The sequence below is a fragment of the Parasteatoda tepidariorum genome, chromosome 1 (genome assembly GCF_982258835.1).
Source record: "Parasteatoda tepidariorum strain Cologne lab strain chromosome 1, Ptep-v5.0, whole genome shotgun sequence".
Classification (NCBI taxonomy): Eukaryota; Metazoa; Arthropoda; class Arachnida; order Araneae; family Theridiidae; genus Parasteatoda; species Parasteatoda tepidariorum.
This window is the reverse complement of record NC_141755.1, coordinates 92,578,860-92,723,038: the sequence shown is the minus strand read 5'-3', so window position 1 is coordinate 92,723,038 and position 144,179 is coordinate 92,578,860. Positions and strand designations below refer to the sequence as shown.

General features: G+C 28.4%; 1 long non-coding RNA gene across 1 annotated transcript; it reads right to left on the bottom strand.

Moving 5' to 3' along the window:
* Positions 1–66,630: 66,630 nt before the first annotated feature.
* On the bottom strand, positions 66,631–142,940 carry LOC107453396 (uncharacterized). The gene is made up of 3 exons (XR_015435547.1): positions 142,807–142,940; positions 109,391–109,541; positions 66,631–66,714 (listed from the first exon to the last, which is right to left on the bottom strand). It is a non-coding gene; the product is annotated as an uncharacterized LOC107453396 (long non-coding RNA).
* Between the last annotated feature and the right edge of the window lie 1,239 nt (positions 142,941–144,179).

Below are 144,179 nucleotides of genomic sequence, written 5' to 3'. Positions count from 1 at the left end.
GTCTATTGCCATTCTTTAATATTTCCAATTGGTGTTAGTTTGTTTTAATTTAATGCATTTTACTCAAAATTTGATTGGGAACAGTAATCGTACTCTTGAGTTTGACATTGGATCCCATTATCAAATTATGTCTATTGCCATTCTTTAATATTTCCAATTGGTGTTAGTTTGTTTTAATTTAATGCATTCTACTCTAAATTTGATTGGGAATAGTAATCGTACTTTTGAGTTTGTCTTTGGATCCCATTATTAGATTATGTCTATTGCCATTCTTTAATATTTCCAATTGGTGTTAGTTTGTTTTAATTTAATGCATTTTACTCAAAATTTGATTGGGAACAGTAATCGTACTCTTGAGTTTGACATTGGATCCCATTATCAAATTATGTCTATTGCCATTCTTTAATATTTCCAATTGGTGTTAGTTTGTTTTAATTTAATGCATTCTACTCAAAATTTGATTGGGAATAGTAATCGTACTCTTCAGTTTGACATTGGATCCCATTATCAAATTATGTCTATTGCCATTCTTTAATATTTCCAATTGGTGTTAGTTTGTTTTAATTTAATGCATTTTACTCAAAATTTGATTGGGAACAGTAATCGTACTCTTGAGTTTGACATTGGATCCCATTATCAAATTATGTCTATTGCCATTCTTTAATATTTCCAATTGGTGTTAGTTTGTTTTAATTTAATGCATTCTACTCAAAATTTGATTGGGAATAGTAATCGTACTCTTCAGTTTGACATTGGATCCCATTATCAAATTATGTCTATTGCCATTCTTTAATATTTCCAATTGGTGTTAGTTTGTTTTAATTTAATGCATTCTTCTCAAAATTTGATTGGGAATAGTAATCGTACTCTTCAGTTTGACATTGGATCCCATTATCAAATTGTGCCTATTGCCATTCCTTAATATTTCCAATCGGTGGTAGGTTGTTTTAATTTAACACATTCTACTCAAAATTGGTTGGGAATAGTAATCGCACTTTTGAGTTTGTCTTTGGATCCCATTATCAAATTGCGTCGTCGATTGCCATTCTTTAATATTTCCAATTGGTGGTAGTTTGTTTTAATTTAATGCATTCTACTCGAAATTTGATTGGGAATAGTAATCGCACTTTTGAGTTTCTCTGGATTCAATTATCAAATTTTAATATTTCCAATTGGTGGTAGTTTGTTTTAATTCAATGCATTCTACTCAAAATTTGATTGGGAATAGTAATCATACTTTTGAGTTTCTCTGGATTCAATTATCAAATTTTAATATTTCCAATTGGTGGTAGTTTGTTTTAATTTAATGAATTATACTCAAAATTTGATTGGAAACAGTAATCGTACTCTTGAGTTTGTCATTGGATCCCGTTAACAAATTGCGTCTATTGCCATTCTTTAATATTTTCAATTGGTGTTAGTTTGTTTTAATTTAATGCATTCTACTCAAAATTTGATTGGGAACAGTAATCGTACTCTTGAGTTTGACATTGGATCCCATTATCAAATTATGTCTATTGCCATTCTTTAATATTTCCAATTGGTGTTAGTTTGCTTTAATTTAATGCATTTTACTCAAAATTTGATTGGGAACAGTAATCGTACTCTTGAGTTTGACATTGGATCCCATTATCAAATTATGTCTATTGCCATTCTTTAATATTTCCAATTGGTGTTAGTTTGTTTTAATTTAATGCATTCTACTCAAAATTTGATTGGGAATAGTAATCGTACTCTTCAGTTTGACATTGGATCCCATTATCAAATTGTGCCTATTGCCATTCCTTAATATTTCCAATCGGTGGTAGGTTGTTTTAATTTAACACATTCTACTCAAAATTGGTTGGGAATAGTAGTCGTACTTTTGAGTTTTAGTGGTTCTAAGTTTTTTTCGACCATGGAACACTAAAATGAGCACTATTTGAAGAAAAACTTTACATAACTGCATTTATTTGTAGCGTAGAGGTCATGGGTTCAAATCCCATCGTATCCTTGGATATATATTTGTGACGTCCTTCTCAATCTTGTGCTGTTTTTCGACTTGACATGGGTTTATAAGCCGAACTTATTAAGGAGCGCGCAAGATCATGTAACAATATAAAAGTATATGGATATATCAAAGGTTGCGAAAGGGGTTCGTACCCTATATACCTATAAAAAGCAACTTTTTCTATCAATTGCATCTTTGTTTCGATACTTTTCTTTTGAATTCTTTTTGTATTATTTGATATTTATTTTGCTTTATTTTGTATAGTTTACTTGCAATCTTTATATTTTAGAAAAATATTTTCGTAAAATAGTTATATTCTAAATATTTGAATGCTTTTTTAAAAATACCATGGAGTTTTTCTTAAATCTATGGAGTCGTTTATTAAAATGCCTGGCTCTGTGTTTTTTTTCCTTCTTTTTTGAGAACCTGTATTTCACTTAATCTTAAACTTTGTTACAACTTTCCGAAGAGCTTCCTATCCTAAGTAAGAGAAACCTAGGAAAGTGTTGGTATCATTTAAGTAAATATTAATTTCAAGTTGGATATTCCTATTTTTTTTAAATATGATTAGAATTTATTTTATTTCAAACAACCTTTTGTATTATAATAAAGTCTAAGAAATAATTTTGAACAGAGATATTTAAACAAAATTTTGAAACCATGCAAAACCATAATAAAAAGGAGCTATATATCAGTATCACATGCGCTCCTACATAAACATTTTATTCTTGACTAATTTAGTGAATAATCCTGAACTAACTAATATTAGTTTCTTTTTTGAATTTGCAAAAACGTTTAATTGTAAAAAATGAAATTTGTGGCTAGTTATATTTTTAAAAATCGTCTTAATATTCAATAAGTCCACATACTTCACATGGTTATAAATCTTAGTTAAAATAATTTTCTTAAGATCAAAGACTTTTTTTTACCCTATAGGACATATCATATAACTAACCGACGACGGAGTCAAGTAAATATGACTCTGGAAAAATTGTCTGTTACTCCGACTTCCTACTACCAGTTTTGATTTTAAAACTAGTACTAGGATTAGTTTTGGTTTTAAACTAGTTCACATAGTTATAAATCTTTGTCTAAATTTTCATAAGTTTAAAGATTTTTTTATCCTATAGGACAGATCATTTAACTTCTCGACGACGGAGTCAAGCAAATATGACTCTGGTAAAATTGTCTATGACTCCGACTTCCTAGTGCTAGATATGGTTTTCAATCTTTAAATTTTATTTTATTCTAATATCTGGAAGAGACATATCACTAACCTTAAAGACAAGGATCCGAAAAAATTTAAATAAGCAAACCGAAGCAAATTTTCCTGTTTCATGATTTAATAGTCTGTTTCTTAAAATGGACTAAATCATGAAAAAAGAAACTGAAGAAGAATTTATTGAACAACAGCAGTAGAAATTTTACTAAGATTTTTAGTTTTTGGTTTAGAAGGAAAAAGTTCAAAACACTTTCTCCTTTATTGCCCAAAACCAAAACAAAATGATTTCAAAAGGAAAAAAAAAACTTCTATCAAACTAAAACTAAACTCAATGGCGCGACCTCCCATAGAGTGGCAAGGGCTACTGTTCCCATCTCTGTTTTCTTGACCTTGGGCTCAGGGGTGCAAGAGCAGATGTTCCGGTTAGGTGGTCAGCCCAACGCAGAACCCCCAGTGTTTAGTTCCCAAGCATGTTTGGTACTCGTTTAATCGACTCATTGAGTTGAAGGGATGAAAGGCTGAGTAAACCTTACGCGGCCCGAGGATAAAACCAAGGACCTATGGCACGACAGCGTGAAGCTCTACCACTCAGCCACCGAGAGTCAAAAACAAAAACGAAAAAAGGTAAAACATAATTATAATTTTCAGAAGATAAAAGATTTCCTTTTACTTTTTTACTTTTGAGCATTTAATTAAAAGGAGTAGGAGTCAAGTTAATCTTTCTGACTCTGAATCCTGAAAATTGTCGACGACTCCGACTAGTTTTGTTTTGTTAAAGATTTTAGATTTAAAATTTCCTTTATTCCACGATCTGGAAATGACATGTATGAACACCGGATGCAAGAACACAAAAAAATTTAAATAAAGTATCCCGAACCAAATTTTTCCTGTTTCATGATTTAATAGCCTGCTTCTTAAAATGAACTAAAACATGAAAAAAAAGGTACAACATAATTATAATTTTCAGAAGATCAAAGACTTCCTTTTACTTTTTTACTTTTGAGCATTTATTAAAAGGAATAGGAGTCAAGTTAATCTTTCTGACTCTGAATCCTGAAAATTGTCAACGACTCCTACTAGCTTTGTTTTATCAAAGATTTTAGATTTAAAAATTTTCTTTTATTCCACGATCTGGAAATGACATGCATGAACACCGAATGCAAGAACACGAAAAAATTTAAATAAAGTATCCCGAACCAAATTTTTCCTGTTTCATGATTTAATAGCTTGTGTCTTAAAATGGACAAAGACATGAAAAAAAAGGTAAAACATAATTATAATTTTCAGAAGATCAAAGACTTCCTTTTACTTTTTTACTTTTCAGCATTTAATTAAAAGGAGTAGGAGTCAAGTTAATCTTTCTGACTCTGAATCTTGAAAATTGTCGATCACTCCGACTAGCTTTGTTTTATCAACGATTTTAGGTTTAAAATTTTCTTTTATTCCACGATCTGGAAATGACATGCATGAACACCGAATGCAAGAACACGAAAAAATTTAAATAAAGTATCCCGAACCAAATTTTTCCTGTTTCATGATTTAATAGCCTGTGTCTTAAAATGGACAAAGACATGAAAAAAAAGGTAAAACATAATTATAATTTTCAGAAGATCAAAGACTTCCTTTTACTTTTTTACTTTTCAGCATTTAATTAAAAGGAGTAGGAGTCAAGTTAATCTTTCTGACTCTGAATCCTGAAAATTGTCGATGACTCCGACTAGCTTTGTTTTATCATCGATTTTAGGTTTAAAATTTTCTTTTATTCCACGATCTGGAAATGACATGCATGAACACCGAATGCAAGAACACGAAAAAATTTAAATAAAGTATCCCGAACCAAATTTTCCTGTTTCATGATTTAATAGCCTGTTTCTTAAAACGAACTAAAACATGAAAAAAAAGCTGAAGAAGAATCTATTGAACAACAGCAGTAGAAAACTCTACTAGGAATTTTAGTTTTGGGTTTAGAAGGAAAAAGTTCAGATTACTTTCTCCTTGAACGTCCAAAACGAAATAAGTCCAAAGGAAAAAAAAAAAAAAAACTAGATAAAAATTCTAAACTCCATCTATCGCATTTCTTTTTCACTTTCCATTTGCAACTGATTTCGAATTCAGCAATGAACTCTAAAAGAAGAGACGGAGGCTTTAAAATAAAGTAAAATAAAATATATTTCTCCCTGGACCCTATAAGTGAAATTGAGTCCAGAATCGTGAATGTACACGTACATTCTTTTTCCCTTTAAAAATAAGAAAATTCAACCATTTTTTTTATTTGTGCCCTATACATTTTCTTCAGCAAAGCTTGGATAAAAAAAGGAAGAAAAAAAAATGGCGGAGAATATATTATTCACTCACGCTGCCCACAGTCCATGCTAATGGCAGGGCCTGGTATCTAGATGGGACGGTTTTAGGAAGGAAGGTTCATCCTTGATAGATTTCCTTCACACCCCCACCCACCCTCATCTGGGTCCAGTCTTGGACTAAAGATGAACGGGATGCGGTTTGATGCCCGTGGGGGGTGAGTTCGCAAATTCTGGACGTCTGCTGCCCAAGCACTGATTTTATTTATATATTTTTTTCTTACTTTATTGCCTAGTCAGGAAATTTTTCCTTACTGAAGAATACATTTTAAAATATGCCAATGCATTTGGAACGTGTTGTGCATAATTCTGCTTTTTAAGCATCTTAGAAGCGTGGGTGATATCGGAATTTCCATAATGCTCGGATATTTCTTGACTCATGCCAGTTTTAGTATCATTTTGGGTTTGTACTTTTATTAAAATCCATACGGATAAAGTGCCAAGATTGATAAAGTAAGAATTATGAATTTCTTTTAAGAAAAAAGGAAATAAAGAGATTTTTGAGTGAGTTTAGTTGCTCATTCAATGAAATTTGTGAAAATTTTTCGTGAAGAATTTGGAATATTTTCTTTTTATTCTCACTGTAAATGACAAATTTTGAAACTTAATATGGATCAAATATAAGCTTCTTAGTTTGATATAATACTTAGAAATCTCTAACTTTTATTCTAATGGTGTATGCTACAGATAAAATATAGGTCATTCAAATTTCGAAAAACATTGATTTTTAAAATAGCTAGAGGGAATTTTGAAATGCATAATTCCGTAGAAAATTATACAGATGAAGTGCATGAAACGAAAATGTGCTTATTCAAACATATATTCCAATTATATGCAAAATACAGCAATTACAAACTGGTAGATGGAATTTTTGAGTTTGACAAGCAATCTAATGTTTATAGAAAAAAAGAAGATGTAGAGGTTAATCGTTCTTGGCAACAGTTATTTGTTGTAATGAGAAAGTTTTGGAAGACAGTAGCACGATCAAGTGTTGACTGCATCGCCACCTCGGAATAAAAATCACATGGCGTTCCATTCACGGAATTTATAGTGCCAAAACTCTGGCAAAAGAACTGGGTGCATGAACATTGTTAGGTGCATGCAGTAACACTTCAGTAATATGCCTATATGGAAAATAAGATGATATTTGGAACAAGCGATTAAAAGCAAAAGTATTGTTTTCTGTATTGGCTTTGAAGACGAGTTTTGTCTCCGAGAAATGGCATAGAAACCTTTATTACCTGTTCGCGAATATTCGTACATCTTTCATTTTAAGATACAGGCAGCCTCATGCATTAAAGTATGTTTATGAGGCATCATGCATTATGGCATGTCTATGATATATCATGCATTATGGTTTTTTAGTATTCCTGATGTTTTATATCTGGAAATGATTCATTATGCTTTGCGATACGTATATATGACGCATCACACATTATTGCATGTTTATGATGCATCATGCATCAATATCTTTATAACAGCAAATATTATAATTAAGAATATTATAAAAATAATTTCAATTTAAGTTTCTCTTGTTATTTCTGTTTTATGTTTAGATATTATTTTTATACTGCAATTTTTCCTTATCGGCAAAATGTTGTACTAAAATATTTTTCATTCATTTACAGCGCTACATATTAACAACTGTTTCAGTTTTACAAATTGTCTTAAACTTACCATTAATAAGCATTTTAAAAGACTCTTTCAATAATTACGTTATTTGAAATATTTGTGATAGAAAAACGTTTGAATATTGCCATGGCAAAAATAACTTCATAATTATTAAAAACTTTTTGGTTTTCCGTCACTATATGTAATGGTTTGAATATTCGGCAAATAAAGTATCATTTTGAACGTTGCAAAACATTTAATCAGGATTACTTTTTTCTATTTGAATTATAAGTAAATTGTTTGAATATTTTTTTCATAGAACATAGTTACATTCAAATGGTTCAGTTAGGAATAATAACTTTTTAGGGGCTCAATAAATACGATTATTAATTTAAAAATTTGGTATATAAGAGTTATCTTACAATCGCAAAGCAGTTTGCAATATTATTAACGAAGTCGTAAAAGCTTTCGGGAAATAAGTACATAGTTCGAATAATTGGTGCATAAAAAATTTATTTATTAGGCTTAAAAATTTAACCACGAATGAAGTTTTATGAAAGAGTACATATCTTAAAATATATGGTACACTAGTTAGTTATTGGAAATGATACAATGGTTCACTCAGAATAAAAATATGGTCACAACTATCAAAATATTTAAAAACTTACCATGTATCTGGTTCTATGGAAATACCAAAAGCCTTGAAGTATTTTGCTAATGATTTGGATTAAAATATGGTTTTATAATTTGGATAAAATTTGGTAATTTCGGCAATTTAGAGCATGGCATAAGAGTTTTTACTAAATGTGTGGTAATAAGAACTTAAATTTTGGAAACCAGAATTTCAGATAAAATATTACCATGTGAATGTAAAAGATACTGAATTGATGATTTAAATACCGTATGTTATAGTTTATTAATCATAATTATAGTTTCTTGTACATGAATTATTATTACCGTACAATACGGTAGTTTTATTCTAATTTTTCTCTCCGTATATAAGAATCATTGCTAATGGTATTTTATTTATTTTTGATATATAAATCAATTCAGAAATTAAACAAAACTAGGAGTTCAATCAATAACTACAATTTTGAATTAGAATTGATTACGAACAGAAATTTTTTGTGATCAAACAAGTATGATTACTAGTTAAAATACTTAATATGACAAAAATTCTAAATATCATTAAATGTAAATAGTCAGTGCTATTAACCGACTGTTATACTCAAGTCTGTTTTTCAAATTATCTGAAATTAAGCATTAATTTGAATTGACTATTTATCTTTAATTTGAATTGACTATTTATCTTTTAATATTTAAAAAAACTAAAAATCCTTTGTGGCAGTTTTTAAATCAATATCCTCTCAAATTCTATGCCTAATATCCTTTTTTCGTGATTGCTATTCCCATTTACTGATTTTACTGGCAACTACACAGACAGTTGTAATAAGCAAGCTTTTAAGCTAATTATGACAAATTTGGTAAATATTCTATCTTTTTTTAAAGAAAAAAAATCGATATTTTTCATGCATGTATGATGAGAAACATTATGTTCGTAATTGGTAAAAAAAAATCTTTTGTAGTTTTATCAGGAATACCAATTACATGTGTAAAACACGTGATATGAGAACTAGGAGAAACTGAAGGTAATTTCGGTAAATAGTGAAGCAAGCTAACAATAGGTTGAGTTATAGATTTTTAAAAATATATTCACGTGCTGTTTAGAGTTGTAGCGTGCGGGGCTATTATAAGTGCTTTAATGCTGTTTCACCTACTCGTGATTCATTGTAAAAATGCATAATGTGCAGAAAATAAGAATGGGTCGTAAAGAAAAAAATGCAAAGTGAAATCAAGTGGATAGCAACTGCGTGGGAAAGTGGTATACTTTAGAAAGTAAAATTTAAAGTATCTTTTAGCGTATGTTTTTCAATTATTAAATAAGAGAATGCAGACTTAAGTTACAAAAAAATTAACTTAGTTTTGATTAAATGCCATGTATGCAAGTCACTTCAACAACTCCAAAAAAATAGGAAATGCTTTATTAAATATCTATATAGGAAATACTTTATTAAATATATATAATGCTATATTAATGCTTTATAAATTAACGTGCTCTTAAAATTATTAAAAACTACAGAACGCTATCCCCTGCTCACTGCGCTCGCCAGTCTCAAGAATGACTTTCGCAGATATTTTTGGATTGTTTCGCAATTCGAGCTCGCTTTCACTTGCATTAAGTAAGATTCTCACTTTTGACAATTTAGGAATCCTTGAGATATATTTCGTTAATTTTGTATATCATTTCGTTTCGAGGTCACGTGATTTGGGATAAAAAGCGAATTCTTAAATATATGTGGAAATTTTTTTTCCCACTCGGTACCTAGTCGAAACGCATTGTGAGAGCCTTTTAACTAGGATTAAGACTAGACGATTGAAAATAAAGTGACGAAACAAGCCGACTTGCCTGTATTGGGGTCATGGCGTTGGGCTTGTACCAGGTAGATTCAAATACCAGATACCAGGAAGGGTTCAAATCCCGCTTCCTGTGTGCGTGTAATTCTTCTCTCTGTTGTATCTGTCCTTCTTGTGCAGTTTGGGCGAGATTGACCTACCTACATAATGCCCACTATAAAGAAATTTTAAGAAAAGTTATATACATTAGGCACAATGAGGTTCATAAATTTTTTTTTTTCGAAGAAAAAATAGAATGACGAAATATGTTTTTAATCTTGACGAAATTCGTTTCTTTGAAGAAGTAACAACAGTTATTTCCTCACTTTGACGAAATTTTTGCTCGGGGCGTACGCCAGAAAATGGTCTTGTATAAAACGAAGAAAGTTTAGGCAAATTTGAGCATCCATTTTTTAACAGTGTTCTCACGCTCATTAGATACTTTTATACTTCAGCTTTCAATATGCTGGAACATTTTTAAAAGTGAATAGCATATGCATCCTGTGATATTATTAATTTATATACATTGCATTCAAATTTTGCATTTAATTTAATTTATGTACATTACAATTTGATTTATATACACTTTTATGTTAATTGAAATTACATTTGAAACAAGCAATTCATAGAATTACTCCTTATGCTTAATTATAAATTTTAGTGTTAGGAGGACTCATTTATTTAAAAATACGCTCGTAAAATGTATTAAAAACAAAATAAATTCTTAGGAAATAAAAAGAGCATAGCTGCCTTATCTTTGTTGATAAAATGCATCTATCTCCAGCGCTAATCATGATGCATCCTTAAAACTAAAATATAGCTTTAAATTATTATTGAATTTGTGTAAAATACTAGGCATATTTAAAACAAATACCTAGAACAATTTGTCTATTGGTATGAGTTTTTCACATTTATCCCTTAATTTCTGCCAACTTATAGCTCAGTTTGTTTCTTCTTTTGCCACCCCCCCACGAGGGAAAAAATATTTATTACGAAACATGTAAATATGCATGCTTAAGCGTTTTAATGCTTATGAATTCTCACTTGCTTGATATTTCAGCTTTTATTTCTTGTCAATACAAAAAAAGAAATTTTATCGGTTTTTAAACGATATACGCATTAAAGAATTATATAATAAGCTACAAATAATTAAAAAAATAATTTAAGATTTAAGTTTTTAATATACTTAGAAAGCAATATCTAATATCAAAACTTCAAAAGTCATCTATACAGTAAAATATTAATTCAAAACATTGAATAATTTTGAAGGGCTACATTAATTCCCCTAAAATTTTCGATTTATACTTAGGTTTATGTGTGATCTTTTATTAGAAATTCTGCATGCAGTTTTAGATAATTTGAAGCCTTATCCAAAGGAAACAAAAAAAAAGTTTTATTAATTTTTTAGCTTTTTAAAGTAAATTTTAAGCCAATTAATTAAATAAAAGAAGATTTTTTTAAAATCGATATATTACATTTAAGTTTTTTTATAACTATGCATTTTGTTGATACATAAATTATATTTTTCAGAAAGACATCTGAGATTTTTATAAATAAAATGTATTAAAACTAAGCCAATTTATGTTAACATTATCACAGTCTTTTTTTTTTTTTGAGTTTATCATAATGGCGTATTTGCAAATAAAGTTTGTGTATTACATTCGAAGTGTGTTTAGATTTTATAATTACATTGTTCAGTTTATAGTAGTTTATTGAAATTTAGTAAGTTTAAGGTACGTTTTTTTCTCTTTGAATATCTTAGTAAAATGCAAGTCTTGCAGTTCGTGATTTTTTAAATCAATACTAAATAAAGTAAGTATGTATTTCTGGTTATGAAAAATTATATGTAAAGCAATATATATAAAAAATATATACAAAAATTATATAAAAAATATATATAAAAAATTATATATTAATAACTATATCTAAAAAATGTTTATTTGCTGCTTTTCATGATATTTATTATTGAAATACGAAATAAAATGTATTTCCAAAAAATAGTAAAAAATCGCAGTTTTATCCTTAATTTTTATGCTTTTTTATGCTATTATTAATACTTTATTAATGCTTTTTTATTATTATGATTTTTTGTGCTTTTTTTTAATAAACATAATAAGTGACCTAAGAAGATGCTAAATTTTCTTCTAATGCTAAATTTAATGAATTTAATAATTATTTTTTTCTAATTTACTCTTCATACAAAATTATATTTAATATTTATTTACCATTAGGCTTTTATATGTCATTCTGTCGACATTCTATAGTATTAAAAAAAGTTTTCATTATTAAACTATTTTTGCTGTTTTATTTTCAATTATAGGTTGATTTTTTTAATATTTTAAATAAGTTTATTTCTTTAAATTTTTAAATAACCATTACATGTCTAAGAGGAATGTTTTTTTCTCTGAATTAAACTTAACCACTTTAACCTTTTAAGAATTTATCGAAATACTTTTTAGTTACTGGTACTTGAAAAACGCTTTATTATAATTTATTTAAAAAATACGCAGCACAATTTACTTTAACAGTAAATCTTTCGAAGAATAGCGGTTTTCACAAAAATTCCCAAATAAGAAGCGAAACGCTGCATTCAAGTTGCTTATTAAATATAAGAAAAAAACTGCTTTAATCTTTTTAATAAAAGAAAAAAACCGCGAACGAAGAAGCGAAAACAGAGAATAATATGAAGGAAAAAAAATTAAACAGTAATGAACATCCATTACCTATAATTTTCTTAATTTACACAGAAACACGGATATTACTTAAGTCGATTGAGGGAGGTTTAAATGATTTTTTCCTCAAGGTTTTTATTGTTGTCTTTTAAGAAAAGCGGCGATCTTACAAAAAATAAAGATTATAATTAAAGTTCGAGAATAGCGCAATTTATAATGATACAGAATGGTTAATGATAAGGAAAGACGTGACCGCGGCTATGTCACCTGAATAGGCGGGGGCGTATAGAAAGGTGAAACTGTATGCAAAATGTTTTTTCAATATCTAGATACATCAAAAAAATTAATTAAGGTAAGGAATATTAATTAAATCCCACACGAAGGTTAATTTATTAGAACTTCTTTATTTGTCACATACTGCTTCGCCAGAAAATTGTATAGTATATTGATTTTGAAATTTTTATAATAAATTATGAATCGAGAAGAACATATGTTATTTTAAAGCAATTTGAAGGAAGCTCAATTTTTAAGCGTTTCAAAATTGTAACAGCATAAACAATTATTTATTTAGTTATAATTACATAATTAAATAAATCATGTAGTTTTTCTGATATTATATCTATTAAATATGTGTTTTTCAAAAAAATAAAATAATTCAAGCCATCAAAAAAAATTAATTAAATTATATTGTTTCGCCAGAAAATTGTCTAGTACATAACTTATGACTCTTATAACAAATTATCAATTAAGAAGAACATTAGTTAATTGAAAACAATTGGAAGGAAACTCAATTTTTAAAAGTTTCAAAATTGTAACACAATAAATAATTATTTATTTAATCATAATTATATTATTATAGTTGCATAATTAAATATATCATGTAGTTTTTCTGATATAATATCCATTAAATATGTGTTTTTCAAAATATAAAATAATTAAATCCGTCAAAAAATATTAATTAAATCACATTGCTTCGCCAGAAATTTGTCTAGTATATAACTTAGAATTTTTATATTAAATTGTGTATCAAGAAGAACATATGTTAATTAATAACAATAGGAAGGAAACTCAATTTCTAAACGTTTCAAAATTGTAACAGTATAAACAATTATTTATTTAATTATAACTACATAACTAAATAACTAAATATTATATCTATTTCTGATATTATATCTATTAAATATGCGTTTTTAAAAAACAAAGTAATTAAATCCATCAAAAAATATTAATTATTTCAAATACTTTAATTGTTTTATATACAAATTTATATGAAGTATGCAGTTTTTCAGATACTACAGCTTTTAAATTTAGGAAGTTGAAAAATAAAATTATTAAATCCATAAGAATATTATATATATAAGAAAAAATAACTTCGTAAAATTTTTGTAAATTTTTTTCTTAAAGCAATATTTTTTCTTTACTTATATTGCAAAAAAATTAATCATTTCGTATGAACGTTAACAAGAAAGGTTAGAAAAACGTTTTTTGTTCGAAAATTCAGGGATAAGGCAAGGCTAAATTCTGCAACATTTCAGATTTTTTTTTCAAATTTTGTTTTGTTACATTGAACTTTATGATCGAGAATTATTCTAATAAAGAGAATTGTTCTAAAAAAAGTATTTTCTCCACTTATAAATTATTATTTTGCTTATTCAATTAAATTAAGTATTCTTTCTTGAAAACATGCATTTCACTGAAATACCTTTTTTCCTTTTAAAAGTAAATGCTTTTGAATTACAAACTAAGTAATTTTTCTATTAAAACTATTACGGTAAAAACGTATTTTCCTTATAGTTTGTTTTCAACAGTTTTTAGAAATGCCGAACACGATTAAGAAAGTAAAATTTTTGTATAAGCAATATTGTTTGAACATTTTGGGCAAAAAGTAATTCTTAGATTAATTTGGTAATTTTGAATTTTTCTTCATTTCCATTTTCAAAGCAAAAAGACTTAATAATTAAAAATCTAGTGAATATTATTTAGAAAAAAATAAAAACATATTTTCAGTATTTGAATTTATCAAAAGCATTAGTCAATATCAAAATTTCCTCCAATCATTTAGAACATGTTCTTCGATAGAATAATTTCAAAATACGACGTTTAAAACAAATTTAATACCTAATTAATAAAGTTTCTTTCCTTGTTATTTCCTATGAGTATTCTTTTTCATTATTTTTTATTTTTTCATTTTCCAGTACCAAACAGCTTTTTCTTTGGGTAATTATTTCTAAGTATTTTTTATTACGTTTTCCTGGTCGGCATTCGTAAGTAATTTAATTAGCTTGATTTTATTGCTTCTTCAAACTTACCACTTCCATCCGTTGAGATCCCTAGCACTAAAAAGAACATGGCCATAGATTCAATATTTAAGAGTGACCTCAGGCACAGCACTTGCCATTTTTATTTTCAAAATAATGAACAAAAATATAAAAAGATTACAATAGGTTCATAATCATAAATGTAAGACTGAATAAGTTTTAAATTTAAAATTAATAAATTAAAAATTAAAATATTAAAAGAAGGTTTAAAATTAATATACCAAATTTAATAAATACGTATTGAATTTGGTATATAAAAGTAAATCAAAGGTTAATTTCTCTAGAGAAAAAGCAGCTCTATTAAGTTTGCCCGTGAGGGAATTTTATAATTTAAGTGACCAAAATTCTGATTTAAATTTAAAAAAAAAGTTAATTAAATTCTAATTAATCAAAGAAAAAAATGTATTAATAGTAAATTTTTAACATTAGAAACATCAATGCAAGTCAAAGTTAAGAGTTAACTTTAAAAGTTAAAGAGAATTACTATAAGTTTGAATTACCCAATATGTTCAATTTAAAACAAAAACTTCTCCCTAGTACAACTAAGGACTTTCCAGGAAAAATTAAAGTGTGACTAATGTTACCCTTCATTGTCAACAAATGGTCATTTTAAATCTTTCTTTTCCTGTTTTCAACCCTTTAAAATACCTCCCTTTTAATGTATTCCCCAAAATATTCTAAAGGTATCATTTTTACAATAATGATTTATGCAGGAAAATTTCTAAAACCAAAGTGAAAAAATTGTATTGTATTTTTACAATTGAATAAATTTGAAATATTGCAAATTTAAAATCTTGGTTTTAATTTAATTATTTATGCCATTTGTGACTGTGATGATGTGTTGGTTAAATAAAAAGCCGTCATTGTGAAAGTCTCAGGTTCTATCCCTGATGGTGGCTTCAAATCTACTCAGCTTGGGAATGATGGTACCAGCTTGTGTATGGAGTAATGATGGATGGCCATTATCACGTAGTTGGTTACAAAAATGTGGAGGTTTATGGCCTTTCGTCAGGCTGTAGAAAGAAGGTTATATTTCGTGATTATGCTATGGCATTTATAATGAATATACCATATAAAGGACACTTAGAACTTTCATACTAATATCATGGTAAAATAACATGCAGCAGTCTGTGGCAATTTTTCGGAAATGTATTATTGGAGCAAATGAGAATTATATATATATATATATATATATATATATATATATATATATATATATATATATATATATATATATATATATATATATATATATATATATATATATATATATATATATATATATATATATATACAACAAAATGAATAAATACAAAAAAACACGAAGAAATTTAAGAAAAGCAATAAGTTTCATTTATTGCGCATAAGCTGCAAGTACTCATTAGATAACTCAAAATGAAGAGCTCATTAGATAACTCAAAATGAAGAACTCATTAGATAAGTTCAAAATGGAGATAAAACAAAGGAGAATTGCAGACATATGAAAAAAAGGAGGGGGGGGGGAAGAAAAATAATAATAGAAAAAAAATAATAAACAATTGGGGGGGAGGAGAATAAAAATTTTCTAAAAAAAACGGAAAATGAAAGATATAATCTTTTCATCAGCCCACACGATTATATCTGCAAAAATGTTCTATCAGAAATCACTCTTATTTGCGGCTATAATCGTGTGGGCTGATAAAAAGAATATATCTTTTATTTTCCGGTTTTTTTTTTAAAAAAATTTATCCTTTCTTTTTTCCAATTGCATGTTAATTTTTTTTTCATTATTATTTTTCTTCCCTCCCCCCTTTTTTTCATATGTCTGTAATTTTCCTTTGTTTTATCTTCATTTTGAACTTATATATATATATATATATATATATATATATATATATATATATATATATATATATATATATATATATATATATATATATATATATATATATATATATATATATATATATATATATATATATATATATATATATATATATATATATATATATATATATATATATATATATATATATATATATATATATATATATATATATATATATATAGAGAGAGAGAGAGAGAGAGAGAGATCTTCTTATACCGAATTAAGAAATTTAAAATTTTTAAATGTTTATTAATTACTATATAAGTAAAAGATATTATATTATAAATAACACTGTCAGATTAAAGTTATATGATATATTTTATTTATATATTTACATGTTTGAAATAGTTCTCAAGTGGTTAAAAGGTTTCATTACAGTTACGTTACTCAAAAGCTACACAAGTAAAAACTGGTACTGGCTTATATTTATATTTTTCAAAAATGTGCAAAACCTTTATAGAAAAGCAATTTATACCGAATCCCCCAGAACGAAACGTTCTTTTCCATCACCCCCTACTACTTTTTTAATTATACATGGTGTGTAGGTGGCTAGTTTATATTTTGTCCATTTAGTGCAAGCTCAATTTACTCGGAATGCGGTAATTGCACACTGATGCCGGCGTGACCTCTTCTTCTGGCATCGGCCCTCTCTAATTGCCTAATTGAAGGTGGCTATTACTGATACTTTCAGATGACCACAATATTGGGTGAGCCTTATCTTTAGACTATAATGTTCCATTTGCCTCTACTACATGGCTGGAGTAGAAGAGAAAAAAAATTGTTGGTTTTATTTTGTTAATTGAATAGGATCGTTATTGATGTTATAGTCATCTTAAATCATGTGTAGAGTTTAATATAAAGGTGTATATGAAGAAAAAAAAAGGAATTTGCTAGAAATTTATTGCCAGTGGAAACAGTTATAATTAATTTTGAATGAATACTTAAGGAATAATGGTTGCAATTACATGATGCATTTATACGATTTAATTCATTTAGTGAAATTTTCTTTTATGAATATTTATCATTTCGAGTTATTAATTTTAAATATTTTACAAAAATTATAGATTGTAGGCTGCATAATTTCTTCCGTTCCCTAAGAAATAGTGCAGTGAGAAATTAAGTATGGTAAAAAAAGCAAGATTGTAATAAACTTTACCGTGTTTCTGGTTCTATGGAAACACCAAAAGCTCGATAATTTTTACCGAAGTGCTTTGGTAATGATTCTGATAGAAGTAACAATTAACTATGGTGTTATAATAAGTGATAAAATTTGGTAAATGTGGTAAAATTTGGTAATTTATCAGGATTTCTAACAGCATGGCATAAAACCACTGATTCTGTTAAATTTACTTTTCTGTTTTGTATTTTGTTTCTAAATGTGTGTTAATAAGAACTATAATTTTGAAAACCAAAATTTCCGTAAAACCGTTACCATATATATGCATAGAAATATTATCAAATGAATGGTTTAACTATCGTATATATTGGTTTTATTTACCTGGATTATGTTTTTCTTTGCTAGGAATGTTATTAATGCACATAATAACATAATACTTAATTTTACTAGACATTTATTCCGTGTGGCTTAGAATTATGACAATTTGACAAAAACACTGTCTTCTGATAAATTTATCCCTAAGAATAACACTAACAGCTGATAATTTAATAAACAATTTAAGAGAATAATATGTTAGAATTGAATTAACCCTGGAAGATGTTTGATAAGAGAGCCTACAGTTTCAAATTCAAGTAAAAATCAATAGGTAACCCAAATTCACCATCAATGATTAGAACTATAAAATGCAAAAAAAATTTTTTTTTCGCTTGTTGTAGAGGATTTTGAGAGCTGATATTTGCAGTTATTTTCTGTTATAAAACACTCTTTAACTGTGCTAGTGATCGCCGTGGTCGCATGTGAATGCCTGTGTGTATTTAAAAAGGGTTGTACGAGGGTTGCTATATATATTTCTGGCCTAATAATGAAAAAACAAACATGTAGGATCGAAATTGGTTTAATTGTTTTTCAAAATATTCTCCATGATGATCAATACACTTTTGCATGCGTTTGAACCAATTTTCAAAGCACTTTTTCCAGTCCGATTGAGGTAACTCCAAAACATGCGTTTTGAATGCATCAACCACTTCTTCGGGGGTCGAAAATCGTTGTCCACGTAATTTATTTTTGATGTGTGGGAATAAGAAGAAGTAATTGGGTGCCAAATCAGGGCTGTACGGCGGATGACCCATCAGTTCGATCTTTCGCTCCGTCAGAAATGCCTTTGTTTGAGTCGATGTGTGAGAGCTCGCATTGTAATGATGAAGAATAATTCGCCTGTTCTTCTGCTTTTTTCGAATTTCTGCGATGACTTCTGGCAGACAAATGGTCGTGTACCATTCAGAATTGACCGTCCTGCGTTTCTCTAACGCCACTGTTGTCACATGACCGTTAATGCCGAAGAAACAGGCAATCATTTGTTTCGATGTGCTTCTTCCTCGAACAACTTTTGTTGGTTTTGCCTCGTCTTGGAAGACCCATACAGTTGATTGCTGTTTTGTTTCCGGCTCATATGCATAGATCCATGATTCGTCACCTGTGTAGATGTTATACACAGCCTTTGATGTACCTTGAACGTATTTTTCCAACATTTCCTTGCACCAATCGACACGAGCCTTTTTTTGAGCGTTTGTCATATTATGCGGGATCCAACGCGAACAAATTTTTTGTACGCTCAAATGTTCATGCAATATTTTATTGATGCTAGTCATACTAATCTCCAAAGACGCCTCTATCTCACGGTATGTCACATGACGATCTTGCTTTATCAGTTCACGCACGAATCGATCTTTTCTGGCACAACAGCGGATTTTGGATGACCTGCACGGGATTCGTCCTGGATCGAACATCGTCCACGATTAAATTCGTTATACCAATTTTTTACAGTGCTGTAGGATGGCGCTTTATCGCTGAATAAAGAATTAAGTTCATCGAAGCACTCTTGTCTTGACAATCCACGTCGAAAGTTATGAAAAATAATGGCACGAAAATGTTCACGATTCAATTCCATTTTTTGAAAGAGAAGAACTTTTCAATTTACTGTCAACAACACAAATGAAGCTATAATGGTAAATCGTCTGCTGAATTTATGTTTAAAAATATCAAACTTTCGATTAAAATCGTCTGCGGTCGCCTAGCAACACTTACTGTTGCCAAGGCCAGAAATATAAATAGCAACCCTCGCATAGTATAAGTATTTAGTGCTGTAGTTAATCAACTTTTACAAATATTGTTTATGTTAATATAATTATTATACCTTTCTGAAAAAACAGTCAAGTACGACAGAGCCTGCAGTTTTGTTTCTGATGCATGAAAAAGCAACATTTTTCCTAAACTCATCATCAACGATTAAAAACGATTAGAACGCAAAAATGTGAAAAACAAAATGAAGTTGTATAAATAAAAAAAATTGCTACATATTCATCCAAAAAAATTTTTCCTTCTAAAATGGAGAGTAAAAAAAGAATTTAATGCATGTAAAATGAGGGTGTTTCTAGTCTACACATTTAAAAAAAATAGAAACGAAAAAATATATATTTTTTGTATAAATTTTAAAATTTTATTTCTTTTTAAAGCAATGCATTATCAGTTATTGTATCAAGTAATTTTAAAAATTGCTCTAATACTTCAGATGGAAAGAAAGTACTAGACGGAGAAAGTTGGCGAAATCTAGCCAAAGAATAAGAAAAACAACTCATGTATTTTTTTCTAGTGGCATGTAACTTTCTCTCCCTTTATTTTGTTTCTTGTCAAGACATGCCCGAAGCTTTAGAAGCTAAGGAACACGTGGTTTACCAGCAGGTTTCCGGGATTTGTTTTTGTTAGGACAGTTCCTTTTTCTGCGATTTACTTTTTCCCGGCTCTTTTTTTTTTTTATTTCACACACTTACTTAGATCAACTATTTGGATGACTGTTGAAACAATATAAAAGAAAAAACTAGCCTTACGGTAATCGAAGAAAAATATTAGTAAAGGTTATGATGACGGAGTTAAATATTTTATTATTACCACTTCTGTAGATTTTTTTCTGTGAAGGTGTATTTATTTACTAGAATTGTGATGACAAAAGCTCTTTAGGATTTTATAGGGATTACTGAAGAAAGCTTTATCTTCTACAACAAGGGTTTTTAACTTATATGTTGCAAACGCTTGGATTATGGGTCTCTTCTTCTTCGGCAACTTTTCTCGGGAATTGATTTAGAATAATTAATTCCAATTAGCCAATGATTTATTTCTAATACAAATCGTCTAAATAAAGGAAGGATATTACATGTCCAGAAACGTGCTATAAAATTACTTTGTGAATCGATTTTTAGAAGAAAGAAACATATATACAGTTATTCGTGGTTAATATTGAAAGCTTGATCTTCTACAACAAGGGTTTTTAACTTATAAGTTGTAAGCACTTGGATTATGGGGCTTTTCTTCTTCGGCAACCTTTCTCGGGAATTGATTTAGAACAATTAATTCCAATTAGCCAATGATTTATTTCTAATACAAATCGTCTAAATAAAGGAAGGATTTTTCATGTCCAGAAACGTGCTATAAAATTACTTTGTGAATCGATTTTTAGAAGAAAGAAACATATATACAGTTATTCGTGGTTAATATTGAAAGCTTGATCTTCTACAACAAGGGTTTTTAACTTATAAGTTGTAAGCACTTGGATTATGGGGCTTTTCTTCTTCGGCAACCTTTCTCGGGAATTGATTTAGAACAATTAATTCCAATTAGCCAATGATTTATTTCTAATACAAATCGTCTAAATAAAGGAAGGATTTTTCATGTCCAGAAACGTGCTATAAAATTACTTTGTGAATCGATTTTTAGAAGAAAGAAACATATATACAGTTATTCGTGGTTAATATTGAAAGCTTGATCTTCTACAACAAGGGTTTTTAACTTATAAGTTGTAAGCACTTGGATTATGGGGCTTTTCTTCTTCGGCAACCTTTCTCGGGAATTGATTTAGAACAATTAATTCCAATTAGCCAATGATTTATTTCTAATACAAATCGTCTAAATAAAGGAAGGATTTTTCATGTCCAGAAACGTGCTATAAAATTACTTTGTGAATCGATTTTTAGAAGAAAGAAACATATATACAGTTATTCGTGGTTAATATTGAAAGCTTGATCTTCTACAACAAGGGTTTTTAACTTATAAGTTGTAAGCACTTGGATTATGGGGCTTTTCTTCTTCGGCAACCTTTCTCGGGAATTGATTTAGAACAATTAATTCCAATTAGCCAATGATTTATTTCTAATACAAATCGTCTAAATAAAGGAAGGATTTTTCATGTCCAGAAACGTGCTATAAAATTACTTTGTGAATCGATTTTTAGAAGAAAGAAACATATATACAGTTATTCGTGGTTAATATTGAAAGCTTGATCTTCTACAACAAGGGTTTTTAACTTATAAGTTGTAAGCACTTGGATTATGGGGCTTTTCTTCTTCGGCAACCTTTCTCGGGAATTGATTTAGAACAATTAATTCCAATTAGCCAATGATTTATTTCTAATACAAATCGTCTAAATAAAGGAAGGATTTTTCATGTCCAGAAACGTGCTATAAAATTACTTTGTGAATCGATTTTTAGAAGAAAGAAACATATATACAGTTATTCGTGGTTGACATTGAAAGCTTGATCTTCTACAACAAGGGTTTTTAACTTATAAGTTGCAAGCACTTGGATTATGGGGCTCTTCTTCTTCGGCAACCTTTCTCGGGAATTGATTTAGAATAATTAATTCCAATTAGCCAATGATTTATTTCTAATACAAATCGTCTAAATGAAGGAAGGATTTTTCATGTCCAGAAACGTACTATAAAATTACTTTGTGAATCGATTTTTAAAAGAAATAAATGTATATACAGTTATTCGTGGTTAATATTGAAAGCTTGATCTTCTACAACAAGGGTTTTTAACTTATAAGTTGTAAGCACTTGGATTATGGGGCTTTTCTTCTTCGGCAACCTTTCTCGGGAATTGATTTAGAACAATTAATTCCAATTAGCCAATGATTTATTTCTAATACAAATCGTCTAAATAAAGGAAGGATTTTTCATGTCCAGAAACGTGCTATAAAATTACTTTGTGAATCGATTTTTAGAAGAAAGAAACATATATACAGTTATTCGTGGTTAATATTGAAAGCTTGATCTTCTACAACAAGGGTTTTTAACTTATAAGTTGTAAGCACTTGGATTATGGGGCTTTTCTTCTTCGGCAACCTTTCTCGGGAATTGATTTAGAACAATTAATTCCAATTAGCCAATGATTTATTTCTAATACAAATCGTCTAAATAAAGGAAGGATTTTTCATGTCCAGAAACGTGCTATAAAATTACTTTGTGAATCGATTTTTAGAAGAAAGAAACATATATACAGTTATTCGTGGTTAATATTGAAAGCTTGATCTTCTACAACAAGGGTTTTTAACTTATAAGTTGTAAGCACTTGGATTATGGGGCTTTTCTTCTTCGGCAACCTTTCTCGGGAATTGATTTAGAACAATTAATTCCAATTAGCCAATGATTTATTTCTAATACAAATCGTCTAAATAAAGGAAGGATTTTTCATGTCCAGAAACGTGCTATAAAATTACTTTGTGAATCGATTTTTAGAAGAAAGAAACATATATACAGTTATTCGTGGTTAATATTGAAAGCTTGATCTTCTACAACAAGGGTTTTTAACTTATAAGTTGTAAGCACTTGGATTATGGGGCTTTTCTTCTTCGGCAACCTTTCTCGGGAATTGATTTAGAACAATTAATTCCAATTAGCCAATGATTTATTTCTAATACAAATCGTCTAAATAAAGGAAGGATTTTTCATGTCCAGAAACGTGCTATAAAATTACTTTGTGAATCGATTTTTAGAAGAAAGAAACATATATACAGTTATTCGTGGTTAATATTGAAAGCTTGATCTTCTACAACAAGGGTTTTTAACTTATAAGTTGTAAGCACTTGGATTATGGGGCTTTTCTTCTTCGGCAACCTTTCTCGGGAATTGATTTAGAACAATTAATTCCAATTAGCCAATGATTTATTTCTAATACAAATCGTCTAAATAAAGGAAGGATTTTTCATGTCCAGAAACGTGCTATAAAATTACTTTGTGAATCGATTTTTAGAAGAAAGAAACATATATACAGTTATTCGTGGTTGACATTGAAAGCTTGATCTTCTACAACAAGGGTTTTTAACTTATAAGTTGCAAGCACTTGGATTATGGGGCTCTTCTTCTTCGGCAACCTTTCTCGGGAATTGATTTAGAATAATTAATTCCAATTAGCCAATGATTTATTTCTAATACAAATCGTCTAAATGAAGGAAGGATTTTTCATGTCCAGAAACGTACTATAAAATTACTTTGTGAATCGATTTTTAAAAGAAATAAATGTATATACAGTTATTCGTGGTTAAAACTGAAAATTCTTAATTTTAAAATACATAAGTTATTGAGATTACGTTACCTTTATTTTTAAACTAGCCGCTTAAGGCGGCCAGCTGTCCGCCACGCTAAAGGTTTTCACAAATAAAGTTTTTTAAAACATAGCAGGAAATCTAAAGATTAGTGGACAATTAAAGTGTTCCTGTCCTTTTGTCTTCATATCCAGTTCTGCTGCAGATGTGTTATAGCTCTTGAGGATGTTCGAAGATGTAACTTTGCTATGTAACCTAAGACCTATGGTAACCTAACCTATAATATAACAGGAAAAAAATACTTGAGGGTGTCCCTTGGCGAAATTGGCGACTTATGTTTGGCGCCATACTTGTTTGCCCGGAACGCCGTGGGAACCCACAAACAGGACATTTATATCTATTACTAATTAAACCGTCATTCAGACACCAGTCAATCACTGTTTTTTTTCTCATTGTTATTCAAATCGTACAGAAAATTTAGATTTATCTTATTGACAGTATTCATTTTTGGTACCAGAAGCAAAAATAACCTTACCAGCCGGTATCCAAAGTAGAACTAACGGATCTCTGAAATTACATTTAAAAATTCATTTAAAAACAATGCTAAATTCTAAACTAATCAGATTCACGATTGGTTTTCAACATCGCCCAGCTTGGCGATCAATCGCGATAGCAACTTGGCGGGGGCGCCCTCAAGTATAGCCTACCCCAAAAGTTGCTTTCGAAATCATCATTGGCCAATAGCTGAAAACCTCTTCTAATCTTCTTTAACGTTTCTCTGATACTTCTTGGGCTCTAGAATTGCTTGTCGAAATTCGGTCATGTTCCATCCTTCTTTGATGTTCCACAGACGTTTCTTGGGCCCTTCTTCTTCTTCTTTGAGAATCTCTTAATATTTTTTCTTTGACAAAATACAAAGTTTTTTGGAAGGCGGTTCTGCCATGTCAGTAATCGGGTTTTTAAGAAGTCAACGAATACTTTAGAACAACAATTACTATGAAAGCAAATCATGAAACTTCAACATTAAAATCTAAGTGCTTACCTGCAAACTGAAACTTTTCTGAAAATAACTAATAACATTTAATAAAATTTGTTAAAATAAAGAATAGAAAAACCAAAGAGATCCAAGGTAAGTGTGATCGTTCCTTCAAAAATAATTAAATTCCTATTTTATATAGCTACAACGCTTAAGAAGAAAAAAACTAAAATGCTAAATACATGAAAAGAACACGAAAACGAATTAATTTTTTATGGTATCAATTTCTATTTCTATATAATTTTTATGGTATCAATTTCTATTTCTATATCGCTACAAAAAATATCGTCTTCGCTTAAGAAAAAAAAAATAGAGCGTGGAAAGAAGAAAAAAAACTTATTATAACAATTATGCACAGCGACAAATAAATCAAAGCGAAGCTATTTACGTATCGAATATGTTGCCACATTTTTAATTGGGTATAATATGAAAAAAACACAACTACTTCAATTTAGTAGGAACAACATATGACGCAATGCTAAACGAATGGAATTTAGTTGTTGTTTATTTAGTTATTGTTATTAGTAGTTGTTGTTATTTGTTTTAGTTGTTGTTGTTTATTTAGTTGCATTTAGTTTCAATAACTTTTCTTTATAATGCAATAAAATCTGGCGAGCAGCTATTTAAACGATCGAACACTTCGTTTGTTTATTTGTGGCTTGAAGTTAGGCTCGCAGAAAATGCCGTTCATGGGTTAAATTTAGTAGGAACAACACAACCTGTGACGTAGGCTATATTATACCCAATTCAAAAGTTAAACTTTTATCCACTTAAACTAATGCGAACCTTACAATTAAATTATTAATTCCTTCGTATATTATTGGTTTAAGTTGTCGAAAATTAATATATCAAATTAATATTGTAAGGTTCGCATTAGCATACGTTTATAAGAGTGGAGAAAAGTATATGCATTTTTTAATAGTTTTCTGAATATGGCTCTTTGAAGAGGAAAAAGCATAGATTTTCTTACAAAATGACTGATAACTAAAAAACTAATCCAAATTTTTGAAAAAGAAAAAAAATATTTCTTCATTATGTCAAAACACAATTATGTGCCGAGTTTCGTGCCTGGGCGAGGCTTCTGGGGCGATATATTGTGATTACAGACACACACACACACACACACAGCCGCGTTTATTATTATGTATAGATTAAGCGCGAGGAATTAATTTAAGGGACTCATTATATCTTATTTATGTAAAGCAAATAAAACTAGCACGGATTGTGCTACCTACAGAGCAGAAACATTAATCTTGCTCTGAGTTCTAAAAAAATTTACTCTGCGTCTTAGTGCAAAAGGTTTATTTTTTAGGTAAACACTGGTGTGCGTATGGCTAATGCTCAAAATATTACATAGTCAGATGTACTACATAAGATCTTTGATATTTAGGAAGTCCATTACGGTCATGGGATTGGATGACATATTACCTTCTGTTAGTCTAAAGCGGTCCAGTGTTTACTTGTGAGCTTTAAGGTATCACAGTGATTTTCTTAACTTATTCGTTGTTTTTTAGACTCCATTTATAAAATTGTTTAATTTTTTCCACTAAAATGTACATTATTGTTTAATTGTCACACTGTATAACCGATTCTAGACCACAAATCTCATTCGTGTTTTTCAATGTTAAACTCTACTCAGAAGACGAAAGAATTCGTGAATCAAAATGAAGTCACAGTCTCTGAAAGATTTTTAAATTATTCTAACTGAATCATTTACAGAAAGCTAATTGATTTACTTACAAAACGAAATGAAAACGAGACTCTCACGTAAAATCTGTCTACTATTGTGGTTATTAATGTTTGCTCACAGATCAACATTGATTGGAAGTTGAATGCGAGCCTATCTGTTGCTACATCACTGTAAGCCAGGGAGCAATAGGACTCTAATCTATGACCAGTCTACTATTGTGGATATTTACTTCTCTCAGAGGTTAACAGGGAATGGAAGCTGATTGCAAACTTTAGGCTGATACATCACTGTAAGTCATGCAAAAATGGGACTCTAATCTATGACCAGTCTACTATTGTGGATATTTACTTCTGCTGAGAGGTCAACATGGATTGGAAGCTGATTACAAACTTTAAGTTGCTGCATCACAGTAAACCATGCAGCAATGAGACTCTAATGTATGATCAGTATACTATAGTAGATATTTACTTTTGCTCAGAGGTTAACATAAATTGGAAGCTGATTACAAATTTAAGTTGCTGTTATTATATTAGGTTTATATCATATTACTATCTCACTTCGGAAACTTGCACACATGTATTGTTTTTAAGTAGCAGATATCAGTTTTATGTATATTCCTAATGAACAGGTAATATTACATATCTTTGCAACATTTTTAATTAAAATAGAGATAAATTTAAATACCATTCTGTCGAACATTTCTTTTCCAGGACGCTATTCCTCAAATCATTGTTTTCTAGTTGTAGTAAGAAGGATTTAAATTTCATTAACGAAATAACAAAAAATTAAAAAAAAATCTTTTAATATATCCCAAATAACGGTAATTTATTAATGCTTCGACATAAAAGTAGTATATGGGGGGGGCTAGAGGACACTTTTGCCCTTTCCATATACTACTATTGATTTCCTATTTTTTATATTAAAAAAATTTAAAATAGACCTATATTTTACATTTTTTATGAAATATTAAAGAAAATCAGCATATTTAAAAATTCTTATTTTTATATTAATAATTTTTATTTTATTAAAACCTTATTGAAAATATCGTTTTTTATTTTACATGCTATCTCTCTTACAATCTTACGACTGGGAAAAATAAATCCCTGACTGTAATCTTATCCATTTATTTAAGAACATTTTACTACCTATAAATGGAAAGTATTGAAAAAGAGAGAAATAAAAAGTTGTTAGAGCAATTAAAAAATGATCTAAGATTAGTTAAACTACAATCAGAAATTAGGAAAAATAATGAAATAAAATTAGAAGAAGATATAGGAATACAAAAATCATTAGCCGATTTTCACGAACCTGTACTTCATCAAATGGAAAAACTAGAAACTTCTAGACAACAAAACTTGATAGGTATAAAAGATGCTGTTGATAATTTATCTTTCACTATGAATGAGACCTATAGATCTTTACCTCAGATAGAGAATCAGTCAGAGGAAGATTATACTGAAGATGTAGGAAGTATGTTTTTAAAAATAGATATAGACAAAAATTTAGATAAAGAATTATTAGAAGAATTAGAATTTGAATTACCTTCAATAATGTGGAATAAAACTGATGAAGATATTGAAGAAGTTATTAAAAGGGCAAAAGCAAAAAGAGATCAATTTAAAAGAGAAAAAGGAAATGAAACCAAAAATAGAAATTTAACAAACAACAAAGATGAGTATCAGAAAAGGATTGATAATGTTGATTATAAAATGAATATGATGAAAAGATATTTAGAAGCTTTATCAGCTATTAAACAAGGTAGACATTACACAGGAAAAGGTTTAGAAGATAAACTGAATATCTTAGTTGATCTGACAGATAAAATTTGTAAAGGTTCTAAAAGTAAAAAATTGTATAATAAAACTGTAGATTTGTTGGATTTACTTTTAAGAGAGGGAACTATGACAAACGATCAGGTAAAGGAATACTATGGAAAATTTCTTAGTATATAAATGAGTAATTATATTGTAAAAAAAGTATACTTGAGTGACAGTCAGATTTCTAAATTGAAATCAGCTTATAAAAATGGTGAAGAACTTAGTTTACAAATAGATAAAAGTAAAACACCCAATTTTGATTTACATTTAACAGCTACACAAATTAACCAAATTGATAAAGGTAAAAGAATTAAAATATCAAAGACTCAACTGAAAAAGAATGGAGGGTTTTTACCATTTTTAGTACCTTTACTTTCTACTTTAGCATTAGGAGCAGCTAGTGGAGCAGCTGGTTGGGGTACTAAAAAAGTATTGGACAAAATTTCTGGATCAGGTAAAAAAAAAAAAACTTGTGGAAAGGGAGTCTATCAGCCATGGGAATATCCAACAAAATGATTGAAAACAATATGAAAAATGAAAAAGGATTTAGAGGTATATTTACTATAGATATGTTACCTAAAAAGATAAGAAAATTTGAAAACGGAATTATAAATTTAGATGTATCTACAGGTCCTGGAACTCATTGGGTTTGTTATTATAATGATCCAAAATATAATTTTGTTGAATATTTTGATCCTTTTGGAGAATATAAATATAACAATAGAATAATAAAAAATGATTTTCTTCCTCAAAACATACTAAGTTATTTAAATACTTCTGGAAAAGAAATTAGATATAACGATAGTTTTTTACAAAGTCCGAGTTCTGTAAGATGTGGTTTCTATTGTATGAAATATATAACTGAAAGAAATAAAAATAAATCTCCTATTGAAGTTTTATATTCATTTACTCAAGAACCTAGTAAATTAAATGAAAAAATTGTTCTTTATAAATGAAGTATATTATATTAGATTCGAAAAACGTAGATAAATCTGAAGATTTCACCATTGAGTATTCGAGACCTTTTCATTTTACAGAGATAGCTCTTCAGTCTTTTTCAATGTATATTTCATGGAATAATATTACGGAGAAAAACAATAAATTTTCATATTTTGACGGAGCCAAATGGGAAGATTTTATTATTCCAAATGGTCATTATAGTATAAGAGGTTTGAATCGTTATATGGTAAAATATTTTGGAAATGATTCACCTATATTATTTGGAATAATAGAAGAAAGACAAAGGTTTAGTATTAAACTCGAGAAGAATTATAAAATTGATTTATCTAAAAGTGAATTGTACAAAATTTTAGGATTCGAACCCAAAATATATGAAGAGGAAGAGCAAGAAGGTAAATTTATTGCGGATATAGCTAATGGTAATGATAATATTTATATTCACTGTGATATAGTGGATGGTGCTTATATAAATCAGTTTCAATCTCAAGTTATTTATTCTTTTACATCATCAAATCCTCCTGGAAGTTTATATACTAAAGAATTTGATAAACTAATATTTTTTCCGGTTAAATCTGATTCTATTAATCGAATTAGAATGAGAATTACAAATCATAGAGGTGAACTAATTGATTTAAATAAACAAGAAGTACAGTACAAATTTATTGCTAAATAAATGAATAAACAAAGATTGTACAGAAAGAGTAAAAAAATACAAGGAAGAGGCTTCTTTTCAGACTTTATAAGTCCTATTGTAGAAGATAAATCTAAGGAATTTGTGAGAGAAAAATTGAATGAAATATTTTCTAAAAATAAAAAACATGGTACTGGATTGAAATTTTTTATTCCTAAATAAATGGATAAAATTTACGATTTGAAAGACACTAGTTATTATTATAATAACGACGTTGAAAGTTTTGAATATAGAGAATTAAAAAGTGAAAATAGAAATAATATTCATGAAAATGCTACATATAATTTCTTTATCAATGATACAAATGCTAATATTTTATATTCTGCGGGATATCTACAACAAGAATTAAAAATTGTAAAAGGAGATGGAGGTGTAATAAGTAATGAAAATGTTACTCTAGTGAATGGAGGAGGTCTCATAAATTCAAACAGGTTGATTATAGGAAATACTGAAGTTGAATCCACTATAAATTATAAAGCCATTATGAATCAAGTATTAGGAATGATACACTTCACCCCTGATTATTCAACATCGGAAGCTACTAACATGTTCTTTTATGTAGATACAACTGATTCTGTAGATAGAAACAATTTCAAATATAATGGAACTCTGATAGATACTACCAAAATAACTGATTTTTTTAAAAACCTTAAACTAAATGAAAGTTTTAACGAAGGATTTTCAAAAAGATGTAAATTTACTAAAAATAGTCAAACAGTAAAAATATGGATTCCTTTAAAGTATATATTTGATTTCTTTAACGAATATAAAAAAGTAATGACAGGTTTCCAAGTTAAAATAGAAATTCAGAGAAATGATAGTAAAAATATGTTGTATACAGATATTCAAAATCCAGATTTTAAGGTTCTTGTTGAAGATTTATCACTTTGGTTACCTTATGTTAGATTTAAAAATTCCGCATCTGTAAAATTCAATGAATTAAAATTATCAAATACTCCTATAGAAATAAATTGGGATCATTATAACATTATCAAATCAAATGTATTTTATAAAAATTCCAGTGGGTCTTATTCTATTCCTGCTACATCTGATGAAGTTTTGAGTTTATATGTCATTCCTCAATATGAAGATAGAAATGAAAACATGAATCAAAATAATATGATGTTTGATCACTTGGATATGATAGAATGTTGGTTAATGATTAATAACATTAAAGTTCCCACTGTAAGTTATATGATGGACTTTAATAAAAATGATTATAATCGATTATATTATGCTCTTTTAGAATCAGGAATGAATAATATAAATTCTGAAACTGGTTGTATGATAAACTATTCAAATTTCAGTAAGTATCCTATAATTTGTTTCAACTTGGCAAACCATGAAAATTATACGAACTTGAGTAATTTAATGATTGAATTCAATTGGAGGTTGAGAAATAATACTACTAAAAATTATGTTTTTTACTTTATTTTGAAAGAAAGAAACAAATGCTCCTTGAATATGTCAACTCAGGATATAAAAATGATTAAAACTCTGAAAACATAAAGGATTTTTTCTATTTTAATAAATGGCTGCTTATTATCCACTTTACGACAATGAAATAAAAGAAGGACCTTTAGGACCACCAGGTGTAGGATTTAAATTAACGAATGATGGTAATTATGATATGGAAAGTAAACTTTTAAAAAATGTTTTACATCCTCAGGAAGATAATGACTCTTCAACTAAAAAATATGTAGATGATTTAAAAAATAAGTGTTTGATTCGTAATAACGGTTATTTTAATGCTAAAAATAAATGTATTAGAAATATAGCTACTCCTCTAGAGGACAATGATGCTTCAACTAAAAAATATGTCGATGACAAAAGTTTAATACATGATGAAAATAATTTTGATGCTAAAAATAAAATCATATCAAATGTAAAAGAACCTGAAAAAGAAGGCGATGTGGTTACCAAAAAACATCTTGATTATTATTGTATACTGTGGGATAAAATTAATAGAAGTTATTATGCTCACAACGAAAGAATATCGAGTGTAAAATGGCCCATAAATGATACTGACGTTGCTAATAAATATTACGTTGATAATAAAACTTTTTGCGCTACCACAGATAGACTTGTTCAGTTTACAGGTGTGGGTTACAAGACTTTTGAATTCAACGAAACTACTTCAAAACTTTTAGATTCAAACTTGAAATTATCACAAAACATGTATATGAAAATTACCATCTTTTTAGCCTGTGACAAAATGAATGAAAAGCCAAAAATACGTTTAGAAAAAGTGAAAGAAGTACTTCTTGATAAAGAGATAAATGTTAATGAAGATTCAATAACTATGTTTGCGTATGGAAAGTTAAATGAAGTTTTAACATTATCAGTGCTAACAGGAGGAGGTTGTAAATTAAAGCCTTATTTACATATTGAAAAGATAAATTTTTCTTCTTAATAAATGGCCAATGAAATTAATTGGAACGACTTTTCTAGAAAGAAACTTTCAGAAGATGTAATTATAAGTTTAGCAGATTATTTAAGATGGGAATATGTGTTTCAATTTTCTGAATTATCTGAAGTTTTAATCGAACGATATGTACAGCCAAATGATTGGTATATTATTTCTCAATATCAAAAACTCAATGAACCTTTTATTGAAAAACATGCCTCTGATGTAGATTGGGAAAAAATATGTAGATACCAAACCTTATCTATCCGTTTTATTGAGAGACATTTAGATAAAGTGACTTGGTATGAAATATCAAGATTCCAAAAATTGGATTTAAGATTTATAGAAAATTATTCTGACCGTTTAAATATGAATGTTGTATCTAGATATCAAAAATTATCAATGAACCTTATAAGAAAATTTCAAGATTATGTAAATTGGGATTATATTATACAATATCAAGATATTGATAAAGACTTTGTAATAGAATTTGTTTCTAAAATAGATTTCTGTCTTTTAATAAAAAATAAAAGTAATATATTACCAGAAGAATTTTATAATTCAAACAAAGAAAAGATAGTTTGTATACTTCTTGCTGAAATTTGTCATAATACACGAGTACCGCTATATGAACCATTAAAAGAATAAATTATTTTAAAAAAAATATTTTTATTTTAATAATAGTTTTTACTCGTAGTAGATTATTTTTTACTCGTAGTAGATTATTTTTTAATTAATAAATGTATTCTAAAATTGTAATTAAAGACTATAATGAACCAGATGAATTTAAAGATCCAAATCAACATCCTCTATTGCCTATACATCCCTTTAGATTAATCATAAATGGTTCTTCCAACAGTGGAAAATCAAACTTATTAATCAATTTAATTTATGACTATTTACACTTTGATAGACTTTACATGTGTACAAAAGACATATTTGAATCTAAGTATAAAAAATTACAAGAAAAATACATTCAATTTACAGATGTAGAATTAGAAGATATTAAAAAATGTAAAGGTTTAAAGAATAAAAAAGAAGTTTTGAAAGAATATAAAAAATTTAAAAAAGATCAAGTTTTGTTTTCTTCCAAACTAGAGGATTTTATTACCGTAGATGACTTGGATCCTTCCTATATGAATTTAGTTGTATTTGATGATTGTATATGTGAAAAAGATCAACAATCTATAGAAGAATTTTTTATACGAGGAAGAAAGAAAAATACATCCCTTATCTATATAAGTCAGTACTATTATAAAATACCTATAACCATCAGAAGTAACAGCAATTATTTTATATTTTTCGATATGAAACAAAAAGAAATTAAACAAATAATACGAGAAATAGATGGTCAATTAACAAAAGAAGAATTTAATAAAATGTATAAGAACTGTATCAAAAAACCATATGATTTTTTAGTTTTAGATTTAGTCAATCCTAATATGAGGTACCGAAATAAAGAATTTGTGTAATGGAAGAATATTTGGAGAAAAGAATTTTTATTCACAGAAAAAGTTATAACTCAATTGAATGGCTACAAATACATATAATTTTTTATTACCTATAAATGACGTGTAAAAGTAATATATTCAAAGTTGGAAAATTAAGTAAAGACGGAAAGTTCAAGTTTTGTTGTAAAGAATGTGGTCAAAAAGGATCTGGCTTTATCAATTCAGCAATTAATAATTTACCCTTTGAAATGCATTTACCAGGACATCAATTTACAGGACCTGGAACACAATTATTACATGGAAAGAAAAGATTAAACGATGATTTAACATATAAAGAATGGAGTAAGCCCATTAACAGAGTAGATGAAATAGCATATAAACATGATGTTTGTTACCTTAAAAATAAAGATACTAAAACTAGAAATGATGTATGTGATAAAAATATGATAGAAGAGTTAAATACAATTCCAAATCCTACAATCAGGGAAAGAATAGAAAGAGGAATTGTTAAACCTATTATCAAAGCCAAAAGAACATTCGGTATGGGTATGATTTATTGTTTAAAATGTAAAAATTTTACTAATACTAAAGATGTTTATGAAGAAACTTCTAAAAATGGAAGATTGACGAGGAAAGGTATATGTGAAGTTTGTGGATCTAAAAAAAGTACTTTTTTAAAGAAAACGGGGTCATAAAAACAGTTTATTATGATCCCGAAAAAGGTTATTGTGGTATCAATGAATTAAAAAGAAAAACAGGTTTATCTCAAAAACAAATTACAGATTTTTTACATGAACAAGATGTTTATACTAGACATAAACCAATTATTCGTAAATTTAAAAGAAGACGAATATATGTATCTCATATTGATGATCAATGGCAAGCGGATTTATTATTTATAAAACCATTTAGTAAATATAATAGTGGAGTTAATTATATTTTAACAGTTATTGATATGTTTAGTAAATATGCTTGGGTTATTCCAATAAAAAGAAAAACAGGCGAAGAAGTATCAAATGCTTTCAAGTTAATATTTAAAGAACGAATTCCAGAGAAACTACAAACGGATAAAGGTACGGAATTTATTAATAAAGATACTCAAAAATTATTCAAAGATAATAATATTCAATGGTTTACTACTGAAAATGTTGAAATAAAATGTTCTATTGTTGAAAGATTTAATCGAACAATTAATGGAAAAATAAGAAAATATATGGCTACAAATAATACAAATAAATACTTAGAAGTACTAGATAAATTAGTTTATAATTATAATAATTCTTATCATCGATCTATTAAAATGACACCCTCACAAGCCAGTCGGACAGAAAATGAAAGTATCGTATACAATAATTTATTTTCTAAAAAAGAAATAAAGAAACCAAAGTTTAAAATAGGCGATAAAGTTAGAATTTCAAAATATAAAGAAACATTTACCAGAGGTTATCATCCTACATTTACAGAAGAAATTTTTATAATATCTGAAATATTGAAAACAGATCCTATAACTTATAGAGTGAAAGATTTAAATGGTGAAGAAATTAAAGGAACTTATTATGAAAAAGAATTAGTAAAATATAATAAGAAAAATGAAACATATAAGATTGAGAAAATAATAAAAAGAAAAGATAATAAGTTATTCGTAAAATGGCTAGGTTACCCTGAAGAATTTAATAGTTGGATAGATGAAAAAAATATTATACTAATTTAGGAATCATTTTTAAAAGCCAAAAGGTACAGTATCATAATTATCTAAAAGTCTACGTTTATCGTATCCAAAGGTATAACGTTTATTTGTTTTAATACTTGAAATATTTCTATCTTTTTCGATTTTAAACTGATTGATTTCTACATCCAAATAATCTGTTTCACCTGTTATTATTTTAGCCCTATTATCAAAGTCTAATATGGTTTCACTCTGATAAGACATTTTAAATCCTTTTACTTTTCCATATACAGATTTATCATTTAATTTATACCCATAATCTTTAGAGGCTCCAGCTATCCAAGATGTAATATATTTATCATTTCCCAATTCATCAGTCCATTCTCCTAACATGCATCCAGTTTCAATTTTATTGGTTCCGTCGTCTATATATACTACACTATCTGTATCATAATAAAGTACTTTATCTCCTAATTTATCTAACATTTCATATAATCTAATTCTGGCAGAACTAGTTGTAAAAGCAGCTATATATATATTAGTATTGAAGTTATTTTTTTCAAATATATCTTTCATTTTATAACTCATTTCCACACAATCGTCATTCAAAAAATTCATATTCAAATCTTTAATAGTATCATTTAGAATAATTCTATAAAAATCTTTAATTTCCATCACATATTCAGTTTGTTTCATGTTATTTCTTTGACCAAACTTACCCCATAAAGAATTTAAACATATTTTAGCTATGAATCTCAAACCTGGATTTTCTTCAATTTTATCTAATTCTATATCTAATTTTTCTTTAACTATTTGTCTGTATTCTTCTTCATTTTTGAAATTGTTTTTCCATTTATCGCATGTTTCTAGTTTAATCTTTAAAAACGTTTTAACATATTCTTTAAACAATTCATTTGTTTTATTTTCAAAATGCCAAACCTCATATATATTCAATATTTTATATCCTTTTTTAACAGCTAATCTGATCTCATCGGTAGTCCACGTTCCTATTAGACATCTTTCGTTATCAGTGTGTTTACACTCAGAATTTCTTATCTCATAACACTGCTTACATTTTTTCTTTTCTAAAGTGGTTTTGAAATGATTACATTTTATTGTTTCAGAACAAGTTCTACATAATGAAAATATTAATTTTTCTTCTTTATAAGGTAATACTGGATGATATAATTTTCTAGGTGGAAGTACTTTACATTTTATTAATCCATACCAATTTTCATCGTATTTTTTAGGATTAAATATTTTGATTGGATGACCTTCTGGATAGTTATCAAAATAATTTACAGTAGGATATAAAGAACATACGTCAATATATCTACCTTTTTCATTACTTTTCATTTCATATTTTAATTTGGTAGGTTCACATCTTCCACCATAAAAAGCATCTCTAGGATTTAAAGGTTCTATAAAATCTCTCTTCCATTCTTTTTTCATGTATTGTTTCATATCCTTATTATTATCAAAATCACACTCCCAGATATTTATCAATTCATAACCCGCTTCAATTATATTTTTATTGATCTTCTTAGTTCGTTTATATAAATCTTCCATGAGCAATTGATTAACAGTGTTTACTTGTGTTCTAGTGAAACATTTGTTACATCCATGCCAGAAACATCCATTAAATTGAAATACTGTATTTTTATAAAATCCATCTACCTTATAACATTTTTCACCTAATTGTAATTTTTTCTCTCCTCCATTCAAAGCATGGCGTATATTAATATTTTCCTTTTTTGATATGTAATCTAACCAAGCTATTGATTTTTTACTGTACTGATCTTTTTGAATGACAATTTCATCAATAGCTATTGTGTTTTCTTTCAAGAATTTATCTCTGTAAATGGCCATACATAGACCAGCTAAAGTTACATATTTAAACGGATCTATATTCACAGTTACTAAGAATAATCTTCTTAATTCTAAACAACCTTTTCTTAAAATATCTACATCAGATCTACAGTATTTTATAAATTCCTTTTGGAAATCAAAAGTTTCATGTTTAATGGAATCATACCATTTATCAAATTTTTTCCTGTCTTCATCAACCATATAATTATATCCATAGTAATATTTATCTGGATATTTACCAATATAATTTTGATTCTTTTGTTTGTTGAATAAATGAGGAAAATAACCCTTGGCCAGTTCATTTAAACCAAATGTTTTAGGAAATTTCTTGAGTGCACACATTGTAAAATTAATAGAATCAATAAATCTTATATAGTAATCATAAGCATTCATATATGTTAGTTTATTTCCTTGGTAAATTGTAAATACTTTAATATGCTTTTTGAAACAATATTTAGCTAAAAATTGAAAATCAAATCCTTTTCCATAATGAGCTATAACTGTATATCCTTCGTGTTCCTCGCAAAATAACCATTCACAAAAATCGTTTTCATTTTTAAATTCTGTTTCGTTTCCATGAAAATCATGACATATAACTAGATTCACTTCATGAATTCCTGTATCTTGCTTGGTTTCAACATCAAAAAATAAGTATTTTCCTGTTTTACATTTCTTACACCAATCTATTTTATTACATTTATTTTTTACACAATTATCTTCACATACACCTCCTTTACTGTTTTCATATTTCATGAAACACTCATGACCTTTCATAACCCATTTCCAACAATTATTACAACGATATTCACCACATATATGTTCTTCTGTTTTCCTTTCATTTCTATTAATATTTCTTTTACATTTTAGACATTTCCATAGTAATTTGCAAACAGTAAAACCTTCTGAATTTTTCTTGTTATGATTATCAAAACAATTTTCTCCTAAGAATTTCCGATTACATTCTTTACAAAATATTTCCTCTCCTTCACAATTAGATTCTTCAACAAAACACCTATCACATTTTAAAGGGCATTTATGTTGATTTGAACGTTTATAACCCACTTTACAATAATTACAATAATTATTCTTACCTAAAAATCCTGTCATTGATGTAATGACATCGAAATGATTTCTATTCTTATATATAAAAATACATGTTGATTTATAATCACCATTATATATAATTTCATTACCATTTTCTCTACAAACTATATTGATCTGAATGTCTAAACATTTTTCAAATATTTTAACTTCTTCTAAACTACACACTTCTAAAGGAATTTTACATACATCATGTAATTTTATAGCTAATGTTTTTTGTAAAACACGACCTTTTTTAATATAAATTATTTCATTACTTGATAATTTTTCAGTACATAATTTATCACTTAACAGTTCAGGATTTTGGATAGCTAAAGCTGTTACAATTGATCTAGCCAAACATATATTATCATCATTTTTTATTTGACAAATACTTTTCTTTTTTGCTGGATCTGTTTCATAATACATTTTTAAAGCCTTGTGTCTACCACCTTGAGGTAATTCGATGACATTAAAATCAAATATACACTCTGTTATATCGAGTTCTTTATATTCAATTTGGTTGGATAATTTATCAATGTATTCATTAAAAGCAGTTTTAGTTGACATCATTTTATCATGAAAAGGTACATTTAATTTAGGATTATGTATAATTACATCTACTTTTCCTGTAATATTTCCAATAGCCCTTTTAAATATATTTCTTAAAATATTATAATATTGTTCAGGTAAAATTTTAGATCCTGCCACTCTATATTGTTTTCTATAAACTTTATATTTTTCAATATATTGACCTCTGAATTCAATAATTTTATAATCTGGTTTAAAGAAATTTTTAAGATTTACCTCTACTTTTACCTTATCTTTTATTTTTTGAGGCCTATACAAAGCATTTAAATTAGTTTCAGTTATTATATTTTTTTCTTCTTTAGGTATAAATTTACCATCTTTATATTTTAAATTATAAGAATCAAAAACTTTTTTTAATTCATTTCTATACTTAGGATATTTATTAAATAGTTTAGTTTTGTTTTCCATATAATAAGAAACATCCAATCCTAAATAATCTGATAAAATAGATTTATAATTTCCTGTACTTTTGATATAAGAAACTACTGATTCAATAATATTTGATTTCAATTTCTTATCAGTCAGGACAGGAATTTTAAATTTAGTTATCAATTCTCTTAGTTTTTTAATACTGAAAGTTGAGAGTACATTACTCAAGTGTTTGAACTCCTTTGTCATGTTACTCATTTATAAGGAAGAAAATTTATAAATACTTTTATAAAAAGGAGTTCATACGTTTTATATGAAAATTACTTCTAAAATGTCTTTGTTTATGTGAATAAGTATAATTTTTACCACAATCGCATTCATAATATATATATTTTCTTTTAAGATCACAATCTATACATCTTTTAAATAAATATTTTTTATATTTGTAAAATTCGTCAGCTGATTTCAAAGTCTTACAATCGCAACAAAATTTATCTTCCATTTATTAAATGGAGTTTTTATAAATACTTTTCTGTCTCTTTAAGAAACGAATTCCAAATTTCATCATAAATGATTTGTTTTTTAGGACTACCTAACTTAATATTATTAGGAATATTATAATAATCACATATCTTTTTCATAAAATATTTATAATTTAAACTCTTTTTAAAATACATATAATCTAAAAATTTTAAAAACATTTCATCTGTTTCAACAGTAAAAACCAAGTTCAATTTTCTTTTTAACTTTTTAAAAAAACAAATTCTCGAATTGTATCTCTGTTTCAAAAAAATATCAAAATCTTTTGTGTCATAAAAAAATTCATCTTCTTCTGAATCGTAACTTATTTTTTTATTCTTAATTTGTTCAAATATCTCTGTATAAACTGATTCCATTTATTTACATAAGATATTTACTGGTAAAATTTTATATTAATAATTAAAAAATAACATATGAAATTAGAGATTATAAATAGATATAGATAATAAGATTAATTTAATGTCAGTCTTTCTTTTATACTACTAGATGACACCACTGTTTCAAAGGAAATCAAAAAGTTTTACATTTTCTCTTGTTAAAATAATAAAAGCTCTTCTTCAGTCTGGGGCCCCGTAGCTCTGTGGTTAAGTCTAAGCTTAGCATCACGTAGATAGTTGGTTCGATCCCCAGAAGCTTTCGTGAGTAGCAGGAATGTTATTTGCGTTAAGCGTCAATAGGGGGATCATTATAAAAGCCATATTATAAAACATCCCACAGAGCGTCATCGAGGTGGGCGGAGACTTGTGGCTCCATGTCCTGGATGTTTTTATGTATTAATGTTGTTTGTATTGTTTATGTATTAATGTTGTTTGTATTGTTTATGTGTTAATATTGTTTATGTATTAATAATATGTATTAATAATATTAGTTATGATTATAATAATATAATTATGTATTAATAATATTAGTTATGATTATAATAATATAATTATGTATTAATAATGTATATGTAATGTTATAACAGTGTCGGCCACGTAGGCTGGGTTGGTGTACTGGGACTCTGGTTCCTGAATTCGTAAACAGCTGTAGGAATCGGAGTCTCAGTACATCAATCCGGTAGGCCATTTTGCCATTTTTTTCTAAATTAATTAATGATGTTTTAATTAAATAGTAAAAATTATTCTTATCGTGATGTTTTAATTAATAGTAAAAATTATTAGACCTAGTAGACTTTTTTGATCAAGTTCCTTATCCTTGTTCTAGAAAACGTCAGTTAAAACTTTATGGTATAACTTTATGACCCCATTATTTTTTAGATATAGATAATAAAATTATATTACAAAAAATGTTCTTAAATAAATGGAAGAATTTAATGACCTCAAACGATTTCCTGAAACATATAAATTAAATGAACTCGAGATAGGTAAATATAATTTAATATCATTGAGAAAAATAAATACAAAATACGGTGACTCTATTATAGCTAGATTAGAAGTAGACAATGATGAGAAAGATTTTTATCTCTCGAAATGTCATGGTGAATTATCTGATAAAGCTATAAGAAAAATTAATAGTGGAAAATATATTTTTGATTTTAAAGGTAAAAATAAATATTACGATTATGAATTACATGTAAAATAAAAAACGATATTTTCAATAAGGTTTTAATAAAATAAAAATTATTAATATAAAAATAAGAATTTTTAAATATGCTGATATTTCATAAAAAATGTAAAATATAGGTCTATTTTAAATTTTTTTAATATAAAAAATAGGAAATCAATAGTAGTATATGGAAAGGGCAAAAGTGTCCTCTAGCCCCCCCCATATACTACTCATAAATTATTTGCAAAACATCAATCATGCAAGTTTTTCAATGAAAAAATCAATCCAATGCACATTTCTTTATTGAAAGATTTTTAAATGTCAAAATGCGATCAACAATAAGGAAAAGTTTTTAAAAACCTCAACCTGCACTTTTTACCTTAATTTAACCAATTCTCAATCTATCACTTCGCTTTGTGTAACTTTGTGGAACATAAATCTTCAACAAATGGACGAATCCATCAATTTTATTCAAATAAAATTAAATATTTCAGATATAACTCGATAGTCTTTGATAGATTCTACCATGAATTGGAATAAATCACGCAAATAGATGGTTTCGCCACTGGAGCAATTCATCCTCATGGTTTAAGCCACGTCTTCAAAACACGTGTCACGTGTAATTAATGGCAACTATGGCAATCGTACCATCGGGCATAGAGTTGTGGCGCAATGGCGTTCTAAATAGATGCAGTTTTGATTGAACATAGCTTTCTGACGAATTGTGATATATGTTCTTGTCCTATGTTCAAGAGGAAAGTTAAATGGTGGAAATATTTCACACTTTTTTTCCTTTCCATTGCTGTGGGTTGGTTGAAATTGATTGCAATGCCTTGAAGTGGGGCTTTGATGCGTATCAGCGGCGCATTTCTTTTACTCCGGGGGATTTAAGTTATGAGGATTTTTCCTCCCAGATAAAAATAGAATGTTTTTATACTTTGTCTCTAATAAGATAAAGCAAGAAAGGTTCATTGCAAGATTTAGTAGAGAATTTCTTTTTATTTTTTATTTTGCGTTCATAAAGAAAGATAACAACGATTTATGTTATATTTTTAATTTATATTGTTTCAATAAAATTGTTTTATATTAGGTGCTTAGTTTTAAAATAGGCTTAGTATGAAAGGTGCTTTTGTTAATGCATCTGTATAGTTTTCCTTTAAAAAAATAAATTAATTTCTCGTCAATAACTCGTTATTCGAGCCGCGATGTCTCAGGGGATGGTGTGTTCTCCTTCCAATCAGGTGAACCTGGTTCGAATCCCAGCGATGGTTGGTTGGTACGAATTCCGCATCTGGCTTGCACCGACCACAGTGCAGACGGGAAATATCCTCAGTGGTAGACGGATCATGGGTCAGGGTCCCTTTGTAGTCAGGCTAACTGTGGGATTTTTTTCGTTGTCTTCCTCTCCATGTAGCGCAAATGCGGGTTAGTTAATAAAGTCTTCCACGAAGGCAAATTCCTCCCAATACTTGATCCAAGAGTTCCTTTGTCTTCTGGATCTGGTTCAAAATTATAAGGCTACGGAGTTGAGCATTAGTAGCCGTAAGCCCAAAAATTGGGTCTGCTGCTCAATGACGATTATAATGAATCGAATGAGTCTTTGATTGCAATTCGTCAATTGATTGCTAATTCGATACTGCTTTAATCTGTTATTTTCTTACACAATTCACATAATTTGGCTTTAGGACAAGAATAAGTTAAACTCCTTTTAGTTAAAATTTTTAAACCGAGTTTTCTTTCCTCCAATTTTTTTTACAATTAATTCAAAATTTCTTTTTCTTGTTTGTTAATAATGACAGTTGATTGTTTGTTCGGAAACGTTTTCGACAGCTTATTTCCTTTTAGAAGAATCTGTTCAGTTATCACGATTTCCAAAACTCTCAATTTCGGAATAAAAATAAACAACAACTTTGGAATAGTTGTTAGTTCAATTGTTTTTAGATTTTTTACTCACTTTGTTCAAGCTGACAGATCGGTCTCAGTGCTTCACAATTTCCGTTGAATATGAAATATGGTAAATTTATCTTATTCTGTTTAAATGGCATTAAAACTCAACCTGAAACCTCACTCAATCTCAGTGGTAATTTTTATGTTTATTAAACTTGCTCTCATTCTCGGAAAGTATTAGATTTAACTTCGTGTTGGGACCTGCTGGACCTATGCGTCCAGATTGTTGTATAAATGCAAAACTCTAAAGACAGTGTCTTTTGTGTCTAATGATGCATTCCACTGAGGGAAGAAATGTTTAGATTCACTTTCAGATTCTCATTTGCCCTAGTCCGCTTGACCTACAGATAAATCTGATCGAGTTCTGTGCCGTTTATATCAGAAGTTTAATAATCCTCTGGTTAGCTAAGAATATCTTGATATATCCCAAACCGGAGTGGTGTTAGATAATTATATAGTATAACATTTTTGTGCCCATTATTTTTAGTTGGAAATAAAAAAATCCATTTCTAGCATAAGATGAGTCCCCCCCAAAAAAGTCATTTTTAATATTTGAAAAGAAAAAACTGATGAATATAATGAGAAAAAAAAAACCCTTTAAGTGCCTAATACTGTAATTTGATCCGGAATTTCTTACAGTGTAGATTGAGTTCAGAAAAAACTGTAGCAAAATTAATTCAGAAATTGTCAAGTAGACAACTTTTTATTTTATTTTATAACCGTCGTTGAACAGCCGACCCAATTTCATGGGTTTACGACTACTAATGTTCAACTCCGTAGCCTTGTAATTTTGAACCAATCCAAAAGACAAGGAAATTCCTGGATCAGTACCCCCAGAGGTATTGATTTGTTATGGGAGGACTTTGAGACTCGGCAGATTTAACGTGCATCAGTCACCATTTACTACACGGGGAGTCTTCGGCCGGCGAGGATCGAACCCACGACCTCTTGGATATGGGCCCAGCGCCCTACCGACCAGGCTATCCCGGCCCCTAAGTAGACAACTTAGAAAATCTTGATGAACCATTATTAGGACCAGTCAGCCAGCTGACCGAACGGTTAACATGCCTGATTTCCTCGAAGCCACTGACTGCTGGTTCGAATCCCACTCAGGACATGGATGTTTCTCTGTGTGTTGCAGTCTGTTATGTTTGAATGTGGTCCACCCTTTAAACGGACATCTGTGACAGTGTGGCGTAGGTAATGTTGCTCGCCTCCGTGACTTCGTGTTTTGTTTGTCCAGAAAAAATATAAATATATATTTTCTATATAAATTTATATATAGAAAATGCATAAATATATGTAATATAAAATAAATCTATGACCACTAGTATATTTGGTGCCCTATAACTAAATCTGATGCACTCCACAGATGGTTATAGCAAAACTAATTTTGTTATTAACAATTGGATGACCATCTTTGCCCACAGGCTAAGGTATTTTTGGAAAACTCTGTCATTATTAGAAATATTAACTCTATCCAGAAAATATATAATCTAAGTCTAACATAAAATGAATTCCCAAATTTTTTTTATCTAAATGGTCAATAAAATCAATTGAGAACTGATAAATATAATGCTCTGACAAAAACAATCCCTAAGATAAAATCCAATAGAAAACCAAGACAAACCCCCTGATTTTAGAAGCAATGTTTCAACTCCTTTACTGATAAGGTATAACAAACTTTGTTAGACCATTTTTGTGAGAAAATATTGTCCGAGCCGCTCTTTGATGTTTTCATTTTCTGACTCCTAACAGTACTCTCGTATTTTCTAGTTAGGAAATTGCTGGATAAAAGAAGTTTACCTTCTTTTTTTATATATTCTTTTTCTATATTTTTTATTCTTTTCATCTTGTATGGAGGACGAAAAAGTTATAAGAATAAATTGCTTGCTCTACTAGCTAAATAAATGCAATTTTTTTCTTTCGCTATCGCTGAGGTTATTGAGAAATTTTGATAAACTGTTCCTTGCAATTTTATATTTTTTTGCCTTATATGTCAAACAATTGTGTTTTTGGAGAGAGTCACATTTTGTGGCCAATTATATTGGCTGATAGAGCCAATAATAAGCTTCCCATACTTGATTTTGGAAAGATGTGAACTTCATTTTTTATCGGAAATAAGTCTGTATATTACTTTTGGAAAAACTTATTTTGGAAGTTTCTTAGGCATGTGACACTTTTGTTTGTATTGAATTTCGTTATAGGGAAGCAATAAATTTATTCTTTAGACTGTTTATAGCCAAAATTTCAATAAATATAGAGCTTATTGTATTTTTGTAAATGTTGTCAGCAAAACTGTTAAACATGATAATATTAGCTTTTTTTTTCTCTGGAAATGAAAAACATAATTGAAATGTAATGAGTTTATTAATTTACAACATTTTTTTAATGTAATTTTGCTGAAACTTTAAATTTAGATAGTAAATTTTGCACAGTTACTTGCTTTAAGGTTGTTTTTTGAAGGCTCCATCGTGATATAAAATTATGCTTTTTTGCGAATAAGGTGATATTTTTATTGCTGATGTGAGCTCGCAACAGTTATTCTTGACAGTTGGGTCAAGTTTAGCTACCTAAAGCCAGCGCTGCCGATGTTTATTTTGAAAATGGCGCAAGACATCAATATGGAAAAAAACCACAGTTTTGGGGAAATGAAAAGCGTTTGTGGTCTAATTTGCTAATATTTAGGAACTTAATCCAATGCTGCCTTATCTGGGCTTATTAAAATTTGACTGAGAATAAGCAGTGATTTTTATACGTTTCATCTAGGTGAAAAAAAGTTGCCAAATTGGTAGCTTTGAAAAAAAGTTTAATAACTTTTAAAATATTTAAGTCATTTTTCCGTTTTAATGGCAAAATGATGAGTTTAAAATAATCACATTGCCTTAAGGGTAAGGCATCTAAACTGTGGATTTTTTTTTATTTTCCTTGGTTACTTACCTTCAAAAAACAACGTTAAATTAAAATACGTTAATTTGAATAATTGAGGTTTGAAATTAGTGCTTTGTTTTTACTTTTTTAGATTTATTGCAGTTTTAAGTGTAGTGATTGAATTTTACAAAATTTTAATTAATTTTATTACAAAGCAATTTCTAGCATTTTTGATTCTAAATATTTCTGGTTATCTATTATCTGAATTACAAATTTTAGTTTCAGATGTTTTCTTATACACAATTTTGTCACACAATGTACACTGTTTTCAGTCAAGCTGTAATTATTTTGGTCACCTGTTGTTTCAGTAAAAATTTAGTCATGGCTTTTTGCCTTTGCACATAATCATTCTATTGGGTAATTTGGTCACTGTTAGCTTGTAATTTATTTGGTCACCTATCGGGTTTGGTAAAAATGTAGACAAAGCTGTTTCCCTTTTCGCATTGTCATTCTGCTGGGTGATTTGATCACTATTAAATTGTAATTTATTTGGTTACCTATTAAAAATTTGGTAAAAATATGATTGGAAAAATTACCAAATGAATGGTTTGAATATCTTATGGATCATGGTTTTGTATGGTGAATATTAACCAAAATTATGTTTTTCTTATATTAAAAAAAATGTTCCGATTACATTGTGCGGCAATTTCACCAAAATTTTTCTCCATGCATAAAAAAGCTTATATCTATAAATATTCTTTTACTTATTCTACCACCTTATTTGACTGAATCAGGCATTGCGAATTTAGCGAAAATGTGATTTTAACGTGATTACAAAATCAATATAAAGCGTGCTATTCTCGACAAATCCAGTGTCTTATCATTTTACATCTGAATCCGTTTTTGTTGCTCAAACTCTGACAACTTGATTTATATTAGATACTGAAATTATTTTAGATCATTAGGATTTTGTTTACAAATCTTATTTTCGAGCTCAAAAATAATAATAATTTTAGTAATTAAGTTATAATGAAAATCTGTATCATCATTCGGGATTATTTAAGCTACTTTTCATAGTCTAAAACTTATCATTTTAAGAGCGTTTACTTCAGAGAATAAATAAATTTTTAATACTTTGATCTATTGCTACTATATATGTTAAATTTTTTTAAACAAATGAATGCCCACGCTAAGCATTCGCCACCTTGCTAAATTCGTTAAATTTGTAAATTCATTCAAAAAAATTGTGTTTTGGCGAAAGTATTGGGGAATAATTTTTTCTACCGAAAAAAAAATTATATTGCCCTTAATCCTGAAAAAAAGTCAAATATAATTTTTCCGAACAAATCCTGTATTTTTAAATCGATTGCGGTAATTTTCGTTAGATACGTCGCATAACCAATTAGAATTAGATTAAATCTAGATAATGTAAGTAACAGGACAGATCATGTAAGTAGGTGAGGAACTTTGGTAAAATACAGATTAGCGCCTTGGTTGCTGGATAACACGAATTCAAGTTAAAAATTTTTTTTCCAATAGTTTGTGCTAATAAAACAGATTACGTGGAAGTAAGATGCATATTACCATCCAAATAATTTGGCAGAAAATATGCTTTTTCGTGATAATAACATAGATAATAATGTGGCAATAACACAATGCTACCTAAGGTTTATCCTTATATTACTTCTCTATTCTGGAAAGTTATTTAAAAAAAAAAAAAAGCATTTTCCGATTTTCCCCCCCAAAATTATAAAACATCTACATTTTTTATCATCTCTCCTGTTCATTTCTCCCTTACTTCTCCCCAACTGCGAAATGACTCTTGATTTGATTTGCAGTTTGTAAAATAATTCAATTTATTTTGTATTTATGTTTTGTAATTGTATTTTTACTCGAAGTTCTCTATGTGAAAAAGAAATTATAAGAAATTGTAAAGATTTGCCTTTGGCTAAATATTTTGAAATTTGGCTAATAATTTTGATATTTGGTTAATTTATTGGCTAATAATTTGAAGTCTTCAGCGCGGGCCCTGCGAATGCATGTAAAAAGACAGGGGAGAACATAGTGATTAGATTACTAATTTTCCTTCTTTGTATTTTGTCTGACTAGTTGTTTAATTAAACAAATGTTAAGTGCTACATTAGCATGGAACAGATATTACTATCGGTATTTTACGTAATGTATTTACTAAACAGTTTTATATATTTTTTAATTTTAATGCATTTAAGTCTGCCATGTAGTACCTAATAAGACCCTGATCTGTATGACTAATATTGTTTAGGTATATCACTTGTGCAACTAGAGAAATAAAACTAAAGTTCTAAAAATCTAACACTAGGCACAATATAACTTTAAAGAAAAGTAACGAATAAAAGTAATTTTTTCTTTCTGTAACAGAAAATAAAAATACATTCTTGCAAAATTATTGCTATGAAACGTAGTAAATTTAGTTCAATGTAGAATAAACAGCTATTTTAACAGAATAAAGCACGGAACAAATATTACTACTCGTATTTTACGTTTAACATAAAGTATATACTAAGACTCTAATCTGTATGACCAATGTTGTATGACTGATATTGCTTCGATCTATCTCATATCCAACTAAAAATAGAAAACTAAAATAATAGAGATCTAACAATAGAAACAATATAGCTTTGAAGAAAAGTAGCACATAAAAGTACATTTTTCTTTCTGTAACATAAAATAAAAAAACATTCTAACAAATTTATTACTATGAAACTTAATTAATTTAGCTTAACGTAGAATAAAAGGCTGTTAAGTGCAACAAAAGCATGGAACAAATATTACTACTATTATTTTACCTAATGCAAATACCAAACAGTCTTATATTTTAATTTATATGTATTTAAGTTAGCCATAAAGTATATACTAAGACTCTAATCTGTATAACCAATATTGTTTAGATCTATCACGTGTCCAACAGAGTAATAAATCTAAAGTACTAAATATCTAAAAATGGGCACACTATAATTTTGAGGAAAAGTAACACATAAAAATACATTTTTCTCTTTGTATCATAAATTAAAAATACATTCTTGCTGATTTATTGCTATGATACTTAACAAATTAGTTTAATGTGGAATAAACAACTGTTAAATGCAACAAAAGCATGGAACAACTATTACTAATAGTGTTTTACGTTTAGCCATAAAGATATACTAAGATTCTAATCTGTATGACCAATATTGTTTAGATCTATCTCATGTCGAACTAGAGAAAGAAAACTAAAATACTAGAGATCTAACAATAGGCATAATGTAACTTTGAAGAAAAGTAGGTCATAAAAATACATTTTTCTTTCTGTAACATAAAATAAAAATACATTCTTGCTGATTTATTGCCATGATTCTTAATAAATGAATGAATCAAGAATATGGAATAAATATTACAACTAGTATTTCCCGTAATGCAAATACCAAACAGTTTTATATTTTTAATTTTTATGTATTGAAGTCAGCCCTAAAGTATATACTAAGACTCTAATCTGTATGACCAATATTGTTTAGATCTATCACATGTCCAACTAGAGTAATAAAACTAAAGTACTAAATCTCTAACACTAGGTACAATATAACTACAACGATCCAACTGAAGAAAACTGAAAGGAGAAGAAAGGAAAGGAAAAAAAAGAGAGAGAGGCCTACAAACATATAAAAATAAAAGAAAAACACCGAAGCTAGAAAAAATAGACCTAGACTCTGGCTTAGACTGCAAGCAGACATCGATGGTAAAGAAAGGAAATATGTTGTATATATAGAGTAGCAACAGATAGATAGATGTGTAGATATAAAGAAAGGGAAAAAAATGGTTTGCTTGCTGCAAGGTCAACGATATTTTGGTGGATTTTCTGATATACGACAATTTGGCGGTCACTCAACTTCATTCTTGTTCGTAAACTCTTAAAGAGTATTTCCAAACATTGTTTATTTGTTGTTATATTGGAAGAAAAAGGATGGTATTACATTTAATTTGCTCTTTATTAATTTTGTTGAAAATGTTAAATATATTTTTATTTATTTTTTGTTTTGAAATTTAGACATTAAAGTAAAATAAATATCATCTAATGTGTAAGTAATAAATATTTAAAATTTGTCTATTTTTCATGTAGGTAGGGCTAAATTCTGCTAGGAAATTTTGATGGCAAGGAAATCTGAGGTTACATTCTTTTATTTTCAGATTCATTAGATTCAAGATTTTTTTCCCAACCCACATTTTTTTTTATTCGATTGCGAAAAAAGACAACTTATTGGCATATTTTAGATTGAATCTTATGAAAGAAAACTTACAGTAAAGTAATAAAACTGATACTTTCTTATAACACTATATAAAAATATATTGATTAAACGTACTAAGGACTACGCAAGAGTGGGAATATGTGGCTTATTTTTCATACTCAAATATCATTTCATAAGTGTATGGAAGGCAGAAATGTGTATGAGTATTGTTTTCAAAGAATGAAATAAGTGATTAATTAGTTTCAAAATGTTTTTATTTAAAGAGCATTATATTTCATTCTCTTTGTTAAAACAGCAAATATTCTCATTGAATCTATAACGAATTTGTTAATTTTGTGTAGTTAATCATCAATTATCCTATAACACAAATGATTTAATACATTTAATGACAAAGTAACGAATTAGATAATATCCTTTCTTTTCATTTAAGTTAACTAGAAAAAACATTTCCCAATAATTAAATTTACCAATGCAGTCTTAGTTCGTGATAATGTGCGATGAAAGATTTCGTGTCACCTCATGCTAATTAAGCAATGACTATACATTTTATGAATTGACGAGAAATGATAAAAAATAATGAAAAATAGATACTCTTTATGTAGTTAGCTTTAATTTCTTCCCTCCAACATAAAAAGATGGCTACAGATATGTATAATCTATTCCTCGAACTAGCCAACTTAATGGTCAGTACATTGAGGAACTATTTGCCCACCACAAAATGAAACCAAAACAGAAGACATGTTGGTAATTTTTCCTACGAAAACAAGTTATTCTGCAATATTGTGTGTGTGAGGGAAGGACGCTGTTAATGCATTTAGTATTTTATCTTCTTTAAATTGATAGACAGCAACCTTTTTTCGTATCTACAATACAGAGGAGTAATATGTTTATATATCGAGAACGCTCAACATGACTGGAAATTATCCTGTATTAGACAGATGGTACTATGTTCTATGTCTAAGAATAGCAGGTTTATATCAAGTTTCACGGGAAGAACGTTTCCCTATATTTGCGTGTTCTCTATCCTTTTCTTTTGTAACTATTTTGTTATGATTCATAAAATATAGGGCTTAATGGCTAAGTGGTGTGTATTAAAAAGTAAAACATTCCCTCAAATGCCTGTTGTAAACAAAGAGGTACTGGAAGTTAAAGTTCCACAATTTCGTGACCGTTGGTATGATGGTATCAATATGGTCAGCATTGCGCATCTACAGCACTAACTTTTGAAAAAAGTTGGTACCCTTCGATCTAATGCTGGGAGGGTTTCAATGAGCAACCAATCCCAATTCTTCACAATTACCGTTCAGTGCCTCAAGCACTAAGTCATCGTATCCCTTTGAAAATACGAATTTAGATAATATCAAACGAGAACTTCTGATATTTATTTGGAAGAGAGGAGGCTAAACACCAAAAATCAACATAATTCAGAGAAAAATAACTGTTTAAATATTGAGATTCTTGGCGAAATTGCTCATAATTATGATTCTTGGCAAAGATCTTGCTTAGTACTGTTTTCTAATTACTCATACAAGAAATTAACCAGATTGAAGACAGAAAAAAAGAAGCAACAAATTCTTGGAAAGGTAAGGAGATTGCACTAATGTTATAAATTTGCATTTAGCTTAAATGCCATTGAATTATCCTAACAATAAACAGGAGATTGAAATTATTTCGATACTATATAACTTTGACAATAAATAGTTAAATAAATAAAAGATAAACAAATAAAAGATAAATATATAAAGGATAATAAATTAAAGATAAATAAATAAAATGTAAATAAATAAAGTTTAAAAATCAGAGAATGTATGAACGATTTGTAATAATCTGTATATGCTGCAATGCTACAATCAATTCTTTTGTAAGTATAGTAAGTACAGTATACTCTCGATATCTCGAACTTCAATATCTCGAAAACCTTGTCATGTCAAAAAAATATTTTTCCCCAAGGCATTACACATACACCTAATGTTAATTTGAATTCTAATGGTAAAAGGTTTTTTCTCAAAACTATTTCAATTTTTTTTCGATATAGAAAAGGAACTATTTTACAAAAACCAAAAGTTCACTGTACACCAATTATTTTCTATTTATTGCATACTTATTTTTGTTTTACTTCCAAAAGTTAAATTATCATTGCTCTATTTAGACTTTGAGTCAAGTATCATCATTACATACATATTTAATCGTAGTTATTCTTATGTTTTATGACTCTACTTTTTAGAGTAATATTTCAGAATATATTTTTCTACTTTTTAGAACATATTTAGTTCCGAACTTGATATCTCGAAAACTTGCTATCTCGAAATTGTTTTTAAAATTCCTTAACTTTGAGACTGTATTAGGAATCATTTTTAATTTATATTTCTTACGAAAGCTGAGATTTTCTGTGCATTAATATTTTTTTTATCGTTTAATAAACTTCGTAGGAATATTTTTTCTGTTTTCGAGGTTCATTACTTATAATTTTTGATAGATTTTTGCATAAAATTTTAAGACTACAATTTTAAAAGGCGAATTTAAAATAAAATATCTGCTCTTTGTTACTATGTTGGCTTTGTTACTATGACTATTTGTCGCATTGTTACAAATTTCTCCCATTGTAAAAAAAATTTCTATAGTAAATTGAAGAAAATGTTTAAAATGCATATTCTTCATATCTTTTTTTTTCGAAAAACTGTATCGCATTCAATCATTCTCCAATGCATTTTTTCTTCACCCTTCAAAAGCCCTTAAATGAAAAAATTTCCTCTTTCTTACTTTTTCATAAATAAAATAAGAAAAAAGAGATAGAGAATGCAGGATAAATCGGAAAGGATGTTCTAACATTCCATCAAATTCAATTAAATTTCCGACTCGCTTGTGTCAAATCCAGAATTCGAATTTTTCTTCAAAAACCAAAGCCAAAAAGAATCTCCCATAAAGAAAAGAAGAAGTAGAAAACTGAAATAAAGAACGGAGGGAGGGGGGCTTGAAAAGTTTAAGGTGCGTGCGGGGGGTATTTAGGCGGAGTCGAACCTTCTATTTATATTAAACCCTTCTTACATATTCAATGGCGACTGAGACTACAGAGCCAAATGTCCTTTTACCCTATTGGACAGATCTTGGAGAATCTCCTAGGCAACTAGCTGTCTCAAAGACGCATAAGGATGAGGATGCTTAGAGGCAAAGGGGGGATGCTTGGGTTCTCAAATCACGAGTCATCCCCTTTATGTAGATTCGAAGAGAACTCGAAAGAATCGGACTGCCTGATTGGGATTGGTTCCCCTTACCCTTCTGATGTGTCTATTTCATTCGGTCTAGCCTTTTTTCCTTACTCTGGATCTTCTTATTCGAAACTTTAAAAGTCTTTTCGTTTTTCTAGTGGAATTTTTCTCATTTCGCTGGAGTGTCTTTCGATCTCTTCTAAGCGAAAGACTCTTTCCTTGCAATTTAAATATTTACAGAGAATCTGACTGTGGCGGTCGCTTTTAGAGAATTTGCATACTCCTTTCTTTGTCTACCTGCCTTTTGGGAAATCTTTACCTTCAATGAGTTCTGAAGGGGATGATCGAAATTTCGAATTTTTTTCTTCTCTCTGAACATTAAAAATACAATTTTACAAGTATAGTGCTCTTCTTTCCTTCAAGAAAGAAGAAAAACGTAAAATCAGAATGATGTAATCAATGTTCAGAAACTACTACCTCTTTTTCAAAACTCATAGGTGACTAAATTCAAATTACTGTTCTTCTTTAAAATTCAATGAATTTGATTTACATCGTTCAACTCAAGGAGGAGTTAAATAAAAATATCAATTGCCTCCAATTACTAATTACTTTTACAATTATCTCTAAAATCGAAATATTGTTACTACTTGCATTTATCACAAAAAATAGGAAAAGGAATTCAGGAATAGGAATATCAAAAGGGATTTTTAGAAATTACTACTTTTTCTTAAAACTTACACTGAGGAAAAAAAGTTCAAAACTAACATTTACAGTCTTTCTGGTTATATGACAATGTCTAAAAGCCCGGTAATTTTTACCGATTCGCTTTGGTAATGATATTGGGAAAAATAACAATAAAATATAGTTATATAATACGTGATAAAATTTGGTAATTTTATCACGATAACTTAGAACATGGCATAAAAACCATTTATATGGTTAAATTTACTTTTCAGTTTTGTGTTTTTTTGTTAATGTGTTATGACAAGAACTATAATTTTGAAAACCAGAACTTCCATCTAACCGCCATATGAACAAACGAATTACTAAGGAAATGGTTAAAATTCGGTATATTTTGATTTTCAGAATAATATTTTTGATACCAGAATAATATTTTTTAACAAGAAAAGTCATTACCATACAGTTCTGTAATTTTACCAGAATTTTTACTCCGTGTATAATTTTCATCCACATTGCGCTCATCCACAATCAACCAGTATCGCTCATCCTCAATAACCCAGAATGTGTATAGGTAACGCTCATCCGTAATCAAAAAGATTAGCCCTCACGGCTGTAGTATGTACGCAGTTGCAAGAAACTAAGTTGCTTCATTAGATGGGCTTAATTGGAGTGATAAAATTCTGTTTGTTTCACCGTATTAGGTGAAAGCAGTTAATAAACGGTTTTTCTCACAGTTAACAGTTTTATTACCATCTTATTTAAGGATTTTTAACAGTTTTGATGAAGCATGGTAAAATAACAATTAAATAAATTGTTATTTAACCACTTTTTCCGAGAAATTTCAAACAATGCAGATTGCTTGTGCGCAGGTCAATTAGACATTCAAAACCTTAAAACATATTCATAATTAAGTTAATAAAGAAATATATTAGAGACTCGGTCATTGAAATTCCATTCCATTCTGATTACATTCTTATTATTCCATCGATTAAATAATTTATTTGATTAAATGGAAAACTGATTAAACTGACTTTTCAATTGTATTTATACATTAATTTCTTAGATAAATAAGCTCATTTTTTCTATAAATAATAATATAAAAAATTAGTAACTCAAACTACCTTTATTTATAAATAATAATTGAAGGTAGTTTGAGTTACTGTTTCTCTTATGAAACTGGGGTACAAAATTAGTAATAATTATAATTGGTAATAATTATAAAAAATTAGTAACTCAAACTACCTTCATTCATAAATAATAATTGAAGGTAGTTTGAATTACTGTTTTTCTTATGAAACTGGGGTACAAAATTAGTAATAATTATAATTGGTAATAATTATAAAAAATTAGTAACTCAAACTACCTTCATTCATAAATAATAATTGAAGGTAGTTTGAGTGACTGTTTATTTTATAAAACTGGGGTACCTTATACCTATTAAAGGGTACCCAAACCTACTATGGGTTATGGGATACCGACAGAAGTAACTTAAGGGCTATTCTTGTTCCTTCCGTTATTCTAGGTATTAGGTTCTATATATATGTTTCTGTAAGGCTAGCTCATGAATAATTTAATAGGTACTTAAATTGGATCAAATAATGAAAAGTCAGAAATACTCGATACTTTCAATAAGTAGTTGTTTGAACTACAGAGCAATAAAAACACATTTTGATTCCTAGCATTTATCTTAATTATGAAATGAATAAGCCCAAGAAACTGAAGCGAAAAGATGTACTTGTCAAATCAAAATTTCGTTCAAATTTTTAAATTGTTTCGTTGTTCTTGTTGAATTATTAGTTTCAGAAAAAGTAAGGTAATAAATATAAACCTTCATCGAATACTTAAAACAGGCATATAGGCTTTCATTATCAAAACCCACTAACAAGTAATTTGATTTTGTAGGTGGGTCTTAATAATGGTTGCCTGTTTTGAAATGTAAAAGCAAGTAACATTTTTTACCTTATTTTTTTAGTTTAAATGGATCACATACAAGACAAATAGTTTATAAATGTTTTTTTTTCGTAATTAAAGTGGAGTTAATTTTCCAAATAATTATTTGTGTTTATAAGTTATTATTATTATTTAACTTATAAGTTCACATTAATAATAATTATGAACAGTTGTAATGCTTAAAAAAATAAACAGACTTTTTTTAAAATTTAAAGCGGAAAAATATATTCATGTATATAAGTATGGTCATTTTTTAAAATTGAAACTGATTCATAGAAATGAATGGTGATTATGCATATCGAGAAAGGAAGATTCATCAAATTGATTCTGCGAGGAAGGAGGAAAAGGAGGGAAAACTTAGGGAAAATTAATAAAAAGGGAAAAGCATCTGGCTAGAAAAATATACTATTCAACGAAAGGCAAGAGCTTTCTTTAAGGACTTATAAGAATAACTTCCTTTTATTGACTTCACCCTGGACCTTGTCCGATTCTGGACAATACTCTGAGAGAAAGTGGTATGAGTTACAAGAAAAGTCTGTCAATCTCTGTCGCCTTATTGTAATTGAAAATATTTATTAACGGATTGAAATTCACACTGAATGCATTAATTTCGTTTTTGCTTTTTAGGATGCATTTCTGTTACTCACTGCCATTTTTTTTAATGTTTTTATGCATTTGTCAAGTATAAATATGGTTGAAAAAAATTTTTTTATTTAAAAAATGTTGAAAAAATGTGTTTAAAAATATAAAAAAATGATGTGGGTGCCGTTTTTAGTAATCCAATTAATTTTTTATTTCAGTTTGTAGGCATCATTTCAAATTATTGTTATTTTTTCGTTATAAGAGTTTTTTAAGAAGATACTCTAATTTTTAAGCAACGCTAGCTCAGGGTGAGGGGGGGGGGACTCCTAATGTAGTGACCCAGATTCGAATCCCTGGTGAAACTGGTTGATATGAATTCTGATCTGGGTTCGCACGAACTACGGTGCTGACGTAAAATATTCTCAGTTGAATATGAATTATGGGAATCCAGTTGCCGTTTGGCTAACCGTGGTAGATTTTCATGGTTTTCCTCAACATGTAATTCAAAGGCGGGTAAATTACATAATTTTTTTTCTTCACGGAAGCTAGTTTGTCCCAATTCGAAATCCAGGGGTTCCCTTGTCCCCAGGATTAAAAATTACAAGGCTACGGAGTTGAACTTTACAGTCATAAAGTCAAAATAGGTTCGGTTGTTCAAAGTAAGTTCCAAAATAAAATAAAATATAGAATAAAAAGCTGCAGATTCCTGCAGTCAAAAAATGAAGAATAAGTTTAAATTTCCATGATTTAGAGTAGATGCTATCTACCAAATTCATTAAAAATAATCCGTCACAAAAAAGTTATATCGATAAAATATTCTTTGATCTCCTCGTGCGAGCAAGGTGTGCACATAATATACGCTTTCAAAATTATATTAAGAATTATTTGGACTTTTTATTTTTAGATATATGCTTCAAAGCCTCTCTCATTAAAATTGTGAATAAAATTAACTCTTCGTGAATAAAGCAGGTATAAGAGTCTCGTGACTTGCAATGCGCACATGTGCAATTTACGTTGTTAATTATATCGAATGTTATATATCGAATAAAATCTATTCGATATATAACATTCGATTCTGGGTCAAATTTATTTATTTATATTTAACTGTAACTATTATAAATACACTTAACTTCTTGCATTCAAAAAGTGAATAAGTTTATATTTTCAAGAATTATAGCAGATGACATCTACAAAATTCATTAAAAAATCATCGTCATAAAAATAGTTAGGACTAAATCAAAATCAAAATTTAGTTTTAGATTCACAAATATAGCACTGTGGGGCAGCTATAAAAAGCGACTCAGATACTTTTGAAAAAATGCTTTCAAATTCAGTAAAACAGCGATTCTCAACCTGTGGGGCGCGCCCCCCTAGGGGGGTGCGATCACACTGGAAGGGTGGCGCGAGAATATTCAAGAGAAAATATTATTTAAAAAAATTTATTAGCTGGATGAAATGAAAGCGCACATACACATAGAAAACAAAATACATTTCGACATATTTAATAACTTATTAAAGTGAAACAATTTATTAAATCAAAACTTAAGGTGGGGCCTTTGCTTTGAGGATTTTTCCTAATTTTCTGGTCAAGTCTGCGTGGCTGAATTTTTTTCTGTAACATCTTACACCTATCTCTAATATATACCACGTATACTTTTAATTGTAAAATAAAATTTCATTTATTTTATAGTACAATTTCAAAATTGTAGCTTCAGCGCCTAAGGATTCCCACATTTTCCAAAGCTGAGCCATATATTGAAATCACTTCTTCACTTACTCAAATTATCTATACCAAAGTTCCACATTTGCTTAAAACGAAATAAATCAATTGGCATTCAATTCAATCATTCCTTTTTGAGAAATAATATGCTACGTAATGATTTATAATTAATTCTTTTATAGATTTCACGTTTGTTTCCGAAGGTGGCCCACGGGTCCTCAAGGTGGCACCGGTGTCGGGCCACCTTGGCAACATGCATATTGTCTCTGTCACCACTTGCACGACTTAAAACTATTAATCTGATAGATTAATTCGATTTAAATTAATGTGGTTGAAGAAAAAGAAATGAACTTTCAGAAAACGTTTCATAACTCAAAGTTTTAAGAATTTAAACACATATAAATTACAATATTTTCTCACCCAGAAATAAGAACGACAACTGCAAAAAATTGAATCACTTCATAAAATGGAAGCCATTCATGGAAATATCTTTCAATTTAGCCTCGTGCACCTCTGATACAAGATTTACAATGCAGCAGGGACATCTTATGATTCAAACTAAATTTAATTTTACTTTGGGGGATGGGCTACTTTAGGAGCACTAGCCACCTTTGGCTTACCCACCTTACTTAACACGTTCACGCCGGTGTGACCCACCAGTGGCCCACGCTAGATTGTCTCATCGGGCGGTGCACCGGAGTAAAAACTGGTAACAAATAAATTTCATTTTTTAGTTTTTTTTCGGGAATAATAAAAATCCATAACTACCAATTGTTTTGAACGGATGCAATTTTTACATTGAATTACTTCTTCGCCGGGACAAATTTCCTTACAGTGAATTGTTATTGTTGAGAATAGATTAACTCCTCCCGAATATTATCTAATATTGAAATAGTTCTTCTACCAGTATTTTTCTCTCTTCCGTCCCGCTTTCGGGCCTAAACACCCGGCGTGAAAGTGTTAATCAAAACATACAAAATTATTTTTAAAAAAATAATACTTTTTAGTGTCTTTCTTGGGCTTGTCTTGCCGAGCAAAGTTTTTTGAGGTGAGGCTTAATATTAGAAATAGCCAATCTCAGTTCAGTTTCTATATTTAGCCGTGAAGTATATTTTGTCTTCAAAGAAGCCACAGCAGAAAATCCAGCTTCTCAAAGTTAGGATGTTGAAAATGGTAATAGAATGCGAAATGTCCTTGCTTTTAGTGCAGAAAAATCATCCTCCTGCCCGAAATTCAAATAGTGATTTATTAAATTGTATTTTGATTTCGCACTTGTCGTGAAGTCTATGAATTTTTCTTCCTCATCAATTGAGAGTCTTTCGGGAGTCTTATGAAATGGGTTCCTAACCCACTCGTAACTTGCTATCAGTTTGTCGTCAGCTGGAAAATACTTTTTAAAATTCCTTGCCAGCATGGCTAAATGATTTTCAATGGTTGCGAAAACAACTTTTACATGTTCTTCTTCAGCCTTAAAAGTTTTAGTACAATTATCCACATTTTCAAACATTGTTAAGTTTTTTTGCTTTAAATTTCTGCCCCACAATTCCAATTTTTTACAAAAAGCATTTACTTTATCACTCGTATCCAACATATGCGTATTTACTCCTTGGAGTTGAAGATTCAAGTCATTTAATTTCTCGAATATGACGACCAAGTAGCTCAATTTCATCACAAATAAAAAATAGTGAAAATTCTCGGTTTCCGGTCTGTTATCTTCTTCTAGGAAAATGGCGATTTCTTCTCTTAATTCATAAACACGCTGCAAAAATTTCTCACGCAATAAACATCTTGCCTCGCATTTAAATAGTAACTCTGAATGTACTGAACCCATGTCATTACAAAGAGCGGAAAAGATTCTCGATCTCAGGGTTCTCATTTTTATATAATTTGCAACGGTTACAACAGTATTTAACACAATATTTAAACCAGGACGCATTTCTTTCGAAACCAAGCTTCTTTGTGGATCATGCAATGTGTCCAGACGCATTGAGGCGATTTTTGTTTTACAAGTATACTTTCGAACCTTCCGAATATTGAATGAGCACCATCGGTGCATATTCCGATGCAATTTTTGCATTCTATGTTTGCCTCATTCATAACATCATTTGAAATAACAAATAATACTAGCGCTATTGTTTTGAGTTCTATTGATTTGCAGAAAAGTAGTTCTACTACTGACATATTATCACAAAATCAAACATAGGTTTTTAAATTAGCATCTTTATTAATATCTGTTGCTTCATCAAACTGTATTGAAAACATTTAGTCACGCAACATCGAGAAAAGCTGACACTACATTTTCAGCTGCATCACCAATTCGACAAGCAACAGTATTATTTGAAAGAGGTATGGACTGAAATTGTTTTGAAAAATTAATTCCAAACATAGTCTCTACAATCTCAATTGCTGCTGGCTTTTACTTTACTTTTGTTTTGGCAGTTAGTTAAAAATAATTTAAAGACAGAATTCAAAATACTCAATATACATTATTGTTGTATACATTTTACTGTAAGTGGGGGGCGCGATGAAAATTATGATTGAAATCTGAGCCGCGAATATTGAAAGGTTGAGAAACGCTGCACTAAAATGTCTTTTTTGATGTTTATCTACCCAGCTCCACAATTGCTAAAATTTATTTCCTAGTAATAACTACTTTTCTTTTTATATAATACTTATAATATCTGAAATATCTAAATGTTAAAAATATTTTTAATTGTTTTGAACTTCCTCAATCACATAAGATAACAGGGGGAATAAGTTGAAATCACAAAAAAGAACTGTTGTCACAAAAAATGTATCGACAGAATATTTTAAATGGTATGACTTTTATATCTGATATACAATTTTTCTAACATTCCCTTTTTTTGGTTGGCATTAATAACTTTAAAGATTCCACTAATAACGAGTCCCCTTTAATAAACGAGCCCACTTTTCTTCTGAAGCTTTATATATACCGTACCGTTGAGAAGAGTCAAGGAAGCAAATAACAGATCAACTTTTAAACAAATTTACTCTGTCATTTAGAATCTATTATTTATCCAGAGCTTTAATTTTCATAAATTCAAGCAGTCCATTAAAATTCATTAAAAATCCCTCTTCATAAGAATACTTAAGGCTAAATCAAAATTCTGTTTCAGCTTCACATATAAACCGAATAATACAGAGATTCATTGAAGAAACTATAAAGATACTTTTCAGATACTTTTAAACAAATGTACTCAAATTTACTAAAATGTCATTCAGAACTTTTATCTATCCAGTTCTACAAATGTCAGAAATATTTCCTACTTATAACTACTCTTCTTTATCAATAATACTTACAATCTCTAAAATATCTTCCCGTTAAAAATACTTTTAATTGTTTCGAACTTCCTCGAGTCTTCCTATCACGTAAGATAACAGGAAAAAGAAGTTGAAATCACAAAAAAGAACTGTTGTGACAAAAAATATATCAACAGAAACTTTTTAATAGTATGACTTTTATATCTGATATAAAATTTTTCTAACTTTCCCTTTTCTTGGTGGACTTTAATAACTTTGAAACGAGTCCACTTTTCTTCTGAAGCTTTATATATACCGTTCCGGTCAGAAGAGTCAATGAAGCAGATAACAGAGCAACTTTTTCAGTCCTTGAACCTTGAAGAAAATTTCTCTCTCTTTTTCATCTCCAATTCTTCACTCTCTGCGTCTTAAAGAAGAGAAGATGAAAAAAAAATCTCTTCTTGACTTTGGCGGGAATATAACTTTTACAATTTATCATAACTCTTTTGAAGTATATAACATTTTCTTTTCAGTTTTAAGTATTTTTTAAATCAATGCAATTGCATACTTTTCAAGCTTTCACTTTGTTTGAATTAATTTATAATTTCACAGTACATTTAAATAATATTTAATACAATAATTTATTGCTTTATTTGTTGAAATTAATCAAAAGAATTATAAATTTTTTATATGGATGTATGCTTTTTTTTAAAGGAACTGGTAACTCAAAGAAAGAGTTTACTTCCAGGCTAAAAACTCTTTTTGGAATCATAGCTAATACGGGAAAGTACTGTTTTTGAAAAAATGTTAAAGGTCTTGAAAAATGCCAGATTAAAGATCTACCATATTATTTTAAAATCAATGCAACTTGATGTCTTTCAAAGCTTTGTTTTGTTTGAATCAGATACTAAGCAAACAACATACTAAATAAATCAGCAATGTGATATTTTTTATTGAAATGAGTCAAACATTAGTTATTGATTTATATCAACAATGAATGATTTTTAGCGAAAATGACTAAGTCCAAAAAAGTTTTCTCTTTCTTGGGAAATATGCTGACCAGCCTGTGTAGGGATCAGGGAACTGGTCTTGCATCAGAAAGGTTCTGGGTTAGAATCCCGGGGAAGGTATGGATGTTCTTTCATTATCTGTACTATCTGTTCTTATTGTGTAGGCAGCGTTGGCCCATTTAATATGGTGCCCCTGAAAAAGTTTGCCAAGAAATCTGTCCCTCAGATGTCTGTATGACGAAAGGTCACTCTCCAGGTGGGTATTGGAAAAAAAAATCTTGGAAAGATTAATTTTTGCAAAAATGGTAAAGGCCTTGAAATTCAAGGTTAAAGATCTATCATACCAACTGTCTTAAAATCAAGACAACTTGGTATTTTTCAAACCTTTGCTTAGTTTGAATTAATTTATAATGTTGTAGTACATTCAATAGTATTTAATGCAACAATTGAAAGTTTTTTGTTGAAATTAGCAAGAAAAATAATGATAACATCAATGCATATATTTTAGTGAAAATGGTTAATTCATAACTTTTTTTCCAGAAAAAAAAGAATTATTTTTGCAAAAGTTTTAAAGGTTTTTAAATGCAAGATTGTAACTCTACCATACCGACTTAAACCTGGAAACTCAATGTCGTGTCAGCCATCAAGCACGATAGTTGTTGTGCAAGTGACTGAGATCTTACAAAAACATTTGAAACTCCCTCCAGTGTAAGCCATCAAGCATGATTATTGTGTAGGTGGCTGAAACCTTGCAAAAATACTTTTAACCCAATCTCGTGTAAGCAGTCTAACATAATTTTTGTGTAAGTAGTTAAAACCTGTTGTAGATCTGATAAGTTAATTACAGATAGTAATTTGGAATCTTTAGAAAAGTTTTATACAAAATTGTTAATTTTACATGATTATTTAAATTCTATTATAGAAAAAAATAAGGTGCTTATTGTGTATTAGGTTTACTTTTTCATAAACTTAATAACTTAAACTTTATATTTTCTTTAGGCATCTTATTAGGTTTTTCATAACAAATACAAATTTAAAAACTTAGGTGATACTTTTCATTAAAAAAAAATGTCGAATTATTGATCTTTAATCTATCTAGTACTTTTCTAAATAATTCAAAACTTTGTAGTTTTGTCTCACGAAGCGGAGATCACCCAGAATCATGCCAAAAAAATCTACAAGAAATTTATTTAAAATTTTATTCTGATACTGATAGTCTATAGTAGGCTTAGGTGATAGTAGAGGTAGGGGGTTGAGGGAATGAAGATCGTGCGATAGGTATTGGTCACGCATTTCTAAAGCCTCCGAATGTCCACTCTACGCGCAGATCTATCACTCAGGCGGTCATGGAAAGAGTTTACTTTTATCTTTTTTATTTATTCAGTTTTATTTATTTCTTTTGGACTTCGTTCTTAAACTTTGAATGTTAGTCATTTCCCTTCAATTCTTCTTTGGAAAAATTTGAAACCGGTCGTACGTTCTTTTTTTTTTTTTTTTTTTCAACTCTCTCTTTTTATTATTCAGCCGGACTTAGGGAAGAGTAATATGGTTCGAAATGGAGATGAAGAAAATGTAAAAGGAGAAGTGATAAAGAAAAGAAGGAAATATAAAGAAAAGGGGGAAAAGTTTCTGAATATTTTTTGGGAGTAGTTATCTTTCGAATCAAAAGTGACCCTTTCGAAAAGCAAAGAGTAGGTATTCGAAAATGTTCGATATATTGACGAAAAGAATCTGCGCGCTGGGATTTTCTATCAAATGTTTCGAATGAATTGGTGTATTTCCTTTTATTGTTATATTTTTTTAGGTTTCAACCTTTCGACAGGTATAGAATTAATTTAGGTGTCTAGTGGGTGTTAGGAATTATTAATTACTATGTTAAGATGACTTTCAAACAATAAGCAAATCAGTAGTATAAATCAACTACAGATGGCAGCACTGATTAGCTTATGTCTGTCTGAAAATTGACTATCTTATTTAATTTTTTAAATTCATTTTTTTTATTTTAATTTTATTTTTATTATTTTCTGTACTATTTGATTTTTTACTTTTTATTCTTTCACTTTGCTTTTTTGATTTATTTTATAAGGTATTGAGAACATCATTAGGCTTCGAAACGGATATGAAAAAATTCTTCGGAAAATTAGTAAAGAATCGATAAAGGGCAAAATAAATGTCAATTTGTAAAGAAAAAATTAAATGAAATTAATTGTAAAATTCTAGCATTTTTAAGAATTAGGGATTTACGAATCAGGGACACTTGTTTGGCTTTTATAGCAATTTAAAAATGGTATATTTTCTCTTTTGCTGCATTTACGTTAGAGATGCGAATAATGTATTACAGCAGCTTACTTTAACTTCTTGAATAATGCACAATTTCTTATTAAATTTAAGTATTCATTAATTAAAAATTTCAAGTTTGCCAAATGAGAAAATGTTTTTGACAGACTTCAATGCCTGGAAATTGAAATTCAAATCTGATATTTTTTCATGATCACAGGACTTTCTGGATTATGTTCTATTGCTTTTCAGATCAGGTAACAAGTTGCAGAGATTTTCAACTACATGACTAGTACTAAATTTCAATAATATGGTTGACATAAGGTTTGAGCAACATGGCGTGGTCAATATATATAATATATATAAGAAAAGAAATAGTTAGTTAAATGGTTACGAGGGAATGATGATAATCAATGATTCCTTAATTAAATAGAAATAAGAGATTTACTCACTTAAATCGGAAAATATTGTGCTATAAAGTTCTTTTCCACGCAGCCGATCGATATCTATTTCATTTTGATAAGCTTGATATGATTTTTAATGCTGATCAATTAAACTTTTAAAGTGTCAGAAATGTTTATAATTTTATAAACATTACGACTTTAATTAGAAACAAATTTCTTCAATTTTCAAAAATGTAAGCTTAGATACTTTCGTACTTCTGCAAAATAAAGAAATTATGTTCAAAACTGCTAGAATATGGTGAAATTAGCCGTGTTTCAAGCTCTATTGGAACATCAAAAAACTCAGTAATTTTAACCAAGGTGCTTTCGAAATGATTTTGGAGAAATTAATCATAAAATATGGTTTTGCAGTATGTGATAAAATATGGTGAAATTCGGTAATTTTATCATGATACAAAAAAGCATAACTAGAACCCTTTATTCGGTTAAATTTACTTTACAGTTTTATATTTTTACTAAATGTGTGATATTAAAAATTATAATTTTGTAAACGTTACCATATGAACGGAAAATTTACCAAATGAATGGTTTAAATACCGTGTGTGTAGGTTTTATCAAAAAGAGTTATGTTTTTTGTTTTGTTTATCAGAAATATCGTTACTATACAGTGTAATAATTTTACCAGAATTTTAATTAATCTTCAATTGAAAAAATTCTTTGAACACTTTTAAGACCTTATTTAATTTAAAAAAATACGATTAACTTACCACTACCTGAGACATGGGTGTCTTTTGAATTGTTCCCACTGCTACGATCAAAAACTGCGGTCACGAATTTGAGTCATCGTTGTCTGTAAAACACAAAATCATGATATTTGATTATTTCAAAAGAATTTGAAAATATTTCACGATATTTTAAGGGTTTAAAATTATTTTTAAGCTCAAGTTATTCATTTTTAATTTTCCAACATATTATTGCAATAATCTAATACACATCCCTTGATATATCTATTATACATTTGATCATGTAATGAAATTCAAAATACCTTGCCATAAAACTTACACTTTTGAGGTTGTTTGGAGTGTTTAAAATATCAGCTTTACCAATCTTAACTCTTCAATTTAGGTTTATTTCATGAAGTATGGATTTGTACAAGCAACATTGCTACATTCCCCGTCAACTTGCATAAAAAGTAAGAACTTAAATTTTTTTTAATGTTATTAAAAATGAGAGTTCAACTCGACATTTTTATTGCTAAGTACAATAAAAAATTTAATTATAAGAAAAATACTGTAACCCATAAGCTTTTCCTAGAAAATTATGTATTAAACAAAAAAATTATGAAAACCATTCTTTGTTTCTTATTTTATTTATTATTTCTTACCCACGAGACTAAACTAATCATGAAACAAATTTTATAAAGTTACTGATTTTAATATTTCCGTACCGACATTTTCTGTTTTTTATTTTTTTCTACAAGACTAAATTAATCATAAAACAAATTGTAGAAGTTATAAATTTCAATATTTTTATACTGACATCTCCTTATTTTTTATAACCATTGTAATTATCATACCTTTTATCATACCATCTCTTTAAAAACTATAAACACAACTCGGTAGATAGTTCAAAAAGAAAATATAGACTTATGCAAATTTGTTTGTGTTATTGTGTTTGTTTGCTTGTTTATGTTTTGCGCTATTAATTTATGGCATGAATTTTTTAATAAAAAATAACATTTTTTCAAAACTTTCATTTGTTGGTGTCCATATTACTAAACTTCTAGATAGATAGAAAATGGAAGGCTAAAAAAAAATTACTAATGTAAAAATAATTGCATATATATATATATATATATATATATATATATATATATATATATATATATATATATATATATATATATATATATATATATATATATATATATATATATATATATATATATATATATATATATATATATATATATATATATATATATATATATATATATATATATATATATATATATATATATATATATATATATATATATATATATATAACAGCACAACATAACAGCAAAAAAAAAATGTTAGGTTTCGCTATAGCAACGTAGCGAACAGCAAAATCTGCAGGTCATGTTACTATTTTCTGGACCATATACCAACAATAATAACCCCCCATATGAATACAAAGATTTTTTAAGTGTAACCCAAAAACCTTTTAAGTCATTGTCAATGCAAAAACAAATTCTAATCTAGTTCTCTCTCACAAATGCCATCACAACATCAACAGTCATCCTTCAAAATTATTGGATTAAAAATGGTGCGTTATAAATGAATATAAGTGACGGTTACGGTTTAGACATTTGTGGATAGTGTAAATCCCAAAAAGTAAATTTAAATTGAACAAAAAAGGCATATTTGTATATATATGTATACATACATATATATATTTAGATATGTTTAGGTCATATATATTTTTTAACCTTGTATATTTTAACCATTGTGGTTATTACGGCATAGATTGTGACTATTTTTAAAAAATACTATATCGCATCCATGAAGATGATTTCTTTAAAAAATATTTATAGATTTTATAAAAGTGTATCTAGATTTTTCTTCCTATTGACGATAAAATTGAGGATCAAGTTAAGTAAGGATGAACAAAAAGAAAAAAAAATCTAAAAGCTTCTATCCGTCCATCCCATTTCCTAAAGCGAGTATTATCTTTAAAAATATTTTAGTCAAACGCATGAAATTCTACGCGTATGTCCTTCTCGAATATTCCGTTTCATGAAAAAATATAGATATAATGTTATAAGTGTTTCCCTTTTAACCTAACTTGGTCTCTTATTCCATTTCGGTTGCAGCTATTATCTGGATTGGTTGGATTTTTCAAAATGGAGGCTTATTTGTCGAACGTTCTAAAACTTTATATAAATTTTTTTTTATTTTTGTTTTATAAGAATTCCAATAGAAGGCAGTGTTGCAAGTTCTGAAATTATGTTTATATTTTTATTGCCTCACAGATTTCAAATGTTTAAGATATTTAAATTTCGTTATTAATTCTTAATTAAATGATCTGAATTGGGACGAGTTAATTTTAAGACATGTTAATTATATTACCAATTGTACTGATTTAACTTGGTTTCTTATTCCATTTCGGTGGCAGCTATTATCCGGATTGGTTGGATTGGTTTCTGAATTGGTTTCAAAATGGAGGCGCACTCGTCAAATGCTCTTAAACCTTACGTGCATTTTTTGTTTTATTTCTCTCATAAGAATTGCATTAGAAGACAGTGCTTAAAGCTTTGAAATTACTTTTATGTTTTTACTTCCTAGCAAATTTCATGTGATTAAAATTTCTAAGATTTCGTTATTAATTCTTAACTGATTGAAATAAGTTAAGTAACTTATATTACAACTGACCTGGATTTAAGGCCAGTTATTTTTTGTTTCAGCTGTTTTCTGAATTGGTTTGAGTTTTAAAAGAGAAGTGCGTTTGTCAAATTTAAAATTTCGTTTAGATTTTTTAAAATTGAAAGCAGCGTTTATTGGTTTAAAATTATGCTATTTTTATTTTAATTAATGCAAGGTAATATTTGTTGGGCTATAATCTAATTTGGTTGGATTTTCTTAAAATACGTGTCTTCGTGAAATATTTTAAAATTTCATATAGATTTATTTAATTATTTTCTGAACTTTTATCAGAGACATTGTTAGATGATGTCCTTAAAATTATTCTTTTTAAAATTTTATTGCATTAATTCAACTGATTTTGAGAAATCAATTCGCAACAAACTGATTTGAATTTTGACAAGTTAATTTCATTACTAATTTAATGTTCTTATTTAGGGTGGGCTACTTTTTGTTACAACTTTTATCCGAAATAATAAGATTTTTTAAAAGTGATGCTGATTCATCGAATGTTCTAAAAAATATATAAATGTCTTTCTTTTTCTCTTCGAATAATTCCGGATTAAAAGCAGTTTTTTTTTGTTCTAAAATTACATTTATGTCTCTATTACCTCAAAAACTTCACGTGATTATGGTTCCTCTGATTTTATTATCAATTCATAATTAATTATCTGAATTAAAAAGAGTTAATTACGTTACTATTTTATCTGATTTAAGGCAAGTTAATTTTTGTTACAGATATAATTTGAATTGATTGGCATTTAAAAGGGAAATTTACACCGCAAATGAAATTTCTTTGAAAAAACGAAAAAAGTACCAATAGCAAAGTTGCCTGAAACTTTCCGTTTCCTAAAATGTTTTTACCGTGTCTTTACGGAAATTATATTTTCGTTGAACTGCTTTTCCATTTTGTATTTTCTCAAGCATTCGCAAAAATTCAATTCCTTATTTCTCCGTTATTTTCCGTTAACTTATTCATTTTAATATTTTTTCTGTGTAGTTACTGAAGTTCCGTTTCTTATTTTAATGTGTTTCTATTGAAAATCTATGTATTTTGTTTTCATTCACTAATTCTTTCATTTGTCATTATTTAGTTTTAAGTAGATGGTAGAAGTTATAATTAAACATCAAGATTTGTTCAAATTATGTTTGAGTTTCATACAGAACTATTTATTTTTAGTTATAGAAAAATCCTATGTAAGATTTTAAACGTTTTAAACGTTTTTGAAATTAATCATTTTGTTTTTTAAAAAATGTTAAAGAAGAATTGGCTTTTCATTTTATTAAAAATTTAAAACCTTAAAGCCATTACTTAATTTAAGCCGTTACTTTCCCTTTTAACCATTTTTGAAACTTAAATTGGGACACGTATTAAAATTTATGTTTCAATTCTCTCAACGATTTACTGCCAAAATGTGAAAAATCGCACAAATAGTGATAAAAGATAACTTAAATATTATTTTCCTACCTCAATTTCGTGACTCACATTTCAGAAAACACTTTTTAATGTTTTTTTAAAGGATTTCATCCATACGCATAATAAAATAGTCATAAACTGGGCAATAAAAGAAATTTATCATAATTCCATGCGTTTCTTAAAGAAAAAATATTCAAAAGCTGTAAAACTGAGTTAAGAACTTAAATTTAAGAAAAGTTAATATTTTATAGCAACTTTTCGTTAAAGCATTACATATTAAAAAAAGTGATTAAGATTAATTAATAAAAATCGATCGATAAAAGTGTAGAGGAATATGCCAATACACTTAACATACCTATAATTATAGTACCTATACCTATAACCTATAATTATCTCTCTTAAATATTAAGACTCTCTTGATAAAAAATTATCTGCACATAAAATAAGCATCTTAGCTTTTAATATCGATTCAATAATTCTGCAATTCAGTATTTTAATTAAGTCAAACTAGATTTGGGTAGGAATTTTTAAAACGAGGTGTATTCGTCGAATCTTCTGAAACATTATACGAATTTGTTTTTATCTCTCTTACAAAATAGGATAGAAAGTAGCGTATTAATTTTAATATTTTTTTAAATTTCATTATTATGGACTTGAAATGATAAAGATTTCGCAATTTTTCAATAACGCAATACTAATGGACTTAAGTTACGACAAGTTAAATGCATTTCTAATAGGGCAGTAGTTTGCTTAATTCTGAAGTAAAAAAATTCTATCAAACTCAACATCAAGAATAATAAATTTATATTGTAATTAGCAACATTAAAACTTCGTTATTTTTAACTAATGAATGAATAAAAACAATTTGACAAAGTTTTCTGAGGAATTTTATAACAAAATATATTCATTAATTCCATTGTTTCTACTTTTTAATGAAACATACTTTCCCAAAGTACCTATTTAATTTACGCGTTCCAAATCCTGTTCCACAACACATCCTTCAAATTTTAAAGGAAAACTATTTATTATTATCGAAGAGTGAAGAAAACCCTTCAAATGTCGAAAAAAATGAATGCAATGTGCATTCATATTTATCGAGTGATTCGATCCAAGCGCCCAATCAGCTGGAACCAAAACTTCTGAAATCCTGTCGATAGACTCTAAAAGAGTAGATTCGAACTGAAGTGAAGAAAGTTTTCGAACTCGTTATTTCCATATCTGCCTCCTTAAAGCTTCGGTATCGACGCAGAAATCTGAACAGGAAAGCAAAATAAAATATGGACACCTGAAAGTGTATCGAACACTTCGAGCGTGAGTCCAAAAGAAAAAGAAAACCATTTCCTTTTCTTCGATCGTGCGTTTCGAACTGACCAGGCATCAGCACACCCCTTAGAGAAACGGACTTGCCTTCATTGCGGAGGTAAATTTTTTTAAAACTTTACTTCTTTTCCAGTCCAGGAAAGTCCTTAAAATGAAAAATAACAAAATAAAAAGTCAGTTGCATTTAGGAACGTTTGGAGAAGGGGGGTCAGAAGGGATCTCGTTAAAGCAGGCGCTTTGGGACACTACCTTCGAAACCATTAGTGAACAACAAGACTTTTCTGCAAGTCTGTCTTCTTTTCCAAGTAAGCCCCCTCACCCTTGTCGTCCACTTTCGTCCTTCTAGTCTTTGGACTTTTACGGTAGTTCTTTTTTTCCTCCCTTACTTTTTGTACTCTTTTCTTGATTCAAGTTTTCTTGAATTAACAGGCTCTGCTCACAAAGATCAAATGAAAGAGGAAGGAATAAATGAGGCTACTTGAGTTTGGATAGTAGTCGAGGGGGAGGTGAATTTTGTTTGATTCTTGAACCATTCAGAGTGGAAAGAGTGAATAGAATTTCAATGGCTTCAAAATAGGAAAGATCTAGATTAAAGTGTGTTCAACGAAAAAAAATTTAAAGTGCGCTGATCTTAAAAGAGCAATGATTGTAGAATTTTTTTCCATAATTATCCCTTCGCGTTTGATGTTGGTAAAGATGAACACAAATATTTGATAAGCTTATGATTAATGTTCATTTTCAGTTTAGTTCTTGTTGTCCTTATCATCTTCGGGCAGCTTTTTTAAAATTAGTTTCTGTACTCTTTTATTGATTAAGTTTTCTTGAATTAACGAGCTTTGCTCGCAAAAATCAAATAAAAGAGTAATGCTGTTGTAGTTTGTATGCTGTTATAGTTTGGATAGTAAATGATGCTGTTATAGTTTGGGTAGTTGTAGGATGGGATGGTGGATTTTACTTGAATCTTTGACATTTAAGAGTGGAAGGAATTTTTAATGGTTTCAAAATAGTAAAAAATTCTGGATTAAATTGTGTTAAAAATATTAAATTTAAAGGCTGTTCTTAAAAAAGTAATGACTGTAAATTTATTTAATTATTACACATTTGAGAGTAATTTTATAAACGTTATAAGTGCTAAATTAATAAATTCTCTTGAAAAAAAGTTAAAGTCTACATCTACGCGGGCAAAGCCACTAGCAACAGCTAGACGAGGAAATCATTTAGTTTATGTATTGCTTAAAATTAATTAAGGTGTTGGAATTGGAGGAGGGGTTAAAAAATTAGAATACTTAGATACAGTTATGCTGAGTACTCAGCTTGATTAGCATTAAAATTTATAAGTTGCAAAATATAATTTTGAAAGGTGACTAAGCTGGTCACCAAAGGCGGCTAGTTCTTCTATATTATCTGAATGAATGCAACTTGATTGCTCAAATCAAGGCATATAGCCTAATTGTGTTGCTGTTTCGAATGCCACTTGTCAAACCAGTAATCCTGCTGGGTGAAACTTAGCGAATTTATGGCAGAGGGTGCGTTTCATGCTTTTAAGTGGCACCATCTATGGTCAAGAATATGACATCAACCACACAGATGTCACAGAACGTGTTTAGGGTGGACATATGTCACAGCCTGTTTATAGAGTGAACCCATTCATAAATTCATTCATCCACAGATCGTAATTTTGACCGGAATCACAGAACGATCGATCTCCATTTCAGTACCCCCAGAATTTGATTTGTTATGGTAACATCGAGGACTTAGTGACCCGACAGATTTTACGTACACCAGTCACCATCTACTACAGAGGGAGACTGCGGCCAGCGAGAATTGAACTCACAACCTCTTGAAAATGGGTTCAACGTCCTATTAACCAGGCTGTCACGGTCCTAGCCTAATTGTATGTTGGCATGGCAGCGGGAAAGCAGTATGACAATTTTGCGCCACCTAATAAATGATACTTCAAAAGCAATAATAATAAATAGTTCTGATTGGTTTATTGAATTTTTATTTGAAGTTGTTATTACTAATATGTTTCACGTTATCCTGTGTTAATATTTAGAATAATTTTAATGAAAAAGTGGCATAAAAGTTTATAGATTTAATAAATTTAATTTCTGGAAAAAAATAAAATTATAAATAAATAGTCGAGACTAAATGATACATCATTCATTGTAACTAAATTTCAATCCTGCTTTTAACTGCCACTTAATTTGTGCTTGTTCCCTAACCCTCAAATTTGAAGAAGGCATATCCTTGTCCAAGCTTTCAAATATATTGGGAATTTTGTATCCCAACTGCAAATGTCGAAGTATAGCCAGAATTGAAGTTAAAGTTATTAAGCTTTTACTTTGACAAAAATTTAAACTTGGATCGTTCTCCTATATACTCCTCACTCTTTCTCTATTTCTTATTATATTTTTCATTTCGTCTCTTAGACATTTCAATTCTTTATATTCTATGTTCTATCAAAGGTGTGCTTTTTTCTCCTTTTTTTATTATTATCTAGTTTTAGTGTAGCTAGTTCCAGAGAAAACTGTCCGGTACTATTGAAGAGTGACTCTTTTCGCGCGTTGCCATGGAAACCAATCCAAATCCCAAGTAATACAAAAAGAAACGTCAAAGTTGTCAATAGCAAACCCACTTTTAATAACTAGGGATTTTCGCCTGGCTCTCTCTCGAACTTTTTACCTCCTTTTGCCTTCATTTTGTTTCTTTTTTCGATTCTCCTTCTCACACCCCTCTGTACTCATTTTGACCGGAAGTGGACGTGATTTTGCGACTTCAAGTATTCGACAAATGACAGAATAGCAGAACAGGAGAAAAGTAATTATGTCACCATCTTTTGTGGCCATCATCATAGTTTCATTTTATGAAGTTTCGAGTAGTTGATGGCAATTCAAAGTGAACAAGTATGACCTGATTGTTTAATATTTTAATCAATTTGCTATTCCTGTAAACCCTTTACTTCTAAAAAAAGTAACATATAACTCATAGTTATTGTAAATCCTATTTATTACCTCGAAAGCTTTTTTTCTTATTTTCATTTCTGTACACTAAGCATTCCATTTCCTGAGTCAAAAACATTTTGAAATAATAATGTCTATAAACAGAAATTTATTTAATAATAATTCTTTTAACATTTTTTTATTTATTTAACTAATTTATGTTATATTACTTTGGCCAATTTCCATTTTAACTAAATTTTAATTATAAATATTAGAGCATCCCTATTTCAGGCAACAAAAAAAAACAAAAAACATTTTAATGTATTCAACTTTACATGGTTACATGAACTTGCCAAAAATATTCAAATGCACTTGAAAAGGAAATTTACAATAAGAAATTTAGAGCATGTGAAACAATAAGAAGAAATAAATGAGGAGTTTTTTTTTACTTTACGATATCTGAAGATAATATCTTATCATTACAACAATTTAAATTAAAAACAGTTTGGAATCAACTTAGCTAACTTGAACTTAGTTTTTTTTTTAAGTTTGAAAAAAATTCAATGCATATAATAAGATTTATATTTTTCCACGATTCATCTCTTTCTCTATTTTGTTTCATTCTTCTTGACATAAACTCATGCGCAAACTTATTAAATAAAGATCTCGAGAGAGATGAGTAGCTTTTCCTTTAACACTTGATAATTATTATTTAAAACAAAAAAAAACAAGAAAAATTTCCTGATAATAGTACTTATAACTGAATTGCAGATTAAAATTATATACAGAAAGTCCAAATTTAAATCTCGAAAGAAAGAAAAAACTCGTGTGAAGACCATAAATAAAAATGGACCTTTGATCTCGTCATATTTCGTCTCCTTCGTCTCTCGAGCTGCAAAGTTATTCGTGAGGTGTCTTTTTTTCGACAATTTTAACAGTTAATAATTCTCAAACTTGCTAGGAACGCTAAATTTTTTATTCATCGCAATCCCAGTACTCTTTTCTAATCGCACTCGTAATTTCTAAGATTCAAAGCCTTAAAGTGCTTACACAGCAAAGCAGAATGTAACGTAAAGTTGAAAACCTATTACAGTGATGGCAGCGCTACTTATGTTTCTTTTATATAGAATGCAACTTCTTGAATACCGAAATTATTTCCTGTTGAATGTTTACGAAAGATTAATTATTCTTAAAAAAATATTAAATTTATGATTTTTCGGTAGTTATATATGTTTTTTTTAGATAACCTTAGAATATTTTAAATTTAATTTCCCCGACTCTAGTCCATGCAGTTAGCTTCATTCTTTGTTTCTGGAAAGTATAGTGAAATTGCTTCAAATATTAACCAAGCGATTTTAATCTTTCTTTTCTCGAATTAAGGTAAGCAATTAGTTTTTTCCACTTTCTTTATTTTTAAGATTAAACTCAAACTGTACATCCCGGGTCAATGTTTTAGCCAAGTCCTTCAAAGCGCTATCTTTTAATGGCCATGGTAGAAATGCAGCAACCCAGTCAGACGACATGGAGTGTTCCTGAGCTGCTAGCTCACTCTCCAAACTTCCACATCGCAACCAATCAGAGTAGGTTCAGCATGCACCTTTCTGCGTATGCGAGCTGGTTGTCCAATCTGAGACCAAAATTATACCCACGGCTCCCACCTCTCCCCTAATAGAGTGATAGTTACCTTTATCAACGGCGTAATCGGATAGACTTGCATATAAGAAAAATTATGTCTCATTTTCCCCCACCAATTTTATGTTTCAATCATTATCTGAGCATTTGCTTTATCTCTCAATTCAAATAATTAAATGATAATTTAAAATTGACGCGATATTTGAAATTTATTTTAAAATCGTAAACAGGATAAGACATCATAATAATTATCAAAATATATATGCTTAAATAATGTCCAAAATTCTTCTTAAATAACTCGTGAATAAAAACTTAAAACCATTCGAGCAATATCCATTTTATATTTCATAAAACAAATGTTCTTTTTGAATATATTGCTTTGAGATAAAGAGTCTAAAAAAGGGGAAAAAATCAAAAAAAGGGGAAAAAGAAAAGAACAATGCATTTCTTCTTAGGGAAAATCTTCGAACTTGCTATTGCTATCACTACCCGTTAGTAAAGAACAATTTCAAGTCCAGGGATGTGACTGTCACACCTAATTGCGTCCGGTTCCAACCGGTTCTACTGTGACATACAGACGCTTTCCTCTGCATGCGTAACATGGTAAATGGATAAAATGCTCGCCTCACTGGATAAATGTCACTCAAAGTTGATTTTTTCGTGTGTTTCGAGCTCTCTGCTTGCTTTATGATTTCGTTCGTCCATTTATTTGTTTTATTTTAGCCTCTTTTGGATAGTTGGCGAAGGACGAGTGAAAAAAACTCGCCTGGATGACAGCCAAGTGAAGTATTTGTTGCTAAAATCATTTGATTCGAAATGCGAAGGGTATATACAGGAAATTTATCTATTGAATTTGGATGAAAAACCGTCATGCGAAAAGAAGTTACGCGACTGACTGATACGTTAAATCAGAGATAAATCATAGATTTATTAAATTACATGTTAAGTTGATTAATCATATGAAATTCTAATCCTTTTGCCTCTCTGAAACGAAACTATGTAATATAGAATGTTTAACTTGCAACTATGAATATACTCTATGATTGAAAAATATAGCAATAAAATTTTAAGGAAAACAAACAAACAAACAAAGTTATAGCAAACAAAGTATTCAAAGTTTTAACAAAGTTATAAACATTGAAGTTAATTGGAGGCAAAGAAACTGGTCAGGGAGGATTAACTCGGATTAACTACATTCATTTTATTTCAGCTTAATCTTTTTAGATTTAATGTATCTTAAATGAACATATAACTTTATATTTTAATAACGTGTGATAGCAAAAATTGTTAAAATGATAATCTGTGCAACTAGACCAACTATTATCACAACCCAAATGTTTCATAAATATAAAAAAAATCAAAATTTTGTAACATGCTCACTTGTTGACTGTTGCTTTGAATCAATTTCGACTAGTTATAATATAAGAAGTTAAATATCCACTTGTAGGCGAAGAGGTGGGGTTATAGCGGATAGATAAGGTTCGAATACTTGTTTGAACTTAAGCTGCTCAACATAGAAACTTACTAATTTAACCAAGATGTTCACTGTTTTGTTGTACACAAATATATCATTCTTGAAAAGTTACGCATGTGATACTTTTCTTTTATAAAATAAATGATTTTTTTTCTAGAAAAAATCAAACCTCCCGATTTTACTTCACTACTAACGGACCATTAGTTGGATATAGATAAAAACTCAATGGGAATTCAAAAATACTAGAATTTCAGTGAAAAAGTAGCTGACATTTCTATTTTATATGACTATTTAAGAAAACCATGCATATAATTTACAAGTTATGCAACCAAGGCCGTAATCACCCAAGTCAAAATATTGGGGGTTTTAAAGTGATGGAGCAGCATAATATTGATGGTAAATCATCAATAATTCCGTCATGAGCCATCATATGCTTGATGGTAACCAACATAAGTAACCATCCCCCCAATGTTGGAATTCGGACTAATTTATGATGGTTCAACATAAAAATAGCAACTTGTTTTGATCGTTTGTTCATGTTGAACCATCAGAAATTTTCATCATAGTTCCTTAGAAATCAAATGTTAGAACGATCATGAACAACCATCATCCGAATGTAGGAATTCGGACTAATTTATGATGGTTCAACATAAGAATAGCAACTTGTTTTGATCGTTTGTTCATGTTGAACCATCAGAAATTTTCATCATAGTTCCCTAGAAATCAAATATTAGAACGATCACGAACAACCATCATCCAAATGTAGGAATTCGGACTAATTTATAATGGTTCAACATAAAAATAGCAACTTGTTTTGATCGTTTGTTCATGTTGAACCATCAGAAATTTTCCTCATAGTTCCTTAGAAATCACATGTTAGAACGATCATGAACAACCATCATCCAAATGTAGGAATTCGGACTAATTTATAATGGTTCAACATAAAAATAGCAACTTGTTTTGATCGTTTGTTCATGTTGAACCATCAGAAATTTTCCTCATAGTTCCTTAGAAATCACATGTTAGAACGATCATGAACAACCATCATCCAAATGTAGGAATTCGGACTAATTTATAATGGTTCAACATAAAAATAGCAACTTGTTTTGATCGTTTGTTCATGTTGAACCATCAGAAATTTTCATCATAGTTCCTTAGAAATCACATGTTAGAACGATCATGAACAACCATCATCCAAATGTAGGAATTCGGACTAATTTATAATGGTTCAACATAAAAATAGCAACTTGTTTTGATCGTTTGTTCATGTTGAACCATCAGAAATTTTCATCATAGTTCCTTAGAAATCAAATGTTAGAACGATCATGAACAACCATCATCCAAATGTAGGAATTCGGAGTGATTTATGATGGGCCAACATGAAAAAAAATGTTCTGGTGGCATATTCCTGAGAACCAACAAGAATTCCCATTAAACCATCACGGAAATGTATTGTTGGAACCATCATGGATCATCACGGATCATCATAGATTGTTGGTCCATGAGAATCGAACTTTTTAGATGGTTAACTATCATAGTATTAAAGAAGCATTTTCCATCATTGAATGATGGAAGTTTGTTGGCAAATCAAAAACCATGAAAGCATAATGGAAAATGCTGAAACCATCAAATGATGTTGGACCATCATAATTCTCAATGAAACCATCAAAATGTTTTGCAGGGATCATCAAGAATTTTGATTTGGGGGAATTGAGGGACAACTCTTCCAGGGATCGGGATAATTGTGGGACAGAATTAAACTGTAATAGTTAATGATTTTTCTTTAAAGAAAATGGCAGAGAATTTCTTTACATCTATATAAAAATTACCATTTTGTATAAAAGATCCTCAAATATTCTACAAATAAGGCCCATTGTGATTAAAATAAGGTCTTTTGTGTTTTGAGCATGGAGCTCTTAAAACATTTGTTCCGCCATGGATGTAGTTATCTTTTTCCTATGCTGCTCTGCAGCTTCCGTGGGCCCAGCATAGACACATATCAAGGGAGGGGTCGCGCTGTACCTTGTAATGCCCGGTTTTACACCACGAGAAGAGATTATCAAAACGAATCAGAATGCTAATTATCGGGCTAAATTTTTATTGTTTGTTAGGGTAGGAAACTTTAATAGATGTAAAGTAAACTGGACAAAAAATTAATTCTTATAACTGTTTTGACCAATTATTAAAGATAGTTTAAAGCAAGAGAACATTAGAGTAGAACAGGCTTATCTGCACAGAAGCCGTGAATTAATCAACAACGACACGCCAATAAAAATAAATCTTTCTTGACTAGTAAAGTGTAATTCAAAATTTCTCCGCTAGAAAACAGTACTTATTTCCTGCACAATCTTATCAAAAGTTACAAAATTTCTTTTAAATTATTAATCTAAATGCATCCAGTCTAATGATAAACTTATTTGAATAAAACTTTATTTTTATTGAATGCTACCATCATATGATTATTTGGGAATGAAAGTTTATTTGAATTCTAAATTCTGTTTATTTGAATTCTATTTTTATTTCATTTAAAGGCAGATTGAAAAGCTGAAATCAAGATTTGATAAAGCAAAAGTAAGAATCATCATAAAGGTTCAATCATGAAATTGAAACAATCATTTAAAAGTAAAAAAGAAGATGGAATTTTTTTCCATATAGTAAATAGGTTCCATATAGTACTGAAAAAAATGTGGTCAAACTTCCAGAATATTGCATAATTCGCCATGTTTCTGAATTTTTGTGAACACCAAACGGCTAGGTAAATTTTATAACATCACTTTGATAATAATTTTGGTAATAAATTGATAATAAATTGTATTTTGTATGTGATAAAAGTTTGTAAATGTGATAAAATTCAGCAATTTCGTTAAGATACTTTCAAGGATGCCATAAAACCCTATATTCAATATTTGATCAGTATATTTGATTAAATTTGTGCCAATAAGAAATAATTTTGAAAACTGTAATTTCAGTAAATCGTTACCATGTGATCGGAAAAATTACGAAACGAACAGTTTAAATACAGTATATTTCAGGTATTATTCGACAGGATTATGGTTTATTTTACAAGAAATCTCATTAAAATAATTTCCGATAATTTTTCGAGAATTTTGAGTTCCATTAACAAATAAGTTTAGAGTAGAATTGAATATTAACAGAATGATATAGCAACTAAAGATACATGAAAAATTAATGATATATTGATTTTGTACTAAAATATAAATTCTCGAAAATTCCCAAGCTTAAGTTCTGAAATCTGCAATACGAAAAATAAAACAGATATTCTAATGACTAAAATTAAAATATTTTCTTGATTATGAACATTATTCCACTTCACTCCAACAAACTTAAAAAGAAAGATCGAAGTTTAGTTGTATTTGGCATTTCATTTATCTTTATAACTACCCATATTTAATTTTTCTTAAAATTAATTTTATTCATTTCAATCTCACATATACTGTTTCACAAGAACAGATTATATTAAGAAATTCTGAATAACGTTGGTATATTTTCGTCAGAAATTGGAAAATCTTATTCGACATATTGAACCATATTATTATCCAAATTATTATTTCAAAAAACTTTCGAATACGAAAATACGGTATTCATATCGATATTTTGCATGTAAGTAACAAAAAAAAAAATACTGAATCAATACAATAGTATACAGTATTTTGCCATTCGCCATCATATTGCGATGTGTAAGGCTAATTAGGAAAGTATAAAATCGTTTATAAAATCGTTTCTAATTATTCTTACACTATTGCCAGATTCGTTTCAGGTAGTTTACAATAAGCTCAGGGCAGGGAAAACTTATAGTCAGTAGCAACACAAAGAAAATCAAGGAAAATAAAAATAAATAATAAGTTTTATTTACTGCGCATAAGCTGCAAGTATATAGAACTCATAAAATAAGTTTAAAATGTAGAGAAAACATGGAAAATAACATAATAAAGATTAATAAAAAGAAAGTGAAGTAGAAAATTATTAGAATAAAATACTTTCAAAAATATTATATCTATCTATCTATCTATCTATCTATCTATATATATATATATATATATATATATATATATATATATATATATATATATATATATATATATATATATATATATATATATATATATATATATATATATATATATATATATATATATATATATATATATATATATATATATATATATATATATATATATATATATATATATATATATATATATATATATATATATATATATATATATATGTAAAATGATGCAGTCGGACCGAGCAGGAAAACACACACAGGATTTTAATTAAATCAGAGTAACTTTTATTTGATCATTCTTAGTTGTGTGGGAGAGCGAAAAAGTGATGTTTACTCCATCAGCAAACAGTCTTTCTGGTAGGGAAAATCTTGCAAAAAATCCTAAAATGTCTAAATTTAGGGAAAAGAGGGAAATCTCAGAAATTATTATTGGTTAATTAAATAGATCACGCGATTCTCACAAGGCTTAAAAGGAAAAAATATCTTTATTTAAATTTATGTATAGTTGGCTAAAAATAGATTTAGAAACAGGATGTGGTTTCTTAAAAGTATCATAAAGTGCTTCGATTTGAAGAATTAAGTAGTAATAAATTAGGAGTTGTTTTATAACGAAGAAACTAACATAAAAAGATTAATTGAAGCTTTTTATGTTATATATATATATATATATATATATATATATATATATATATATATATATATATATATATATATATATATATATATATATATATATATATATATATATATATATATATATATATATATATATATATATATATATATATATATATATATATATATAATATATATATATATATATATATATATGTATATATATATATATATATATATATATATATATATATATATATATATATATATATATATATATATATATATATATATATATATATATATATATATATATATATATATACACTACCGGTCAAAAGTTTGCGAAAATTTTGAAATCAACGAAAAAAAGGTCTAAATTCAAATGTTCATAGAACTGCGAAAAATCATTCAAATTGCATGAAAATTTGATATGTTCTAAAGTGAACCCTCTACGGTTAGTTACATATGATCAAATTGCAATACTTTGTTTTTTGCGAACTAAATCCAGCTTTTAATCATGGGTTGTTTCTATGGTGAAAAAAGTTGTTAAATTTGAACTCTTGCCAAACTCGCAAAATTTTTTTTTCGTACTTTCTGTTAATAGAAAATAGTTATTTGAACTGTTCTATGTAAGCCCTCAAAATTTCAGATCGATTTGATTTTTCTTGATGAAATTACAGAATTTTGAAAAACATGTGTACTTTTCTCGATTTTTGAGCATTCCACATATGCGGTCTTTTGGTCTATACATCTTCTACCAAAGAACATTTTAATTTTAATGTTTTCTATATTTTCAAATAATTAATATTGATTACAAAATAAATATTCTTATTCATTATTGTAATTATTGTTATTACAAAGAATTTATTATGAATATAATTAAAACAATATCTCATAGATGTCACATTTCATCGAAAATTTGTTTGTTCTTGCAAACGATGCTCTGATAATTTGAATCGAAATCAGTTATGAGACATTTTACAACAGGAATGGAACTCTATATCACTTGAAGTGATTAATGGTTTATTAGAACGAATGCCAAGCATATGCAAGGCTATAATAAACATAAACGGTGGATGGTTCGAGGAATCCAAGATTTAAATGTTAATTTATTTAATTGCAAAATGCGAATAAGAATATGTTAAATATTTGATCAGTTGTAAATAAAATAGTTTAGTAAATATGCACATTTTTTATACTATTGTTATTATTTTTTTAGAATTATTTATGTAATTATTGTTATAACTTTTTATTTTGATTTAATGTAAAATAAAAATATCACAACAAAACTAATACATATAAGCAATAAATATAAACAATAATAATTACAATAATGAATAAGAATATTTGTTTTATAATAAATATTAATTATTTGAAAAAATAGAAAACATTAAAATTAAAAAGTTCTTTGGTAGAAGATGCATAGACCAAAAGACTGCATATGTGGAATGCTCAAAAATCGAGAAAAGTACACATGTTTTTCAAAATTCTATAACTTCGTCAAAAAAAAATCAAATTGATCTGAAATTTTGAGGGCTTACATAGAACAGTTCAAATAACTATTTTCCATTAACAGAAAGTTCAAAAAATTTTTTTTGCAAGTTTGGCAAGTGTTCAAACTTAACGACTTTTTTCACCATAGAAACAACCCATGATTAAAAGCTTGATTCAGTTCGCAAAAAACAAAATATTGCAATTTGATCATATGTAACTAACTGTAGAGGGTTCACTTTAGAACATATCAAATTTTCATGCAATTTGAATGATTTTTCGCAGTTCTATGAACATTTGAATTTAGACCTTTTTTTTGTAGATTTCAAAATTTTCGCAAACTTTTGACCGGTAGTGTATGTTACGGTGAATGTCAACAAACACCAAATACGTAGGTGAAAGATCGAATATTTCATTACATTCTTGTACACTCGGACCCTCACCGGTGCATGTCAACAATCACATAGTCGCTTTGGTGAATGTCCGAAATATTTGTTATATCCAATTTAATATTAATTTATTCGTTGATATAATTATATTTATTTGATATATTTAAATTTATTCTGTATTTTAATACTTACTGACGATAGATTAGAAGAAACGTCAGTGTTTGGAGTATCGGGCAAATATATGCCGGGCAATGGCACTTGACTTTAAAAAAACATCAGTGTAGGGTATACCGATTCACTTAATGCTAAGTGCCACTAACCGGTATACATTTGCCCGGTATACCCTACACTGATGTTTTTTTAATGTCAAGTGCCATTGCCCGGTATATATTTGCCCGATACTTGGTGTATACCGGGCAGTGGCACTTAACCTCAAAAAAACATCAGTGTAGGGTATACTGAGCTAATGTATACTGGGCAAATGTAAGTGTATGGCCCGATACTCCAAACACTGATGTTTCTTCTGATCTATCGTCAGTAAGTATTAAAATATCGAATAAATGTAATTATATCCACGAATGAATTCATATCAAATCGAATGTAATAAGTATTTCGGACATTCACCAAAGAGACTATGTGATTGTTGACATTCACCGGCGAAAGTCAGAAATAAGGGTATTTAGCAAATATTTCGGACATACACCAAGCGACTACGTGAATGTTGACATTCTCCGGAATATATATATATATATATATATATATATACACAATATTAGAAAGCACTCCTTTTTGCAGATATAATCGTGTGAGCTGATGAAGAGATAATATCCTTTCTTTATTTTTAGATTTTTTTTAGTTTTTTTTTAGATAATTAAAAAATATTTTTTTTAAAAAATAGTTTTGAAAAATACTTTTAACTATTTTCTTCTCTTGTCATTATTTTTTTATTTATTATTATCCATATTTTCTCAATATTTAAAGTTATATAGATATATTATATATATATTTATATATATATATATATATATATATATATATATATATATATATATATATATATATATATATATATATATATATATATATATATATATATATATATATATATATATATATATATATATATATATATATATATATATATATATATATATGTATATATATATAAAATACAGTGTGTGGATTTGTTCCATAGAAATAATAAAATGTTAAATATATAATATTTTCGCATTATCTGAAAATGCAATTCGCGATTTGAAATAAAGTGTGCATTAAAGCTTAAGAGATGATCCCTGAAAGCTATGCACAAAGTTTCTTCCCTTTTCTCGGAAGAATAACTTTGAGATGGGTGAAAATGGCTTAAAAAAAAAAAGAAAAAAAAATGTCTAATAATTCGAGATTTCTATTTCTCACAGGCGTGCATTTTACAATTCTTCTATTTCGCTTTCTTCTCTTAACATCGATTTGAGAGAAGAAAAAAAAAAAGAAAAGGGGCGAAAAACCGTTCTCAACGGCCATCTTGTCACACTTTCTCCAGCCCCCCTTTTCCATTTCTCCATTCCTTCCCTGCCGCATCCCTATCAGCAAGTGACGGACAGGAGCGAGCAGAGAGGTGGGCGTGGGTGGGGTGCCCGCCGATGACCGAGACGAACGCAACTGACGTGATTTACACGGACCGTCTTAGAGGATAGGAAATAAGTATAAGGATAGAAGATTCCTAAAATTTATATATATGTATGGGGGAGAGATTTTCCTAAAAAGAATTCGAGGGTGCAGCTAGAGGGGGGAGGGAGGAAGGGTTCGAAAGGAGCAGAAGTAAAAAGTAAAACGACGGTGATGGGCGTCTGGACATTTTTTTCTCTTTTTTTTTTATTTATTTTCTTAGCACGCTTCGCTGTATATGGCACATACGAAATAGTATTCTTATTTCTCGTATTTTGAGAATATAGTTTTTATTTTTTTATTTTCAATCATTCCCCACCCCCACCTTATCCTTTTTTTCATATATATATATTTTTTCATCTTATGCATCCTTTCCCCGATGCTTATCTTTAAAGAAAAAGGGGGGGGGGTTCCCTTTTATCTTTATCTCTGCATCAGTTTTCTTCTGTCAGCTTCTTTTTCCGGATTTTAGACCTTTTTCTTCTATTTTTAGTTTCGCACATTTCCAGAAGATGAGGACCCCTAAAAAGGCATACGCTGAATGTTGATGATGATGATATTTCTTCGATGGAGCAGCAACGAATGTATATAAGGGGGTGGGGTGGAGTTTTTTTTCACTCCAGAAAATAGGATCGTTTGTTTTTCCATTTCATATAACATGACACTTCTCTATCTCAAAAGTCCTTAGGGAGGAGATATTATTAGAGATTCATGCCCCACCCTCTATCGAACAAAATAGATGCAGAAATAAGCGCCAACTGTATCGTGTAACTGTAACTGTATAGCACATTGAGCCTGAGAATAATGGTTCTACAGAGCTATAGAAAATATAACTCATTTTTTATGAATTTATGTGACATACTTTTGAAAAAATTGCGATGGGTAGAAGGTTTAATTTAACGTCAAAAAGTTGCATCAAAATTCATAAGAAAAGGTTTTAGATATCAAATATTTCAAAATATGCACTTCTTGTGTGAGGAAAAATAATATTTGTTCATTTCTAAACATACGAAAATAGCATTTCTCAATCACTTACAAAATGAAACATTAAATAAAAATTCAATTTACATGTTCCGGTTGCTTACTGGTAAAAAAAAAAGTAAAAAATAACAAAATTTCCAACTAATAGACTAATTTACTGCATAATTTGTCATAAATTAGTATTTTACATGAATTTATTGAAATGCATGTTGATATAGTAAATAAATTTTAAACAGTCTAACTTCTTTCATGAATCGAATCCCACGAAACAGAGGCAGCTTATTAATTTTTTAATATTCTATTTTGTTTAATTTCCCGTTCCCATTGCCATCAGTCTTAGTTTGGAACACCATTTACCCTTTTTTTCTATTGGATATGCTGTTGGGCAATTTTATTTTAACTTCATAACATCGTTGAACAGTAGACATCGTTTCGGTTAACAATGTTCAGTTCCACAATTTTGTAATTTTGAACCTAATAATAACAATAACAAAAAAAGGAAAAAGAAATCCTGGATCAAGCACTGGGAAAAACTAGCTCTTCGTGGAGAATTTTTTGAGGTAACTAGCTCAGATTTGCGTTACATTGAGAGGGAGAACCACTAAAACCTACCAATGTTAGCCCGATGTCAAGGATATTTGAGAATATGGACTGACGATATTTTACGTTTGTTCGGTTGTCGATGTGATCCAGAAACAGAATTCAAATTGACCAGTCATCACTGGAACTGACACTTTTCAGGCTTGTTGTAGTGAGTCCACATGCCCTTAGGCCAATTATAAAATACATCCTTCATTCCTCGATTATCCCGATTCACTTCAGGCTGTTTGCAATAAACCCAAAGTCGTGAAGTTTTTTTTGTTTGTAAATAGCTTTCTTAATTATGACTGATTGAGAAATTCTTCTAATCTTAAAAGCAAAAAAGCTTATTTTTATCAAGCCCTAAAATATCAGGTAGATTGAGAACTATACTATACATTTTTCTAATTGTTGGTGTTTTGCGAAGCGTAGGTGCCATTGGCAAATAAGTGGATTTTTTTAAATTAATCTAAGATCGATATATAAGGAAACGTGAAATTCGAGAAGACTGTAGCTTTTTTATTATTATTTCAGTGCATATTTCTGCATTAAGTAGGGAACTTACAAACTGCCTTTTTTGAATCTTACTTGATAGTATAAAAGCAACATATCAGCAGCAACAACAATCAACAACAAAGCAACTACTCGAAAGAATATGTTTTGTTGCTGTGAATTCGAGATTATTATTTTTAAAATAAGTATAAATTTAGAAAGATGTCAGCAAATCATTCTTTATTCTAAAATAAACTCGTTAATGATTTAACTGAATAAATCAATGCTATTTATTTAAAGCCAATCAGGGCATGTTCTTATGGAGACGTGAGCGTTCTATTCTAGCCCATGTTAAAATAGTCAACTTTCAAGTACTTTGTTTTGGAGAAACTACTAAATCAATTTTAGAAGATTTTTCTTATTCTGTGTGACTCTTCACGATGACCTTTCAGATGATCTTTTGACTTTCAAAATTAAATTTAAAAAATTTAATTTTGAGTTTTTTTTTAAATCTGAAATTGATTTTAGACATATGTAAAAAGACAAATTACTAATCAACGCGAAAACTACGCTAGAGATTCTTTCTTTAAAACATGAGAAATAAAAATTCTTTTTTTTTCAAGTTTGTTTTAGAATAGTGAGAAAAAAATATCTTCAAAACTACCAGAATATTTCATTATGATATAAACCGTGATAATATAAGTGGAAAAATTACTAATTTAAAAATTTAAATATCGTATATTTTGATTTCATTAACCAGAAATAAGTTATTATTTTTACCCGAAATCCCATTACCATGCAGTTTTTTCCTCTATGTATTTTCTCCCAGAATTAAAAATTTTAAAATGGTGCAATAAAAACAGAATATAAGTATGAAGGAAAAATCAACAACGGAAACTAACAACAATATAAGAGATCGATTTGATATTTTTCATAAAATAACATTAGAGTTGGCCATTTTAACATGAACAGAATTCCTGATGAAGCACGTGCCAATTTGAGTTTATTGACAAAACATCTAAAATTTTTTGACAAAACATCTAAAATTTTAAACCTTTTTGAAAGTAAAATTTTTTGCACTTAGTGTCATTTCATGTAGGACAAAAATTTAAAATTGATTCTGTAGTTTAACTATTAATTGTAAACTTTTATTTCTACATGGGCTGTAATAATTAGACTTCCTGTAAAAACATAAAAATACCTTCAGATTCATTATATGTACAGAACATTAATTTATTTGACCAAATACTTATTAAACCAGTTTTTAGTGATAAATAAATAAGGCAAATTCTTTTTTTCGGATGTTTGTGAATAGATGATTAGCTTAAACTTTAAAGCTTATAACTTTAAATGCTTCAAAAAATACGCTTATAACATAGTCTTTAACTAGTCACAATACTTAAAGTGATGAATTCTGAATCGAACGATCAATATCCATAATTTTGCCTATGTCTTAAAGTCTCCTGTCTGCATAGGCATACAATTTCACAGAATTAAATTTATGGTGTGGAATATTCTTACTAAATTCTTAGATTTGTAACAAACTGTGGAATAAAATTTTTACGTCTCAAGAAATTACTTTCGAATTTCATGTTATCTATCTGGTTATATTAAAACTCAGTTTTTACTTTTCATTTAGCTATGCTTATTAAATACTTAGACTTGTAACAATGTGTGGAATAAAACATTTTTGTTTTAAGAAATAACTTTCATATTCTTATGATCTATTTAGTATATATTGAAGCTCGGTATTGATTTAAAGAAATTTATCAAATTCTTAGAGTTTCATAAGTGCATGGAATAAAGTGATTATGAGTTAAGAAATAACTTTAAAATGTCTTATTATCTGTTTAGTTCAAACGGCATCGAAGTTTGCTTTAAACACGTAATTTAAAAATGCTTAGTAAATTTTTAGACTTGTATAATTACGTGGAATAAGATAACACAATAAATCTAGAAATTATTTTGAGAAATAAAATTTATGATCTATTAAATAAGTATCGAGGTTTGATTTGAACCTTTGATTTAACAACGTCAAGCAAATTCGTAGACTTGTATCCCTGCGTAAATAAAATAGCTATGAATCAAGTTACAACTTTAAAATTTCATCCACTCTAGTTTGCAAAATTTGATTTAAACGTTCGATTCAACAATGTTTAGTAAATACTTAGATTTGTATCAATGTGTGAAATAAAATATTTATTTATCTAGAATCAACTTTGATACTAAAAGCTAAGCATCTGGCTATATCAAAGCTTTGTTTTAGTTTTTGATTTAATGATGCACAGCAAATTCTTTGACATATATTAATCTTCTTAATAAAATACTTCAAATCAAAAAATTACTTTGGAAATACTCATAATCTATGGAGTATAAATCGAAAATTCACTTAAAGCGTTGATTTAACAATATCTAGTTAATTTTTAGATTTGTATCAATTTGAGGTGTAAAATCAAGAAGTAACTCTTAAATTTTGCTTGGTGTATTAAGTGTACTTCGAAGCTTTGATTTAAACATTTGATTTATTTATGTCTAGTAAATTCTTAGATTTGTATCAATGTAGCGAATAAAATATTTAATTATTTAAAATTAACTTTGAAACTTACTGTTAGGTATCTGATTATATCAAAGCTTTGTTTTAGTTTTTGATTTAATGATGTATAGTAGATTCCTAATTTGATTTAATGATGTATAGTAGATAGATGATGTATAGTAGTAGACGCCCGGTGGCTGAGCGGTAGCGCTTCGCTCTGTCGTGCCACAGGTCGCTGGTTCGATCCTCGGGACGGGCAAGGCTGACTCAGCCTTTCATCCTTTCAGTGGGTCGATAAATGAGTACTAAGCATGCTTGGGAACTAAGCACTGGGGGTTAAGCGTTCGGTTGACCACCTGACCGGAACATCTGCTCCTGCACCCCAGAGCCCAAGGTCAAGAAAACTGAGATAGGCACAGTAGGCCTTGACCCTCAAGGGCTGTCGCGCAGCTGAGTTTAGTTTTAGTAGATTCCTAGACTTCTATTAATGAGTTGAATAAAATAATTATAAATCAAAAAATTATCTCGAAATATTATATAATCTGCATCGAAACTTTGTTTGAACCTCTGATTTAACAATATCTAATAAATTCTTAGATTTGTATCAATTCATGAAATAAACTAATTATAAATCAATAACTAACTTTTAAATTTAATATGATGAATTTAGTATATATAAAGGCTTGGTTTAAACCTTTGATTCATCAATATCTAGTAAATTCTTAGATTTGTATCAATGTGTAGAATAAAATATTTATTTATCTAGAAATTTCGTATCATGCCACTCTCTCTGCCATCTTTGTGATGGGTAGAGGAAAGCGAAGAGATTAATTTCCTGCTCGAAACATGACTTTTTCCGATATCGAAGATTTTCAATATTAGCCTTTGGCGTGCCAAACATTGGTTTGTCAGGAGTTGCCTTTAGGCTGGGGTAATTGCATTTTTTCCCCTTACCTACGTTTTTTCCACTCAGGGATTGAATCCAATTTTACATCACACCGTAAGAAAAAGAGCAAAAATTGCGATTATCCACCTTACCGTAACGGTGTATAAGATAAATTAGCTCGTAGTACCATCTATCTCTTAACTCCACTCCCCCGCGAACGTCCATCCCCCCCTGCACAACCCACGGGTCCTTCGTCTCCCTCTACTTCATCAGAGAAAATTCTTTCTATCGTTCTGTTGCCACTGATTCATGTAGAAACTATCGAAAACGATGAAAGAATAAAAAAGGAAAAAGAAAAAACAAATAATGGTATATAATTTGTAGCGTTAAAAGAAGGTGGCGAAAAAAATTCAATTTATAGATGTTTCTTGGCGAGTTTTTTGTTGTTTTCTTCATAGTGTGGTAGTGATTTTATGATGAAAAGCACGCTATGAGAGTAGCGTTGTGAAGAGGTATATATAGATATACATTTTTAATGCAGTTTGTATATTGATATGTTTTTTTTCTTCTGAGGATTTAAATATTGGTTTCAGATTATCCAATTTTTTGGTGGGAATTTTTCCAAGATGGCACCGCTGCGTAGTGAAATAATGGAAATGTGTCATTATATTTAAGACGCTATAATATATTAAACAACACCAAAAGGGGAGACGCGTAGAGGTATATTGAAACGGGTATATATATTTAAGTTTTCAAATTCAATTAATGTATATTCGGTTGAAATTGAAAGCGGAGATATTAGTGTCATTATTGAATGAAATAAATCTCAAACTACAAAGAAGAGAGAATGAATGGATGTGATTGTATTTTAGATAAATGTCAGATACATTTGTTCAAAAATATCCTCTTTCTTCTTCGTTTCCAGACGTACTTAGAAATTGTAAATACGAAGGTTATATTTGGGGTTTGAGACTACTGTGTTCTGCAAAATCTTGTTTTGTTGAAATTTTCAAACAATAATAATAATAAATGAATAAATATGGAAATATGAGGAAGCAAAAAGTTCAAAGAATGAAAAAAAACATAAGTTTCCGAAGGTAAAATCTTTTTCTTGATTTGCGCAATGATCCTTTATTGATTTTTCACGAATGCTTTTTGATTCGTAATATATAATAACAACATTTATACTATTAAATTTAAAATTTCAGTTGACTCCTGAATTTTATTAAATTCCTAAATTCAATTAATACTTTCTTTGAATTCCTGAAATCAAAAATATGAATTTTAATGACGGAAAAGAAGAAATAATAATAACAAGAATATTTCAGACTTGAAAGAAGATGAAGACACAGAACAGGATGCTTTGAAATAGTATTATATGGGCTGAAAGCAAATTTAAATTAAGGACTCTCTAATGTTGAAATATTATTCACTACAAGCTTAAGAATAACACAAAAACAAAATGCATATCGCACTGTACGTACACTGGTGCGTAAACTAGATCAAATTACGGTAGAAAGTATAGGCAGTCATAGAGCCAGTAATTTTTACCGTAAATTTATTCTCATCATAACGTTTTACGGAACGAAAAATTTTATATATCGTAGTTTTTGCATTTTATTGTAAAACTATTGCGTCACTGCAGTTAAATAAATATTACTGTAAGAATTGTGGTTTAAAATTTTACTGTAAAAATGGATTTGACGGATTCTGCACTCAGGGTGCCAGTACTCTTTACCGTAATTTAATGAGCAATTATTTACAGCATATAAATTGCCATTACAAACTTAACTAGAAATTAAAAAGTTTAAAGTTCTGTTGTTTGTTTTCTAAAATTTTTTCTTAAAAATTTTTCTTAAAAAAATATTTTAATGTCATAAAATCTTTATCTTTATATGATTTTATTTGATAAAAATTTGACTCTGCGTACAATGAAATTTTAATTAGATCCGACTGATTCCATCTTAGAAAGATTTTAAGGTAACTAAATAATGAATGCTAGGAGTTACACAACCCTATAACATTAGAAAGATTTTGAATAATGTTTGCTTTGAGTTTCGCATAGAGTTTGCGTGTACTTAACCAAAACTTAAACGCATTTTCTACGCCTTAGCGGTACATCGTTCAGGGGGGGTATGCGCTGCTACGTTCAAATAACGTTAGTATTTGAGTTAAAGAAAACCGTAAAGCTTGGCAAAATCTGTCTATCCTTCATTAGATTATGACTACTTATTAGAGAATGACTATATAATATTTAAATAGATTCTTTCTGTGCATCTTTCACTGTTTTATTGTTCAAGAAAACCTAAGATTCAAAACAGGGCCTTTAACTGGGTTTTATAAAGACTTCTGCAAGTCATCTTAAGATTAATAATTGACTATTTTCTGCCTGGGTAAGGAAAAATGGAATCATGACTAAAACTATTCTACTCTAGTGAATTGAAACTTGCAAAGCAAAATATATTGACACTAGCCCACCTAAATTTGAATTTGAAATGAAAATTATTAATTTTCATTTCTGAATGGACTAATAAGGACCCAATACTTTCTTTTTATAATAATTTAAAAATTAATCTAACTGAAGTTTATAAAGTCACATGAATTTTCCAGAATACAGTTAACCATGAAATTTCGTTTGTCTGAATATGGAATAAGGCAGGCATTGCACTGCTTTGTAGTGCAGATGAGCTTGCTGGATTTTATTTAGTTACAAATATAGCTAAACTGGTTTATAAATAAAGCTTAAATAACTTTTTTCAAAATAAAAACTAATGAGGATCAACTTTTTTTGGATGGAATAAAACTTATTCGTCAAGCTGAATTTTATTAACGGATGCCAGTGACGTAACGATGTCATGATGTAACGACTTGTCAGTGAAAGTCTACTCATTGGTTGACTATGTAATAAGGAAGACGTTGTTCTGTCTTGTAATGCAGATAAATTTTCTACACAAAATTTCTAGCCTAAATAAACCTCAATATGGTCAGCAAATAAGTAAATACTAAGCCACGATGGCTAAGGACTGAGGTACTGAAATGTTATTGTTGCGTACTAGGGCTCTATTCCCGGTGGTGACCTATAGCCCATCTATCTTTATATCAATAGGCACTAGCTGTCTAGGAAGTAAAATCAGTCGCAGTGCAGTTCTGCCCACATTGACACCATCATACCGTTAGTACTGAAACTGTAATATCAATGACCTTCTTGGTCCACAAGTGATTATCGCGAAATTGCTTTTCATTTTATTGGCGAATATTAAATACCTTTTTCCTGTTGAGAGATTAATAAAAACTGTATGTTTTTTGAAAGATAAAACTTACAAAAATGTTCATTTTATAAAAATCTCTCTTGTTATTGACACCTGTAAATGAAAATGAAGTACTTCATGCTGAGTTAATTATTATTTAATGCTTATTTTACAGAGAGCCAACACCTATTTTACTTACTATATTCTATAAAATTATTAAACTTGGATAGTGTAAAAATAAGTGCCAACTGTAATTTGTTAGCATCTGGAATTATGAAGATGTTTAATTATTTTATAGTTTATTGTTTAGCGACTTAGTCCACCTGTCTGAATTTGGAGTAAGGGAAAACTCTTACAGTTTTACAGAGTAGTAATTTTTTCTACACAATATTTCGGGCCCAAAATCTAACGAAATTGTTCAAAATCTGAAAGAATATTTATTAATATTGATTGCATAATGATCGTTAAATGCGTGTTTTTAATAGGGTAGTATAGTTTCATTAACTAAGGGAAACTGCCCTTCGAAAAGTGACTCATTCCAACAGAAAGATCTTTTAAATTAAGTTATGAAGGTTATGTATCATTTCAGCTCAAATATTTTTTCAGGAAATGTTATTTTTAACAGCATTCTTCGATTATTAATCAGCGTTCCAACTTCTGTGGCCAGATTTCTTTTTCTTCATAAAGGATCGCGATATATTCTTTTCTCCTTACTACAATACTAAATGCCAAAACTGTCATTTCCACATTCCAGGCAGTGGTATTTTAAACATCTAGTGAAAAATGTTCTGGGCAACGCAGCTAGCAGTCATGTATATCCTTTGTGTATAAGCAAGCTGAAATCTTGCCATTTCTTCCCCTTTCATTTCCGGTAACCAACCGGAAATAGAATGGGGAGTTGTCACGTGGTTAGAAGGAATATACTCGGACCAAGATCGCGTCTTCGTTTCCTTCTTGTGCCTTGCACCTAGCAGGACCAGTTTCAATCAAAACGAAACGGACAGTTGAAAACGATTTCTGGTGCCCCTCAGAGAACTAAACGATAGCGAAAGGAATGTTCGAACTTTTTCTTCCTTTTTATTGTTATTATTTTATCTGTTCGCCACTTTTTTCCACATTTATTTATGTTATTTCCTTTCTTTGTGGTCATTTATCTCTTTCATTTTCTGAAAAATGAGAATAGTTTTCGAACATTTTTATGACACCAGTTAGGGTTTCCTACTTTCGCCTTAGAAAAAAATTATGTTCTCATTTTAGAAGGTGAGAATGTGGTTTTTCTTACTCCAAATCTAGCAACATAGAGAAAAATCATTGCTGATTATTGATTTCCAATTTATTTGCTTAGTTTAAAGACCACAATTATTACTAAAATATAAATAGTTAATTTTTTAAAAATCGTTTCCAAGGAAATAGCGCTATACAAGTTTTAAGGATGTATCATAGGCTGATTTTATTTCATGTTGTTACCGCTGCTGAATAGTCAACCATTTTGGGTTTTACCACTCCGTAGCTCCAGTTTCCGGGAGATTTACTTACCACTCCGTAGGCTTTTAATTCAAAATCCAACCCAGAAGACAAAAGAATGGAGGTTTTTTTATGGTACTCGGTCAGATTTGTGTCGCATGGACAGGGAAACCTCCCACGGTTATCCCGACGGCAAGGGGACTCTAAACCATGATCCATCTACAACTGAAGATATTTTACTCAAACACTGCTGCCGATGCGACCCGAGAACAGACCAGCCATCGCAGGGATTTATCTTATTGGAGAGCAAATGTTCTATCCTCTCAGCCATTGTGGTTCATCAGGGGGTCATTTTGTTTCATAACCGTCGTTGAATGCCCGACTTAATTTTGAGTTTATGACTACCAACATTCAACTCCGTGGCCTTGCAACTTTAAATCCAATCCAGAAGGTAAGGGAACTCTTAAAACAAGTATTGGGAGAAATTTTACCATCGTAGAAGCTTTCGATTAAATCAACCCACATTTGCTTTACAAGAAGAGGAAAACCACGAAAATCTTCTATGGTTAGTCTGATGGCAAGGGAATTCCAACCCATGATCCGTCTATAACTAAGAATATGTTTCGTCAGCCGGGTGTGGAATTCGTATCGGCTAGCTACCATTGGGATTTGAACCCGGTTCATTTCATTGGGAGGCGAGCACTCTATCCCCTGAGCCACCACGGCTCCATAAACCAATAATTGAATTAATTAAGCGTTTTAAGAATTTATGTTTATGAAATACCGTATGAAACACCGGTGTCTTTTTCTGCGTTTAAGGGTAAAATCTTTCAAACATGGCTGACTTCTAAACAATAATTTTTTCAAATTCTCTGTTATTTAGATCTAAGAGAAACAGTTATTAATTATTGAAATAACTTTAGTTTATAAAATCAATTAATGATAATTTTATGAGTATGAAGGAAAAAAAGTTCAAACTAATTTTTTTGAATTTCTTTATATGTGTACAAATACAATTTTAATAAACTAACAGATATTTTTCAGTAACTATTAGTTTGCTTCTTATGAAAAGCGTCAAAGGAATGAATAACCTTTCTGCTTCAAAGGGTTAAATGAACTGTAGAAAAGTTTGAATAAAATGATTTTTATATTTGCATATCAGACTAATAGGAACATTAAAAGAAGCATACGTTGGAAGTAATAAACATTTCTTAGGTTATAAGCTTAAACTGAAAAAAAAAGTAATCAAAAACAGCGTGTTCTGTATTTTTTTTAATGTAAGTATGAATTAAAAGAAAACCTTTCATGAAGTCGAAAGTAGCGTTTTATCATATTTCTTACATATAGATGCTATAATCTTTCTAATTTTTAACATAATAATAATAATAATAATAAATAAAGACAATTATAGTACTGTTCTCGTTGCAAATTGTACTTTTTATTACGGTTGAAATCGGAAAAAGTTTACATTTTTGAAAGTACTACAAACGCTAATTAAAAATGTAAAAACTAACTGAAAATTATTTAAAAAAAATATCATTAGTACGCCTTCAACAATGAAACACACTTCTGAACTTCCAGACTTTCCGAACCACAACTCAATTAAATGAACCACAAACAACGCTAAAGAGATACATTTTACTCTCCATTTATCAGATTTCGGTTCTATTATGTTCCCTTGAAAGGGTTATTCATAAAATGGCAAAGTGTGCTTTAATTGAAAGGCTCCACTCTATCGGATAAAAGTCAATCACAGTAACAGTGGGGGTGGTCAAGTCACTCACCGTGCTCTAACCCCTTCTTATATCAGAAAACCACCCTGCAATGTCCAGAAGTTGTTTTCGATTAGGGAGACAAAGGGGTGACTATTGCTAGAGGGATGTTTATAAATATTACCGAATAGATTTATGATACAAAATAAGATATTGTAACATAAAATAATTATATATGAACGGAAAACGTCAGGGGTCCAACTCCGGATTCACTTCTGAAAGTTACATACATTTGATTGAATTTTTACTATGGCGCACGCAAATGTATACAAATTTTTCTTAATTCTTTAAATGTATACAAATTTTTCTAAATTTTCTTACTTAAATTTTCTTTTAAATACTTGCGTTATTAGCGTTTACAAAATTTAAATTAAAAATCATAAAGGTGCACTTCAATAAAATGGCATATTTTTTATTAAACTTTATTATTTCTTTCCAAATTATATTCTTTAGAAATTTCTGAAAATAAAATTGAAATAATGAGCCTAAAATTCACAGAAGTCTAATTTTAGTAAATTGATTTTTTAAGAGTTTGGGAAATAGTGTTTTAAAGTCAGAAATAAGTTTGAAAAATCTGCTTTGGACCTCTTCAATTGATTATTTTTGCTACTGTGTAAACATAATTCAAATGTAAAATATGTGAAACGGGTGTGTTTACCGAGTGCTATACATGATGGCCGACAAAGAGATTACTTTTAGTTTATTTTTCAGAATTTATTTAAATTTTATTTATAGTTTTTTTTTACCTTTTCGTGATTCTGCTATCATTAGCATGCCAGACAGTTTTAGTTCTTTTAAACTACGAGCTTAAAATTTTTAATTCTTTCTTTAGCATTTTATTTCAATGTTTAAAGTACACTTAAAATTAATAAAACAGCTTGAAAAGGTAAGATTTGTTATTTTTTCTTCCTTTTGAATACAAATTTATCATCCAGAACAAAATTAAAAAAATTCCAGATTTAGCATAAAAAGTAAAATTGTATGAGTTTTTTTCTTAAAAAAATCTATTATTTAATATTTAAATCAATGATGCTTAATAAATTTTTTATGACGATGTTTAGTTAATCCTTTACTTAAGATTTTTACGATATGAGTCAACGATAAAGTCAATGTCTTTATGAATTAAATCATTCATGTTAAGTTCATTCTTTTTAACTAAAGTTTAGAATTTCAATTCTTATGACAAAAGTCAACGACAAGTTAATATAACTTAAATCAGTGATGTTTCTTTCTTTCATTATGATTTAAGGAAACAATATTAAGTTAATTCGTTAGGACTTAATAAAGCTACATAATTTGATCATAGGTAAATGCATACAATTCTTTAGTATGATAATTAAACACCAGGACCATGCCAATATTTCCTATATCTGAAAAATTAAATTCCTTTTTCCTTTAAACCTCTTTTGAATAAATATTCATTAATAAATTTTTCTTGGTAAACTTCCGTATTTGTGGCCAAATTAACTCGATAAATAGATTATTTTATTAAAATTGCTTAAAACAGTGTTAAAATTCGAAAATTGCAATATTTCGACCTTATAATATAGTCATTAATACCTTGACATCACATTTTAAATTTCCTAAGCTAAGAAACAGTTATTACCTTGGCATTAATTAATAGCTATTACTTGTCAAATTATGAATTATTTCCTCATTCTTGTCAAAGTGTTTTTATTACGCCTAATTATGAGTACAATAACAAGAGCATCAATCTAAAAGAAAGAAATCCCCATTTTTGATTTAAAAAACAAATACGAACCTCAGATTTAAATGCAATGAAATTTTCAAAAACGTTTCGTTCATAGCTTTGATACTTTTTCCTCGCTTTAAATGAATTTTATTTTCTATTTTACAGAGAAATAAAAATGCATTGTATTTTTTAACTTGAATAAAATGGTGAATATATTTTAATATGAGGATACGGTCCCCACTACCTTGTCAAGTACCGGAATCATGTAACTCTTATATTTGAGACGCTCATCACAAAGGTTATTATCCATGACAAAAGGACCATGCCAAATTAAAAATCACTCTTCCGCAATAACCCCTTTTGCGTTTCCCTATCTCCCGTATGTATATAGGCTTTTTTTACAAACCCTTTTATTATGTAAAAAGAAGGGTTATCTGATAGGTAGGCTGATAATTTCACTTCTTCTCCGTTGTTAGCAATGATTTGGATAACACGTTAAATCATGTGCTCTGGTGGAATATATGTCGGAATTTCGATGAAAAATGGATTTTCCTTTTTACGAATCTTTCATTTTTGCAATTGAATTTCTTACATATTTAAAGCTAAACAATAAATCAATTTTACTTTTCATTAATATACGCACAATAAATTAATGAATATTTCAATATTCATTAATTCATTATTTTACAATTAACTAACAGTTCCTTTTATTTGTGTTGCTTACTACTTTTTACTACTTTATATTCGTTAATCATTAATTACATTTTTGTAAATCATTTATTTAGATAGTTATAAGTCAATTGGCTCTATTTCCATTAATTTGCATGAACATTTGATTGATTATTTAATGCAATATTTACTGTAGAAATCTTATTTCTTTTTCATGAAAAAAAGATTTTATTTCTCCAAATCTTTTATTTTCGCAATTTAATTACCTACATATTTAAAATTAAGCAATTTTACTTTTCATTAATGTACGCTTAAGGAATTAATGAATATTTCAATGTTCAATAAAGTATTATTTAACTATTTTACTATTAACTAATAGTTCCTCTTATGCCGACCGGCCTGAGTAGGGGGCAGGGAACTGTCTTTTCATCAGAAAGGTTCTGGGTTCGAATCCCGGACAAGGCATGGCTATTATTTTTCAAGACTATTATTTTTCAATGAAAAAAGAATTTTCCTTTGTACAAATCTTTTATTTTTACAATTTAATTACATACTTACATATTTATAACTAAGCAATTTTACTGTTAATTAATGTACGTTTTTCCCTAGTCATTGATGCTTATTTTTTACCAATAACTAAGAGTTCCTCCTTTTTGCACTGATTGCTATATTTTACCACTTTATATTTGTTACTCATAAGCTTGCATTTTTGAAAATCATTTTCTTAGATGGTTATAATTCAGTTGAATATTTCACCATTATTTCAAATGAATATTCGATTGCTTATTTAATTTAATTTTCAATGCTCGACCATTTTATTACTCGACAGATTAATTTATTGTTCTTTATATTTCTCATTTCGCCCTAAAACCTAATATCATTTAATAATTGAATTTTATAATAAGGGAATATTACGCATAATGAAGTATTTGTTGTTCACTATGATTGATTTAAAGTTAAATAATTTAAATAATTCTGTGATTCAAAATTCATTGAACAGAATATATAGATTGATTTCTTGAAAAATACAGACTAAAAATCCAAAAAAATAGACTTAGAACCGAATTATGAATTTTAATATAACTAAAAGTTTGCAGAGCTAAGTGTGATTATTTCTTTATTTCTTTAAATTTCACTTCCAAGAATAAAGATGTATATTTGATAAGCTAGTTAAATTAATACTTAACCCACTAATTCTCAGCCATTAAAAATAGTTTGTATATGAAAAACACATCTTTTACAAAACTGGTAGTACATAGTATTTTTACCATGTTTTTACCTAACAACAGATAACAATCAGGTAGAGTATATGTCTAATCGCAATTTTCTTATACAATGTTCAAAACTATGAAATAATTTCTGAAAAGTAGGAATAAGTATACACAGAAAATAATTGCTAAATGATTTGAAAAAAAAAAGATGAATTTAACTTAACGGTAAGCAATATTTCATAGCAAGAACTAGATTTGAATTGAAAGTTTTATGATTATGGTAAATGATTCTCCTTTTATGGTTAGGAGCGTATTGGTGACGATTCAAAAGAGAAAATATATGTATTTATCTTTAAACAGTTTTTTTCCATAATAAATATGTTTTTTTTTTCTGTAGAACATTTACAGTTGCTTTTTACAGTGCATTAAACAGGCAAGTACATTCTATGTTAAAATTCAAATCCTTTTTTAGAAGTATATAAGAAAATGATAGAATTCTAGGTTACATATGCAAGATTTCATTCGCCATTTGAAAAAAAAGGAACTAGCTCTGCTAAAATTGATGTTTTTTCTTAAAAAAATAAATAAATATGGCATTCAGAATTAAAAAAGAAAGAAAGAAATCTAAATGCAGAAATACGATTTCTAGACTTTCAAAGCATTAAGATCAAAGAGCACTATCGAACAGAGTATTAAGTAACTTAAAAAGTTTTAAAGTTATTGGGGAAGATATTGACTTGTTCGAAATTCGATATCGAGGTTCTTAAGAAATATTTTAAAATTGCATCGGGGTCAGTTAGAAGCTCTTGAGTTTGGAATTTAAGGAATAAAAGTGGCTTGGAAAGATTAAGGGGAACATCGAGTTACAGTACTCTTTTCTATAAACGGCAGATGACTTTTGTATAATTAATGCATAAAATTCCGACTCCATTGGCTATTAGTTTAGTTTTATACATTTGATGAATTTTGTGAGTTCTGGACATTCATAGCATTTATATACAAATAGCAATCCATAGCATTTAACATAAAGTAACAAAAATGCTTTGAATTTTTTGCAACTTTATATTAAATGCAAGGGTTAACTATCTTACACTGGGAAAAATTCCAAATCAAGTTATGTGAAAAAGTTCCGATACCTAAGGGTGCCGGTACTTTTTAACGCAAAATTCATTTTTTTCGGAAACATGTTAGGGAACAAAAAAAATCAGTTATATCTTAATTTGCACAGTAATTATTACCGTAAAATTAATGAATGACTCTAATTAAATAAATATTAATTTAAAATTGACAATATAATACTTCGTGGTAAAAGTAGGCTTTAAGGTAAAATGGATTTTATGGATAATGCATTCAAAAATCCTGTACTTTATACCATAATTTGATTTTAAACTTTTCACTGTGTATCGTGTGTTAAAAAAATTACTTTAAATTTTTTAAAAAAAAAATAGCAAAAAAGTAACTATAAAAATTTAATAAATTTAAAACAGAAAGATGAAATGGAATAAATTTGGAGTGATAAAATAAAATGGAATAAATTACTGAAACCTATTAGCCTGAGGAAAATAATTGAATATACTTGACGCAAATATAATTGAAATCTCTAATCTTAATAATTTGAACCTGCATAGATAATTTAAATGTGCAGTGAAAAATATTGTATATTTACGTTATGTGGAATCTAAATGTTTTTTTTTTTTGCATCTAGTGGCACTATATGTAATTAAAATTGCAGATTAAACTGGCATATTACACTCTAGATTATTTAAAGACATAATATCGTGAGAAAGTTACTTAATAAGGTGCAAAATTCATGGTTTTAAGAAATAATATTTTCCTTAATGCCTAACAAAGTTTTACTAATATTCGGTTTATGCACATATTTGCTTAATTAAAATATAGATTAATTAGGTTATGAAGAAGTTAGACTTAATATTGGTAGACAAAACAGACAAGGTGGACAAAACAGACAAGGTAGACAAAATAAACAAGGTAGACAAGACAGAGACAAAATATTGTTAGGGCAACTTTTTGAGGACAAAATATTGCAATTATAAAAGTTTGTGCTTGCTGTTTTGTTTAATATATATGTGGTTTTATCCTAGAAAAACCAGTCCTTGCTACACATATTTTTATCATTAGATATTAATGTAGAAAATAATTTATTAACAGCTGCATGAATAATAACGATATCCATACCAATTAAATTTACAGCATTTTGATTAATTAGATTAAAACTAAATTTTTTAGTATCTGGAACAACTAGGTTTTGCAACAAAAGTAATACAATTTTGTGGAATTTAGACTAGTTACGATTTGGAGCATCTAGATTAACTTGCAGTTCATCAAATTAGATCTAAAACAATTTACGAACTTTCTCAAGTATTAATCCACATAAATGGATAGCAGCTACATAAATTAATGCATCTATTTCAATTAGATTTACAGGATCTAAATCAACCTAGATCAAACCTTCTTAACAAACTAGATTTTTTTGAATCTAAAATTATTTGATTTTGGAAAATCTGGATAACCTGTGGTCTGCAAAATTTTGTCTAGTTAGATTTTGCAATGCATAGAACATCAAGTAAGATCTGAAAATACTTATGAACTTTCTCAAAGAATCGTTCCCAAAAAATTGGTAGCAGCTGAATTGGTCAGAATGACAACTATAATATAAAATCTAACTAGATCTAATGTAACAACTTCAAATAAAATTTAAGGCTTTAAACACACTAGATTTTTACGGATATGAAACAACTAGGTTTTGCAGAATCTAGTCGTACTAGATTTTAGCAGCATCTAGGTCAATTTACAAAATATCAAGTTACACTTAAAATAACTAAAATAACTTATCAAATAAAAATCCGCAAACGATTGGCAGCAACTGCATGCATTAGAAAAGCAGCTGTACCACCATGCGAACTAGATTTACAGTAACAAAATCAACTACATTTTAAATCTTTTCAATTCACTAGATGTTTATGAATATGAAACAAATTAATTTTGCAAAATTCGGTTTTCCTAGTTTTTGTAGCATCTAGTTTAACTTACAAATTAGTAAGTTATACCTCAAATAACTAAAGAGTATTATCGAATAACCATCAAAAAGGGAATTGGTAGTAACTGCATGCATTAGAACATCAACTGTACCATCTATATGAACTAGATTTTTAGATACAAGATCAACTGTGTTTCAAAGTTTTTAATTTTACTGATATTTATGAATACAAAGCATCTAGGTTTTGCAGAATATAGCTTAACTAGATTTTGTAGCATCTAGTTTAACTTACAAATTATTAAGTTATACCTCAAATAACTAAAGAGTATTATCGAATAACCATCAAAAAGGGAATTGGTAGTAACTGCATGCATTAGAACATCAACTGTACCATCTATATGAACTAGATTTTTAGATACAAGATCAACTGTGTTTCAAAGTTTTTAATTTTACTGATATTTATGAATACAAAGCATCTAGGTTTTGCAGAATATAGCTTAACTAGATTTTGTAGCATCTAGTTTAACTTACAAATTATTAAGTTATACCTCAAATAACTAAAGAGTATTATCGAATAACCATCAAAAAGGGAATTGGTAGTAACTGCATGCATTAGAACATCAACTGTACCATCTATATGAACTAGATTTTTAGATACAAGATCAACTGTGTTTCAAAGTTTTTAATTTTACTGATATTTATGAATACAAAGCATCTAGGTTTTGCAGAATATAGCTTAACTAGATTTTGTAGCATCTAGTTCAACTTACAAATTATTAAGTTACACCTCAAATAACTAAAGAGTATCATCAAATAACCTCCCAAAAGGAATTGGTAGCAGCTGCATGGATTAGAACAGCAACTGTACCATCTATATGAACTATATTTACAGCAACAAGATCAACTGTATTTTAAAGCTTTTAATTTTACTAGATGTTTATGAATATGAAACACTTAAGTTTTGCAGAATTAAGTTTTACTAGATTTTGGAGCATCTAGTTTAACTTAAAAACTATTAAGTTACACCTGAAATAACTAAATAATATTATCAAATAACCTTAAGTAAAATAATTGGTAGCAACTGCATGCATTAGAATAACAAATGTACCATCTGTATGAACTAGATTTACAATAATAAGATCAATGATTTTCTAAAGTTCTTAATTTTACTAGATGCTTATGAATACGAAACATCTAGGTTTTGCAGAAATCTAGTTCTAGCTTAACTAGATTTTGCAGCATCTAGTTTAACTTACAAAATATCAAGTTAATCTTCAAATAACTAAAGAGCATTATCAAATAATCATCCTCAAACATATTAAAACAATACTATTTGGTTAATAAAAATATTCCATATAATATGATGAAAAACTTCAAAAGCTCCGCCTTCAAAAATATATCTTATTACTTCCAACATATTTTTTGTCTTAGGCGTTAAGCTCCTCCTTCATTTTATCTTTGTTTTCATCTTTTTTCATCGGATAATTTCCTCCTTCGAAGATTCTTATGTTTACATATTCTCCAACTTTTCCTTTTTTTCCCAATTTTCCATCTCTTCTTACTTATTGGAAGCTCTCAATTTTCCCGAAAAACTTGAATATCATCATTTTTCGTACGCCACCAACTCCCATCCTTGTTGACTCAGCCCAAATTCTTCACGCTTTCCCTCCTGTTTTGCATACACAACGACTGGGGAACCGTAAATTGTGAAGGCTTGCAGATGAAGGAAAATATATATCTCTATATAAAACCTTCCGAATACACATACGGTAATGAGATTCGTAAACGTAGTTGGTCGATGCGCAAAGTTCTAGATAGATATGACTTCAGTAAGATTATTTCAGATGTAGAGCTCTGGAAAATTTAAGCTTAGTTCAAGAAAAGGCCGAATGCGGAATGAAGAAAGTGAAAAAAATTCCCTGTTCTTGTTATTCTTGCATAAAATGGACACCTGGGGCATATGAGTCAATCCGGGGAACTTTTTTGGAGAGTTTTTTGTTGGATTCACAGCCAATAGGATTACTTGTTGGATCTGGAATATTCGCCTTCAAACTAGAAGGATCCCTTTGTTGTTTGAAGATAGGCAGAACAGGGAATTATTCGACTACGCCTGTTCATAAAGACTTTTCTTTCCCCCCTTTATTTTTCTGCAGATGTTTTGGGCGTTGAGAAAATGAGATGACATTCCAAAGCTTTGTTTGTTGATTTTTTGGTGTGCCCGAGTCTTTTGCATAATCATATTTTCCCCGGCCTCTTCCTGAAAGTTATTCGTCAAGTCATTTGAATAGGGTGACGGATGTATGCTGTAGATGACTTATTCCAGTTTTTTTTATTTCATTTTATGTATGTTAAATTTTCAAACGGTATGCTCATCGAGATACTTCTATAAATAAACAGCACTTTCAAATAAGATACTATTTAATTTTGTGTTTCTACGGGATAGTTTTGTGTGTTTCTAAGGAATAGAACTAGTTGAAATAAAAATGAAGTACATCTGAACAGGTGAAATCAAAATGAAGAAACAGCAACAATTCCATCACAGAAATCCTCTACAAATGCATGGACAGGTACCAACTGTCTTGAAAACTCACTAATCAATGCTGTCAATAGGATGAAGGTTGTCCAATACCCAACCATATTCAAACATCTAAACTTTTTTCAGGGTTCTTTCTTCAACCTTATTAACAATAAAAATATGTACATGCAATCGTATCAAAACCTAAGACTAAACTTGCCATTGGTTTTATAGGGAGTGGAACTTCATATAATATTAAAATAATCCTACATCCCGAAAAGTCTTGAATAAACATATAACTCCGCATAAAAAATATGTTGATGCGTCTATGTATTAAATCATATTGATGTATCAATTTGATTTAACATTAAAGCAAAATAACTCATAAGGGACATTAAATATCCGAAAAATGAAAATTTTTAATTTCAACGTCTTTTATAAAACTTTAAATTTATTTTAGATGAGTATTATTCATCAAAAAGTATTTCGCTGTCTCAGAATGGATTCTCAAAATGGATTTTAATAAAATTGAAGAAAATTGCAACTTATCACTTTAATTGTTCGATGCTTTGTACTAAAATATATTTTGCTTAAAAATAATAAAAAATATGAAAACTTTTCAAACAATTCTTTTTTAAACAATTTTATTTGATAAATGTTTACTTAAAATATGCATTTATTATTTTTCTAAACAAATATTACTTTTATACTGATGAATACCCCCACTTTTGGTTTAATCTGGTTAATCGACTGGTTAAATGTATATTAAAGGAGATGATTAGTATCATCAAGCAATATTTTTAAATATTTCAAATACCAGTATTCTTAACATTATACTGCTGTTCTATTTTGGTGCAGTTCCTACTGGTCAACGTTAATTGCATGACCATTAAGATATTAATGCGGAAAATAAGAAATTCATTCAAGAGTTTGATACTGAAACTTACGTAACTTTACATTGCACTCTAAACAATTCCGGATCAAATTACGGTACTAAGAGCCGGAACGTTGGATGCATCATCCATATAATCTAATTTTACCGTAAAATATTATACCGTAATTTTTGAGGTAAATATTTATTAAATTAGACTGATTCAGAGATTCTACACTAACTATTACTGTAAAAATTACGGTATATCAGATTTCATTCCGTAACATGTTGCGGGAAAAAATAAATTTTACAGTAAAAAGTACCGACACCCTGATTACTGGCATTTTTTTTAACCGTAAATAGATTTAGAGTTTTTTACAGTGTGGGGAACTGAAAAGAATGTGATTATATTTCCTTCTTGTTCATACCAGATTTTTCATACGTTTCTGAGAAGCGTGCGAATTTTAAAAGAAAGGTGTTCCTGAAAGTCGTGGAGTGTTCCATTGAAAAAATGCACACCTGAACATCATAGTGTCCTCCCTGCGCATTCAGGGACCAATCAGGACAAATTCAGGCCCAAGGCCCACCAAATTTTTCGGGCCCCCCTTACAAAATAATTTAAAACTAAATTACTGAATAGTAGTCCTAACAATAGAAAAGAATCTTTTCAACTGCATGATTCAAAAGAAACATTCTAAGAAATTTTGAAAGCAGACAATTGAAGATTATTTTTCTAAGATAAAGTTTACGTATCTATAAACTAAAGGCAAATATGAAACAACAAAATGTTATATCAAAATAAAAATAGTTTGGTGACCACAAGCAGTGAAAATCAGTAATTTTTGCAGAAAGTCACTGATTAGATGAATTATTTTTTATTTAGAGATTAAACCAACACAAAGCTAACCCACCTTTCATTAGACTTTTTACTAATTTTTGAGGCCCCTTTAGAAATTGTGGGTCCTAGGCCCATGCCTATTGTGCCTAGGCGAGAATCAGGCCATGTGTGCATTTATTGAAACTGCTGCATAAAACTTATAACAACCAAATAAAGAAAAAAAGAGATATATTAAATAGAAAGGGAAATTTTAACTACCGAATTATAAAAGATCTCGGCGGTTTTAATTGTGATTACAAGATGACAAATATTTAAAGATAAATAACAAAGTAAACAAAAAAACTATATCAAAGCACCTTAAAATTTATCTTTCCAAACTTGATATAAAGTAACTTACACAGCCAACCATAGAACTGTCAGATTTAAAATAGATTGGCAATGGTCGCCATTGTGACTGTAAGTGCTGCTAGTGTTTTGGTCTCAAGGAAATTGCTTCCAACTTTAATCTCCAGAGGAAGAAAACTTCTACGTGTTCCATCCAGACCAACCTGAAGAAGAAAAAGAAAGAAAAAAATATATTTTAAGCTATTTAATAAAACTCCTCCCTCAACCTAACTCCTTCAACATTCTCATATTTCAACTTCCTTTTCTTTTCTTCAACATAGTGTTGACACATCTCTTATACAAGCCTGTCCATTTAGAGCCCCGACAAGAGAATTACTTTACCAATCACAATAAGGTTTTTTTTCTGGGGCGCAGAAAAAAAATGAAAAGGGGGAGAGAAGACGGGATAGCCCCATCCTTGTCAATCCTGCTTCTCTTTTTTACCAGAAAATGTTGAGGATGGATGAAAAAGGGGGCTATTGACGATGGTTGGAGATTTATATAGAACATATATAGAGCCTGGGGAGGGGGAGCAAGTCTTTAAAGTTAACTAAGACTCGAACGGTGAAGTGTTAGATCCAGTTTCTAATGCAGGGGCTTTGTCTAGAATCTTGAATTACTTGAAGTGGGTCAAGATCTCCTTTATTCGGTTGAGTGGTAGTTATATTTTGAAAGATGAAATCGATCCGCCATCTTTCTTTTTTTTCACTTAATTTAGAGAGATTGTTCTTTTTATGGCTACAGTGTCTGTAAATAGAATACTGGGTCTTTGTTCCTTAATTAAGAAATGTTTCTTTAGAAGTTGTACAGTAAAATTGCAGCAGTTGTGATTGTAGAAGGAAATATTGCATGTAAGAAGTAATTTGTTAAAAGTAAAAAAAAAGTTAGAAAAATAGAATCATTTCGCCATTTTTCTTAAAGTTAATTCAAGTAGTTTCTTCTTTTATTGTCTGTGGTGTAAGTGAACGGAATACAGGCTATGTTCTTTAATTGCAAAATGTTTTTTGTTTATATATACAGTTAGATTGTTACAGCTTTGATTTTAAAAGGAAAGATTGTCCTTCAGTAGTAGTTTGCTAAAAATGGACTTAAATTTAATAAATTAGTTAGTTACGTTTCTAAAGATTGAATAGATTCTTTTTTTTCAATTTGGAAAGATTGTCCTTTTTATGGCTGTAGTGTCTGTTATTGGAAGCTAGATTTTGTTTCTTAATTAAATTTTTTTTTAATGCACACAGTGAAGTTGTAATAACAGTGATAGTAGTAGCAAACATTTCATGTAATTTGTAATTTGTTAAATGTTGGAGTTAAATTTAAATTGATTTGTTACTATTTAAAAGGAAGAATAGGTTCCAAATTTTCCTTTCTAATTTGGATTTTTTGTTTTTTTACAGATTCATTGCCTGTAAATATAATATTAAATTTGAGTCCTTAATTAAGGAAGGCTTTTAATTAGATATGCAATAAAATAGACACGGTGAGGATTATAATAGAAAAAGTATCACGTCAGTAGTAATTTGTTAAACATTAGTGATGAATTTAATCAAGTGAAAAGTTATGTTTTGGAAGATAGAATCGGTTCTCTGTTTATTTGTTTCTTAATTTGGAGAGTTTTTTCATTATTTTTATAGCTGTTCCGACTGTTAGTATTAAAGTATACTTTGTTTCTTAATGTTTAACTTTGGAAGGTTCTTAAATTAGAGAGACTGTTCTTTCTATGGTTGCTCTGTCTGCAATTAGTGAAGTAGATTTTGTTCTATAATTAGGAAAAGTTTTTTAAGAAGCTATGAAGGAATAATTTTACAAAATTTGCTGTGGTAGGAAACACTGTATATCAGTAATAATGTGTTAAAAGCTAGAACTAGACTTAATAAATTTAATAATTTTGTTTTGAATATAATAACAATATTTTAAAACGAATTTTGATGATATTGTTCTTTATATGGCAGCAGTGCCTGTGAATAGCATACTAGGTTTAGCTCTTTATTTAGGAAATGTTTTTGGAGAAGAAACATAAGGTGAGATTGTTAAAACAGTAATTGTAGTTGGGAGCACTATGGCTCAGCTAAATTTATTAAAAGCTAGAACTGAATTAATAAATTGAGTTGTTATTAATAAATTGAGTTGCGCTATATTTATAGAAACAGAATAGGTTCTCCATTTTTTTTTCATTTAGAGAGGCTGTTTATTTTTTCGCCGCAGCGACTGAAAATAGAATGCTAGATTTTATTCTCATTTAATAAATGTTTCTTAAAATGATATATAGTAAGATAGTGGATTGAAGTTGGAAAGTTTTTGAATGAGTTGTAATTTGTCAAAACTTCCAGTTTACTTTTAACAAATTAAGTAGTTATGTTTTGAAAAATAGAAGGTTCTTCACCTTCTTTTTTACTTAAGCTAAAGAAATTGTTCTTTTTATGACAGAAATGTCTGTAAATAGAATACTGATGACTGGATTCTTTTCTAAGTCAAGAATATTTTTAGAGAAAATATATAAAACGGGGTTGTTACAGCAGCTATTGTAGTTGGAAACTTTGCATGCCAGTACTGTTAAAAGTTAGAATTGAATACAGTAAACTTAGTATTTATGTTTTAAATGCTTGAATCCATACTTTTTTTTAATTTAAGAATAATCATAATTTCGTGTAAAATAACAGTCGGGGTTAATTTTTTAATGAGAAAACTTTTTTTAAAAAGCTGTGTTACAAAATTTATTCAGTCTATATTTTTCAGTCAGAAACCAATCTTCATTTAAAAGCTTTAAAAATGCTAAATACTGTGCAATTTTTCCATTTAAAACTAAAAACGTACAACTTTGTGCATTTTACCATATTTTAAGTTTTAAAAATCCATGATTAATGTCACAAAGTTCGCACTTTATAGATTTAGTTAAAAAAAAAACAAAAAAAAATTTATGACTATGATTAAGTATTAATCATGTTCTCTGAAATTTTATTCTAAGTAAAATTGAAATAAATAAAAAAAATAACGCAACATAAATTTATTGAATCTATTTCTATTCATTAAGCTAGCCACTAATTTAAAAATGTTCTAAGACGATATAACTTTACAAAAAATATGAACTTCAGAAGTAAATATTACCATAAAAAATATGCAAAATGAATTATTCGTATAAATGTTTCTAATTCTACAAAAAAATATCCATCGATAATCATCGTGGCTGCTATTAAAAACATCTTCATAATTTCAAAAAACTAACTCTTTAATGGCTTGTTAACAACGCTAACAAAAATATACGTATAAAAAATTTGTATATCAATTTATTAAGAAACTGAATCAAATTTTAAATGAAAACTGCAATTTGAAAAGCCTCCTAAATAATTAATAGTGCGTAATTGCATAAAAATAGCTTTACCTAACCTACATCGATTTAAATATTATAGAACTAGACCTCTTAATATAATTGAAGCATCAAACATTATCATCAGCCAAAACAGACTCAGATTAATCATTTGTTATGAATAATAAACAATATACATAAAGAAAAAAAAAACCAAATCATAATCACATCTTCATTGAAGTCACGTTCATCATTAATTATGATATGTTTTTGTTTCTAACAAGGTGTACACGTAGAGATTTTATTTGCTGATTTTAGTTTCATAATTCAGAATTCTTTGGTTCAATGCTTACGAATCAGTAAATGAGGTTACAGCTTTTGTGCAATGGATTTGGTTGATGATTTAACCCACTGACGGTTCTGCACGTAAAAAGTCGCATTTTAACCTGTAGTCTTCTCTGCATTGCAAAACCGGTTTTCCCTTGTTAATTGATAGGGGAACTGTGTGTAGGGGAGAAACATTCTCCCAATTTTGCCCATTTCCTTAACCGCCAGTGGGTTAAAGAAATGTAGAGGAAAATGTTTCTCTTTGCCCCTGACAAAATTCTTTTCTGCTTGAAGTCGCTTATAAAGGTAAAGCCAACTTGAAGGAAAAACTTTCCTCAGATAGTTTCCTTTTGCCATTTCTGCATAGGCGTTGATATTTTGAGATTATTTCTTCATATCTATTATAATTTAAAATGTTAATTTAGAATTAAACATATAATTGCGATGTTTTAGTAAATGGAATTCATTATACTTTTTCTAAAAAATATTAATTACTTAATTTTGTTCCTTCACTTCATTAAAAAAATACTTGCTTCGGATTGAATTTGTTAGCAATATAAATGAGAGTTAACTTGCGTATAGATTTTTAATCTATGTCTATAGTTATATTTTATTGTAATCCACTGTTCTTGAACATGATTTACGATTGAAAATTTTATTAAAATTAAAAGATGAAATAATTTATTATTGTTTTCAAACTCTTAATAGTAATTCTTATTTTTAGATAAATTTTATATTGAAAATAATTTTAATTAAAACTAATGTTCTAGCAATGAATCGATTTGTAAGTGTAAAAAAATACAAGAATGAAAACAATTATATACATTCTTTCAGAGTGCATTCAATTGAATTATATATTAAACCAGATTGTATACAAGACATATTACGTACTAAGCTCATAATCTGCTTCAATATATGTGTTAAATGCTATAATTAATATATCATACAATAGTTGTTTAAATGCTACAACATTTATTGGTTCAAACGATTTTTTAAATGCTATTATCATTACATGCTTCAATACATTTTTAAGAGCAATAATTTTTGTTTGTTGCAATAGATCTATTATATTGAGAATGCATACATAAATTGCTACAATAAACAGTGCTTTTTTATAGGATTACATGAAATATTTAACTCTATTATTAATCAGAAAAATTTTTGAACTTACATTTTAAGGAGCTTTTACTGTTTCACAATATTACGTTTTTAAAATTTTCGTTCATTTATTTTAAATATTTATTTTTTAATTTAGCAAATCTTTAGTCTTTATGAAGAAAAAATATGCGATTATCAATTTAAGAAAGAGTAACCAAAACGTAATACCACAAAGTTCCAGGCTTATAATTGACGTATGCATGCTAATCAGGTATATGTTAAGCCTAACTCCCGATTTTCCCGGAAGTTACGAGATCTTTGACGGTCGTAGTGTGGTGATTTCTCGGTAGAAATAATTGTGGATCTACCGCTTATCTGCATATCTTATTACGACGGCTCTTTTTTTTAGAATTCTATTATTTTATTAGTTTGCTTTCATTACCTCTCTAACAAAAATCATGAATTTGAGTATTCATTTCATGAAAAGTTTTTTAAAAATTAATGTAATTATGTATTACAAAAATATTATCATCTAGAAAAAAAATAAATTTACTCGATTCATCGAAAAACCTCTATCAAACTTAGTAATTAAATTTATTAAATTTGTTAATTTTTAAAAATACTAAAGAAAGTAGAAAATAACATGTATTTAAAGTACATGTTTAAACTTGAAAAGCAAATTTTATTTAAATTCGGAAAGTACAGTTTAAAGTACATTTGAATGCTTATTTCAATATTATTTTTTAACTTTGATCTCTAACAAAAATAATTATTTAAACATTCGACATTTTACGACCAAAAATTAATTATAATGAGATAAGTTGAATTCATAAATTTTAAAATAATGTTAGCTGTGATAAATATGGTAAAAAAATATATTTATAGATCTGAAATGTACATTTTGACCATTTTCTGTAAATATTTTTACAAATAGTAATGTTAAACTCTAGTAATATCCAAATAACTATTCAAATATTCAAATTACTGATTATGACCAAAACTTATAATAAAAGTTAAAAGTTAATTATAAAAAATTAACTATGAATAAAATAGCCATATGATATTGCAGATAACATAACTAGCAATATGATGTTGCAAATAAATGAAGTAACAAAATGAATGATACTTATGAAGCCGAATTTTTGTATAGTTTTCTTTAACAATAATGTAGATATTCATTAGAATAGTAATTTTAAACTTCTATTAGTAAAAAAAACGTTAATTAAATTAATGACTTTTCTAAACAACATTTTCTGTGAGTAAAGACGAATTTGTAAAAAATTAAATATTAACGAATATAAATTTTGTCGTACATTTCAATTTAATTCGTGGATTTAATGTTGCATTAAATTTTTAACTTTAAGCTAATTTTTTGAATAATTTAAGTTTATTTTGAATGCACATGATTTCATGTAGATTCATGTATATTTAAGACTTAATCTTAATGAATAGTTACCTCACCGATGATTCAGAAGAAAATTCAATGATTTATGTAACATTTAAAAATATATGCCACTTTAATATTACATTGCAATTAGAATGACATAGTCACCAACAAACTCAAGAAACATTTATATTACATTTGCAATTAAGAGTAAAAAGATATAAAAGTAAATATTTAATTTCTGAGCAAACTTAAAGAATCGAATCTACTACAAATAATAAATATTTTATTATCTAGCGGTCAATAAGTTAAAAAATTTTTTTTTTTAAAGTATTTTTTAACTCTATTTAATAACCTTTTCATTTTATTGCGAATCTAAAAGTATTTTGCATTAGCAATGATTTTTTTAAAGAAGTTTAACATTATAACCAAATTTTAAATACAAAAAGTATCAGAAATATAAAAGTATTCTCTTTTATTTATAACAATTCATTTTATAACTGGCGTTAAATAGCCAACCCAACCAGCTATCAAAGTTCTATTCCGTAACCTTGAAATTTAGTACCCAACCCAGAAGATAAGGGCACTTTTGGATCAAGCAGTGAGGCAAACTAGAATTCGGGGAAAACTTATTGATGGAACTAAACCGCATTTGCAGCACATGAAGAGGAAAACCCTCGAAAACCTCCCGGGGTTAGCTCAACGACGAGAGGATTCTTACTTATGATCCATCTACCACTGAGGATATTTTCCATCAGCGCTGTGGTCGTTGAGAATTATAGCAATTGAAATTCCTGTTTTTTAAAAAGCAACAGTATTTTAGTGTTTTTTTTTCATAATATAACTCTGTTACCAGAACCATACTTAGCTAATCTCAACTTAAAATATGAACTTATATAATTGCTGCCAGATTTTAAAACTGATAAAAAAAGTTTGGACTAAAATTGAAAAAGGCTTATAATTAGTAAGCATTTAAATTTTTAAATTTCCATTAAATTAAAATATTTTATTAACTAGCAATGCCAATACATACATCTTACAGTTGAAAATTAAAAGCTAATTAATAAAACTATCAACTCTGCAAAAGAATTTCCTGAATTTACAACTTAAGGGACACACAATCTCTCACTTTACGGTGTAACACTATCACCGGAGAACCTGCGTGATAAATGCCAGGGTGGTCACCCCCCTACTCACACCTATATACTACACCCCCACACTGCCCACCTACGCCCCACTACATTTTGTGTGGTCAGTAGCATCCTATACAACGTCACAGCCGAGAAACTAAATTGGATGGGAAACTAAACCACTGAGTAACATCGTTAAGGCGTGAAGACTTCTCGTAAGTCTCTCGTATATCTTTTCTTTTCTTTTTTATGCCCACATCGCGCCACTGCTATTCTTTTTTTGGACTTTTCTTTTTCTAACGAGTTGCGATCTTATTTCTAGAAATAGCGGAAAGGGATTTGGACTTTTTTCTTTTTTTTTTACACGCGACGAGTTGCGGTGATTATGGTTAATTAGTTGGTCACTGGCTGACCGAGGTGATGGGGACCTAAGTCCACTTCTTAACATGGACTTAGCATTAAGGATTTGTGATTTAATCACAAGCAGTGAAATAAGGTGTGATTTGGCTTGGAAAATGGTCGCCAAGAAATTTTGTTGTATTTATGATTCTTAAGACTCTGGACAAGTAACGAAAGATTAGGGGATTTATTTTGTTATCTTGTAAATAATTGGGAATGTAGTGAAGTCATTTTCGCGAGATTTAAAACAAATATTGAGAGTAATTGAGCAAAATTTACTTATTTTTTATTAAATAAGTTTACAAGTTATGATGTTTTGTATTACAAATGTTGGAGAAAATAAGATTAAAATGTGGAGTAAATAAAATTTTATGTTAATTTTTCCTTTTTTTTAAACCTTATTTTTCTCAAAGTAAAATATGTTTTGTATTCTGATATTTATAATTTGAAATAATAAAATTAATATGAAATTATAAAATAATATGAGACTAAATCAATCTTGAATATTTAATCCCACTAGTTAGCTCGAAAAATCCATAAATGAAAAAAAATAAAAACAAGTCAGACAGTAGCTTTAAAATGTTATTATATTCTTAGAAAAAAAACTTACTGATAAAGTTAACGTGAAATCATGACCATATTTATCATGAATTATTTAGTTTATAAAATTCATTTTATTTTTTGTTCCCTTTGAAATAAATACATAATTTAAAAAAGATGCTAAAATTACTTATATCTATTTAAAGAATATTTTAATTTTTTTTCTCCAAAATTAGAAGGTAGAAGGTTATCCAAGGTAGAAAGTATTTTTTTATGCATGTTATGAATAAGAACGCTTTATACATGAATTTTATCAAACTTTTCAACAAAGCTAGATAACGAAGAAGATTACCTCCTTAAAAATATCCTTTATTACTCTTTTTCGTAATCTCGACCACAAAAAATTAAACAAAATGTAAACAAAATTCATAATTTATTATACGAAAAATCGTAACCATATTTATCACGCGTTAAATAGTTTACAACTTTCATTTTATTTTTTTACTTAATTTGAATTAATGGCATAATTCAAAACTATGCAAAATTTACTTTTAATAATCCCTAGTGAAAGATTATTTTAATTGTTTCTAAATTTTACTCATTACCATACAAAGGTAGAAATTTGTTTTAAGAAGATTATGAATAAGAAACGCCTTTGTATACGAAATTTATCAAACGTATCAAAAAATATCCGCTAGTCATAATTTTCCTTATCACCTTATCACTCTTTTTTGTAATCTCTACCACAAACGCGAGTCAATGAGCAACAAAATGAAACTAAATATAAACGAAATTTATAGATTTATTATACGCAATATCATAATATATCATAGCTATAATTATCATGTAATGCATAGTTTACAACATTCATATTTTTCCTTATTTAATTTGAATTAATTGGATGATTAAAAACGGTGCAAGATTTACTTATAATAATCCAATCCCTATTGAAAGATTATTTAAATTTTTGTCCAGATTTTTACTTATTACCATACAAAGAAAAAAAAATTTCTTTCATGAAAACTATGAATAAAAAACTTCTTATATATGTAATTTATCAAACTTATTAACAAAATTTCCCCTTTTCATAATCTTTTTTATCACTCTTTTTGGTAATCTCTAGCACAAACGCGAGTCAACGTTCCTCCGAAACAAAATGAAACAAAAAAATAAACAAAATTTATGAAAAAAGTATACGACACAGGCATTTATTTATTGCCTAGCAAACAGCTCTCTCCGTCCATCAATATTATATATCCTCAAAAACCTCTCCAGCTACAAAATAGAAGAATAAGCAAATAAAAAAAACTAAATAAATAAAAATTCTTGTCCATTTCGCTGGCCGCTTTAATACTCTACTCTAAAAATCTTAGTTATAGGCAGGCAGTAGTTGATGACTGTTTTCTTCGTTCTATCTTTTCTTTCCTCCAATCAGAGAGAAGTTAGCAGTACTCTACACAGAGTGACAGATTTATATACGTGTGCAGTACCAAAATTTTGCGTGCCTTAGAGAGGGGGTGAGGGAGAGGTTTTTATTTTAGTTTATTATTTATTTTTGTTACTCTGTCCCTTACTTGGAATCGCACTTAGGAGCCTCTTGTCAAGAGGGTACTGGCAGTTCATTTATTTTGGTGGAAAAAATCCATGATAAATTTAAGAAGGATTTCTTTTTCGTTAGCTTTTTTACTTTTTTTTATTTTATATTTTTAGTTTCCTTTCCTCTCAAGGATGAGATGGAATGAAGAAATGAGATTTCTGTGACGAGCGATTTTTTCTGTACTTTCTTTTTTTCACCATCGTTTGCTTGCCATTTTTAATTCATCAAGTTTTGGATTGTAATTTATGGCTTTTAATCAAATTTATTTAACGACCGTTTGTACTATATATATATATATATATATATATATATATATATATATATATATATATATATATATATATATATATAGTATATATATAGTATATATACGTAGTAAAGTCTCAGAAAGCAAGTTTAAAAAGTTTTTAATATTTATTAATGTTTAATTTTTGTAAATTTTATTTATCTTTTTATTATTTATTATATACAGAATATATATCATGTACATATCATGAAATATTATATAATATCACTTAATATTATATAATATATAGCATCATTATATAATATCACTTAATACTATATAATATATAACAACAATATATAATATCATATGCAGAATTTTGCAGTAATGAAATCTATTTTTAAAATTCTTGTTAAGAATGGAGACAAAACTTCTTCTTTTTTTCAATTCATCAAGTCCTTAATATCCTTTTAATTCAACAACTTTTTAAGGTATTTTAAATTCGTCAACTCTTGAAGACTCTAGTCTATGGTTATCTAGCTTATTTAAGGATGTTTTGTGATTTTCTTTTACAGAGGTTTATTTTTTTTAATATATTTTAAAATTTTGTCTTTAAGGTTTAGACAAATGCAGTAAAAAATGAGTGTGATAAAAAAGAGAGTAAAGCGTATTGGAAAATAACAAGAAAGAAATATAAAATATGCATTGATAATTTCTTATAACTTATTATCATTATTTTTGGATTGTTTACTGAAAATAACATAAAGGGATTATAAAATAACTTTCCCTACTTATGACCTTCTGGAGAATATATAGTTTGAGTCAACGGAATAAATGGAATAAACTATTATCTACTCTCTCAAAAATGATGTTTAAATTTATTGCGTAGCTCTGACGGTTATAGTTACAATGACATAAGTTTGAAATTTTCAAATAACAACCCTACTTTTTTGATAGAAGTTTAAGAAGCGAAAAAGCGACAGTAAAGAGCTTAACATGGAATTGGAAAGATATTTTAAGCATAAGAAATTGGAATGCTAGGTGTTTGACAAGCATCGCCATTTTTCATGTTATTTAGTAACGAGACGACGGCCATTTTAAAAGTTGTTTATTAACGAGAAAAGAGAGTGTTAAAATGTTTAAAAATAGGGGAGAATCACAAAGAAACTATTTTATGTTTTTCAAATTTCTAACATGTCTATTCTGACATGTCCGAGATTTCTTCTCTTCTGACAGAACTATATATTTCTAAACCACATAGAAGTAACACTTATAAATTCTATTTTCTCTTATGATAACATTAACCACTTTTCTCTTATGATAACATTTTTAGATTTCTTGTTTTATTGAATAAGTAAGACTAAAAATACGATAATATTTTCTTTAACATTATTTAAAAGTTTTTTCTTAAAGTTTTAGTTTCAATTTTGTATTTTAAATAAATAACCTATTTTAATAATTTTTAATGCATAGCTGTAAGTTTTGTTTTTAAATAATTCACAAATTAAGTATATAATAACTTAAAAAAATGCCACCCTAGAAAGTATAAGGAATACGCAATTACATATTTGCTGTGCTGCGATTACGCGATTTGCTGTGGTACGCGATTTGCTGTGGAATTACATAACTTTAAATTATGTATATTTACTAGTAATTATTATGAATAATTATAAGTGCATAAAGTAACCTATATAATGTACGTTATATATAACATAATCACCATAAGTAGTGCAACATAATAATAAAATTTTTATTATTATAAATAAATAATTATAATATTATATTTGAGTCTCACGAATGAATCACACATTTTATGAATGTTTTAGTTTTTTCTACTAATGTTACTAAAAATAAATAAATATATTCTTCAATATGCTTAAAAATAGTAATATTATTATCATTTTTTCTACAAATTAATATAATTGAGAAATTAATTATAATAAAAATTATTAAGTAGATAATGTTTTATGCAAAGCCAAAGAACTTATTTATTTTCTTAAAACTTAAATTTAAAATGCAAAATGAAACTTATAAAAAAATCAAATATGCAAACTAGCGATAAAACCTTTGACTTACCTCTTACTCAATAGCTTCCGATATACTGACAGAATCAGTTTCTTTCAAATGTTATCATTTAACTACTGTAAGGATTAAATACTAAAATTGTGTTAGTCGTGCGTCACCCCCATAATCCCTTCGCCTACAAAAGTTATTGCCCCTTTTTGCAAAAAAGTAAAAAAAATCCGTTGCATTCAACTAGCGAACGACTAAGGCACGCGGCAAAAAATTGCATCTGGTATGTGGTAGCACCCCCACTAACCTAACCAGAAAAGCACGATCTTAAATTCAATTGAAAAATTTACCCCCACCCCAAAAGGGTCGCCGAACTACGCCGCCCGAACGGGGAAGTGTCACATTTTTTACCTGAATAGTTACTACAATAGGGTACTAGTTGCTATATATAAAGAATGAAAAAAAAAAGAGCACTAGGGTAGTATTGCGTTTGTTGGATTTTTTTAGTTACCGTTTTTTTTCTATCTTGTTTGATAAAGATACGTTGGTTTCGTTTTTTATGATCAATAAGGAAATGTTCGTTTGCATAAGAGTTCAGTGTAACTGGGTGAACTCTGAGTTTGTGATTCGAATATGATTGTTCGAAAAAAATGCATAGAGTAGGTTTTCAAAATATTGTTTATTGTGTGGGTATGTTTTTACGACCCGAAAGGTTCAAATTTTTTAAAAGGAGTTGGAGAGCAGTGAACTTTTTATATGGTGTCCAATTTAATTACAATGAGAAGTTCGTTTTACATTTGTAACCAGATTTGTAACTGAAATTCTACAATTGCTTCAGTTCGACCACTGTTCAGATTTAACATATATTTTGTGGGGGTCCTTTTTAGATTTTATTTTTGTCACGCTACTGAGGTGATGCTTCTTAAAATCAAACATGAGAATTTCAATAACTAAATTAATTGTTGTAGTTATAAGTTTAATTTGTTTGAAATTAGCTGCTTGCAATTATTTTTAAATTAAATTTGAATGATTCCAAAAACTAAAGCAAGATTCAGGTAAATATATAAATTATTTTAAGTTTATCCTTAAGTATTTTTTATTGATGATTTTATTAATAATTTTATGCAAATAGCGGGGAATCATGTGTTCATTTTCTGAAATCAATCTGATATTAAAGCGTTGAGTTAAAAAAACCTTATAATCAGGGAATTTGTAATAGCAAAATGTTCTCACATTAGGGTAATGCTTAGTAAGATGATTCGAAGTTCGTAATAAGTCAATGATCAAATTCTTAAGGAAAATGTGGACAATTGAAATTTTATTTCTAGAATTTCTAGAAGAGATTTTTTAGGTAATTTAATAATCACTTACTGTATAGAGTGTATAACCAAAAGTCAATAATAAATAAGGTAAAAAAACAAAGAAAAAAAATTGGAAATAAATAAAAATTGCTAAAGAATAAAGAAAATCTTCAATCACTTTTAGAGAAAAGTGATTGAATAATTTTTCGCCAGCGTCAAATAAAATTAAGTGCATGTATGAAAATAGTTTCTATTTTCTAAATTTGAAACTAAAAAGTTGATTAAAGATTAAAAATGATAAATAAAAATTGATAATTTATAAGCAGCGTAAAACTTATCAATTTCTTATCGACACATAACTTTATTTTGTAATAAAAACGAAAGCTACAATTTTAAGTGCTTAACTTAATGAAGGAATGAGAAAGTGAATATCGAAGCTATTTGCTATTTGATCTCATCAGCAAATCAGGAAATGGTGTTTCGATTAATGGAGAACTGACTAATCATTAAATCAGCAACTCACTTATTTAATAAATTAATTGGCAATTAAAGGCAAATCAATGACAATGCAAATAAGTTAAGAAATAAATACAATACGGTTATAACTATATAGTTCTTGTCCCCAGATTAAAAACTTTATTAACTTCAAAAATGTATAAATAGGAAATAACAGTTGACATGCTTCAAGCACTCCAAACCAGGCATCCATCTTCAAGACTAGCAGGGCGAACTCCAAATATGCTCATTCACGTGCTAGCTAGCATTGAAAATGGGCGCTTGTTTCAGAGCACTTGAAACATGTCGATTGTATTGCCCATTTATATCTCTTTAAAGAGAATGAAGTTTTGATCTAGAAATATTTTACCACTTCAATTTCTTTGGATTATTTATTTAGTATCTAGTTATTGGTAAGGCAGTGTAGAATCATGCTCTTAATTTTTAGCTTTTTAATACATGTGTTTGTTTTTCGATAATGGGAAAATAGCTCAATTCGCATTACTAACAATCACCTAAGGCGCCTCTTTAAGGTTTATAAAATATCCCAGGAGCAAAAAAAAAAGAGAAAGATTTTTTTAATAGTGTTTTCTACGAGCGGCCTAGTGATTTATGGAATCATTTAGTACGTTCGAAAAAGCTCTAAATAAAATGCGTTTGTTAGGGTTTTATATATTCGTAATCTGAGATAACAATTGTACAAAAAATAAAGGATTTTAAAATATTTACTCGTGTAAACGGTAGAAAAATTCATGCTAGTTTTCGTAAAACAAAGTACTTACAAAATAAAAGCTATATTCAAATGAACTCTAATGGATTTACAAAGAAAGAAAAGAAATTACTTTAATCTATCATAAAGCAATTTTAGGTTTTTCACCAAATGGAAATACTTCTATGTAGTCATAAATCATTTTAGATGAGGGGGTCTGGTAATTTAGCTAAAAATAAATGCACTCTTTTCCGTAGTAAATGAAATAAGCTGATTTGCTTATTATAAATTGCTCAACATTTTTCTTACATTTATTTGAGTAAATTTGAATATTTTAATATTCAGTAATGTTATCAAATTTGCATGAAACTCCCTCTTCACAAATTAGTAGCGATTTTCAGAAAATGGTTTCTTTTTTTTCCAGTAAATAAAATAAATAACGTATGTTGTTAGAACAATGCAATATTTAAGATGTCATTTTTAAAAACCATTAGACGTGGACGCTGTATATGGAGTTTTAAGTTTTTCTCCCCTTTATTGTATTATTTGAGACTATTTCTTTTTTTTATGTATAAAGCTTAATTCGATAAACACTATTCATAAAGAATGACAAAGTTAAATATAATTTTTATTTTATTTTATCTAACAATAAATGCAGCATTGCAATTCATGTAAAGTTGTTAATTATATAAGGAATAAATGTAAACACAGGCTAAAAGGCAACATTGTTACAATTTGAAAATTTTGCTTAATTTTAAATCACCAGATTTCATTGAAACATTAATTAATGAAAATAAACTTGAATAGTAAAATTTGCCTATTAACTTGTTGGAAGTAAATATATATATATATAGTTTACATAAACTTGAGTATAAAGTTTTAAAGTTTTTTAAACCTTGAACTAAAAGCAAATCAAAATTTTAAATTACTTTCTTATTGTAATTGTTATCAATTGTTATTGTTATTGTCTAAAGAATTCAGTAGCGGATATGAACTTTCAATAGTTTGTTTAACTATTAAAGATCTTTATGAGGTTTAGAAAAAGTTTTATAGCTAATTATTAATTACAAATCTGTATGTAATTGGACATTAATAAAGACCTTTATTAAACCTTATAGTTAGCAGCATAAAAAGCTGTCAATTATCATATATGTACCAATAGCTTAGTACATATTGTTTATTTGTAACTCGACCTGCCCTATTTAAGGCCATACGAGACTAATAGATATTTGCCCTACATAGCTTAGTACATATATGCTATTCCAACTTTTTTTCTTTAGTGATTGAATAAAAGCATGCAAAAATTCTTTACAAATAGTCTCAGTTTTTAAATTTTACTGTAAACTTAATTTTTGTCTTTTTTTAATTCCTAGTTTCGTTGAGGCTCTCAAATAAAACCTTTGACTCTCGATTTCAGAAGGTTTTTCCAGTCTTGTTGTGTAAGGGTAGATTCAATCTCGATATAAACTGCTGTTTCTGCAAGTTTAATGTAAATCTCACAGTGGGTAAACTAGCATAATTAAGTTTAACATTGTTTCAAGACTGCATGGTTTATTTTTGCTAATCATTTATAAACTTTGTTATGATAAAGGTTGTTGCCTACATTAAAATCAACCTTGCACTGCTATATGGGACGTGTCTAAACTAAGCGACTATTTTACAAGGATTATTTTTAGCAGAGAAATCTTTCTATATACTTCCAACAATTGAACATATTTATCAATCACTATTTTAGCATATTTAAAACTATAAATAATTAGTAATTTATGATGACCTTTAATAATGCAACTATTATTTTTGTACATTTATTTTCTTCCTGGAGGTTCTAATAAGTTCTGATTTTCAAGTTTTTCAACGATAATAACCTTGCTTTTAAAATATACGACTTTTCTACAAAGATTATCTTTAGTAGAGAATGTTTTCACCATAAACTTTAGAACACTTTGATAAGGTGTATACTAAAAAAAAGAACAACTCTTTATCAGTTTCTGCTTGGAGGTGACGGTACATTTAATCGCTTTAATACCCCCATTAATGTTCTAAAATCACCGCCTTCACACAGTATCTTCTAAGAAAATAAATAAGTATACCAAGAAATGCTTTCATTTTTGCTATCAAACCTTTTCCTGACCGTCTTGATTTTACAGTATATTCAAAGAATAGAAACTGCTTTTGGTGCTTAGTATAAAAAGATCAAAGTTTCTCGCGAAACCAGCTTAAGTCAATATTTAATAAATAGTAGAATCTCTATATATCTAACAAAAAAATTGAAATCTTGACTTACACCATTTATAAAATCAACTGGCGATCTGTATTTGGCGTAAAGTTAGATAGTAATGTTACAGTGTTTTTAAGAAGAGATTAAGTATTATGTGAGGAAAAAATTGTCGCCAAAATCAAATTTAAAGTCTTCCGACTTATTCCATTTTTACGAATGATTTCATTGATTTTTTTTGTTGATTTTTTTGTAGTCTACATTCCGGACTTCTAAGTCTAAAATCGCCAAGGGCTATCCATTACTGCTGTGAAAGTTGCTATATAACGACCTGATACGGTTAGCACAGTATTGGCTATATTTTATTGCTCGTTCTAGGTTGTTTTTGAGGTATAGAAGGAACGTCTTTTTGTATGTGGCGTTTTCCCAAAAATTGGACATTTATCCGGAAAAAAAAATCAGGCTATAATAAAAAACAGAGTAAATAAAGGTAACAGTTCGTTTTCACGTTTTTCCCCTTGGAAAAATACCTTTTCAATTCTTCTCGGTGTCGAGGCGTTCGTTTATTTATTTATTTTATTTTTCCTGTGTGGGCCGTCTTCTCGTTTTCTGCTTGTTGAGGTAGGTATATTTTTCTAGTTTGAAATTGAAAAGTTACAAATACAAATAAAATATTTTATTCTGGGAGAAAATAAAATAAATGTAATTACATATCACCTGATCAAAAAATAACATTTGAAATTGAAAATGGAATTTCTATTTTTGTTCCTTATATTTTAAAAGAAATGAGCCTATTTTTTTCGGTTTCTTTACTAAAATATTTATTTTCCATTAAAAATAGAAAGGCTATCTCAACCATCGAATTTAAGGTATAAAGTGAAATTTGTAAGAAAAAAATGGCACTTAACTGTTTTTTTTTCTTTAAAATAGTTTTGAACCCTTGCGCAACTGTTTTACAATTTATGAAGTTAGAGAGCTTTTTTTTTTCGATATTTTAATTAGTTTTTAAAATTATTTTTTTGTTACAGTATTTACGGTTGAAAACGGAACTAAAGTATATAGATGCCAAAATGTCATCCGCTTTCTTTAAGATTAAAATTTTTTTTAATTTTTAATATTTGGATTAACAAGTCTAAAAAGTGCATGCTTGTTGTATCTCGAGCTAGCGTCTGTATAATTGTTTGAGTCCGTTCAAGTTACGTGTAGTGCAACATGTTGAAATAGCAAAATCAGCATTCTAAGTGATCCACGCTACTCATGATATGTAAACATATATATGTTCTCTTAAAACTATGTTTTCAAAAAATATGTTAATGAAAAATTCGTTACTATTACGTTTATTGTTTAAATGAATTATTTTAGACTGTAGTCCCCGTATTTCACAGAAATTGTCTACATTGTTTGAAATATTATTTTCTACAAAAAAAAAAAATAAATAAAAATTTAAAATCGATTCAAAGAACAATTCTCTCCTCTCCTACCACTAAAGCAACTAAATTAAACTATTAAACACTACTTACTTTCTAAAATATAGACTCATAAGACTTGAATGAACAGATTCATTTAAATGCTTGAAATGTTTAATGCCTAATGTGTATGTCATTGCTTTCGAACTAGTATGGGTTTATTTACAGCATAAATGGGTTGCATTGATAAAATGTAATAAATTTCGAGAACATAATTTAATGCGAAGTTTTTTTATACGTCAAGCACTATAGTGGATGTTTTTTCTATCGAAATTTGTTGCTTGTGTGAATGTTTAATATGTAAATTTTATAATAAATGCACTTATAAACATAAATTCTTCAGAAATGTCGGAAATGGAAATAATACTCTTCATTCCAATAAATGATTATTTTGTATTAAGACTCAAATAAAATCTGCATGCGTATTTCAATCTTAATATTGAAATTTATTTCTTTTAAATTTTGCAAAATATATATTAAAGCAACCTTCGTATAATTAATAAGGTGATAGTTTGATTTTAAGGTTAGAATACTGAGTTGTGGCTTCAAGTTTTACAAATAATTTACCTTACATTTACAAAACAGAATACTTGTTTACATTGAAATTTTGCTATTGCAATAAAAAAATAATTCCTTCATCAAAAATTGACATAAATTTTACAAATAATTTGCTCTTCACTTATAAAAATTACTTATGTACTTGGTTATTTTAAAGTTTTTTTAATGTTATTACAAAGCTTACATCTAAAATTGATCTAAATATTGCAAATGAACTTTCTTAAACTTATGAAAATATACTTAATTAAATATTTATTTTGAAATTTTATTAGTGTCAGAACGAGCATAAAACAAAAATTATTATAAATATTGCAAGAATTTTTCCTTAAACTTAAAAAAACCTTAATTACTTATTTTGTCATTTCGTTATTCTAATAAAAAAATTTTATGTGTCATAAACTTAACTAAATTTCAAATTATTTACCATAAGGTCATAAAAAATATTTAAGCACTTGTTTATTTTGAAATTTTGTATTGTAATACAACAATTTTTTATTGCTTAATACTTTCAGATGAAAGAAAAGTTTCGAAACTTTTTTCCAATATTACTAGGAAGCAAATTCTTATTATTTTTCTTCTTCTCTTCTTTCAAATATTGTTTCGCTGGGGACACAGACATTGCAGCCTAACACTTCCGAATTCTTAACGATTTTGTGAAACTTTGCGAAAGTAATTTCCAAGGGAAAGTTTCCGCTTTTTCAATCTTCTTTTTATTTCTTTTCAACTAGAAATATTAAACTTTAGAAACAGAGCGAAAAAAGCAAATCTGAAACACAGGTCTTAGCTATTTTCGCTATGCTTCAGCCTCTGGACTAATAGCTTTTTTTTTCGTGTTTTACTCGCGATTCTTGCATTTACTGTTTTCTACGTCGGTTCTAAAATTTTTGCTAGATTACTCCTATGGGTTTGCTTGTATCTGGAGTATTCGTGATACAAGATGTAAAACAAAAATCGCTTGATACTTTTACTTTTTCTGGTAAATATTAAATTTATTCTATATATATTTTTGTGGTTGTTTTTCTCAGAAGAATATGTTCTTCTTAAACTACGCAATCGGCTTGTTGAATCTTTTTCTTCATAAGTTAAAGAAGTGCAAAATAATTATTTCTATTTGCTTATTCCCTAAAAATTTTTTGAATACTGTTAAAATTTTCATTCTAAAATCACTGTAAAATAAGCGGTAACAATTTGTCAATATAATTAACTATAAAGTTTATGGTTTTGAAAAGTTTTTCACATTTGTGGTTTGAAACTTTATTTACAACTAGCATGTTTAGAAAACCGTGAATACAAAACTATACGGTTTTGTAACCATTTAAACTAGCATAGTTTCTAATAAAAAAATGAAACTTAATGGACATCAAAGCTCTGTAGATGCTACGCCATTCATTCTTCAATGATAGTTTCGTATTCTAATAGTCCAGAGTCACCGATTGAAGAGAACTCTGGACGCTCTTCATGCATTGAAGGAATGACAGAAATATTATAATATCATCACTGGAATTTGAACCCCTGTTTAGTCAGTCTTGAAATTGACTGATTAGCCCTCTCAAATTTAGTATGTATACTACTGCATGGAATAAAATGGTTTTATAAGGTTGGTATAGTTGGCCCAAACAGAAATTAGGTAGTTTAACCGTATTAGGAAAAAAAAAACAATTAATAAACGTTTTTCTCCTCACACTTAACTATTTAAATATCATATTTTTGAGATTATTTAACTGTTTTGGTGGAATATGGTAAAATAACAATTAAATAATTTGTAATTTAACCATTTTGGCCAAGAAATTTCTAACAGTGAAGAGATTAAAAAATTAAGGGCTATTGTATTAACAATATAAACATTTGAATGAATCAGTATGTGAATATTATAATGAAATATCCATCATATGAATTGATGCTTGAATGACTTATATAATGAAAAAAAACACAGCTTAAAGGACAATAGAATTAATTACGGACTTCATGAATAAATGATTTATTAAATAAATGACTAATAGAATAGATATTTTAATGGATTGAATGAACAGTTGATTTATTTAATTAAATACCTGATTGAATAATGTTTGTTGCTGAAATTTGAATGTTGTAAAGAATAAATAAATTGGTATGAAATAGATTATATGAGAAATATTGAAATAAATAATAAGGAAGAACATCGAAGTATGAGATAAGTATTTTTCGCTTATACTTCTTTCATTATTTTTCTCTTATTAAAAAATTTAAAGCTCAAATTATATTTAGATCTGCATGGATATTCTATAATATCATCTTAAGTTCAAATACAAATGAGACTGTTGATTTGAGGTATAAAATAAATGAAGTTCTTTTATTAACACACAACGCAGATATTTTTTTTATAATTTCAAGATGAGTAAATTAAATTACTGAATACTTAAATTAATTTTATGTGCTTTCTCAAATGTTTTTGACTTATAATTATTTAAAGATAACAATTTGGATCTATACGTAAACAAAGAATAGATAAAAGAATAGTAAGCAATCTTTTCGATTCTTAAAAATTTTATTAATGTGTCTCTTTTAAAAAAAGCAATTCCAATCTGTCAAACTTTGAAGGTTTGAATTTTTCTGAACAAAGAAAGTTATAAAAAATCTTTATTAGTAATTTGAAACCACGACTTCATTCATTAGAAAATTATATTATTTTGTTAGTTTCTTCTTTTCTTAAACTTCTGCTGTTTGTCAAAGAACATACTAGAACATACTGTACGGAAACATACTATTATCCACGACCTAGATTGCGCAAATTTAACTAAAAATGTTTTATATTAACAATTCATAATGTTATATTGATTTTCAGACACATGAACACATAGTTTTTCTTACAAAAATAAATTAAATACAATTTGTTTTTTTTCAAAACCTTTTTAGTATACAAACATTACGTAAATGAGGTATATGTTTGGTCTGTTTAATTGTTCGCAGTGAAAGAAAACTTACTAAAACAAACAGCGTTTTTAATAAAATATATTAATTATGTTATTATCTGTATGAATTCTAAAAATTTAAAAATGCGTTCAGTCGATTTCTCAAACATTTAAAAAAGATTATTTTCATAACAGAGCTATCGTATAGGCCTCTTAATACTAAATAAAGAACTAAAATGCTGAATTTAGAAATAATATATAGTTCGTATGTTATTTCTGAAATCTCTTAAACTCAAAACGCTTAAGGCATTAAAACCATAATGCTTTATTTATTATTTTACTTATTATTTAAATTGCATTTTCCAACGTATTTTTATAGTTAAAGCAACTGTTGCACTAAATAACTATTCCTTTCTGCTATGAACTTATATATTTTTCATGCATGGGCATGTAGCCTGAAAAAAGTTAAATAAACTATTGCTTTAATGGTCGCTTTTTGTATAAAGTTCTATATAGTATAATATTTAAAAAAAGCTTTAACTTTAAATTTAATGTTAATGTTTCGGTTAAAACGCAAATTAAATTAAATAATTTTTAAAGTTAAATATTTTTCTTAGCCCTTATAACACATAGAAAACGTTTTAGTGAACTAAACTATGAAAAATATTCATGCAATTGTGCAAAAACTCAAAGATATTCAGCAGCATGTATTTAAAAGAGCAATAAATGTGCCTTATACTGTTAACAATATGTTTTTTGAGAACTGCATATGATAATGCGTCTTTTGATTGTAAAGCCTTTATAGGAACGTTTCCTACTAAGACAATTTACAATAATGCTCTTTTTTGTGACTATATGAATAATATTAAAATCAGAATATTGACAATTAATGGCATTCAACAAAATCGAACCAAATTTAACGAAACAATTCTGTCGCAATTCATGAGTCTTCACTTAGCTTCTCAAGTTTCGAATTGCTATTAATGTAACTATCTCAAATCTTCACCGTAAATATTCTTCATCAAACCAAGTTTAAATTTAAATAATAATAATGTATTGGTTTATTATGACACTGCTCCTTTTACAAAAAAATCGTAATAATTTGCATCTTCGTGGCAAATAAGAATGGCATTTATTTTTAAGTGCATTAATTCTTATTAAGAACAAAACACAGACTTAAATACAGACACTCGACAATAATAATGTATTGGTTTATAATATTGTATTGGTTTATATAATCGGATAAAATGCAAGTACAAAAAAGCAAAACGAAAATTTTTCGCAATTCATAAAACTATCTGCAAATAATTGCTAAAGATTTGAAGTGGTTTTTTAAGTAATTAACTCATATATATATATATAGTAAAGATTTTCCTTCAGACCAAATTTGAATAAAAATAATTACCCGTTTTTTTATGATAATGCATCTGTTGTCAATAATTTATAATGTGCTTTCGATTACAATTAATAATAGTGTTTCACTTTTTTTGTCAATTCGCGTTAATTATCATTAAGGATAAAATAATGACCGAACTAATGACAATCAATAAAATTGTACAAATATTCTAAAGAAAAAAAAATGTCACAATTCATGAGTCAACTGAGCGCCTAGCTGCTCAAGGGTCGAAGCACTTTTTTTATGTAACTACCTCATATCTTTATTGTAAAGATTTTCCTTCAAACCAAACTATGACGGCCATTTTTTAAAGCGCCATCTAATAAACCTCCCCCTTCCTGCGAGTACATAAAGTACATAAACTGAAAACTGCATCCGTACATACTTATCTAAATGGGAACCTTTATCACATTTCCTTGGGAGGTATTCCGGAGCCCCCCTTAATCCCTGAGAAAGGCTCCGGAGTTCCATTTTAACAGCTTTCTTTTACAAGCAAGTGCTCTTTTGTTTATTCGATATGTCTTTGGGGTTGTGTTTTTGTTTGTTTTCCAAAACTCGCCCATACTAAGGTTCTTACATTATTTTATGATGCTCTCGAGAATTTCGTTTTTACGCAAGTATAAATAGATTTTTTTCGTGACGGAACACAACATGCAGTAATTTTTTTGAAGATAGGGGCTTTAAATTTACAGCGGGCTTTGTTTTTAAGTCGTATAAAGAGCATTGAATTGAAGGTTGACTTAGTATTAAATAGAATGGAAGTAAAGTTGGAATTGTTCTTTTGCGCAATAGCCATTCGAAGTAAAAATATAAATAAAAATGTATATAAATATTTTTTGAAGAAAATTTTAATTTTGCGTTACGTAAGTTTTTTAAACAAATTTTATATCAAAGTATGTTATTTAAATTAATTGACACTACTGATAAGAACATTATCCCTGTTTTTTTAAAAAAACTAACTTAATTATTTTATGAGGACTAACAAATAAGTTAACGAACGCTTACAATAGTACGTTAAAGACACTAACCCTGAACTGAACATAATGTGATAAACACTGACATTCTTATGTTATGAGCACAAACACAATTATGTTATGAACACCAACACTAATAATTTAAGAACACTGACGTTAATATTTGAAGAATATGAGTACAATTATGTTAAGAGCATTAATACTATTATGTTCAATAATAACATAATTGCATTAAAACTCGAACATAATTACTTGAAATAGGTACGTTAAAATTTTTTTTCAAAGACTCTGTTTTTATATTTTCTTTTGTTATAAAATATTAAGATTGATTTATTGTCATAGATTTCTTGCTATGAATATTAAATGAGGAACATTCGGAACAATCCTTTGAATGTAATGAGGGTTTTTGATTTGTACAATTAAAAGGGCCATCAATTTCTATTTTAATTCCAATTAAAAGTTTTTGAAGTGATTTTAGGAGTATTCCCATAAACTTTTTTATTTAGGTATTTTATTTACTTTGTTTTCATGTTAACCTTTTGATGTAGATGGGACTCCGGTATCCCTTTCACATATTTTTTTCTGGCGCTCTAATTACAAGCGGAAATGTATTTTGATATTTTTCAATTATAAAAAATAGCCTTACATTTAATTAAAAAAAATGTTAGACTATCGGAATTATATTTGTAATAAAATATAAAATCCAAAAGAAAGCTGTTTGGATTTTTTTTTATTCATATTAAAAAAATTATCACTTATTTATTTTGTAAATTGAAGAAATTTCAATGATAAATAACTGTTGCGCTTATATCTAAATAACTGCAAATTTGAAAAAAAAACTATTGTTTGGAAGTGAGCGGTAACCATAAACTATTAAAATGCTAAATATAATATTTTTTTTACGTATTTTCAAATGAATTAGTACAAAATAATGAAAAAATACGAAAATTTTGTGAATAAAATTCTACGTCAATGGGTTAAAATGTTAAATAATTTTCAAAATTATTTATGTGACATTTATTTCTTTTTTTAGCTTTTATCTTTAATGCTTTTACGACATGGCAAAAAATAAAAAATGCATTTCGGAATTGTTACTCAACATTTATTCACAGTTTCAATAAAAATATTTTTGTTAGTGTCCCGCAACAACGTCGTAAGCATATAAGGCAGGGCAAAAATCCCATTTCTATTTTAAAGCATAAACATCCCTGACACTTTAAGAATCTTAACTTTTGATGTGCATAAACTGTCAGGTTCTTTTGACCGAATGCCATTGCTTCACCTTCACAAAGATAAATCTACGGTGAAAAGCCCGGGCAAAGAGAGTCAAAAGCTGACTTCCCAGCCTACGGCTATATTTTTTCGAATAAATATAGTTCGTGAAATTTTTACAACACGTCTTTGAAGAAAAGTCCATGAAAGTCAGCATGTCAACAGCAATTGCTATTTACAAATATTCATGTCCGAGGCTTATCTGCCTAAAATTCTACGCAGTGCCATTTTCTTTATTTCGGAAAAGAAATCCAATATGGCGTTCGTCAACATTTTGTTGGACTTTCTTCGTCGGATGTGTCTCAATAACATAAGACAGCAACTTTTGACGTGTTTCGGGGTAAAAGTATTACGTGACTGCGTCCTTGTCTCATTTTCGTACTTCTAAAAACTTGAAAGCCCTCAACGTAAAATCAAGAGTTTTGACAAGTCCATTTCTGCAAGCGTGAAAACTTGAAAATTGGTCTTTGTCATTTTTCAGGGATAAAAGTGAAGTAAATTTTGAAGCAAAATGAAAAATAGAAAGCTTGTTACATTTTCGGAAACAAATCATCCATGACAGATTATAGACTTCCATTTATTTTACAGTACATTCAAATATGTTATGTTCCGTTCTATGCAAAATGTATTATATAAGAATCTATAACTATATTAACTATAAAGAAAGCATTTTAACTATAAAGAAGGAAAAGAACAAATTTCAAGCTACTTCAATGTTGAATGTAATAATAATGTAAAATTTAAATTATATTAGATTTATACTTTAGAGTTAGAAAATTGATAAACGCAAAACAACAAAATAAAATACATTACTGTATAATTTGTTTAATAATTTAAGTTTTTCAAGTTATTATTACCTAAACTAATAATTCGCAATAATAGTTTTCGTTTAAATAAACAGTATATTGATCATAGTTACTAGTATTTCTCTATATATCCCTTTTTAGGTCATATTTTCCCATCACACTTTGAATAATTTAGAGAAAAAATTAATTAGTGTAGAATAATAACCGAAAATGAATTTGTTTTTGATTGGTAACAATAGACGTTGAAGAGTTGAATGTATCGAGGGATTGCCTGATAATTAAAACTAATCTTATATTGATATAAATTCTTTGTATATCTTATATTGAAGAAGATATTTTATTGCAATGGGAATTTTGAACTTATTTTTCCTTCTTATTTCACACAAAATAAATCTTTAAACTAATTGTTGTTAACCTTTAACTAATGAAATCCTTAACGAATAAAGCTAATTAATGTATAAGCTAATTATTGTATTTAATAATGATAATGTATTTAATAATAAATTTTTTGAAATGCAAAAAAAAAAAAAAAAAAAAAAAAAATTAAATTAAAGAAAATTTTTAAGTTTTAGACATATATTTTATTTTTCGAAAAGGTTAGACAACAGATAAACATATTATTCCATAAAAACGTATGAGTTTTATTTGATATTTGGCATTTTATAATTTATTTTGAAAATTTATCAAGGCAGTAATTTTATATTTCAAAACATTTAATGAAAATTATTATCATCAAATTAATTTATACAAGTTAAAATTTTTCAGCTATTTTTCAGAACCATTGATTACAAGCAAATTATATTTCAATTTAGTGTTTCGACGAGAAAATAGCTTAATTTTTTAAAAGTTTAAATAAAAATATATAAAATAAAATAACTGAGAATTAATATTAATTCTCTCTAATTCTAAAAATTTACATTTTATATTCGATCTTATTTAAATATAATGAATGTGCAAGAATATATTTAGCACTCAGCAGTTTTAAAAAATTCAGTTTTATACATTTTAACGTTTTTCTTCGATTTCATTTGTACCAGAAATATTTTTCGGTATTGATGCCGCATACATAACATTACTCCTCTTATAAAAAATTGAAAAATCAATTTGTTTGAAATTATAATTATTTAATTATTATTATTATTGTTGATTATATGGTAAAAAAATGAAGCAAATATCTCAACAATACCTAATACAATGCATTATGCTTGTTCAAACTTCATCATGTAAGCTTTAGCACTTGAAATAGCTTTCAAAATGCTTAGGTAATATCGAATTTGCTTTTTATGCCCTAATATACTATTCCATGTAGTATATAAAATATTGATAAAATATTAAAACTAAACAAAGTAGAGATTTCAAATTATAAAACTTTTTACATAAAAGTAATAAGAATAGTACTGATATTAACTTTTTAAATTACCTAAAATAATGTTCAGTCGATTTATAGCAACCATAATTAATTAGAGCCAATTTACAGCAGTTAGTAAGAATAACAACTAATGTAAATAACAATGATATAGAATTTTTATGTATTAACCAAAATATTATTCAAACGATTTGCTACAAACAGAATTAAAGACAATTGAAATATTTTTATTTTCCCTAACTTCCATTTTCATTAAGATTTAGAACTATAATAAGTTTATCAAATGTTTATAAATAGATTTTAGGTTATTTTTCATTAAATTATTATTTGTTTAAAATAGAGCATTTAATTTTAAGACTATTACAGATTTAAAAAATATTTTAGACTACTTTTCATTAGACTATTTAGATTTAAAATAGAGCATTTAATTTTAAGACTATTACCGATTTAAAATAGATTTAAGACTATTTTTCAGTTTTCGTGACATTTTTTGGCAAGTAAATGAGATATTTAAAATATTTTTTGTGATAAAAAATATTAGAAACAGAGTATATTTATTTTCTCAATGATTATGTAAATAAAAATCACTGGACAGTCACACTAAATTTATTTTATTTCATTCTGATTGATTTCAATGTACTAAACAGAAAATGCGCTTAGAATTTTAAGTAAGCAATAACTTAATTAATTCATAAATATTGACATTATCATTAAAAGCAAAAAATCTCTTTTACTTAACCCGATAACCACAGAAAAAGCAAACCGGTTGCTCCTGTCTTTAGTTTTCCACCATTAAGTTTCTCTACCAATTGATTCTTTCTCCGAGGAATCTTCTGCTCCAGTAAATCTGTTTCCCACCATATCGAAGAGTAAGGAGGAAAAATTCTTTTACAGTTTTGATATGCGTTCGCCATTTTTTCCTTTTCTACTTTCAGAGCATTATTGTAATAAATTTTCCACATTGAAAAAGTTGTGCAAATTAAATTTCACAGAAACATGGATGTTAATATCTTTCATATTTATTATAAATAAATTACGGTTTTTAGATATTATTCGTGGTATTGAAATAATTGAAAATATTACTTATTTTTGCTTTTATTGAAAAAATGTAGCAGGTGTTTTTTTAAATTTTCATTTGAATTTCCTTATTTCTTCTTATTTAATAAAAATCATTGATAACTAGCGTTTGAAAGCCACGTCTCTATTTTCCCCAAAAATATATATTTTTTTTTGTAAATAGAGAAGTTTTTTTCCTTTTTATAAAATTTTAAATGAAAATAATTTAAATATTTTTTTATTCATTTATTTAGTTTTATTTAATTGTTTAAAGACACATACTGATTAGTATAGAAGAAAATAAGATTAATATTTTTGAAGGTATAGAATAATGATTACAAACATTGTTTTTTTTTAGAAAAATTACACTGTTTTTATTCTTCTTTTTTTTAAGTTTGAAAATATTGACGGTAACTTTGAAAAAAAAAAAGATAATGGTTAAATTTGTACAATTCAAATCTAGTATATACATTTTTTATATTCCTAAATCACAAAATCACAGATTAATTCCTTCAAAAGTTAATAATTTTAACTGAAAGAGTATAAAATGCCTCTTCTGAAAATAACACTTATTACTGTGGAGTAAAAAGTGGAACTCGGCTAAGACCTCAAGTCAAAATTTCGAGGTCTTTAATAGATTTTGAAGTTATGCGTAGTTGACTTGGACGCATCAAATTCATTTTGTACAAATGTCCTGATAAAGTTGCGCTATAAAAGCTAAATGAGAGTTCTTAACAAACATGTAGTTGAAAAAAATATATTTCCGGAAAAATTAATAAAAATTGATTGAAATGAAATAAATGTAAAAAGTAGCAAAATTTTATTCTTTTTATTTTTGGTAAAATCTAAAATCTGTGATAGAACTTTCTGCCAACATAATATATATCCTTCCTTCTTTAATGCTGGAGAAGTAGAGCTTTAGGTTTTTCTTTTTGGATTGACTTTTGGGGGAGATTTTATCAAATGGCTTTTCCTCATATCTTTATATCTACCTTATATGAATATCTATGCACCGAATATACAATTCGAAAAGTTTTTCAAGCAAATGCATTCGATCGAGTACTCTAATGAGGGTACTTTTATGCAGAGATTATGGAGAGGAGAGTACTTTTGAGGACGGGAGGCTCATACGGATAAATTTATCTCTATTATCTGGAGAAAAGGAAAAAAAAATTCCAAAATACCGAAAGGGGGAAAAATTTAAGAGAGCTACTCTTTTTTGGAACTGTCGCCGTATACTTGAGTTAAATTATCGCACTTCTTTTCCCCAAAAATGGCTACTTCTTCTTTTTCTTTTTGAAAACCATTACGTATGCGCATAAAAAAAGGGAAAAAAGGAGAAAGAACAGCGCTAGGAAAGAATATCCCACACCAAGATTAAAGCAAAGACGCGAGAAGAAGTAAAGGGAAAAAATATAAAAAAAAAATTCCGAAATGAAAGTAGAAAAATCCGCTGACTGGTTGGGATCTTCTCTCCGTCAATCCCGTAAAGCATCTTATTACTATGCAGAAAATCCACCCCTGCACATTCAAAAAAATCCCTAAGGCAGGGAAGGGAAAAAAAAGGGGCGGATCGAAATCCCCAACCCTTCCGCCACTGCAGCCAATGCAAGGCAGTGAAGTCTCCCACCAGGATTGAAGTGTGGTAAAAATTACGCGCAACGCAGATTACGCCAGAGTTGAGTAAGAGAGGGAAGGGTTCTACCAAACGACTTTCATTTTACCCAATCAGGAGCTTCCGATCTTCACAACCCCTTTCTCTACAATCCCCCTTTACGATCGGCATAAAATATGGAAGGGTTGAGCGTCGATCATTAACTCTACCTCCCTATCATTTGAAGGTGCTTTAAATTTTTCCAGGGGGGAAGGCAATATGATAAGAAGAAAGAGGCATTTAAGCCATTAAAGTAAAAGTTTTAGGTTCGCTACCCTAACCAGTAGTGATAAAGGGTTTCACTCCAGGGAATTTACTTTAAGGTATAAAAAACTTGTTTTTTTTTCTATTTGGTGGACTGATGATGAATGGGTTTTCACATCAGGATTTTGGTCTTTCATGCAAACTAGAGCGTAAAGAGCCACCCATTAAGCTAGTGGAAAAATTAGGCATTCCAGTTTTATGAGCAAAAAGTATTTTTCTAAAAAACATTAGATTGAAGTGTGAACATGGTATTAAAAGAATGTGATGGAAATTAGTTCATTCTTTTCGAACTATGTAATTTATTGATTAAAGTAGGTTATTACCTCAATCAATGCTCTGGATAATATTATATTGACGTGTAAGCAAGATGACAAAGAGAATGCGATATAATTAAGAGTATTTATTTCTAACAGCGTAATGTATTTATTAAATTAGCTTATTATATTAATCAATATTTTTTATATGAACTGAACTTAATTTGCTTAACGATTTTTTTTTTCAATTTATAAGGAAAATATGATAGTTTTCCCGAAAAAATGTATTAGAAAATATGCCCCCTACTTAAAAAAGTATTTAATTTGCATATGAAAATTGCAATTTAGGATGGATTTAGTTTTTGATTTGTTTAAAAAGAATTAAAAAGAATTAATTTTTTTAATTAAGAAAATTAACTTTTTAATATAAAAAACAAAGAGTATTTCTATAAACCAACGTTGCTGTTAACTACTTCTACATGAAATTTAAATTTTAAATAAAATATATAGGTATATGACATAGCATCAGTTCTTTATATAAATAGCAAAAACTATCTTCCCTTTGCATAAGTAAAGTTAGGTACGAAAATAAAACATTGTTGTTCAAATTGCTAATCCCGTGCTTAATTGTATAAAAACAATCTACTCACGGTATCAAAATTGCGCCAAAATTGAAGTTTTTGAAAACGATCAATTACGATCAAACGATCTCTCAGATAATATCTCATCTGATGCAATATTCCTTCCCTTATCAATTGCAATTATTTTATAACTTCTTCAAAATCACTGTAGAAGGAATTAGTAATACCTCTTAGGTGAAAATATAACAAAAACAACGAAAATTTAGTTTTTTGATCCGAACTATGTACAAAATGCCGAATTCTACTTAGTCTCATAATTAAATAATCCAAATTATTATTTTGTTTTATTCAATTTTCTCTTTAAAAGGGCTTTCTTCATGATTATAGCGAGTATCCTTGGTACCAAATGTCATATTTAAAAGTCTGTAAATGAAATCGACAGCGATAAAATTTTAAAATATAGTAATTTTTCTCCTAAAATAATTAAAATAAAAAATTTAAATTTTCAATAATTTCAAAGCAATGCTACAATTTAAAATTCACCAAATTATAAAATAAATATCTGACAAAAATAAATCACATGGATAAAATAAATCAAAATAATTGGATTAAAATATTTAAAGACAAAAGGAAAACCGAACAATCATCATAAGCTGTAAGACAACAATATAAAACAAAAAGAAAGTCTACTACTACAACTATAGCTCATGTAGAAAACTTTACTTTATCAAAGTACTTTTATTGCTGCGAATTGTTTTGCCTAATATTTATAGAGTAGCGAATATAGGGAAACGGAAAACACGTATATATTCTGAGTCTCTTTCAAAAACAATTAAAAGAACATGATCTGAATCAAAAGAAACATTAATAATATTTGCTTCCGTGGAATATAATTTTTTTATTATATATTATAAGAATTTATATATAATATTTTCTGTAACGACGAAGTAACAAGTGACTAAAACTTTTTATTTTGCGAACGAAAAGAAAAAAAAAAACTTATTTAGAACATGTTTCCATGGTAACCAAAACTTTTAGTTTGAGAATCCAAGAGCAAAATGTGTTTTATACAAACAAAAAAATGTATCATTCGTAAATACAGGATCCATTTTTGTTCATAGAAACAAATCCATGCTATTATTTATTTGTTTTAACTTTTTGATGCATTGAAAATATGTCTGGAGATTATGTAAATGTTCTCAGAGCTGTAAGAAAAATGTAGATTTTACTTTAAATTTGGAATTGTAACCAAATATTCGTGTAACAGAAATATTAGCAAAAAAATCTCCTAAAAATTTATTTCTTATACCTAAAAATAACGTTATTTACGTTTTTAGGTTATGGGCGAATAACAAAATTAGCAAATTTGGTCTGAATTGCTCACCTAAATTAATTAAATTTCTATTTATTAGTTTTTTTAAATAATAAATCCTTAGAACGATAATTAATATATTTGAAAAATTAATTATGTTATGATTTAAAAAGATTTTTTTTAATTCCATGATTCCAGAATTTCTATTCTAGAATTTCTTTCCGTATTACTTTTTCTGTTTAAATCTGATAACTTGTTTCAATTCAAATTAAAATATGTGTTGAATTAATGTAGAGAAACTTCAAGAAAAAAAATTGTAGATATTTATATGCTGTAGAAAAACTGTCAGTTTAAATCAGAATTATTATATAGAAGATAATAGGAAGATAATAATTTTTATCCTGTAACATCCTTTTTCTTGAAACTGATAACTTATTTGAACTTATTTTATAACTTAGTTTATCCTTAATGCAGTACGAAAGTAGAGGAAACTAAAAAAAACTTACAGCAAATTGAGAAAAAAAATCTAATTAGATACTCTGATAAGGGAAAAAATATGAAATGTTTTTATCTAGGTGCACCTGAACTTTAAATTATCAGTTTTTTTCGAATGAAACAAATTAAAATCCTCAACTATTTACTATAAACTCAGATTTACAAATCTATATTAGGAATGGAGAATTTAAAACTTTCTAATGTATTAAAGTAAAAAATGTTAAAAATGCTGAAAATAGTGAAAACTAATCCTACAGTTTGGGTTTAAGGATGAAAGATGAGAAAACGGGATTCATTTCTTATTCAGATTAAACAGCAAGGATGGAAGGTCAAAAAGGTGATGGTCTCTTACCTTCTTTTAGGAAAATGCAAGATGGCGGTTGCCAATAAAGACAAAGAATTCCGGAAAAAAGAGGAAAAAGGAAAAGTAGATTCAAGATTATGGTGATGAAGCGAACCATGCGTGGTATATGCAAAAAAGAAATACCCTCGAAATGAAAAGGGAGAAAGAAGAAAGAATAAAAAGGAGGGAGAGAGAGATTGAAAGAAAAGGCCATGGGTGGAATGCCCGGGTAGCCATCGGCCATTACTACTTTCCTCCGTCGCGTGGTCAAATTTACATGGCGGGCATAAAATAAAAAAGGAAAATATTCCCAATCGATATAATCGATTTTTTGTGCCTTATTTTTCTCTCTTTCTCCATTTTCTTCTTTTCCACCTTGGCAACAGGGCCAGCTGAGAAAGCTCTCAGCTCACCCCCCTCTTCGAAAATAGAGCGGGGGTGGAAAATTCGACTGCCCAGCAAAGGGGGGTTCTTGGTGTTGGTCACGTGATGTTAGACGACTGATGACCTGGGAGGAGGAGGGATGAAGGAGGAAAAAAACTGGGGGTGGTAGGAAGGATCGGGATCTATAAGGGACAGTTTCTCTGCATCTTCTCTATGTATCCACCACTTTTTTTTTTTTTTTTTTACTTTATCTTTGAGGCCTCGCTCTTTTGCCACGAATGAAATGATGAAAGGTAAAAAATAAGAAGAAAAAAATGCCTCAATCACGGATCCTTAATAAACCCGGGAGTTTCTCTTTTTTTGATTGATGGACTTTATTTGGATGAGTAAAATGGACGCCCTGTTCGTGACAGTTCGTAATCTTGCTGATATCTTCTTCTAGTTTGTGTGCAGCTATGGAAGGGATGAAAAAAAAATTGTCGATGAGTAGCTGAATCATTCATTTCAGAAAATGAAATTCTACTTTCGTTCACAAATGAATGACGGACTTTTGAAGATTTTTTGCTCTGCGGAGCTGGCGATAAGAGCAAAATGAGAAATGGAGCTCATCAACTTGGAGCTGTAAATTCGTAAATTCTTAAGTCGCATCGTCAAAAATATTCCTTTTTTTGTTTTCATTTATAGTACTTTTAGAATTTAAATCCGAAACAAATTGTGTTTTTGTCAGAAAATGAACGATCATTCTATGTAATTGCGTTTTAAAAAGATAGTCAATTTTAAATGAAGCTTTTCAAATCTCTGTAAAATTCACAAATCTTAAGGATTTCCTTCCTTTTATTCTTTACATAATGCTAAAGATATTTATGTCAGATCTATTTGCTAATTGAACTTCTCAGCTCTTTGAAAAAATTGACCATTATTTTACATTGAAGTGAACTAAGAGGTAATCCCAACCATATGAATTTTACTCCCGCCCACTGTGGGCCAGAAGACCATGA